The sequence below is a fragment of the Rissa tridactyla genome, chromosome 3, assembly GCF_028500815.1.
Source record: "Rissa tridactyla isolate bRisTri1 chromosome 3, bRisTri1.patW.cur.20221130, whole genome shotgun sequence".
In the NCBI taxonomy this organism is placed as follows: Eukaryota; Metazoa; Chordata; class Aves; order Charadriiformes; family Laridae; genus Rissa; species Rissa tridactyla.
The window spans coordinates 5,341,897-5,477,581 of NC_071468.1; the positions used below are offsets into that span (position 1 = coordinate 5,341,897).

Consider the following 135,685-nt stretch of genomic DNA (forward strand, 5'->3'; position numbering starts at 1 on the left):
AGCTCCAAGAATGTGTTTCAAATCCAAAATATTACTGCTTTTGGCTAAGGCACTCAGAATGGAGCAGGGAGTATTCTTCCACAAAGTCTTCTGTGGGCAGAGGGTGATGAAGAAGAAATGTTGATACGTTTTCAAGTGACCACTACAGAAATATTTGCTGGTATATGTCTGATATGCATGTTCCCTGGGGAACGCCAACCGCAAATGTGAATACAGGCAGAATTGAATTAAAACTGGTATCTATGCAAATATCTGTAAGCCGTATGTTTCAGCTTGTCTTTAGCTCTTCTGTCCACTAATCTGATCTAAATACTCTTTCAAGTTGTGTTTATTATGTCTGTTGAACAATGAGTTGCCCGGAATGCAGTCTAATTTATTTTAAAACGTAAAGAACGGGGGATTTTCCTCTGACAATGGTGATTAATTGTGAATCTTTAAATCCAGACTAGAAGGGTTTCAGAATTATTCTTGATGAACTATTGAAATGATTAATCTTTCTTTCCTTTTGTCCTGTTCCTGAACTGGTCAGGTTTTCTATGAATGTGTTAATTGCTCAAAAATTCTTCTAACTCTTGCCAATAAATATATATACGTATTACAAAGGGGTTTTATGAAATATCTGCTGCTACTATTTCTTTAAGAATCTGATATTTTTTCAGGCTTTTGATTTGCCTGCTTAGGCAAGTCTTCTGTTTCTACACTATGGTTAGATAATTTAATGAGAAAATAACCAAAACCATCTAACGTGTAATGACTTGCAATACTATTTTTCAGCATGGATAATTATTCGCTGACTATTTGTGAAGTATTTAGGATTCATAAACATCTTCAGGACTAAAAGCATTTGTCATGCAGATATGCATGTGCAGTTAATAATAACAAGCCACAAATAATAACTGAATGAGCCGACAGTGCTTATGACAAAATGATTCACTATTTTTTGTGGTATTTAGCCACGTCTACTTAGGATCTATAAATAATTACCGACTTAAAGATTCTGAAGGACAGGTAGAACTGCTGGATCACTTTTCTGATTTCCTAGGTGGCGTAGACCAGGTACTCTTACCTAGTTATGCTGGATGATGATTATATCCGTGTGCATTTATTGTTTTAATTCTGCTGAGCGTAGGTAGACTGAAAAGGCTGAAATAAAAGTAGAAAAAAATATGGTATAGTAACTAATGAGGCCTAACGAGAAAAAAAAAAAAGAATGTTTTATATAGCAGTCTCATATTTAAACAGTGCACCAGTCATGTCATAGTTAAAATTTCTCCATATACAAGGTGGAAGGGTTTAGGGAATTTCTTCTTCCTTCTTTTTGCGAAATCATGTAGAATCATGATGGGAAATAGATTCCAGGGAACAGTGCCAGTTGTTTCTCTATAGCAAATGTGATTGTTAATGGAAAGAAATGCAAGACAGCCATCTGTTGGATTGCACAGCAACGTGCTTGGTTTCCAGGTCCCAGTGTGGGCTGCCGGTAGCCCAGAAAGGAACAAGTACAGCGCTCGTTGCAGGGGCAGATGGTGTTTGTGGACAGTTTAAATTCAGGCTGAGCGTTAAGTCCGCTATGAAGGAAAAGTACGCATGTGAAAATGGGTCCTAGGAGCGCTGCAGACACCTGGGATGCAGGCAGGGCTTTATCATCAGCTTGTTACTAGTTTTACAGAGGTTTTCTGTGCCTTTTCACAAGTAACAACTCTGTACTGCAGGACTATGTTGCCAGCTGCCATCACAAATGGTGGATTCAGCACTGATCCACTGCTTGGGGAGAGCAAATATGCAGCTGATCTCAACACGTATGTCAGTGTAGAAGAGAAGACTAGCTTGTCCCTGGACTTGTATGACAACTTCATATTATGTACGTGTAGATCTATAGGTATATATTGTAAAGAAAATACTAGTGAAGATCACAGTCATATTTGGCTTAGTGTAAAGCTTGGATTAGATATCGTGGATGCTTATATTTTGTGTATTATTGGGTCTTATTAAAAACCTTTTACACATGATACTTATCATTAACTGACACAGTCAATAATTGGGTCTTTTGTTGTCACAGATCTACTGATCCAGATTTACGATTTGATAAATTGCATGTCGTTGCCATTCACGATCAGGGTCTGAGCCAGTATATCTTTGCCATCTGAGGTATTCTGCCAGACTTCTATTCTGAACTGATTTTGTACCTTTCTTAGATCTGGGGCCATGTAGATGGGCTTAGTTCCCAGTACAAAGGAGGTAACTTCAGTCTGGTGTCTGTCTCCAGATCTTTTTAGTAGATAGAGACAAAATAGTTGAAATACTGGCTCCCCCGTTTACCACAGTCTTCAGTGTAATGCTTGAGCACATGTTATCTCTCTTCCAGGTGACAATAACACAAAGGAGAACCCTTGATATGGTACCGTGGTCCTGGGTATTTGGGGAGGGATTTTGTAAGCCCCTCGAGTATTGCTACCACCACTAGCTGTTCTGAACCACAGTGAATTCAATGGAAATATTATCAGTGTTTTTATCTGGCACAAACTGCAATTTTCGAGAGCTCCCTGGCTTGCCTTTTTTTTTTATCCCTGCTGAGGCCAATTATGCTTAAAGCTAGCAAAAATTGAGCCAGTGTTGAAAATCACACCCAACAAGTTCCTCTGAGTACAAATAGATTGAATTTCAATTAAAAATTAGAGCGAAGTAAAAGGTCACTTGTTAATTCTAATGTAATTTAAATGGGTGTAAATTAAGTTTGTATCTTTCTCTGTTTTTAAGTTCTGTCACATGTTCTTTCGTAGGTCAGTGAAATCTCACGACTGGATAACAGACAGTTGTAAAAAGTAAAGGGGAGAGGGGAAATGATGTCTGAACCATAAGAAAGGTGTCCAAATAGCTAGTAATAATGGAGCAGAAGTCTATATTGGTTGATCTGCACTAATGTGATTTGTTTGCCGCGTTTTGTGGCAGACATCCATTGTGAATATTTGACACACAGGATTGCTTTAGTGGAGAGATTCAAATTGTTTGCAGACACCAAGGATTTGACCACTGCATTCCATGTGATAATCATAAGTCTGATATTCTGAAATCCTGTGCTGGTTTTTTTGCCTCTGTAATTTGGCTTAGACTGTGGCAGCTTCTGATTGTAATGCGTTTATCCCATATGTTATCATCAGCAGATTAATATTATGTTCTAAATAAGGTTCAGCTGATACCGAACTGCTACAGCTGGAAGGACGAGGGTACCAGCTGGGGTAGGCCGGCTTGTTAACATCCCTACAGATCTCACTGGGAGCTGAATGGCTGCCATTCAAGTTGTAACTTTCTGAGAGTTTTCAAATCACACAGGCAGAATTTATTAAATATAAATTCTGTAGCTCCTAGCAGAGGATCAAAATTACTCTTTGATGTGACCCTTGATACGCAAAAATATTTGCAATCTGTGTTGGAGATGAATCTCGTGGTGTCAGTCCAAACTCAATGAACAGTTCTGTTGGAAAGGCATTCCGGTCTTGGTATATGCAACTATTAGGACAGGAGTAATCCTCATTTCCCGCTTGCTAATAAAGAGTCTGACCTGAACACAAGGCCCCTGAAAGGATAGAAGAAAAAGGTTATTCAGATTCAGGGGAGATGCCTGACAGATTGTGTGCTGTTTTTAAGAGAAGCTGGCCTTTTTGCTATGTAAGGTTTTATTGTTGCTTAGTCAGCAAATTATAACAGAAAAGGTCTATTCTGGTTTTGATTTTATGTTATATTTAATATGAATTTTGTGACTCTGCCTCCATTTTAATCTATAAAGCCTGGATTTTTCCCTTTAATTTAAATGACCCATTTTTGAAATTGCTGGCTGCTGCTGCTTGAGGGTATTCACTTCCAGAAGCTCCGGGGGAAAAGGGACTGATCCCTAACCTCAGAGGAAGGCACAGGTACTGTCCTGCATAAATAACTTCATTCTCAGAGGCGCTCTGGAGTGGGATCTGTAAACGGGAATTGGCGTATCAGTTTGTGTTGAAGGCAAGGGAAAGGTAAAACAGCTTAAACAGAATAAGATAAGAGCTACATTATGTTCAACAGAAGCAAAAGAAAACCCCTCGGAAATATGGGAGCAAAAACAAACCCATTTTTTAATAGAACAGAACGGTTTCCCAGCGATTCTGAATATGTTTGATTCCGTTAGTAACCTTCTCCAAGCTTTGCCTTTGACCTCAAAACCAAAATAGAAGGCGGCTTTGCTTTCGTGTCTCAAGACAGATGAGTTTATTTGAGCAAGGTAACAAATGTGGATTATGTCACTGCAAATACCAAAGGGGAAGGTGACACTTCAGGTAGTTGCCTCTGGCCAAGTATGTAAGGCCAGTGCTATATTCTTATCTAGGCACAACCTTTCTGCTTACCTTACGATAAATTAAACTGACTACTTGTCTTTGCTATGGCTGAAGCAGCTTCTTTGTTGTGGTTTGGTTTGGGTTTTTTTTTTCCTTTTAACCTCAGGGTAACTAATACACCTTAGCTTTCCTGAGGTAAAACATAGCGAAGGCTAGACACTTCAGTTTACAAGATCAGTGCTACACATCTGCCTAAGGCTGACTTTGCTAAATTTATCTCACAGTACAACTGAAGGGCTCTGACATTGCTATCTATTTTTTTGTCCCTTTTTTTTTTTTAAAAACCTGACACAACCTCGTGCGTGCTAATTACCCCAGCGCATCTTTAGCAATGAATAAATCGTTTTAACTGCAACATTCCTAGGTTATGCTGGTACGAAGATCACAATACTGATGGTACAATACTTCTCTTGGAAGTAATTTATCTTTTCCCATAGGTAAGCAATCTTCCTCCTTCTCCTAGTTCATCACTCAATTGTGTATTTCGATTTGATTCACCGGTGTGTGGCGGTGTTCTGCTGTTCTCCTTACCAGATGTACCTGTTCAGGTTTGGGTATTTCTGAAGTGCTTATCCAGCTGTGGGCTTCCTGTGCCGCTGTCATCTGCTCTCTACTGAAGCAGGTGTAATATAAAAACAGTATTTGATATCTCTGCACAATTTATCCTTCCACCCCAGGGTGGCACCCTGAGATTTTCTGACTCTCCTGCACTTAAGTAGACAAACTCAGTTTCCCATGATTCTTATTTCTTTCTTTTCTCTGTCAAATGCGAATTAATAGGTCAGGATCCTGACCCTATTCCTGTGCCACTCAACTTCTCATTTCACTGTGTAATGGCAAAAAGTCTGTGTAACATTGTAAATTAAAAAAATGTACTTTCTATTCCCACTGCACCCAGAATTTCCTGACTACACTATTAAAGAAGTTAATTGGGTTATTTTAGCTGCTAACACTGATTGATATCTTAGTGTATTGTGCTTCCCTAACTTGGAAATATCCCTTACCTGTTTTCCCAAAAGTTCATCTGTCTACCCGTTCCTCTCTTGAAATATCTCCCAAAAACCCACATTCCAGTTAAGTTGCATCCAGTGCCCTGATGAGAACCATAGTATCATAAAGAACTTTCTAGCATATAGGCTTACTTCATGATAGCGCAAAGGTTGACCATAATTTTGAGGTCAATAAAGTGCCTGAGGTGTTTCATCTCAAATACTCTAGAAAATATATTACTAGCAAGATTTTTCTGTCTACTTAAGGAGGGTGAAGAACCTGATGAGTGCCAAGTCCTTTCCAACATAGATTAGAAAAGCCTACTGCCTCACCAATCTGGAAAATCTTCTATTCAGTGTGAATTTAGTTTTATTTTCCCACTTACTGGTAAAACAAAATTTGTCATCTTCTTTCAAAAAGTTTTACAGATTTGATCAGAGCCGCTCTTGCAAGGGCATTAATCTGAGCTAGTAGTGGCAGTTCAGAAACCAAAGTTCAAATGAGCAGAGAAGTTGGATTTAGCGTAATGCTCACAAACATAATCAAATTTTTGATAAATTGGCCAATTTTCCTGCTAATTGTGTGACTATCCCTGAAAATGAACTGTGAATTGTAGGTTCTGTAATACATTTGTGACACTTTGCCGTAAAAGTCATTTGAACAGGCAATTATTTGACCCAAGCTATTTATTAGTTTTTTAGATTGTACAAATAATTTTCAGTATTAAGGACATTCCAGTAATTGAAGACATACATTTTAATTTCTAGTCTTATATCACGATGCTCCACATTAATCCACCATCCACCTGGCACAGTCCAAGCCACGGCAGAAATTAAAACCAACACAGATGAAGTATGTTTATGTGTGTGTATATATGGTGTCTTTTATTTTAAAGTATGTAGATGTATCTGTGTTACCCGCCGTATTCTCAGGACACTCTAACGTGCCATTATTATTAAAGTAAAAAATGAAACCAGTACGGTTTTGGATGTCAAAATATATCGATGTGGGAGGAGGCTGTATTTCAAAGGCTTGCCAGCCACCAATGCTTGCTGTGTGTGCAGCAGCAGGTCCGCAGGTGTCACCCAGCCACCGCTTTTCAATGCTTCTCTGGCAAAAGGAATTGTGACTTGAGTCACTCACAATATTGTGTTTCTTCCCCTGCAAATGAGTACTTTTCCTGTTGATTTTAGACTTCACCCAAGTGCTGTGCTGTACTAAGCCAGCTGTATTTTCTCACTCAATTTAGAGCGCATAATACGACCTACCTCTCAAAAATCTAAGTAGCGCAAGCTAAGAGCACGTTCTTTTATGACCACTTTACTCTATCCTTTCTTACATAGAATCACACCTGCTTCTATTTAAAGCTCACAAATAGTGATATTTCAGCATGCTACAAAAGTCTCTGATACATCAGGCAGGCGAGGTTCTTGATTTTTGCCAAAGCCTGCTTCTCTGGCAGCCTAAAAAGCCTTGAAGAAGATGGAGATAGGTGCAGAGAGGATGCTGTGACTTTGCTGGGAGTTTTCCCTACAAAGTTAGTTGGTTTTTTTTTCTCAATGGCCACTTTAGGTGCTTTTGAGTAAACATGCCTTATTCGGCATCAGGGTCCAGCTAGCTGTGATTAGCAAGAGCTTTTGAAAAGGATCCAGAACCTGTCTGGCAAGTTCAACCTTTAAGGTCCCTGTCTTCATATGCAGTCAGACTGTGTAGTAATGAGGCTCCTCTAATTTAAACCAAACACCGAAACAGTCTCTTAATGGCCTTGTTTTATCAACAGCAAGAAGCTGGCACAAAACCCTCCTTGCCCCTTCCCTGCAGTGGAACCGAACCTCAGTAATTCAGGAAAGGCTTTTGGCAACGTCTAGGGTATCAGGATTGCTGTGCCAAGACTGCTGCCTTTATATTTCATTTGGGAAAATGTAGTTTCATCAAAATAATAATTTTTTGCAGGACTGTTTCCATCCCAACTATACCGTTGACAGATGCGTTTGTAAATGTTTCAAAAAAAAGTCAATGAATTGATTTGTTTGCATTTTCTGATTTACTTTTGACTTTCTCATTTCCTTTCTCTCTTGACAGAATATTATGCTGTATTTTCAGGTTAAATATCAAATTATTAAAGGCATTTCAGAATTGCCGGACTGTTTAGTATTTCAAATTATGAATTTTTCTCCAAAGTTAGAACAAAATAAAATTTTGAAAAGTCAGACTGTCCAACAAGATGGAAATTCTGTAGAGGGTTTCGTGTTCCCATCTGTGCTTTTGAGATCCAAGGACCTGAATGAGTGCCCACTAAAACAAACAGGAATCTTTCTCTCAAATTTAATGACTTTGGACTCAACTTTAAGATCAAAGAATTTTCAAACTGATTATAGAGGCCAAGACATTTTTTTTTTTCCTCCTCTTGTTTTTAAATATTCCTGGTGCTATCTTCTATGAAAACCAATGTGCGCTGAACACCCACATTTAACTCACCATGAGAAAGTGAGAGGGCTCCCAGGTTCTACACTGAATCCCAACTTTCCCAGAGGGTTACTTTAGTGGAATTAGCTATGAAACATTAATTTACTCTAATGCCATATTACTGGATCTCTGCAAACAACTATGATGTTGAATGTTCGGGAACAGTGTTTTAAAAATATTAAAGACTTTGTTATACAGATTGCTGCTTTTTTTTTGCCTTTTTTTTTTTTTTTTTTAGGGATTGAACAGATTTCCTGGGGCAGCCAGTATGAATATGGAGTTGAAAAAGGTGTTGAATAACGCAAAAGAATTTTTGATGATATACACTGTGTTCCACTTCTGCTATTGTACTTTTGTGAGATGGGATTCCTTTGGACTCACTCAAAACGTAGGTGATTTCTTTTCTACAGTCTTTGGCAGATAGTCAAATAGGTGTTTGGTTTGCAGCTCCTTCCTGCACGTAGGGAACCTACATACTTGTTTCTCTCATCCACAAAGTTCTTTTATCTGGCTTTCGGGGCTTGTTTAGGCTATCTTTGCAAGACTGATATGTTGGGATTTTGCCTTTTTTTTTTTTTTTTTTTTTTTTTTTTTTTTAAACAAAGACTGGTATTTCCACTGAGGAGGCTGAAAGTTGCTGCTAATAAGATTCCTGGATAAATATCTAGAAATTCTCAGGCTTTGCCTCAGGAACAAACACTTGGGAGAAAATCTTGCCAAAATGAAGGCGGCTTATACCCCTGCCCCACTGGCCTTTTTTGTGGCCCAGATGGGCCTATTCAAAGATCACAAGACAGTTTCTACTATCCTGAGAGTGATTTAAGTTCACGTGCTTCTCAGTTTTTTTCACAGTTTTTTCACGTTTCATATCTTTTCTGCCCTATGAGATAAACTCATTTATAAAGAAGGAGTAAGGTGAATGAGTGTTTTAATAAAACTTTCTTTTGAAATTTCCAAACAGCTGAAAGATAGAAAATCAGACTTTGCATTGGAAATAACTTTTTTGCAAATACTTGGCTTGTATACATTTTCACCATGCTTTCAAAAGAAAATGATAACGTGAAGCAAAAATAATCCCTAGACTCCCTTATAAATAATTTAGTTTCCATCTCAACAGACTTTTTTTCTTCTCATGTCAACATTATTTTAATTAGAGCACTGGAGCTCCTAAGGAAGCACAAATAATCCAGTACCACGTTTCATACACATTCACAGCCATCAGAGGTCAGTACAAGCCTATTCATCTGAGCAGTTTATTCCTCCAGTTTTACCCAAGTTTTTGATAAAGATGAAAATGAGCCTTAATGTCTGTGACATCTCACTAGATAAGAAGAGTCTTGGGAATTGTGAAAAGCTAATGAACGCAAAATATATGCTTATGCTAATATCTTGATGCCATATAGTGTGCCAGGAAAAGCTCCACGTTGTGTTTTTTTCTAGTTTTGGGAGTATAACGCAGCAAATGCCAAAGGACTATGTCAAGGGTTCTTCCAGATTTTGGTTAACGCTAGCGCCTCATTGAGATCGATTTGACATTAATCTTACTGCTTACGAAGCTTAAGCTGCTGAGAGTGAGCACCAGGACAGCTACAGCAAAGAGCCTACACCGTGCGATGTAGTATTTCAGTGGCTCATTTGAGCCCAATATAAATGGGCCACAGCAAAGTGCCCTCCAAAAAAAAATCTAAATAGCCTTCAGTTAAAGAGAATTGAGTTTTGAAGGCTGCATTCTATGGATTTATAACTGATTTTACGATATGCTATATTTATTTTACAAAACCGCTATAAATAGAAAGTACAACAAAACTCTGAGGAATAAAAGGTTCAGGAAGTTCTAAATTTATTTTCCCAAACCGATACTTACTTCTGTATCCTTCTGCATCTGTTTCACTGAAAAATATTCCTAAGAGGAACACGAATAAAATTTTGTTTGGCTGCGGTGTGGCAGAGTGAAAGAAAGACAGGGAATCTAGTGGTTTAAGTCCCTGCTGCAGAAAAGGGCTGAGAATCTCTGTTATGAATCTGGCAGGGAAAGAATTTGAACTTCTGCCTCCCGCTATAAAAATGGTCTATCAGTTACGGGATCTTCTCCCTCTAGAGACAAATTCAAAAGGTAAACAAAAAAATGGTAACTAGAATGGATTTAAGTGTTTGTTTAGGAAAAAAAAAAACCTTTCTAAACAATTTTGGTTTTGACCCAAAAGAAATATTGAAACAGAAAAATTCTATGAAGTATGATTTTAGTTCCCTGGACAGCAGAGATAGTCATATGAACTGCTTCTTATCTGCAACTAAGCTATGAAAATAAAATTCAAGTGGAGAAGGTCAGTTCAAAATTAAAAATGCAATTTATTAACTTGGTTTTATTGGAAGAAACACCGAAACTCAGTCTCAGAGGATAATAAATATTACAAAATGCTGCATAACCAGAATTGCCAAGGCTTCAGGTTCAACATGGACCTTGCTGTATTGGTTGTTTACCTTCAAGCCTGGTTCCCACAGCCATTTATCATCTGAAAATCTCAGCTTTCATTAAGATACCATGTTGCTGCCTTTATGCCTGTAGAGGAACACATGAAAATACAAAAAGCACTAACTCAAGTCATTAAACAAACAAAAAAATACAGTATAAAGCTAATCTCACAAAGTCCCATTGCTCCAGGAGCTAGGGCTACAGGAGAAAACATTAAATGCCATTAGACTATTGATAAAATTGTGAGAGTTGGCAATGCTGAGTGTGGGAAGAGAATCCTCTCACAGTATCTGTCTCAAATGTGAGTCCAGTAAATACGTATGAAGAGTAGCAGCTTTGAACTGACTAGGAAACCTTCACAGTCCTTGTCAATGATTTAGGAAATCCCAGTATCTGCTAAAATACGCACTCCATCAGGACCAAACATCATCACGTATGCCCTGAGGTCCGATCAAAGACTGAACAAGGCAGTATCCTGACTTCTGTTGCTACATCAGCTAGCGTTAACACAAAAGTCTTTGCTTTTTACTGGTGTTAACTCAGTAATAATTAGCTATCTCGTGCCATTACAAGACAGCAAAACAACTTGGATTTTATCGACAGTGATGCTGAGGGACAGAGGGATGCTGTGAGGCCTTAGGAAGGCCGTGACAACCCTGGAAAGAAGGCTCACTAGAATCCAAACTGTGACCGCATTTAGTAATCACAATTTGAGAAACGTTATAAGAATGGTAGGGAACTTTGCTGTATCTTACAAACAATTATTCTCAGCCTTACCTTTACGCTGTGAGCAGCTGCATTGATTTGATCAGAAATATTCAAAGTATGCACGTAACCGTAGGAAGGCAGGGATGTTTGCAAGGAAAGCTTCGTCTGGTATTCTGGGTTAGATAAAAAGATTTAATTTAAAGGCATTCTGTATTATCAAAAGGTCATGACAGCGAACAGTGGTTTGAGTTCCTGTAAAGTTCACTGACAATTCTAATAAGCATATATGGAAAAGAGGAAATATATGGATGATTTGTTTGCTGTTCTATACTATATGAAATCTGGGATTTATTTGTAATTGCTTCCTGAAGTTAAAGTATTGCCATAAGCATCATGTGGAAGGTGGGTTTCGTCTGAAACTTATCATGCTTCATGTCAGGGTGGATTTTTTTCTTGAGGGATCCTTTAGTCAAACCCAGATCACTAACAGAGCACCAGGCTATGAACTAGGAGAGCACCAAACTGTCTGAGTAGAATTGAACTAATCTTGAATCTAATGATCTAATGATTCAAGATTAGTGGTTGCTGGCCTCAGAAATCTAGGGCTAAAGACGTAATCTTCACCTTTCACACAGGGTTAAAAACAGTATCAGAATTCTGAAATTCTTACATGACAAGAAGTGGGACATACTCTACTAACGCTGTTGATGTAAGCCAGTTGGTAGAAACTAGTCTCCAAAAACAAGTGCTTCTGACAGATCTGTTTAATGACTGCCTTAAGTATCATGTCAAAGAGGCAGTTTAGGGCAGTAAAATGGCCATGGCTCAGCTGCCTCCATTACCAGGACTAGAAATCTTAGGCGCGAAATTGGCTGCTACACCTGATAAGGGAAGGGTTGGAGTTTGGAGCATGGCAGTTGCTGTGGGAAGGAAAGGGGGAGTGAGCCCTTTTTCCTCCTCTTTCTTTCGTAGAAGTGTGATAGTAAGCCTCAATCTCCAGAATGTCTCCTGACAGTTCTCAATCCCTGCTCCACCGCTTTCCTCTATACGTCTGTTTTCAGTGAAAACAGAGTCTATTAAGCTTCCCCCCACCCCCAGTTCTCTCCTTCCCTGCTGAGTATTCAGTTTTTCCCTATCTCGGTCGGAAGTCTTGGCTCACCTCTGTTCTATTTTTAGCATGCTTTCCTGCAGCAAAGGTAAGGAAGAGAATGAAGCCTTATGCAAAGGAACTGCATTAATGCTGCAGTACATCTATGAGATCAGCTGCTGTTTGCCAGCAGATTGAATAGCAGGTGAGGAAAAGAACTACTGAAGGTAAAAGACTGTTTTAGATGTCTGTTAGCTTCAGCGAAAGCACTGGAATTGAAGGATGTCTGCTAGTCTCTGAGGAAACTGTAGCCGATCACTTAATAGCTTGAAATTTTAGCAGCATTGAGAAAAGCAGCACAAGACCTCTATCCTGGGTTACAGTCTCGCTTATAGGTAAGGCTGTTTTGAAATCTACTGTAAGCAGTAGGCTGCTAAATATAGCTGAAAGAGTCACCTCCTAGGCTGAGGGATGAATGTGCCTAATGATGAACGAAGCCTCGCTGAAAGTACTCTAAGGCCTGACTTGCCGAGCCTTCTCCAGTGATATAAAATATGCTGCTTTGTTTGACGTAGGGATTTGTTTCAAAAGAGCATGATAGAGACTGGGAAAAAGCAACCCTTGATTCCAGTTCTTTACTGAGGTCTGTCAAACTTAACCTTGCTTAATATAAGAATTAAAGATTACGTGGAATCTAAAAATGACTGAACCTTATAGGGAAGAAGCTTGAGTTTTCTGGTGTTTTGGCATGACAGTTAAAAGACTCCAATCATAAACTAGCTTCCTGTAAGAACACGAGTGTGTTTCATGAAAATCTTGTGACCGAAACTAATGTATTGAAATAGAACCTGCTGCTCTGGGAAACCTTCAGATTAATTTATTCTCTGGTACACTTACCGGCTGAACTCTTGGAGTCCTAGCTCCTGAAACGTGGCAATGTTTTTGGAATACCAGAGTGTGTTCCCGAAGCTTATGTAACAAATGCAGGGTGTTTCAGATTTGTATACTAAATCTTAGATACAAATGATCTCAAATAAGGAACATCATCTTATTTTGTTGACAAAATTATACAGTGTGATTAAATGTAAGGCTTAAACCAACTTTGAAAAACATCTGTCTCAGAACTTTGTGGATTTTAAAAATTCTTGGGGTAATTTCGCAATGTTGCCCTTCCTGCATTTAGGACCAATTCTAGGATGATTTTTTAAATTCTCACTCACTCTTTCATCCCCCCCATCTGACCTTTGGTACTGCTTCAGAGCTCTATTGACTTCTGTGAAACTGAGAAAGAATTGTAAGTAAGTCTGCAAACCCACATATGGAGAATAACTCTCAAAAGTCAAAAGAAATTCTGCAGAAGTGTAAACAGAAAAAATGGATCTGGCGAACCTTTTGAAAATTTACAGTAAGTAGGTAAAGTGAACGATAATTTCGTTTCTTGCATCTTTTTGGCACTGTAGGGTAAAAATGACTAATGTCAACCATAGTAAAGTATCATGAGGCAACTGAATGAAAAAATTTTAGTTTTTATAAGGCAACTTGGTACTGGCTCTTTACCATAATAACTGGTAATAAACACAGAATATCTTTTTTCCCTCTTAAGAGATAGGATGGTTGATAGGATGGATAGGACTGAAATGATGAATAACAAAACTATAGGCAATGACAACAGGAAATGAGACTATAGATAGCCCATGTACGGAGTCACATTTAATGCAGTAATCTAATTTTGTGTCATCTTGAAATGATTTGTTCACTGGCAATGGGGAAGGCAAATAATCTGCTGTATCATGTCACCAATTTCAGTAATGCTAATAAAAAGGTATTGAAGCATAACTACTACTTGGATGAGTTAGGGCTATTGACCTCACTGTGTCTAATCACATGAAGTGCTTCGTTGAATGAGTAAGAACTACAAAACGTAGCCACTTCTTGTTAGATTAAAAAATGTATTTTGGGTATTTTGCAATGCCACCTTTTTTTTTTATAAACTGGGTAGCGTTACTAGTTCTCATCTGGGTCTGTGTAAGTCTCATGCTTCAGAAGCACCAAACAATTATATTACAAGAACAATGAGCAATAATCTTTAAGCTTTGTGTGAAATCGCTTCTTAATTTCCTGTTCAGAGACTGAAATTTCATCATTAAGCATAGGTTAAAGCTATGTTTTATGGTTCAGTATTATTAATAACACTAAGGAAATCTGTCTTCCCAGTTAAGTATCAGTTGTCTTAATGTTCCAGATGTTTGTAGCTAAGAACAACTTGTCTGAATTGATGTGGTGATGACACAGAGAAGCAACAGATGGCACAGAGCTGTCCCTGCTCCATTCATCACGTCAACGACTGGAAACAATGACAATACCACACTGGCTCACTCCAAATAATGGAGCCCAGCAAACAAATTAGCCTGACTGGCAGGAGGTCTCAGAAAAGTAGACTGAAGTCTGCCTTGGACGGCTCGAGAGGTTACATGGCTATGGATCACATCGCTGGTGAAAGAGGTCAGTAGAAAAATGTCCCAGGAAAGAGGTTTTGCCTCTACCTGGTGCTTGTAAAATTCTTTCAGCTTGGGTGAGTAGTTCTGTTGACTTCACTGGGTCTAGCTACAGGAAGTTTTTCATTTAAGGAGTAAGAATTGCAGATTCGACTTTATGATCAAATACTAGGTAAGAATGTAGTAATGGCATGGTACTTGTAAGTGGAAGAAGCTAGAGCAAAAGGGCATACTAGACTTACTTGTGCTTCCTGCTGTATTTTTGCAGCAGGCTCTTAGTTACTGTACTGTTATTCTTTTTGTCTAGGTCCAATTTTCTCTATTACTGTTGGTTTTGTCTGACAACGACATTCCAGTCAGATATTTTTTATTTTTATATCATAAGATAGGGACAGAACCATATCAGCTGTGCAATTTAAAAAGTCTTAATCCTTGCAAGGAGATTAAAGTGTCAGGTGTCACAAATGTCCTGGGGTTGGGTACAGATCCCTAACGAGATGTGTGTACCATGTGTCAAAAATCCCAACAAACTCCTAATGTTATGAGTACTGATTGACATCTGGATACACTCAGAGAACAAGTTCTGGCAATGTTGCTTAAGAAACCAGGGGGACAGTATATTTATATGCTTATGGCTTGCAACTGTTTTCCTGTCATCTTATTGTACATCATGAAGGAACAAGGAGGTGCAGATTTTGTCGTTCCACAAAAAAGGAAAATTTTTCCCTTTTTCTATTAGGGCCTGCGGTATGGGTTGTTATAGAACACCAAATACAAGTTTTTGGTATATAAAGACTCATATTTATTGGTATGAGTCTTTATGAAATTTATTCTGTGCCCTGGTGAGCATATTGTTTTTGTCAGAGGCATACACGTACATTGGAAGGAATAGGAGTATTCGCAATAGTATGCTTAAAAAAAGCCAACAACAAAACAAACAAAAAACCCAACAAATAAACAAAAAAAAACCACTAAAAATGAATAAAATTACTTGCTTGGTAAATAAAAAGTGAATGGAATTAACTGTTTTATCCAGATTGGAAAGTAAGTTGTGGATAAACTCCACAATCCCCCCCTTTACGAGTGATAAACTATTTACCTCCTTTATTCTTGACTGCTCTCGCCGTGTTGAAGTTATTTGCCAGAAGAAAGCTTTGTACAGTGAGTGGGAAAAGGTAAACTTCTCTTTGGTCCCTTAAGCCAACAGTTTCAGAGATAAGAAGGGCCATTTGTTTTTAAAACGTTTTCTGATCCCTTCATGAACCATAGTGTAATCAAGTCGTTAAACTGAATTCACCCCTGTCTTCATAGGAGTTACAAGCCTGAAGGAAAGGTTTTGAAAGCCTATGGAACTGCCAGCCTGGGTGGTCTAACAAGTGTTCATACAGGGCGCCTAGTTCTCCACGTCTTTTCAGAGAGTGTACTGATTTATGCCTGTGTACTGTAGGTTTCATGCTCTGACCAGTTCAGGGACTTTACTCACATCAAAGTAAACCTTTGATTCCCAATAAATACTCATATATATCACTGCTTTGCTGCTAGCCTGTGATCATAACTGGAAATCCCTTCCCATCCCTATACTCAGCAAACATTTTTTATTCGTGCTATCCAACAGGAATTCTCAAAATTTTCAGTGGCTGCTCTGGGTGTGTTTAGTGGTGGTTTGTTTTTTTTCTGAGCCCACTGACAATTTTGTGGGCAAGCAGGATGGATGACGACCAAAAGCTCTTTGTGCATTGGTGAGAGCCTATCCACAAAAATCTGTTGAAAGGAAAGAGAAACAATAGGTTGCGACGATAAAGCAATACAGATGAAATTCAGATGGAAAACGTAAAAGATCAAGTCTCTGCCTGCTTCATGCTGTTTCCCAAGAGCTTCCCTTGGGCCACCCAGTTCTTTCAACTGGAGAGAATTAATGAGGTGTGTCAAGTTTCAAAGGTGACACCTGTTCTGGGCTGCCCAGAGCTGGATTTTGGGGGGCTTATAGACTAGGGTTGGGTTTTTTTCCTTTTAGAGACAGGGAAATCACATGGAGGTGACAGAGGGGGCAGAAAATGCAACTGCTTGGAAAAATGTGGAATTTCCTATTTTCTTTGTGGAAGTTCTCTTTTCATGCACCTGTGTGAATGTGACTTCTCACAGAATCATGCTGTTGTGCCACTCCTTGAGGTATGAGCCTGAAAGTAGGTTAGTAACGTCCCACCTCTGTGATTAAAAATCAACAAATCCATCTGGGCTGTTGCTGTACTAAATAAGAACAAATTTTCAAGGCCCATTTGGGGAAAAAAAATAAATCAGTTAATCAGTTAAAGTTTTTTCGATGCAAGACAATTGCATGGAGTGCTGTACCTTGCTAGTGCACTAAATGAAATTTTCAATTTCTTGTAGACCCCTCAAATGCGTGAATCCGTGTGTAAAGACTGCAAGTTTGCACAATAGGCTTGCTTTCCTTAGGTACCTATATCCGTGATCCCAAAGAAATTTCTTCCACCCTGGTAGTTCACAAGCCAGAGTGAATTTTCTAAAAATGTCTCTTAGGGAAAAACAATGGAGTTCAGAAGCCTGGAGTCACATTTCAGGCTATGAAGCAAGACTTCTCCATCCACTAGCCCCTAAAGAGGCCTCCGTCCCTTCTTAGATTTAGTTGCAGACTGAGGTGTGGAGGAGGGACCTCTGCCAGCAGAATGGCAACCTCCCTGTCCCTTAGAACAGGAGCAATGTTGAGGAAAACTCAAGACAACACATACTTGTAGAGCAAAAGTTAAAAGAGTTTACAGAAGTGGTGGTGGGGGGAAAGTTGCTTCCTACCACACGGTAGTCATTTGCACACGCTGACAGGATAAAATTGCTAAACTGGTATTCTTGCTTCACCCAGAAAGGTTTTTATTGGGAGCAATCAAATGACTGCATAAATCTAATCTGTCTGTTCAACAATTGGGTCTGACGACAGGCTACGGTGTAGCAGCTGCAAGCATGTCGGCCTGCACCCTCCAAGTCCTTGCCTGCTCCCCTGGCTCTTGGTTCCTCGGGCTAGCTCTGCTTTCATAGCTGGACATGGCTTCTTGCACCTGCGCCCACACCTCTGGCTGGGCTTTTCCTGCCAGGGTGTGAACATCTTGCAATAAATTCAAGGAAATGTATTTTTGAAGTGGTGCAAGACTGCCTTGTTAGCTGGACCTTCGTGTTGCGGAGATCTCACAGCCTCTCTTCTAGAATTCCATACAACCCAGCAAAGCTGTAAAGTGCACAAATTTTCCCTGTAGCTGATCTTCCCGGGCACTAATATCTGATGTAGCTCAAAGCAGAGCATTATAGCCCCCTCTACGTCACCCCTGGCGAGGCCATTTGTGCCCTTCTCTCCCCTCCAGCTCCCAGCCTGCAGAGGTGAAAAAAGGCAGCCGTGCCAGCCCCAGGGCCCTGCAGATGGTGCACGGACCTGCCAGAGCTGGAGGAGCCCTGCCTGTTGTACCATGTCCTCTCTGTCGCAATGTTGGTTGCGTGCATCTGCCTGGGCCATGGGTCTTGGTTCTGAGATGCTCTAGGATTATTTCCTGACCAATTTCAAAGCATTTTGTATATCCTTCGAGGGGCAGTTGTGCAAGGGCACTTGGGGGGATCCATCAGCATTGGTGTGCAGGTTTATGCCCAAGTATAGTGTGATGTCTCTACTCGTTCCCACACACGTATTGGCTAGATGGAGTTCAAAACCGCAAACGTGGATTAGGGGTTCTTCTATGTGAATGTTTAGGAAGTTTAGCCTACAGCTAGTGCTGGTGGAGTCTGGATGAATCTGGAAAGACACCCAGGGAGATGACTGGCCAGCTGATAGCTGGTACTTGCTGTTGCTTATGTTTCTTTGTTGTTGTGGTGTCTCCCTGTTTGTTCATTTATTTCAGCCTCACTGGGGTTGCTATATCATAAGTCATTTACACATCCAAGGCAGGAATTGTCTCCAATATCCATGTGTCCACAGGTGCCAGACATGCTGGGATCCTGATCAGAGAATAAGTCATCAATGGTACACAGAATTTATAGGGGTGGACTTCCTTGTAAGAAAAGTGATCGGGAGAGCAAGGCGGCTTTTTAACTCTGTGCTCCACTACTGCGGCATGCTCGGCAGCTAATTTAAATCTTATTAGAACCATGACTTTTAACAAAGGAATAGAGTTAGGCTCCCAGTTTTTTCAGCTCCTGTTTGGTGTTGGTGTCTGTCCAGTGACAATAAGCATAAAGCTAGTAGATGTCTTTGTGTGGATCCTTATTGTTTCATGTGGCATGTAAATTTGCATCTGTTGTGAACTGAAATTATCAAGATCTTGCAACCAGGTTGCAAAACGGTTTCACAACTAAGCCGTAACTAACTGTTCTCTGCGATGAGCAGGAATCCTGTGGAAATCCTTCTGGCTTATGACATTACAGTTTTCTGGGGATCAGCTCTCGCGCTTTATTGCAGCATGTACTTTTTTTATTGGTGGACAACCCAGTAGCGCTATTATAAATGGGGACCCTGTGGCCACTCTGATGACACTAAATGTTCTGACTGGGCCAAAAATCTAATGGGAGGTTAGATGGTTTTGTCCCCATTTCTTAAGTGCATCAGCAGAGGTCAACGTTTTAATCTATCCCGTGTAGCAATGGTAGTGCAGAGCAGAAAAGCCATTTCCTTCAAATACTGAGAGACTGCCTAGACGGAGCCCTACCCCTCCCTTTTCTCTCGGCTCTCTTGTTAAACCTTGGCTAATTACCCGTATCTATTCTACATTGCTTTTGCACCGCGCTCCTCAGCAATTTGTCTCAGAGCGTTTACAAAAGATTTAAACGCTTTTATCTGGCTTCCAAAAGGTGAGTCAGCAAAGACCCAATGGCACTAACATCATGATGATATAGCATGAAATAAAACCTAGATCCTGGGAATTCATTGGTGGTTTTCCTACAGATTTATAGTAATTGTAGCCACGTCTTGCAGACTTTGCTAGCATCTGTGTAGAACGTGGTGTGTGTGTAGTAACCTCGGAAATTCACCATCTTCTTGCCAATGTATGAAGGGTGACTTTGTTACTTCTGACCAGTACCAAAGTCACCGAAGTGAAGTGCGGATGTAATCTTAGTAGAATTGGGGTCCCCTGCAGCTAAATACCCACAGTTCTTGTACAGTCAGCATAGTACGTTTTTTCCTCCCACTTCTCAGAATGGTAAAAAGAGACAATGTATTGCTGGTGGTGGTTTTGGTGTTGCAAAGTACACAATTATTGAGTCCTTCCTCCAGAGTCCAGGCAGCGTAGACTCTCGTATTTTTAAGTAATAGATTTAGATGCAGCTAATCGACAGCATGATAGGTATGGATGCCGAAGCCTGAGTAACAGATGGCTAAGTGAGATGGAGTTCCGAAGGGCACAATTCAACATTATCTTTTTTCTGCAGGAGAAATGCCACATCCTGTTTACAGATCATCTGTGTGTATTTGGCCAGACTCATCCCTTCTATAAATCATTTGCTCTGGATGGAATCAGGGCAGGAATTTTACTCAGCCCCTAGTGGCATTTGGTTTGTGAGCTCTGGCATTTAGAGCATGGTTAAGAGAAATCCGAAAAGACAGCTGTTCTCTGAGGTTTTTAAAATTTCTCATTTAAATTCATACTTAATGTAGTCTCTATTTTTAAGTGCTGCCTGTTTGTGATCTTAGATGTTAGAGACAATGAAAACTAAAATTAATGTAACATATTTAATGCGCTATTTCATTCATATAAGGGCACTGGTATTTCATGGGCCTTGAAATAGAGAACAAGTGTAGACTTTTACAGCCTGGGACTTTTGCATCTTCTGAACTGTTGTCTGATCAGAGATTCGACTCCCCCATAAACCTAATTGAAAAAAAAGAATAAGACAGACATGAGATGTTAATTGTATCACTTTGTGCCCTGGAAGGTGCTCAGTCTGTTGGGAAGCGTTACCTGGCAGAGGTGCTAGCTGAGGCACTGGAAGCTGTTAAGGGGAAGAATGCCGTTCTGGTAAGTTTTCTTGTCTTACCTTTATTGCAACAGGGTCAAGATGATCAGTAATTGACTGAGCAGATGGCATGTTTTACAGATGTTTGATTTACTGTGACAATCAAGGAAATAATTCCTAAATGAAGAATACTTCTTGGTGCGAGGGCGTTTTCTACAGATCTTAGTGGAAGTCTCTGGAAACCAGTGGGTGGTATGAAATTAGCTGAAATGCAGAAGATGCACAGATATTTCCTTTAAACACAGTTCAGTTCAGGTCTCCCTTAGGTAGGGATGAAAACTTTTCCAACACATTACGATATCCCACTTTGCAAATCACTTCAAAGGAGAAAATACATTTTAGCAATTCGATACATGCCTAAGACAAGTTTTCAAAACCAATGCAATGTGTTTCCCTGTATATTTTCACAGTGGTTCATTTAACATTTAATCTCCTACATGCCACATACTCAAGTTGTAGGCTGCTTTTTCTGTATATCACATTTCATTGCCAAGATGACACAGTAATTTTTTCTAATTAAAACACTCCAAGTATTTTTGCTCTACCAGCCTTTCATCCCTACTGTTTTCCAAAATGGATATTATAATACAGCATTCCTTTAATCTGTCTCCACACAAATTTTAATTATTTTAGGAGGAAGTGATTCTATCAAATGCTGCCAGAGAAGCTTATACTTTTATGTTTTGCCACTAAAATCTGAACTATGAGAATTTGGTTCAGCAAAGACAATGTATGTGAGTATTTCCACAATAAATAAACTCTTGTCTTAAAAGCAAGGATGTATTTTAGTCCTGCTTACTAGTTTCACATGTGATTGAAGCCTTACTTGTTTTAAAACTGAATTAATCAACTTTATAAAAGCCCTTTTCTCGTTAATTATAATAGCATGCCATTTATCCCATTGCTGGCCAAACTGAGCTTAAAGGAACAGTTCACTCTAGTAAACACCTGTGCACGCATCTGTAGGATAGGGCCAAATATATTGTTTCTAGCTCTAGATAAAATTTCATTTTAATACTAAAATGCTTTCTATTTCCTTGCAGGGTTAATGTTGTGTCTGTTGTGCTACCTATGTAAAAAGAGACTAAAAAAAAAAAAAAAAAAGGTGGTTCTGTTCCACTCAGCAAAATACGTTTTTCAGTCGATATATTCCTAGCAAGATGACCCACGTAATTTTAAAGATTACTCTGTTTAAATTTTCAAAACGTTTTATTACTCTAAATAGAGTAACGTAGCTGTACGTTGAGGAGAAAAAAAATGTAGTGTTCCTCACTGGGAGATATTTAAGAGGTAATGTGTCTTTAAGTGTCTCCGCCCCTGGATCCACCCACTTCTTGATAGCTGCAGCAGTCTTGTTGACTCATAGAAGCTGTGTTCATACAATAACCAGCAATGAGCAGTATTTTTCAGAGATTTTAAGAGCACACCTCCTGCTATGTATTTCGCGTTCTAGCTTGCTGGGACTGAAGGTGTATGAAAGAAACAGTTTTAAGTTTCTAAGATATTGCAAAAGATAGTTCCTCCTCTCATCCTGGAAAATCCTGACAGACCAGTTGGATACCTTTCAGGCCTTAACCAAGAACTTTATCTGCTCGTCCTACTGTCTTTTTTAAAGTAGAAAGACCTGAGACACCCTTAAGAACTGAGAATCTGACTAATTTAAACAGATGGCTAATCCCAGTGCTGTCTGCAATGGACATCTACATCATCATCATCAGAAACAGAATAACCTCTTAAAAAGTGGAATCTGTAAGAAAAATGGAATTACTAAAGGAATTAAGGTAAGGTTTATTTGTTTACCCTAATTGCCTCAATATTGAAAACAAACAGGTAGTTGCAACATTAGTTATTAAGCTAGTTTTATGGCGGTCTTAGTCTCCATTGAACAGGTTGTATGGATTAGCCTGTGTGTTAGTTTTATAATCTTGAGACCTGAAGCTGCTTTTTTTTTTTTTTTGTATCATCCTAAACTGTAGTGAGAGTTGTGAATGCTCATGCAACATACGGTTGGTCCCGTGGACTAACTAGCCTCTAGTTCATATCAAACACATGCATGCCGAAATGTAGTAGTTTCCTTCTAAAGCTTAACCGATGGTGAAGTTGACTTTGCAATGCATTAATCACTAGTGGAAAGCCGTTTTATCAACTTAAAGTGTGTGTGCAGAGGTTTTTAAAGTGTGATTTATTGCTGTAGAAGTATAACCAAAAAAATGTACACAGGGGAAGCTGTCTTTTCTTGATGTTTACATTACTGTAAGGGTCATTTAACTGGTGCCTGCACTTTACTGATGCCTGCTCTCCAGCCTTGTACTGCTTGAAATCCAAGTCAGTTTACTTACTGTTTTCTCAAGCTGTGCTATTTGAAACCAGCACTTCTCGTCTATGTGAACATGTTGTAGAACAGTTGGCATGCAGCATCCTAAAGAATGAACCACAAAAAGAAAGGTATGCACAAATCTTAGATGTCGTCCGCCTGCAGTACCTGTTCTAACTGGGAACATACTGTGTCTGTCTTGAAGTGTCCTAATTCTGGATCTTGATGTGATCATTAGTAGAAAGCCTTGTAGTGACTAGAAAAAGGCTGGCTTTACCGCGCGGTGTGATGGGGAGAGGGGGATGGAGGAGGTTGCCTTTGGAGCCTGAGTGCTCACCTGACTGTCCCTGTTGAAAGCTTTAGACAAGAACTGCGGCAGGCCCCGCTGTTTTACAAATAAACTGCTACTATCTTATATCTTTGTCTAAATGGGCCTGTCATGCACCTAGCACTCTAATGAAGGCACGCCCAGTGTCATGCTTAATGGTTGTCTGGCTTTAGGTGTCTCCCTTGGTATGGGTGTTTCCCAATCATTGGCTTGTGTAGGATGAGGAAAGCAAAAAAAGCTTGTGCAATGACTGAAAAGGCCTTTCTTGGGATTCGCTTCCAGAAATCTACTCTAGCATCCTTTTATATATCACATATTTCATCATTTCATCATTATCATATATTTCATCATTTTATATATTAGCTATTTGCCACAATGATGCCTGAAATCTTTGCTTTCGGTTTGAGTGGAAAATTTCAAGGACTAACTAAGCCTTGACATTCAGTTATTGTTAACCTGCTGCAAATGAGTGGTTTTGAAAGCAGTAGACTCCCAGGAGGAGATTAATTCGGATTTCCTCCTTAATAGGAAAGACGTGGCTAGAGAAATAAAGTAGAATTTTACTGAGGGTGAGCAAAAAGGAAGTAAAAATTGGCCCGAAAGGGGTGGCAAAGAAATGAAGGCAACGTTAGTAGTCGTACGTGCTAGATTAGTGAAGTCTTACAAGCACGGTATGGTTGGAGGAGAAGGGGTTTTACCCTGCTGTGTGAGGAGTGAAAGCACTGAACCAATGCCATCCACAGCTTGAGGAAGTGGTGAGGAAGTGAAGCCTTAGAAAGTTCAGGAGGTTTGTCAAAGGTAGATTTGGTAAGTGCCGGTCTAGGACTGTGTTCCGAACTACATACCATTTCCCCTCTCTTCCTGCTTCAAACCCAGATTGGGAAAGAAGGAAACAATAACAGATGAGAGTCCTGTATGAACCAGGAATCTCATTCCTGGTAGGAATCTCCCCATTCCTGTCTGGTCTGTTTCCCCGCCCCAGCTGCCTCACCCTGTTCGGTGCTTATGCTTTATCCTATTTTACAGGAACAGATACTGTTCCTTCCTGCCTGATCTGTTTACACGGCTTACTGCTGTAGGTGTGCGACTTCACACAGTCTTCCAGTGTCTTTATATTTGCAACACCTCGCCGAGGTGTGCTTCCCACTTTATAGCTGGGATCTGAGGAGCAGGGAATATGGCAGCTGGGTGCACAAGGAAGCCGTACCCAGGTTTGCGTGATTCCAGTCATCTTCCTCCCTTCCTCTTCCTCCCTTCCTCTTCCTTTGCTCTTTCTCCACTTTGCCCCGATTTCCCCTAACACTCTGACACACGCACACGTATGTGTACTTTACTGCCTGTTCAGTTAATTAATTCACCATTAAACACCTTACATCGGAGGGGAAATATAGTGCTAGGGTATTCAGGGGACGTGACTGCTGACGCTGGTTCTAGCACTTGAGACTTGCGGCAGTTCGGAAACTCTTGGGGTTACAGTTACAGCTGTGTTGCTTTGCAGGGAGGGGAGGAGGGAGACGTGTTCTGCTTTGAGAGAGGCAACTGGTGGTGCAGAGGATGCCAGTGAGGACATGGCGCAGTATGAAGGCTTCTAAGCCAGGAATATGTAGCAATAGTTGCACACAATTGACTGACCGGAACATCAGGCTTTGCAGAAATCGGCTCCATAAACCCTTCTTTTTTCTAGGGAGCCCAAAGGAAATGCTGGCTTTGAAAACGCTGGTTTTGAAAACTCTGGCTCCGGAACAATGTGTTTTGCATCTTAATGATGTAAGAAGATTCTGTGTGTCACTGTGTGCATGACAGAAATAGAGAAGCAATTTTGATACAGCAAAACCCCCAGGTTTCTGGAGAAAGGGTTTTGTTTAATGGGTTGGGGAAGGTTATTAGGGATGATCAAGTGCGGGGGAGTAGGGAGGCTTTCTTTGCTTCTAAGCAATCTGTGGCATACCAAGGACAGGAAGGAAGGTAGCTGAGTGATAAAGAAGCAGTGAAGCATCCCACCAGAAGAGAAGCTGTTGCTTTTGGGGAAGAGATATACCACTTTGGGGTGGGACTGCTTGTTTGAACAGCTCCTGTGATTATTTTAAGTCTGACTCACTCAATTCTAGCTGGATGCACAGACTTGTGTCCAGCATGAACACCGGGACTAACCATGTTCCCACAACCGTGCTGTGTCCTTGCATTCGTTGGAAGTTGGGCCACAGTAAGACATCACCTTTGGGAGGTGGGTCACGGGCCGTGTCTTCTACTTCATTAGCGCTTATAACACAAGCGGATGCTTTATGTTCTTCCAGAACCTGTAGCCTGGACCTGCCTTTATCCAAAGCACAATTCAATAGCTAACCTATTTATTTATGTAACTGTAGTAGGCAGGAGAAGGTATTTTCCTAGTGATGGTTTCTTTTGCTGTTATATTGCTGTTGATTGGGTGTCAATCATAGGGGACGTTGGATTTTTAAAATAATAAATATGTTTGTCCAGTGGAAACGTTTGTTTCCTACAGTAGACAAGCAACATTTTTATTTCTTTGATAAATCATTTCCTTGGATGCCTTAGAGAGCTTCCAAGATGGTATAAAGCTACTTGCAAATTTATTTTATTCTGTTCTGTATTGAGAATGGCAGTAGCCTGGGAGAAACTTGCAGTGAACGAGACTACAGCCTTTTCTGGGGCTTTCAAGCTCCCTTCTGAAAGCAAAAAAGAGCCTGGGATGAGATCAAACCTAGTAATATCTGCCCCACTTGTTTGATAGCTTGAAAATGTGATAGCCTCTGGCATATGGGGGCTCTAAAATTAGGAAGCTGATTATATTTACCCTGTGACATCCAGACCTCCTCCTAACTGTTCTACTCCGCTATTGATTCAATACTCCAGCAGCCAGTTTCAGTCCCTTCCGTGCTTTTGGCTCCCCTGCTTTTCTTCCTGTCCTTTATGCACTACAATGTCCCTTATTCCCCAATGGAGATCTTAAAGAAAACATTTTAAAAGAGAGTTATGAAAGGAATATGCCATGCAACTGTTCTCATAAGAATAATTTTCTTGTACCTTGTAAATGCCCTCTGTACTTTCTTTGTGCGTTGTCCTCTCACATACATAGATAGCACTTACTTTGTGTGCTTTTGCAGTAGTTAGTGTAACTGGGGCATTTTGGCTGCAAACTCAATCTAAATGTTAATGAGTCCTTTGGGGAAAAAAATAAGCTAATCCCCACAATTAGAGCCATGTGATAAGGCTTATTAATAAGAGAAAAGAAAGGAGGGAGGGTTAAGGCTGATCAGACTATAGCCTTTCCAAATGTTTTCAGCCTCAGCTGGGCAACCATAATGATCTACCAACAGAATGATTTTTTTTTTTTTTCTTAAATATCTTCGTTTTTTGGTGTTGCTTTGGGTAAAAACAACAATGAAAGGGGACTTCGTTATCTCCAGCTCATTCCATCTGCAGCACCTAAGCCTTTTGGACCTGTTCCATTGTGCATGTATTAGTGGAAAGTGCAATCCCCGTCACCCCTCTGGGTTTCGTAGCTGTAGTGACAACAGGAAGATATTGAGAATTGGTTTCCAGTCAGAGTTCTCTACCAATTACTACACCTGTTGCTTCAGCGGCACCACAGACATGACCTTCTCATCCTCATTTCCTGCCTTCTCTTCTCCTTGGTTTCGAGCCCCAGAAATTCGTTGCTTTACACCAGCACTCTCGGCTAATAATCACAGGTCTCAGATCCACACCCTTGTTTCTGTCATCTACCCTGCTATGTGATGATCTCAATGCATTGGAAGCAGGAAATGTTGAAGACGTCTTTCTGCAAACTGAGATGTGACCATTGTGTAGGTACATGTAACAGTCAACAACTCCTGTAGCAATGCTTTAAGTGTGTTGCATGAGACTTTGAATGCAAAGCTAGAGATTTTTCACGTAGCACAATACGTTTCCAGTAGGGCTGGTGTCACTACCCTGTTAACATCTGGAAATCTCTAAATTCAGGTAATTAAATTTTGGAAGTTTAAGCCCTGGCAAAAATAGCATGCATTGATTTGCTTTGGCTTGAAAGACCTAGCAGGTCAGGTCTTTAGGGACAGCCTCCTCTTAGCACGAGAACAGCTCACCCTTGCACTTGTGAAAACAAGCAAGCGTATCGGGAGACTGGCTTAGCTAACCAAATAACCCATGCTGGAGCTCCAGTGCAAAAAAGCAGTATTCAAGAGGTAGAAGAAGGAACGGGCTACAAAAGAGGAATTTTGAAACACTGTAGGGGCATACAGGGATGGTGTTGGGAAAGCCCAAGCTTACCTGCAGTCGACGTTTGCAAGTGACATCAAGGGAAGCAAGAGCTTTTACTGTTACATTACTAGTAAATGAATAAACACGGAAAACGTGACCCATTGCTGAATGGCCCCATAATGTGACTTAGTGACTGCAGACGCAGGTGAAGCTGAGGTACTCCATACTGTCTTTGCCTCAGTTTTCACCAACAAAGTCTTCTAAGCCTCTGTGTCATCAAACTACCCCTAATGGAAGAAGATTGAGTCATGGATCCTCTTGAGAAATCTCAATCTGTACAAGTACATGGGACCAGAAGGGAAGCATCCAAATGTGCTGGCCTGATGTCATAGTGATATCACACACTATCATCTTTGAAAGGTATCAAAGAAGATCCCTGATAACTTAAGAAAGGCAAATTTTCTACCTGTCTTCAAAAGATAGATCACTTCTAGCAAAGGTTGTTTCTGTGAGCGTAGAGAGGAATGTGATTGGGAATAGCAAGCATGGGTGTACCAAAGATAAATGATGTTTGACTGATTTTCTTCTATGATGAAGTGACTAGATTTGTGAATGAGGAGAGAGCGATGGATGTCTTCTATCTTGACTTCAGCAATACCATCCTCATGGGCTACTTGGGACATTACGGTCTCTATGGGTAGACTACTGTATGGGTTAATAACTGGCTGGATCACTGGGCTCAAAGAGTAGTGGTTAATGGTTCATACTTTGCCTGGAGGCTGGAGAGGTTTCATATATGGGGGGGGTGGGGGGGTGGGGAATAAATCAAGATGCAGATAACAGCAGTGGGACGTGTTGCTCTGGAGCCTCCATCATGGAGGCTTTCAGGACCCAGCTGGGCAAAACCCGACCCACGCTGCTGGGAATTTGCTGTTGACCCGCCTTTGAGACATGAGAATGAACCAGAGACCAGCTGAGGGCCCATCCAATCGAAGGGGGTCTGTGACCCTTTAGCGTATGGAGGCAGCATTTCTCTGGTGAGAGTCAGTTGCAGTGATAACTAAAAATGGACAGAACTGATGCAGAACGCCAGTGGGGCTTCTGTGGGTAATTACCTGGCAAGCAGCTTATTCTTGCTCAGCAGAGGTAATTAGTAAAAGAAAGCCATGAAGTGGCTAGTCCCATTGCCTGTCAACTTATGTCCCTTCAGCATGAGAATTAGTTACCTTTGCAAGCTGTAAGTGGCAGTCTAGCTTTCAGAAACAAGTAAGGTCGACCTGCTATGTCATCGAGGGACATAGCTGTCTGCGTTCCATTGCAGAAGCAAGTTCATTAATATAATGGGCAGAATAAGGTAATGGTTTAGGAACTGTCCGGGTCTCTCTCTGTGACACAGTCTGAGTCTGAGGACGCAGGAACAACCACAAAACCACGGACGAAATGCAGAGTAAATTTATTTTCATTGCCTCGCCGACCAGGGGATCCCCAAAGCAGCACCCGGGCAGGGACACACAAGCGGGGCTGCAGGCACCATGGAGCTTTCTCCATGTTAGAGGATCACCAGCCTTGCATTTTTTTTGCCTGTATTTCTGGGATTCGCACAGGTGTAGTTTACCATCGTGCTCTGATCTTTCTGACAGCAGGGCAGAAATCTCAAGCATGTTCCATAGGGTGCTTTTAAGTCTATCACAGTGTTATTGAACCACACGCGTTCTACTTGTCCAATACATAAGGCTAAACAATGAGTATGATGTATGTGTTTTTCGACACCTCAGCTGCAGGTCACTTGAGTGTGTTTATAATGCTCCTCACCAATCTTCCATTATTTTCCCACAATCTCTATAAAACCTGACTTTTTGCCAGAAAAATGGTTAACATCATGCTGCCTCTCACAGCTTGCTGTTTGCAAGTGTGCAGTGGTGATTCAAATCCTGTTTTATAGGGTACTAGACAATCATAAAGAGCCCTTAATTTATCATGATATGCACGTCTGTTTCTGCTGCCAACAGATGTATGAGCTCTCTCATGGATTATTATTTTTTAATTTCTTTTAAAAGAAAATTAACTTTTGTTGTGGCTAGAACTGTGGCATTAACCAGCAAAACAGGAAATTAAATTTCCTTACAATGATCAGTGGCTCAGCCAGAGGATTCCTGCCATTCCTGGCAGCAAATTTTTCCACAGAAAAGACTTTTTAGAAAGCAACCAAGCCAGAAGTTTTGTGAGACTATTGTCTGAGAGAGTTGTCATTTTGGGATGGATGTTGAATGGGGAAGAAAAACGTCATTTAAGGAGAAGAGCAGGCAGCAGGAACCAGCAGTATTGTGTGCCAGACCGAAGAGGAGCTGGAGCGTTTTGCACTTTAGGATATATTAATTCAGCCAGATAGCTAGACCCATTCAGCAAGATACCTTTCGTATAAAGCTGCGAGGTGAAGTGCTGTGTTTCCAGGACAGATGCCATCTATGTGCATCCACATCTTCAGCACAAAGTGGCATTTAATCTGTTCTGGCTAGGTGACTTTCTCCCTCCCGGCGTATTTTGAATTTCTGGGAGGACATCCAGTGTAGATGTAACATAGCAAAGTCTTGTCTGTTCTTTGATCATCTCAGTCTTTTAGGAAATTACTCAGCTGTAGCCTTTCCTTTGTTCATTTGGCCAAGCGCAGGCTTTGGCATGTCTTGCTCTGTCATTTCCCTCTCTTCCAAAAAATCTGGGTTTCCCCCTCAGCCTACCAAGAAGTGAGGATGTATTCACTTAGCGACAGGAACATGGAAAGACAAATTTGCGGCGAAGAGCTGAGACTCGTAACTGTTTCAGCTGACATCGTGCTGTGCTCTGCTTCCTTCCAAGAACTTCCGTTTGAGTTTCTGCTTCCCTGTCGCTGATGATGATGATTCATGTGGTCTGAAGAGCTGCCATACATCCCCCTCTGTGATTCACATACAGCTATCTGGCACTTCCAGCGCACACATGGAATCACAGCGGCCATTTGTATGGTTTTGAGCTTCTTGGGGCGGTTCTGCAAGACAGTATGTCCCTGTATTTCAATTTCCTGTCTGTTCCTTGAGTCTCCACAAAACTTTGTGTTTGTCTTCTGAAAGGAACATTTCCTCCTTCTGTGGTTGCACTTCTGAAGGTAAAGGTAGCTGTGATCCGGCATTTGTGGACGCTGTTATGGGGGAGATCAGTGAAGATCCCAAGCCACTGCCCAGAGAGGGCAGGATACAGGTGTTCCCACCCAGTCCTGGCAGTCACGTGTCACTGACTGTAGGGATTCAGATGGGAACCTTGGAGGCCAGACAATATAACTTGAGAAGTAAATTTAAGACCACTTGTGCTTGTCCCATTGTACCTCATTGTTGGCTGTTCCCCGAAAGAATCCCAGACCTGTGATCTGGTCAAATGTATCTCGTACTTGGGCCACCTGCTGATCAGCCTCAAAGTTTCAGGTGCTACACAGATACCAATGAAGCAATTCAAAGTGAATAAGCTTCTGTTGAAAGCACTTCATGGTCCGAGAAAGCATTTGAAAAATCTGTATGTTTTCCCAGCTTTTTAAGATCATATTCGTGTAAGTTCATGAATTTGAGCTTTTGAACATCCATCCATCAGTCTCTTGACATCAGGCATGCTCAAAGGGAACATTTTACTTTGTCTCTGGCACAAAAAAATGTGCCTGCATGTCTCTTGATGTCGTATCTTCTTTATATAAGGCATTGCTCTCCTGTGCAATTTTTTCCTTGCATCATTGTTATATAAAGAGCTTTTTTGTTTGCGTATGTGGGTGGTAAGATTGTTTGGGAGGTTCTAGCAGGTACCAGGGTGTGTTAATCCTGAAGGGGGAAATCTTCTTGTGTTTCTGTTGTTTTATTTTGATCGCAAAGGAAACAAACCCTGTTCAGACTGTTTTGAGGCAATTTCCACCCCTTTTCCTTTCATCTAATCACAATCATCCTCTTCAGCTATGGGCCCGTCATCCTCTGTTTCTTTTCACTTGCTTTAGGTTATAAAAGAACCAATAGTGAGATTTTTATAAGCCTTTAGGTATTGGATTGGTGCATCTGTGGGTGAATATATAAGGGGTGTTACAAAGTAGATTCTACTTTCTGTGTATGTGCAGCCCAGTTTTGTCCTAGCTTAAGACATACAAAATTACTTTATCTACACCTTTTAAAGAAAAAAGTTAACATTTCTGTTTCCCATTCTGTGACAAGTATGTTGTTGATACATGCTAAGTCTACCTGCTTGTTCTTAAAATCTACACATGTTTTCAAGGGATAAAAAGCTTATCAATTCTGTAATCTGTCTTTATTTTCGGAAGTATATTGATGGAACCAGTATGTTGACGTGCAGTAACGTGAAACGTTGGATATGCTGTGTGCATTAGTAAGACTTGGCAAAGTAATTATGAGTAAGTTTGTGCCCTGAGACGGGAGACACTTGCTTTGGGAACTGAGTAGCAGCTTTAATAAAATTCAGTTTCACCTTGGGTTAAGCCTTTTGTCCCCTTTTGTAATTTATTGCATGCCTGAAAATGAATTAATTGGCCTCCTCACATCTCTTGCTCACCGGTGAAAACCAAAGAAATAAAATTCTGCAAAAGATAGTGTCTTTAACCAGAGATACATGGGATCAAGAAAGGCTGCAAGGAGGCTATCCTGGTTTTGTATGCTGAGCAGGCTGGCCCCGAAGTCCTGGCCCTTGGGCATTGGTACTCAGTGTAGAAACCTAGCAGAGGACTTGTTACAGCAGCAGTTTTCAGCAGAAAATAATGTCTACAAGAGCCTTCTATCTCCCTCCACGTACAATGTCTTCCCAGGCACACAGGTTCACCTGCCCCATTTCCAACAAGCATTTCTCTGCAGTTCATCAGCATCTTGGCTCTTCCTAAATTTCTGTTGTGACTAGACAAATCTTTTCTCTTTATTGTCTTAGGAAGTCCTGTCGTCGCCTCTTTGACTTGGTAAAGAAATCACTGTGGCTTTTGCATTAGGGGTCCATCTCTGGAGGTTACACAAGAGTGAAAGTCAACAGACTCTCTACGAGTAATGAACAAGACAGCATTTCCAAGCGTGACAGATCAAACATGGAGCTCGGCCAGCTTCCACTTCCCCCCCCCCAGCCCAAAGTATCAATTAATTGATGCTTTTGAAAATGTTGGCATGAACTTCTTTATGCTTTCAGCACAGCATGATTAAAGCAAGCAAATCAGAAGGTAAAAATGAATTTTACCCATCAATAGGTGGAAAATATTTTAAAATTTGCAGAGATAAGGTACTATTAGTAGTTTTTTATATCTGTGATTCAGTATAGCTGGAGACCTTTTGAAAAATTGTCTCGCGTGTGGGCTGAGAATTACACGGGTTTATGTAAGTGAAGTGAAGCATGTTTTCATTTGATTTTGTCGGTAGTATTATCAGAGACTTTGGCTTTTTTGACTGTTTCAGTACGTATCTGATGAGGAGCAAAGCATTGTAATCCTGTGATTTTGTTATAAAGATATTAACATTTACAGGAAACAAAATTTCATTCAATGACAAGTTATGCAAACTCTTAAAATGTCAGGTAGGCATGCTTATTTTTATGCCTTGCTGAACACTTTATAAGTGTCAAAAATGTATCTGGATGGGGAAGGGGAGTGTTGTATGAGGGGAAAAAAAAAAACACCTGCATAGTTTGTTCTTTCAGCGTGGTAACAATATACAATCTCAGTTGGTTTTGGCCTCATTTCCTATAGAAACAAGACGTATTTAGTGATACTGTCTGTCAACTCCTTAACAACTTGTGAAATAGTTGGCCATTTTCAGTCAGATTTGACAGAGGCATATCATCCACTCTTTCCTTAAAGTAGGCGGGTGGGCACAGGAGAAAGGCCCTGCACATTCCCCGCTGAAAGAGAAGCTGCATTGTGAACTCCTTCCTCCAGTACCCCGAGAATCTGCAGTAGAAAGGAGGTTTGATCTACCTCCCAAATGAGAAGGAAGTTTCTGTCAGTGTGTTGCTTTGTTTGACGCCAAAGTTAGTCAACATGAGACACAGGTAGAAACCCAGAATTTATTATTCCCAGACTTCACAGCGCTCTGTGTACTTCTGCTCTCATTTCTGCATGGCGCGCGTCTTATCGCTGCATTTCTCTGGAATTTATGTAGTCTGTAAACTTCCTGAGATAAAGACTTTATTTTCTGGCCTTTTCTTGTAAAATACTCAGTACACATAGGAGCAGTATCTATTAGGTGTACCTTCATTCACAGGGGTTTCCATCAAAGTCTTCCCCCTTTCTCAAATGCCAGTCATTTGTTATCAGTATTGTGCAAAGCAGTTTACCTGTCTCCTGTTCTAGTTGCTGCTAGTAAGTCAGGATAGAAAAGTCCCATTTCTCATGGGACATTTCTCCTCTACCAGTCTATATACAGGTGAAACTTGAGTTTTAGTTAAATGTTATTTTTTTGCAGTAATTCAACTCTAATTTGGTCATGCATCTTCAGAGGAGACTGGTCCAAAGGTGAGCAGATTCAAACTCATCGTTGTCATCTGGCTGGTGTTTACCCATTTCACAAAGGCTGCGTGATTTCAGTTCACCTCCTGTTGATCAAGCATCTCACCTACTCCGCAATGGCGTTTTCGGGGGGGCTGTATTTCAGGACACAACCATAAAGACAGAAATGGAATGGATGCAAACCTCTCACTTGATGACCGGTAGTTCCTGTAAGCTTGGGCTGAAGATTGATGTTTAGGCATCTGAGAGAGCTCTTCCTTGAGATTTAGGCAATCATAATTCAAGTATTTTCTTTTTCAGGGCTACCCATAGAATAACTTGAATAGTGTGGAAAGCCTGCTAAAGAGCTTTTAACCAGATATCCACCAAAGACTTCTGTGTAAAAAATGTGGTCTAAAAGACTGCCAGAGGCTGGGTTGAAGGTTCTTTAGTTTTCCTATTTTGAAAACTACTTTGAGTCACGTCTTGCTGGGAAGCTGGTAAAATACCTTCGCACCCTGACACTTCTCAGTAAGTAACCACAGTGGTTGACTGACAGTAATTTCCAGACTTTACTGTTTGCTGCTTATGCCTATCTTCCTTTTTTCCATCCCTGTACATCTTCCTGCTTTATGGCTAACATTTCAAGGAGTTTGTGATTTGGGGGATTTTTTTCAGCCCATATTGTTCAACATGTAAGGTTCAGCAAAGCTCATAAACAACACCCTTTTAACAATTGCGTAGGGGAGAACATTGCTAGGACTTTGAGACTTTCTGCATTTTGAAAAGAGAATTAAATTGGGGAAAAAAAAAATCAAAACCGCACGCACATGCAAGACATTACAAGGGAAGGAGGTCCCTAAAACTGCCAGAAATAGGTCTTTATATATGGATACTGGTCACTTTTAGAACAGAAAAATTAATTCTCGAGCTACATAATATCTAATTTATCTAATATTGCTTCGTTTCACATATGCAGAGTACTCATCAGCTAGATACAAAGCCACGTATGTCATAAGCCGAGCAGGTTGCAATTATAAATGAACAGTTGGGTTTAGGTCCCACTTTCACATCTGTTATGAGAAAAGCATACTTGTGAATAAGACATGCCTGCCTGGCACAATATCTTATTATTCAAGTGGCAATATCAGGGACAAGGAATCATAGTTGAAGTTTTGTAACTCCTCACTTTCAAGTCAAGGTCAGTAAAACCTGTATTAGTCAACGGAAGGGACAAAGCTCTCACAAGTCACAATCGGCCAGTCAGGTGGAAAAGGGGGAGATAGATAAAGCAGTGGTTGAACTGGAGAGTCTGGCTTGCTTGGTTGTCCCAAGGAGCGAGCTGCGTTCAGCGGTGAGGTGGTGCTGGGGTGGAGTGAGGTGGAGCTGCCCGAGGGAGCAAAATGCACTGTGAGAACTAGGTCAGGGGAGTGCCGAGCTCGCCCGGGTGCCGGCGTAGCCAGAGGCTAGAGAGGGAAAGCCAAGAGGAGGTGAAAGGTGGATGGGTTGAGTCTGTGGCAGGTGATTTCAGCCAGGGTGAAGGCAAGGAAACCAAGGGGAAGGAGTGGTGCAAGGAGGGGAAGATGTAGATCTGTAAGCAGCTGCAGTCTCAAAGGGAGTTGGGTGTTTTGTGGTTGTTTTTTTTTTTTCTTCCTTTTTTTGCAAGTAGCAAAGAAATAGGACTTGTAAGCAGGTAGCTGCAGAAATATGAATCGTTTCACAGCCAGCATGTGTATTGACTAACACGTAGTACTCTGAAACGAAATACATTAGTGTCGACTGAACGTTTAGTTAAAACAAAAGCAGCAGTGGCTGCTACCGCCAGTTTTTTTACCATATTCCCACTAGGAGAATTCTAGCATAACCCTTATTTGTAACTGTTTGCAACGCACTTTTTCAGTTCATCTGGACTAGTAAGAGTGCCTTCATCCATTTCGTCCTACATTCTTCAAGAATATACTTAAATTTTACAATTTTCTTTCCAAATCCAAAATTGGGCTGTAGTATTTCTGGGGAAATGTGGTCTCCTCTTTGCTATGTCTCTTAAGATATCAGAAGCTGATTTGAGGGCTGTGTGGGACTGAGATCTTAGGAAATGAGGATAGAGTTGCAGTTTTGTGTGTAGGAATGCAAGCCTTCCACATTATTCTACTGAGGTTTGTAACACAGGAAAAAGTTGGTCACGCTTAGCTCTCATTCACTCTGGAGACACGGGGACGTATATGGAATTTCAAAAATAAATCAGCTCTGCTTTGCAAACGGAGCGGTCAGATTTTTTTGAATGGCTGCCACAGAAAATAAAAGTCTTTCAAAATTCTGTGGTCTGTGATCCTTTCTGCTGGTAGCGCAGGAATGCTTGTGTCACATATTTTCCATTCTTGGCATGAATTTACTCCCTCAGAGGTTATGTTCTGTTTTAATGCAAATAATCTACATGGTGTGATGCACCTGACTGAGGGTGCTTTAAAGATTTGAGATTTGACATTCCATTACAGTCAAGACAAAAGTGATAATCTGAACCTTAAGCGTAATTATATTTTTATTTTCTGTGCTTTTCAGTATATCTTCACTTACCACTGCTCTCTCTGACAGTTGAATTTTCAGTTCTCTAGGCATGGTATAGGACACAGTCTTATTACTTGGCTGTCCTCGAGCAATTTTGGCATACAGTAGGTAGATCTAGCCAAGCCTACCTTTTCGAGCAATGGTATGGTAGAATCCCGGTTTGGATACTCTTCCATTATATAGGGTTTTTTCTTTCCAAAAGAACTTCTTAGCTGTTTTGTTCAGCAACAAATAACAGAGGATACTGGATTTTAGCCCCATGCTTTGGCTTACAGTGATTCTGTGAGAAGGAGCAGCAATGCATTTGGTCAGGCAAACCTGTAAGTAAACTACATGAAAACAGAATTTACGTTTTGGAGTATTTGACAGTAAATCATATAATCTCTCTGCATGCTTTTCTCTGACTGTTCTGAAATGGGCATAGCTTTTTGTTGGTACGTTTCAAAGTCCTTCAAGGAAGCCAGTGACTTTCACTGTACGTTTCTATAGCATTTCCACACAACAGCTCCAGTGGACATGGATACTGAGCACTTAGCTCTGAACTGCCTTAAACCCTCCTTTCATCCAAAAGGAGAAACCTCTGATTTATTTCTCTTTTAACTTGACGTAAAACTAGAGCTCTTAGTACACTTTGGGGATTAGAGCCTGCAACTGCATGGGGATGTGAACTGCCATCTCCTGGGTGGATGTAGGCAAGACTCAAGCCAGACCACTGCCCTGATTGAGCTGAGTCCGATTCGAGAGCCACTACCTCTAGCAGAGGGAAGGAACTGCCAAGGTATCTTGCTTTCGTAAAACTCAGCGTCAGGAAGCAGCTGGGAGGCCTGCCAGCTCCTATACAAGCGGTGAGCCAGGAGCCCCTGCATGTCACGGAGGCAAGACCTCAGCTTCGGGCATTGCAGAAATCACCTGCCACATGGACGGACTTAGTGTAAAACAAGGAGCGTAGCTTGGCAGCGGAGGGCATTATGTGTGATCTCCTGCCAGCCTGGAGTGGAAGCACTGCTGGTTAAAGAGAAGAGTAAGAGACGTCGTTGGAAACATCAGGTCCTCCCATAATTGAAGCAATTATTTAAACAGGTAACTCAAGCTAATTACATAGTTTAGCCTTTGCAGCTGACAGTTCTGTTTTTCTGGAAGCAAGATACATCTTTTTTAGAAGTTTCTCTAGGGCCTTGTCCTGGCACCCATAGCAGCATTTCCTGAGTTGTGCTTTCTTTGGATCTCACAGTGCCTTAGCCGTATTCCCCCACTGACAGACCCTGGATTCTGCCTCAAGAGTCCCTGCTGTTGGGCAGCTCTACGACCGTTTTGTTCTAAGAGCTTCCACTTTCTTCCTCCCGAGCAGAATGCAGAAAAAAAATAAAGATGTAGGAACCGCAAATAGTGTTTTACCATACTTTTTATCTTCCAGTAGCTGCTGTGCTCTGAGAGATTAGCATTGATCCATGATAATGAAGAAAGAGCAGGGGGAGTGGGGGGGACACGGGGAAGAGACAACCATACTATCTGGTATGAAATTGTCCCACAGAGGGGGATATTCTTGAATGATGATCGTTGTTCAGCATGTCCCTCTTGTCATTCTTGATTTTCTATCATCAGATTTTTTTAGACATGCTGAAGTTATTCCATTAGTCCATAAGGGAGCTGTCAGGATGGACACATAAAATTTCTTAATTCAGTTTAGGATGATTAATTTTCTATATGAGAATGAGGGGAGCGCAGAGCTTCCTCCCCTGTGGAGTGGAAAAGAATGGAAAACAGGAAGCTATCAGAGTATACTAGTATTGTTTCAGAATTTGCTATGAAGCATTATGCCTGAAACATCTGAATGTTTCAGGCATACCTACAGGAGCATCTCCTTAGACAGATTTGTTGAGGAGTTTATGTGCATGAGACCTCAGGTAGCGTGGGTTTTTTTCCCCCGCTGTAACTGAGCTATATTAATTCTTTAACAACTGATTTTTACTATGGGATGTGCTACTGAGATCATATTACTTTGCGCATGTGGACATTCCTCAGAAGGAAATGGTGTTTTTCTCTGCTAGGTGGTAGGATGTTAAGTGTGTGCTTCACCCTCTCAGAGTAGTTACTGGATGAACTAAAGTTGTCAGAACAAATTTGAGACCTCTCTTCACTGCAGTTGAGAGGGCACCTTTTGTCATTGCTCATTATTCGACTTGTTGCACAAATGTAATTGTAGCGGCCATTATAGATGGGCACAGCATTAATCTTATGGCTTTGTTTGTAATTTTTTCTTTTTTTTTTGCAGATGTGGAAGGGTAGAGGTGAAACATGAGGCCTTCTGAAAAAGGTTTATTTATCTTCTACGTGAAGTTTTACTGTGACTTGCTTATCATGTGTAACTTTAAAAAACTTTTTTTCAGAAATATGAGACTATTGGTTTTACTAGTACTTTAAAATCTTTGCGTTTTAATAGGCTTTAAAACTACATTCCTTTCTGAGAGAGAGCGAGCCTTCCTTTTGGGGTTTTTGATAATGGTCATATTTCAGAAATAAGATTGGTGTATAGGCATCTTCTGTCATTCCTGAAATGTGTCGGGTAGCTCAGGAGTGTGTATGGTTGATCAGAGCTTCAGCACATCCCTTCTAGATGGTCCTGCCTAGTCTTTGCTTTGCCACCTACTGTTGGTCTGTCTTGGTACTTCCCAAATTTACGAGCAGAGGGACAGAATTGTTATCCTAATGGAAAAGTCAGAGAAACACTCTCATATCTCTCGGAGGACTGGGATACTAGAATAGTGCTATGTAAAGATGTTAATGAGGTAGAGGTAACAGCGGGTTTTGTGTGGCCACAAAAGAACACACAAAAGTCTATACAGTCTTTTTAGCCAGAATTTTGTTCACCGATTTGTAAGATCTGCTGAACAGACTTAAGTTCTCCAAATACAGACAGTTGCCAAAAGCCGATGTCGTGTTAATTTTATCTTAGTTTTAAACAGAAACTCTATATATCTACTTCCTTCTTCCAGAATCCTTGGTTTAGAGGTTCTCTCTACCTGCTTGCATTTCACTCTGTGCAAAATGTGTATCAGCTGTTTTCAGAGTGCTCAGTCTTTGCTGTTACACGTTTCATGTTTGGCAAGGTTTCAGAACTTACTTGACCAGACTTTATGCTTCTCTTCCCCAGCTCTCTCTGTTTGGTTCACCTCTGCTTTCTAAAAAGCACTGCCCAAAGCAGGATGGAGTATTTCAGCCGAGACCTGCATAGTGCTGAGTAGCACTAGAGTGGGTTGTCCTTTGCCCTTAACATTATTTTCTTAAGAGATGGCTGGCATTTTTCTAACTCCCTTTAGCTTTAATTTTACTTCCTTTAAAGTTGCTATTTCTGAGTACAGTTGTTCTCTCCTGAAATCTGTGATTCCGCTGTTCAATTTCCTGCTTTTCCTAAGTCCCTTGATTTCTACTGTTTTATGATCAGTATAAATGAAAACTTCGAGTTAAGATACCCTAATGTCTACTTAAACTACTTCCAAGGTGCAGCAATGTTTTGAGTATTGTTTTTTAATTTGCCCCACAGCAATATGAGAAGAAATAATATTGGAGGTAAAACAAAGGCTTGTGAAATGTCCACAACTGTTTTTCCCATGCATGAGCAATGGGTCTAATGAAGCCTGATTTCATCTTGCTTTGTGTCCAGCATCTTCCACCACCCCAAAACATCCCAGCTTGCCTACCACATTCTCACTTTCCAGATAGGTAAGAGACAGAAGGTGCTGAACCTTATTCAGAGCTACGTTGGTGCTGGCTCGTGGGCCATTACACTTGTATTTGTGTAATTCACTCCAAAAATGGTTAAAGAGCCAAGTTATTACTGTCTTTCCTTCAGCACATGGATTTGGATCTCTTTGCGCTATCAAGATCAGATTTTCCTGAAGCTTTCAGGAAAGTTCTTATCTTGAAGACGTCTGTTCTTCCATCAGATTTGATTGAAATTGGTCTATGAGCTCGAAAGCTATTAGAGGGTACTTGCAGACCGAGGGGTTGCATGTGGGCATAAGCCATAGCTTTCTTAGAAAACAGGTTAAAATTGTTCAAATCCAAAGGCTAATTCAACTGACTTTTTGCTTCTTGCTATGCATTTGAAAAGATGCCTTCCTTTGCTGAACCAACAAAACATGCTTCAGCGACCCCTTTCCCTCAGTATTCTCGCACCTGATTTCTGTCTCTTAGATTTATGGTGTGCTCCCTTTTCTTAATTCCCATCTTTTCAGCCAAGATCAAGAGCCTCTAGGTGTGTGTCTCTAGGTATTCGTGGATCTACTGATGAAAATTAGTGCATGGTGGGATGAGGACTTTCTTTTTTGTCTATATGTAGATTGCTATAAAACCTTAGGAGAGAGCATTTATTTAAGGATGATTTCTGCAAACCTGATAGTTACAGCAGGTTCAGAGGAGAGAAAGCCAGGCATTCTCATCTTCAGTGTTACGACTTAAATAATTAATGGAACAACTTATAAAGAGTATTTTAATGTACGATGTACTAAAAAAAAGAGTATCAATTTATTTCTAGATTATTTTTTATTCATTTTCAAGCAATTGAAGTAGAATTCAATTATTTTGTTAACTCTAAGATTGAATTAGCCAGTTTAATAACGGTTCATGAATATCATTACAATTAAATAGACATTAAGAAGCCGTCAAGGCCCAGATCATCTTTTCCAATTGTACAAGGCAGAAATTGAAATCAGTGGGAAGAGACTACCGCTTACAGAACTCTCGTACCACTTCTGGGGTCCTGGAGGAGTCTACCTGTAAGTTCCTCATAGGTATAGAGGTGGGCATTACTTAATCATGACAGATTGAAACCACCTTTTCTTGATATTTTCCAAAGAAAAAAGTAGCTAGAGAAGGATGTTACTTTTTCTGTAAAGTTTTAGGTGGAGAAAAAAAACCTAAATAATTAATTGGGTGTCATTTGTCAAAATATATAGAAATGCCTTTCTGCCTTAGGCACAAGTTGGTGAGTCTAGGTTACTCTGTAAACTTTCTGAGGTTCTCGCAAGATAATTTCAGGATAGGTGGGTTGCAGCCCTTGTCAAGTTGTTAAATTAAATGGTGCACTGATTTGATCACGTATGCCAGGTCTGATGCGGGCTTTGGTATAGTCCATCTGACTAATTATGCCATGGGCACCGCTGCCAAGTTGCCTAACTATTATTTAAATGAATTCCTGTCTTCTTGCTTAAGACAGCTTCTCTTGTGTTTGAAGGTGTCAAGCTATTCATTTTCTCTTTTCTCAACTTTACTCCCACTGTGATGTGCTGTGACACTATTGGCACGTTTATAGGATGTCTTTCTCCCTCATCTTCCTTGAACTCTTCTGTCCTAAAAACCTATGTGCTATACAACGAGTGAGTTTATTCTGAATGTTGGGGTTTTTTTCCCTAGGCCTCTTTTTTTGATGCTTAAGTGCTATCCTAGCTCAGAGAAGGTCCTTGTGTACCCGGATGGTTGCCTTCCTTCTGAGTTTTTAATTCCCCTACCTGTAAAACTAGCAACACAAATCCTGATTGCCTCTTTCCCAGCTGCTCTGGAGACATTCTGCTTTTCCCATCATTAAATTCATATTTTTTTATTATGGTATTTCATACGACTATCCTCTCCATCCATGGTATGCCAAGAGATCTGTATTAAAATATAATTTAAAAGTAGTTCATTACCTCGGAAGAGCTAACATAAATACAGCTAAGAGTCTGATTGCATTAACAAAATTGGTAATGATTTTTCTATCGTCACCTTTCTGAAATATGATATGCTATTTCTTGCAATAATAGGAATGTCTTGGAAGGCATGCTGTTTCAACTTAACCTGTGCAACTCTCAGAATAATTAGAATAATGTGCAAATTATTCTAATGATGTGCGACTTTCAGGTAGGAAACGTGAATGCTGCAAATTATGTTTGTGATCCTTTAACAAGGGACCTGATGTATTATGCCTGCCAGAAGCCTTCATCAAAACTGGTGCTGATATCTCAGGAACCAATGATGGCCTGAGACCGTTCCTGAAATTTTAACACATTAAGACTGAAGCTCCTGATGCATTTGGCAAAATCCAGGAAAGTCCAGGAATTCCTTATCCATTCTGATAGGGAATATGTGTCTTATTATTAAACTGTTTCCATTTGTTCACCTATGCAAAATCCTGCCCCTGTTTGAGGCTGTTGTACATATAATGGAAAAAGCTCTGGGATGCAGTGATGGTTCAGTTGTGCAAGTTAGTGCATAAGGCCTCTCTGTTCACCTATAGTGTTTTCTTCACAAGGGAATTTTGCAGGGAGAGCAATTTGATGCTAGTTAAAACATTTTCTGTTGTTCTTTACCAAGTCACTGTGTGGGAAATTGAGTTGGTGGATTGCCTCGTGTAGATTTTAGCTCAAAACCCACACTGCGCAAAATCGCTAACAGTCTGGTTAGATCATTTCAAGTAACTTTCCTTTCGGTTACAGTCTTGATCCCAAAAAATATCAGTTGCTTGTCAAAAATGTATATGAGATCCATAGAATGAATTTCTAAATGCTACATCAGTTCTGTAAGAACTTTGCTGTGCTAGTAGATTATCACCAGCGATGCGCAGAAACTTACAGCCTTTGAAGTGATACCACTTCATCGTCATCTTTTTGGTTTGTTTGTTTATTCTTAAAGCCAAAGCCACAGGATTTGAATGATCAGGAGGTGGTATGATGTGGCCAGGCAGCGCAAATCTTGTAGCTTACTATAAGCTTTGGAAATAATAGCAAACACTTGCTGCAACTTGACGCCATGAACTATGTCAGGATTGCTGTAACCTAGGCGTTCCATCCAGTTCTTTTGTCTGATTCAACGTGCCTGGCTTTCTACTCTGTAATTGCTGTAAGGTTAGGAAATACCTTCTGATGTTTGTACTTATCTCCCTGGGTAGTGAACTTCATTGTTTTGTCTCTAATAATTTGAAATTATTAAGCTCCATCTTTGCCCTTATGGCTTCCTAGTTATGTTGTGTTGAGCCCACTTTGAATTTTCTGGGAGTGGTGCAAACAGAGTAGTAAGTGGATCAGGCATAAATACCCCTTTTTCTTTCCCATGTTTCTTGCTATTACTTGCAATGTACAGCTGTAAAGCCATTGGGAGAAGAGCTTACTGTGCAGGTTTTTTTATTTCCCGTGTACTTGTTTGATGTAAGTGCCTTAACTGATACTATCTGATACCAACTATGGTTTATATTGCAATTTCTGAAACGTACCGTTCAAAGTAGTCTTTTCTTAGATTTTTATCCCCATCATCATATTGCGTTTTCATGGTTTGCTACTGGCGTTTGTCCTGAGTCTGTGTGCATGAGTCTAAGCTTCTGTGCTGTGAAGAGGTGTATGTGGCTTTTCTTTTGACAAACACTGTAGGATGACCATTCTGCAGTGGGCACTTCTGCTTGCTGGACTAAGCTCATACCAGATGAAAACATGTGCTGATCTGTAGGTTTTGTGAAAATTGCACACAGTAGACCATTTAAGAGTTGCGTATAAACGTTCATTGATGCCAGAATGCACATTGCTTGTAGTGTGCGCAGGGCTACAAATTCAAATCCTGACATACCAGGCTAAGAAACGTTCTTGAATGAATACAAATATCTGCATAAAGATTTACAGAACTAAGACAATGAAACGTGTGCCTTCCAAGTTTCTTCTAGTTTGGACCTCTCGCCACTGCTGTCTCTAGATTTTTGTCGGCTTCTTTTCTTCCTGAATGTTATTTATGAGCAAGTCTTCTGCATCCTTCCAACCTCCTATGTTGCAGTCAAAAGTATCATTTTAGCATCAAAGTAAAGTGTTAGTCTGAAAATTATATAGTGAGGGTGTTGTTTTCCTGATTATATAACAGTGTTTTCTATTTAACACTATATTTCTAATGTGCTTGTCATTCACATCTGTATTTTTTTAGTGTTAGTGTCATGGTGTTGCAGGACTTGATTGGTGCTGACAGAATTTATTATGAGGTGAATATGTTAGAGTTTCACTTGTGCTCAACTGAAAAAATGATACAAGTCTGGAAGGTGAATGTCCTGTCTTTTCACACCTTTGTTGGTATTTGCTGACGTGAATTTGTGCAGAGAAGCTGCAAGGTTTTAATCAGTAAATTTAATTGCCTTACTACTAGGTATATATTTTTTCTTGAAAGTTCAGCAGAAATCAATAATCACTCTAAATAAGGATTCTGCAGACACACAGTAATAAGAACTAAAGGTTTTTTGGCTTGTTTGCTATTTATAGTTTGCGTTATGTGAAGATTATACTTTCTTGTTGCTTTGTCACATTGCAAGAGGCCCACTACCTTCATTTAGCACCTTCTAGACATTTAAGTTTCACAACTATTTTTAATGTAAGTCTTGTCTGTATAGCTCAGTAAGCTATGAATTCCCCATGTAGCCATTTTTTAGTTTATGTTTTAGAAACTTGAGCCTGTAAGATCTGAAATGTGTTGTAACAGAAAAGAAATGACATGCTTAAAGGATATCATTGCCAGTAACTGAAGAGATTTGTGTCAATAGCACATTCATTATAGGAATCTTCCGATTTTCATAATTTCAGTTTCCTTTTTTCTTTTCCTGGGGACTGCATACAATCGTTAAGAATCCCCCAGCGTCTAATGGATGCCTAGGTATGGTGGTTTGGGGAAAACATAATGATTATGAGAGTCAACCTGGTGAGTTTGCATAGAACCTGACAGTTTTATTCTTTGACACCCAGCCTTCTGGTGACAATGATCCATAGGGGACAGAACTGCACACCAGCCACTTCCAACTGTGACTGTCCCGTGGCAAGCTCTGAGCGGAATTCAGCTGGACCATGCCCTTCTCGTGGCTAAAATGGGACCCTGTGATGCCCCGTCTTCAGCTTCTGCTCCAGAAGTGTACAGGCCTCTATAGGTCCTGTCATCCCCATGTGGCTGTGTCATGCATCCTAGGACGTCTAAAATCACCTACGTTTAGGGTCTTGTCCCAGATGCTTTTCTTCTAGTGTTAGGGAGGAAACATCTGTGTAGAACCAAACCATCTGCAAGCAATCAGATGTTGCATCAGTGATTATCAGTCTGTTCTTCTGTCAGGTTTTGGCTATAGCAATGCACTGTCCTAATTTGCTCAAGATTTCAATGTTGCCTTGAAATCTGGCACATATTGAGCAAACGCAGCTATCAGTTCACAGTTTTCAACACCTATCTATTCATATACATATCTGTCTTAGAAGCTTTATGTAGATCAGTCAGCTTGCATTGCTTTTTTAATAGGTTGTATGCAATAACATGATAACATCTGATCCAGAAACAGAAGAAACTTTCTTCTTAAATAAAATAAGGGAGAGTAAAATTAAAGTTTCATCTGCTTCTGGATCAGATTTTATTCCTAGAGGGGAATTCATATTTAAAGACAAAGACTTCATTATTCTCCCAGTAGTTTTATTTCAAGGATATAGCTGTCTGCACCTACAGCTATGGAAGTGGCCATAATAGCTCAAAAAAATATTTAATTAAGGAGAGGTTTCAAAAAGCAGATTGGGATTTCTGGATTTCTTTAGAGTTTATGTTGTCTTTACAAAACAGACTTGCATGAAAACATGAGTTCTCGGGTCTCAGTTTCCTTGACACAGTTTACTCCTAACTTACGCCAGCGTAAGTGGTTAACTCTTTGCTAGTAAATTAATCAGGGCCAGCACATGGGTTTAGTACTGTGACACTACGTCCATGCTGTTCAATTCTTAGTTCTCCCCTTGATACGAGTCTGGCTCATGCCAACTAGCACCATTCCAGAGGCTGCAGGACCTAAATGCAGTGAAAATTTCTCTCCTCGCTTTAAGGGTAGTATGGACAAATAGTTAAATGTTATTCATGCGATTGCATAGCTATCTTTTATTTTTCTTTGCTAGTGCAAATATCATGTTTTGTAACTATTCTTTATAAAGGTGTTGCCAGGAGTGTGCTTAATAGATTTCGAGGTTAGTTTACGTTATTATTAGAGCAAGCTATTTTGGTAAAGATTGTGTGTCCGTTGCAGTCAGTATTTTATACTGATGCCCATTCTAGTAGCACTGTTAGATTTCTTGTTAGTGATAATTTCTCCATTTTAAAAACTGAAGACATTTAGGAAGGGATCCTTCATTAGGGGAGAGTTTCAAAATACTTTGCATAACTGCAGAATATGGGGATCTGAGAGGTGTTGCACTTAAAGCTGACTTTACTGCATTGACTTCCTGTTGACTTCCTTGGCATCAAAGTCTTGCCCAGGAATTCCCTTGCTGTGAGTGTCCTATTGGAAACCCATGTGTGGTTGTGGTTTAAAGGTGCTGCTAAATCTGTTGGCATGGGTTCTCTGTAACTATGTGCTAGAGAGGGATGAGGCTGAGCTCCCAGTGTGGCCTTCAGTATCAAGAGGGTCCAAGACAGCATGGTCTAATAAGATGAGCAGAGACTCAACACACAGAAGTTGCATATCCTGATTGTGCTTTTGGTTTCTGAGAAGTCAACGAAATCCTAGATTTGTCAACTTCCATGGCAAAACATCCGTTCGTTTTGGATTTCATCTATAGCCTTTCTGCGATGGATGTCTTTACATTGCATTAGTAGTTTCCTTGCATTTGTGCCTGGAAATTACACTTGCTCTGTGGCAGACTACTGACAAACTATTCTGATTTGGAAAGCCAGCAGAATTTTTAAAACAAGCCAATAAAACGTGGATTAGCGTATCACACAAAGGGTATTAATTCAAGATTTTTAAAGGAAGCCCAACAAAATTGCTGAGTAACTCTGGACTGCTGCTCAAGTCTTTTTGCCAGAGAAATGGGTGGTTACAAATAAGATGAGATTTTTGAAAAGGTGCCTAGAGAGATACAGGGAAGGGAGTCCCCCAGGGATCTCTTATTGGACCTGTAGTCTCTCACGTTTTCACCAGTGGTCTGGAAAAAGGGGTGACGGGGAATACATGACAATATGTGTTGACAATAGCGAAGTCTTCAGGGTAGTGAAAAATTAGCTCTGGAGCGCAAACATTGCAGAAAGTTCTTGCTGGTGGTGTGTAATGCTAATGAAAGAGTAGACAAAATAAAAAACAATGAATGAATCAGAGGGGGAAATGATCCTAAGAGTGCACAAATAACAGCTTGCTCTAAATTAGGTATTTATTGCAACCAAGGAAGGATGTATTTAATCATAAGAGATTATTTCTGAAAATGTGAACTGTGGCAAAAAGACAAATAGAATGCTAACAATCTTTAAAAAAGAAAAACAGAAAACAAGACAGAGCATCATTTGCAGATGTATAAATCCATACTGTGCCCTCAAGTGTTGTATGCAGTTCTCATTCCCTTCCTCTGCACCTCAAAAAGGTATTATTGAACTTTGCAGAGTGAAGAGAAAGTTGAGCATTAAAATATATTACTTTTTAAAAATTTTTTAAATCTGCGTAAGGACAAGGACACTAGACTAGAATTACATAGATTAAGATTCTTCACCTTGGGAAGAGACAAGTGGAGAGGCAGAAGTCATTTCAGAAAATTATGAGTTGTATAATTGGTTGAGTAGGAAGGCTGAACAGACAACAATGGGCAAAGTAAATTGTCAAATGAAACGATCAGGCAATTTTACCATTAAAAAAGGAAATACATTTTTTACAGATTAAATCAATTATCAAAATTCACAGTTCTTTTCCACAGTATTTGTAGGTTCAAAAATGATAAACAAATTCCGAGTTTTCTCCTGATGGCTACTAAATGTGATAACACAACCCCAGTCTCACGAAATCTCAAAGCCAGCAGTCGCTGGAAATTGGGAGAATATACTGAGGAAAGCATCATTCATTCTCTGCTTTTGTTTTTAGAATCTTTGCTAAGTCATCTGCTGCTTAGGATTGCTACAGTTGATGTATGGGGCTAGAAAATGGACTGTCTACTACAGGTGTTATTACAGATAATAATACACTCGTGAGTGTACAATTCAGCAGAGCACCTAGTGTGTAACTAGTGATCTCTGAATCATTTCAGGCATGTGTAGGAGATCAGCTGTGTTTGATTTTGGTGCCAGCAACAGCTTAATTACATCTGTCTTTGCTGTCTAGGTGCTTTAAATGCACAGTCTCCAATTCCACCTCTTTCTTCTCAAGTAAAACTTTATGGTAACAGGTAAAAAGTCAACAGTAATGTTGACTAATGGCAATTAACCGTTCATCCACTGACCGTTTAGGTTGACTGAAACTGTTGAACTTCCTCGTGATGTTCAGTCAGTCACTCGTACCCCAATGCCTGGATTTGAAGTGCTGCACAAAAGCATTCATATTACCACTCTCTAGAAGTAGCAAATCCACTTGTTTTGGTTACTGCAGTCCTGAGACTCTTTCTCTACTTTTTGGGATGGATGAAATGCTCTTTGTTGTCCTCACTTTAGTTTTTAGGCAAGATGTCACTGTATTTTTTTGAATTTGTTCTCCCAGCCTTGTACTAACCTTGGACTATTTGAAGACTCTTAGTTTCCATCATTCATAGTCTGGAGAATGTGGGTCAGTCTGACTCCACATTCTTAGTACTTTACTCCTATTGATGCCATTTACTACTAGCTGTTTGTGTTAAGGATAGTAGGTGACGGTGGTTACATGTCTAAATACATATGTCATACTGACTGCATAAAACAGCAGCAGCTGAAATGAGAGTTCCACAACAGAAGAGTTTTACTGTGGAAGAAGAGTTTTGCAACTCAGGAGCCTGATAGGAGCTTCCCTATTGCTTTACCAATAAAATATATAACAACAAAGTGTTTCTTAATAAAATTGATAAACAGAATCACCATGCTAATTCTCTCCTCCGGGCTCAGGTGCGTTATCGCATCATCACAGCTTGACAAACTACAATGTCAATTGAATTGCGATAGATGACCATAAGCATACTCTTAGCCCATGGCAAATATAAGGTAATGTGACAGAGCTTAATCCTTGATGAAATACCAACTTTATCTTGTCACTCTGTGCACACAGCTGTTGTGGCTCACGTGAAATATAACTTGGAATCATGAAATGGTTTGGTTTGCAAGCGACCTTAAAGATCATCTTGTTCCACCCCCCCTGCCATGGGCAGGGACACCTCTCAGCCTCATCCGGCCTGGCCTTGAACACTTCCAGGGATGGACCATGTATTTAACTCATCCTCATAAAACATTTTTCGTGGTAAATATGTTGCCCAAAAAGAGCAATTAGCTTGAAGTAGGAATGCATATGTAGCCTTGCTTCAAAGGTGTACCCTCACACGGTGAGAGCCAGCCCTGCATTCCTTCTCCCTCACAGAGCGATAAGTCTTTGCAAGGTCTAAATGTGTTTTCTGTTCAGTCTGGCAACAATGTTTTTTGGGTTTTCTTCAAAATCTTTATATTCTGTCTTGTGCCCAACACCTTTTTACAACTTTTTTTCTTTTTTTACTTCCCCCCCCCCCCCCTTTCTCTCCCAAGAAACCTTTGTGAATCCAGGATTCGACAGCAAGTTACAAACTAAATCAACATCTTTTGAGGATAAAGGCATTTTAATGTAGTATGAGGATGAATAATATTCTAGGTCTGACAAGTACCGTGAATTTGCAGTTGTTAATATGATTATTCTACTTCAGCTCGCTCATTACATAAATAGATAATCTACTTTTTTTCGTTCATCCATCCCACAGGCAGCAGCGTGTTTATGGTATTTCTTCATATGTTGGTGGTCTTGCTTTATAATATGCTAAAAAATGTATTTCCTGTGTCTTTTTTTTTTTTTTTTTTCAGATGGCACTATTTTTTTTCTGGCTTACATTTTGTCATTTTTGAATTGGCATGTTGGCTGTTACTAGACAGTAACTAACTGTAAATGCCATGATATTTTGCAGAAATAAAGGAGTTAGCTCTCTTCCAAAGAATAATCTGATAAGCCTACTGAGTATATGGTTGGGGAAGATTGCAACTGAAAAACTTAGTTTCTTTAGAAACTTTAGAATATTTTCAAGACAAAATATTTTGTCCACACACAGTTGTAAATTTAGAGAAGTCGTTCACAATAAGGACGCTAATTCCAACACGCACGGTGACTGTGTGTCTCTCCTTTATTTAATCCCCCCTCCCCCCCTTCCTTTTTTTAAGTATCCTTAGAAGTATGGAAGAGGTCGCTGAAAATATGATTAAAAGCGTTTGTGAAATCGGAACAGAAATAAGAGGCTGGGATCATAGCTGTTTGGGATACTTCCTCAGATCTGAAGAACATCATGGCAAAGGTGCCCTATTTTAGACAGGATTTGTTGCACGTAGGTTAGTTGCTGCAATGGGTTACACAAGACTTGCAGAAGCATGGGCGCAGTGTAGGTGCGTTTTTAATGCTGCCCTTCCCTTTTTATAGCTCTGTCTTGCAAGAACAGAGTATCGTGGTTTCCATTTAATCACCTTTGAAATAATTGCCCAATTACACAATAATATGTGGCCAATCTTTCATAAGTTTCATATGTTTCAAAATAGACAAGGGAGTGGTGTTGAAGACACCTGCAATTGAGGACATTGGTGGAGAGGAGAGAAAATAGAAGATACTTGCAGTGGTCAGTAACAACTGCAGTGTTAAAGGTCCTCCTCTTCAGGTATAGGTTGCATCAGCTGATACATTGTGAGGTCTAAATGTCTCTCCTAATTTGTGGCGTATTAGAGAAAAAGATTTGCCTCGGGGCCTAAGGTCTGACGCTTTGACGAGATGAAATGTATTAATCACAAGTTTCTGTTCTATATTTTCAGAAGAATGGCATATCAAACGGAACTCTCTACAAAAAAAAATTTGTTGAGCACTTTGAACAGGCGCCAATGTATGTCGCTGTTTTTACTTTCCTGGGTTTTGGAGTGGGAACAATATTTGGCTACCTGCGAGATTTTATGAGAGCCTGGGGACTAGAAAAACGCAACGTTGCTACAGAGAGAGAACAACAAAAAGTATGTATGAAAAAGACATGTATCCAAAGCTGAGTTTTTGCCTACTTGCAAGTTATGTACAATAACCTACCAAAGTAACAAGGCAGACAACTTTCATCTTAGAGAGGAACATTGCATAGGGATGGGAGGAATGACATGCACTGCGGAATGGTTAAACACATGCGTATGAATATATATATGTATGTAAAATCATACAGAGGGGTTCTGTATGATGTATGATGATCCCCATCAACAGAGGGATGTTCACCTTGTTCTAAGATTGCCAATCTCAGCAAAATAACATCTCAGGGTATTAGGTAAATCCACAGAAAAAGAAGACTCAGAGAAGCCTTATTGTTAAATATGCCATCTCTCCAAATCTCTTAAATACCAATTTTTCTTTGTCCCATCTGGCTATCTTACTTTGTCCTTCACGGTGACAGGGAGTGCTAACATCTTTGTAATTGCTGCCTTACATCTGCTGAAGTGCTGCTCACAGAGCACTCGGGAATCATTGTTCCAGCACAAAGTGAATGTAGCCTGAATTCTTGCGAGTCCTGACTTAGAAATTTTTTCATCCCGCATAGTTCTAAGTGAAACTTGCACCTCAGCAAGCTCAGATACCTTCTGACTTTGTGTAGATTTTTTTTTTTTTGTTGCTCCACCTTCTGCGTGCAGTTTGAGCCATCATTTGCAATAACACCAGACATAATAGAGGAAAACTGCGAATAGTGTTACTGTTCCTCTTGCAAATAAAATTGGCAAAGTTCTTTCCCATTTTGGCTTTTCAAAGATGTATGCACTACTTAATGAAATATCGTGGTGCAGTCTTTTTATCAGCATTCTCATGGAATATCCTTTTTGATACACTTAATGATTTGGCCATTTGTTGAGCTGTTTTGGTTCCAGACATGCCAGTTAAACCTTTTTGCCGTCCACCATGGATTACGTGTTCATTTAATTCTCCAGTCCCCCACATATGTAACTACGTGCCACGTTATTTTATCAGTTTATTGTATCCAGTGTCTAATGTAGCTATATTGCTGTTTCATATAAAACTTTGTTTAGATTCCATACCTTTCTTTTAATTTAATTTCCAAGTAAAATCCATAGATAGAAATTAATTGTCAGCCAAACTAGTTGTCTTAACTGGCTGTTCGTATGTCCAGTCTAGGCCAATAATGCCCAGATCAATTACATTGGACGAGCTTTAATCTAATGTATCCAGCATTTCATGAAATCCAATGAGTTGTTTATCCTAGGTTTGCAATCTGCTCCACACATAGCAAAATGCTCAATTTGAAACATCTGGTTTCTCCAAGTGAAAGAATCGTGAGTTCTGGCATTTCCAACTTTCCAAATATTGGACTGGAGAATTAGGCCAATTTGTTGACCATTAAAAAAAAACAAAACCAAAACACCACCACCAAAAAAAAAAAAACAAACCAAAAACCAACAACAAAAACCCCACCCCCTAAAAAAAGCCAACACTGGATTTCAAGGGAATTAAAGTAAGAGATTTGCTGATTGGAGTTGTTTGTGACAAAGGAACATGTTGCTGTTATAGCTCTCTGTTTATTAATGAATCAGTTTTTCCTTTTTAATGGGAATGACTTGTGTACAGAAGCAGACATTTTCCTAGCAACATAACCCTGTGCATGTTTTCAAACCAGGATTTTGTGCCACTTTATCAAGATTTTGAGAACTTTTACACCAGAAACCTCTATATGAGAATACGGGATAACTGGAATCGTCCAATTTGCAGTGTCCCAGGGCCACAGTTTGACCTCATGGAACGCGTTACAGATGATTACAACTGGACATTTAGGTGAGTCAGCTTATAATCTGCAGCCGTCAGCTTCATAAGGATACTCCTGATACATCTGCAAAGCACAGAAAACTGCATTTAGCCCCTCATACCTAAATCCTTGACTAATATACATCAACGTATTTTTCTCTGAAGTCAGTACTGTGCTGATAATCTGTCCCCTTCCTTCTGAGTGTTGTTTGGAAATGCAGCATGGAAGGGACTGAACGCTATCACAAACGGGTTTTGTTTGGCTGTCTCAGAACAAGTAAGACTTCTTACACTTCATTTATAATAACAAACCTTTAGTCAGAATATTACAATGCAATTTGTTGCATCCCTTGGTTAGGATTTAAATCAGAATTTCTTGCATTGCATAAATGTTGCTTCTTACTTACACAGTGAGTCTTTGGCAGTGAGTTTTAAGCAGTTTACACCTTGAAGATTTCAGTGTATCGCAACTGTTACCGAGTTAAATAGATATGGAAACTCACCACATAGACAATGTGTAGGTTGACTGTATTTCAGCTTACTGAGAACGTATCATAGTGTTTCCCACACTATTTTCCTCGTGTAGTTTCTCCGTGTGTGTCTGAACACTCGTGGCTTTCTGGAAGCTGTTGACAATTCACTTGAAAAAAATAGTATCTATAAGTTGTTCCCTATATAAAGTCCTGGCTTTGTTTGCTTTTTTATTTACTTACATCTATAAAAGCACCATTTCACCTAACACCGGTATATTGCCATCTACAGCTTGAATCTGGAAAACATTCTGAGCAGGATGCAGTATTTAGTCAGGGAAGCAGAAAGGCTGGACAAACTTTTGGGATGTTAAAGTATGAGGATTGTAAATTCCCAAATAGGAGTTTGACAGTGGAACAAAATTTGGTGGGAAAATTTTTTTAGTTTTTCTGTTCTATTTATTTGGGATTGGAGGGAAAGTAGCACTATTCTTTAAAATTTGCTTTAATTATAGGTTTACAGGAAGGATTATCAAGAATGTAATCAATATGGGTTCTTATAACTACCTCGGCTTTGCAGAAACGGATGTTAATGCTTTGAAAACTGTGACCATAGAGTTACAAAAATATGGGACAGGAATCTGCAGTACCAGACAGGAAATGGGTGAGTAAACAGCTGGGCAGCCACCAAAGTTTCTGTAACTATATGCTTTCTCTTACAGATACCTTGAAGGATTTGGATACTTAGAGAATTTTAGTCACATCAACAATTACTTGTTTCACTATTAAAAGTGATGCTGTGTTTTATTCATTATCACATGAGGATTTTTTTAAAAGGAAAAATGTTATTGATTTTTGGGAAAGCACAACCAAACGTGTCATATAGGCCTGGGATTTTTAATGATGGAAAGTAACAGGCTTATTTTTAAAAGAAGCAAAATAAACATTGAGACTTCAAGAATGGTTCTAGGGCAAATTTAATTGCATCATAGATTTATACCGGTTACCACATACAGAGTGTTCTGATTAGTAAAATGACCTTTTACATATTTTTTTTTTTAATCTCGTGTTCTAAGAATACATTGTAATGTTTCATGAGACATTAATGGGCACAACATAGAAATTTTCTAGTGTGCCTCTAAGGAATACATTCATGAAGGCTCCGTCTGATTTTTTTGGTTTATACGTGCTTTGCGATTTGTCTCCTTTTTTGGTTCGTAAACCACGTGTAGTGTTATCTTCAATTGTATAGTTTTACACAAAGCCTTGCATTCCTAATGGCGCAATCAGCCTGCATTTCAGAAAAAAATAAAAATAAAAATTGAGCCATAGAAATGCAAGGGCAGGTTTGTCTTCAGGCTTTATCTTTCTTGGGAGCTATCAAAAAAAACCCAAACAAGGTAGCATGGAGAAGTCTTCTGTAGACTTCTTTACCCCCGCAATCCAGCAACCGGAAATGCTTTCATTTTGTATCTCTCAAAGAAAACTCTTTTCCTCCAGAAATCTTATGGAAAAAAATATTGTATTTCATTTGGGTTTTTGTTTAAAGTCTCATTTCCAGACAAAAAATAACGCAAACCTTGTCATCTGTTTCTTATCTTGTCAATAACAAGTATGCCAGTGACACCGCTTAGAGAGGGTTTACAGATTTGACCCTACTTTCCTTTTATAGGTGACCCATCTGGTGACTGCAATATATTTAAATATTTTTTTTGCATGCTTACCAATTTGCATGCAAAATTGCATGCTTGAAAGTGGTCACCATTGCTAGTCATCTAAGGTATTGAAGGAACATTTCTCTCTGTCTTTTTCTCTTGGATTCTGTTTTGACTGAGAACATTTCAAGTGGTTTTCAGTAGGTCAAAGATTATGCCTGGCGTTCCTCATTCTTTGCCTTTTGAGTAATTTTTTATATGGAAGACTTGCATAACTTTGACTTATTCTCAAAGAAAAAAACCTTATGAAAAGATTGATTATGTCTTTAGATATTAAAAATCTGATTAGTTAATTTCATCTAGCCTGTTTTGAGAGCCAATGCATACAGATTTCTCGAACTTCCTCTTCATCTGAACTTCTGTGTTATTTGAAGTTATTTGAAGTTATTCGAAGTATTATTCGAAGTTATCTTGACAAATTGAGCAAAGTTTTAGATTCGTTCTAGTTGCTTTCACAACTAATAGTCCCATGAACTTCATTCAGACTATTCTCAATGCAAGAATGGGCTACGAATAAAGAACAATGTAAAAGTCTTGTCAGGATCAGCCTTTTAGGGAATGAATTTCAGAGAGAAGCTTGGACATTAAGACTTATTAAAATAGGAAGGCAGAGTGTTAAGACCTGGCTTAGATGGTGTAAATGAGTAGTCATAGCATTTTGTCCTAGGTAGCTAACAGAGAGCCTGTGTTTCTGTAGTCAGTGGAGAGGGGGGTTGCTTCACAGAGCAATTTTGAGCAGTTCTTATTTCATTGGCCCTGGCTCTGTTGGAACCTGTCTACCGCCAATAACCATATCAACAACCTAAGGAAAATAGCTTCTTATTAGCAGTGTGGGTACCCTCTTTTCTTCTTGCTTTACCCTCTTGTGCTGCTGTAGCTCTGTTCTGGTTCACAGTTGAGCAGATTTGAAAACTTCTATCCAAGTTAAATATATATATATATATATATACACACACATATACTCGAGAGAGAGGTAGGGAAAGGTCTGTATGAAAGGCCTTACCTTTTGTAATTATCATTTGCCATCTTCATGTTAGAAAAACAGAAGAGAATGGGTTTGTTCCTGGGCAGATAACATTTCAAAACTTTTGTTATTACTTTGTGGCTGAGCTAAAGTTGTTTGAGGTAAAAATGCAGTGAGCTATAGGAGCCAAGGCTATATGCCTGTGGGGCCTAATCCAAGAGAGCATGTGAACAACAAGGAGAGGTGCCATGCTTGACCTTCTTCCCACCAACAAGGATGGCGCTGGTGGGATGTGTGAAGCTCGAGAGCAGCCTTGATTGCAGTGACCATGAGATGGTGGAGTTTGAGATCCTTAGGGCAGGGAGGAGGGTGCACAGCAAACTCACTACCCTGGACTTTAGGAGGGCAGACTTTGGCCTCTTCAGGGATCTGCTTGGAAGACTACTGTGGGATAAAGCCCTGGAGGGCAGAGGGGTCCAAGAAAGCTGGTTAATTTTCAAGGATCACCTCCTGCAAGCTCAGGAGCGATGCATCCCAACAAGGAGAAAGTTGGGCAAAAATGCCAGGAGGCCTATGTGTATGAACAAGGAGCTCCTGGAAAAACTCAAAAAGGAAGTCCAAAGGACTTGTGCAAAGCATTTGACGCTGTCCCGCACGACATCCTTGTCTCTAAATTGGAGAGAAATGGATTTGACGGGTGGACCACAGTATATAAGGAACTGGCTGGATGGCTGCACTCAAAGATCTGCAGTCAATGGCTTGATGTCCAAGTGGCAGCCAGTGACGAGTGTCATTCCTCAGGGGTCCGTATGGGGACCGGTGCTGTTTAACATCTTTGTCAGCGACATGGACAGTGGGATTGAGTGCACCCTCATCAAGTTTTCTGATGACACCAAGCTGCAAATCTCATGAAGTTCAAGAAGACCAAGTGCAAGGTCCGGCATGTGGGTCAATGCAATCCCAAGCACAAATACAGGATAGGCGGAGAATGGATTGAGAGCAGCCCTGAGGAGAAGGACTTGGGGCTGTTGGTTGATGAGAAGCTCAACATGAGCCATCAACGTGCACTCACAACTCAGAAAGCCAACCATATCCTGGGCTGCGTCAAAAGAAGTGTGGCCAGCAGGGCAAGGGAGGTGATTCTCCCCCTCTGCTCCGCCTTTATGAGACCCCACCTGGAGTGTAGTGTCCAGCTCTGGGACCCCCAACAGAAGAAGGACATGGACCTGTTGGAGCGGGTCCAGAGGAAGGCCACAAAGATGCGCAGAGGGCTGGAACACCTCTCCTATGAAGACAGGCTGCGAAAGCTGCAGTTGTTCAGCCTGGAGTAGAGAAGACTCCAGGGAGAGCCTCTAGCCCCTTGCAGTACCTAAAGGGGGGACCTACAGGAAAGCTGGGGAGGGACACTCTATCAGGGAGTGTAGTGACAGGACAAGGGGTAATGGCTTGAAACTGGAAGAGGGGAGATTTAGATTAGATATTAGGAAGAAATTCTTTATTGTGAGGGTGGTGAGCCCCTGGCCCAGGTTGCCCAGAGAAGCTGTGGCTGCCCCATCCCTGGAGGGGTTCAAGGCCAGGCTGGACGGGGCTTGGAGCAACCTGGTCTAGTGGGAGGTGTCCCTGCCCAGGGCAGGGGCTTGGAACTAGATGATATTTAAGGTCCCTTCAACCCTAACTGTTCTATGATTCTATGAACATATTTATACTTTCAAGCTAATTGAAAGTACTGTTCTGCTTATGTGCATTTAAGTGTCTGGCATGTTTGGGGTTCTCCCAAGATCTCTCTCAAAGCAGTGAGAGGTGTCTCTCTTTGAGAAGGATCATTCCACTGCTTTGAGAAGATTTCAGAGAGGGGAAAACAAAGAAGAAACAAATAAACTTAATGCGAGTGAAGTCTGAAAGAATACATGATGGTAAAACTGTCCTTTGTGGTCTTCTGCCTAAACTCCTCCTCTTATAACTGCACAGACTGTGGAGTGGGTATAAAGTGCTGACATATCAGAAAGTTGTTGCAGGTAGTTTGCTCTCAGAACAGGTTAATATGGATGTTTTAACATGGTGGCTTATATCTTTACAAAACTGTCTTTTATTAAGGAAACTTAGTGAAGCTAAACCTTGCTAAATATAAAGCAGTCATTCTACGTTCCCAGAAAAGTAATTTAAGACTGTGTGTAAACGTAGTTCAGAAAGACAGCGAGAACTGTGGAGTCCTGCTCAGGCTTTCTCTAAAATAATAATGCGCATGCCTCTTGAACAGGCATTTCTGTTTAAGCACAAAAGCATATGAAACTGATAAAAACAGTATCTGGTCTTCCTTCATTTGTCCTCCATAAAAAGATTTTAAGGCTTTTAACTCCATTTTTAATTCCATGCTCTTTTTAAATTATAATAATAATAAATCACTTTCTTAGCATAACAGTGTCATTTAAGACACATTCCTGAGGCTTTTGTGGGACTTTCATTCTGAAAGAAAAATATTTTCCTTTTTTTAAGATCAAGCGAACTCTTCTCCCTTAGGAGCAAGATCTTGAGGTTATAGGTGGTAGTTCCATGAGAGCATTAGCTTATTGTTCAGTGGTCAGAAAGCAAATCAAATACTAGAAATTATTAGGAAGGGAACAGAAAGCCAGCCGTAGAACCTCAGTATCCTACTGCATAAAGCTGCGGTTTGCTGTCATCTTCAGTACTCTGTGCAGTTCTGGTCAAAAACGTTTAGCAGAACTGGCAAGTGTCAGAGAAGGGCAACAAGGATCATCAAAGGCCTCAAGCAGCTTCTGGGTGGAGAACTGTTGAGCTAGCTGTCTTCAGGTGTCAGAAATGCCTTGACATCTGGCTCAGAAAGAGCCTAAAGGCTCTATAGAAATCTTCAAAATTATGTGTGGCGTGGAAGAGTGGTCAGGGTTGGCTCTTCATTGTCTCTTCCACTATGAGATCTACAGGGCATTGTATGAAGTTGGTAGAAGGTTTCCATCTAAATACAGGAGGCGGCTCTTCCCAAGGAACAAATTGTAAAGCAGGCTGCAGATGCTGAAACTTTACACTCCCTTGCATTCTAGAGGATGCTGGCTACATACAGAGGAGAGATCATTGATAGTTACCAGAACTAGTATGTGATTCAGGATGTCCTTATGTTGAAGTTAGTTAGAAGCTGGGATACTACTATGTATATGTTTGTCCTGCTTTCATTCTTCCCCAGACATCCACACAAAATCACTGTCAGATGAAGGATTATGGGCAAAAGGGACTTTTTGGGTGGTGCGGTGCATCTAATACTATTTTTTTTTAGCATTATTTTATGTAATTGGTTGTTTAGTATTAGTTTATATTATTACTTATATGCACGTGGCCATTGCTGTACAGTCATCAAGACTGGACCTGTGGACTAGCAAATTATCGTACAAATTTGACTTCAATCAGGAACATACACATTCTTGTATTTTTCTGAAGTTGGGCAGTATTTGAATAGAGGCAGCATATAAGGAACCAACGAAGCAGTAACCTGGCTGTTTTCAGTGTTTCTGAGGACACTAAAATTAAGAAGACATTAAGGGAAGACACTTAAACGAGAACTGTAAGAGAGAGTTGCACATATGCTTGTGAATGTGTTCTAAGAGCAGTAGCTTTGGTGAATGCATGAAAGTGGTTGTTTGCAGATGGTAGGCAGAAGGCAAAAAATGCTGATATCATGATCTGCTTAGAGGTGGAAGACTTTTCACTTCTGGGTGGTACATGGGGTAGAAGTAGTTCCTGAAGGATCTTGGCAGCAAGAATTTAAGCATAAGTGAGATCCTTCAGAAAATTTCAGAGGAGCTGGAGATGTAGAACGAGGACCCTCTTGGTCAGAGGGACAGGCCGGGAGGAACGATAGGACCATTCATCTAGAATGGCAGGAGCATTCCGAGCGCATCTGAGAATGGCAAGGTTGAACCTACTGAAGCCAGAGCAAAAGATGCTGCGTTAACTGTGTGAGGTGTCAAGGGAGAATACAGAGAGATCTGCGCCTACCATATCTGACAAAACTGACCATGGGTGTCCTTTAAATTAAAATGGCTTTTGGCAGCAGCACTCCTTCCTGCAGGTGCAGAAAAAGTCAATTTTTTTCTTTCTTTGGCTAGTTCATTATAAGTCAAGAAACTAATCAGGACATGAAAAAGCAGGAAGTTTTGTTTTCCAGGAATAAACGTTGAGTCTGAGGCAATAGGTCTTAAATGTTGAAGGATTTAAGTAACTGGAAACCAGCTATTCAAGTAATTACATTAGGGTATTTCTACCCCCCAAAAAAATCTCTGTACTGTGTTTTATTTATGTTTTATTTTAATCTTCATCTCAAAAGTGTTCTTTTTTAACTTAATAAAAATGCTAACAAATATGAATCTAACGAAATTTGAAATAGCGTGTGTTCCCTCTAGATAGCGAAAAGAATGACAACTTGTATGTGAAGCCTTTTTTCCCCATGCAAAGCAATGTATTTTAATGGCTAGGGTTGGAGTTGGCTACTGTTGGAGGCATCCCGTCATTCTTAGGTTTATAGCCAGCCTTTTCTAAGCAATGTAACTTCAAATTATTAAGGCAGAAATATACAAATAGTTATTTAACACTGTTTCCTGCTTGCTGATTGCAGATGATAATAAAAGCAGTGGTGTTACACTTTTTTTAAGATAAGGCCGATTATCATGCCCCGAACGCTCCCAGGTTTAGCTCCAGGGCAGTGTCACATGAGCAGCTAGAAGTTCCAATGCTCTGTTTATCTAACTCACCATTTTTCCTTATGGAGATGATATACATGAGTAACAGGAGCAAATGTATCATTAGTTGCTACTTAAGCAGCCAGGCAGGATTCCTGCCTTTTTGAAATCCTTCTCCTGTGATTATGCCTTGGACCAAAAGGCAAGATGGAGCCTGCACACAGCTCTTGCAGGGTGATTCATTCTGGAGGGCACGGTTAGGAGGTTATCTTTTAACGCCTGGCTTGCACTCAGTTGGAGGGCTTTTTGTTTGTTTGAGGGTTGTTTGTTTGTTTTTTTTTTTACATTTGATTGTGATCTGATTTCTAAAAAGCAGACCTGAAAACCTCTGCCAACATTTAAACTACAAAAGTAGTTCCATCCACTTCCTTCTGTTAGGTTTTAAGGCCTAATATGAATTTCTAGCAGCATTTCAAGAAAGTAAAAAATAGTTATTTGGCCGTTCTTTCTTTTATACCACTTCGTAGCTTTGATTAGGGCCTGGGATTGTTTTAAACTCAGTACTGTGCAAACACAGAAATAAATGGTCCATTTTTCAGTTAGGAGAAAGAGATAAGGAACTAAAGTTCCCATAATTTACAGTTTCCAAGTAGGAGCTTAAGGAGAAATACAGCCACATAAATGAGAATTAGTGTATGTGTATATATCATAACCTTGGCTACTTTCTGATAGGGTATGTTATAAATTAGCAAACAGGTCATGAGAGGAATTTTCCTTCTTTGTCATCTCCTACTGACATCGTTTTCCTTTCTGTGCCCAGCCTCTCATAACTAACTGATCCAACTTATGATCAAAGGTTCAAGTTTGTTCCTGGTATTTCATAATTGCAAAAGTATGCTTTGCAAAGCATGATTAAGCTCCGGACAGTCCGTCTTCTGGCAGGTGGAACCGAAGGCGTCAGGAGTAACTAAAGGTTGTGTGACCTGTTTAAAACCTAAAATATCTCCAATATATAATGTTATCTATGTACACGCAAATATTTGGACACTTAAGATACTGCTGTCCAGGCTTTGGCATGAAGAGGCTGGACTTCAACTGTAAATTTTAGCCTTGTGTTTTTGTAAAGGAAAAAGGCAAACAAAACTGGAAGATCTAAATTAAACTGGAAGTTTTGTTAAAATGAATCTACTCTTTTCTGAGCATCAGTGAATTATGCAGGTACGTTGGTATATCTGTGACACCTGCAGCACCTTTGTGGTATGAAAGCCCTATCAGCTGGTAGCAACATTAAGAAAGCCTGAGCATTTCTTTTCTTTCAAATGCTTCCTCAAAACCTACTTCTTTTGAGGCTCTTTTATGCACATGCAGTGTTAAATGAGGCAACTACGTAACATTACTCTGTGCTTCTCCTCCTCTCTCTTGCCAATACGTATCATTCTACAATTTTAGGCTTTGCTCTCGTAGTGGGCTCTGTAGGACAGCGATACCATCTGCGTCATCCACTCTAGCGGAATGTGTGAATAAACAGGAATCTTTCCACATCTTCTGCTTCTTCATCCTTCTAGTAATAACTCATCCAGTCTTGCTTTTGTAAATGCGTGCATGTGTTTCAGTAATATTTTTTTCATCTCTGACAAATATCTTAGAGTGAGTTTATGACCTTAAGTTTCAAATGTGGCAGGGAAGTTTAGGTGTTTTGTTCTCTTCCCTGCCCTCCTAAGGATACATTTGATAAACTGTCATTTTCATAGAGTAATGGTTCTTATTCACCTTGGTGTGTCACATCAGTGATCCATAGGATTCCCAGTTGCTGTTCATACGTGGAAGTGGCTTTTATGGAAATCTGTTCTTTTTCTTTCAAGGACTCGTTGCTTATATCAGTTTAATCCTCCAGCTTTTGTTTAACTTGAAGCAAGCGGGTATTTTCCTGTCGTCTTTGGGTCTCAGAATTCCAAATAAAAAATTCAATCAAAGGATACCGTTGCCAGTGTTGGCAGAGTAACCAGTACACGTCATTAGCACAAAAGAACCTGCAAGACTGTATTGACAGACTAACCGGTGGCATAAACCACTTCGTCCAAGCTGAAAGCGTCAAAGCTAAATAACGAACTGCGTGGATCACGGGGTGTGCATTTTCAAGCTTTATCTGTCTAGTAGACTGCCAGTGACTTTCAACCCAAGTGCAGTGATCAGCCTGTGAAAGTACAATATACTTAATGTTCCCTGTCCCCAGAGTGCAGTGGCTTCTTGATAGGAGAAACTGAGTCAACGGATTTTGAAAAGGAGGGGATTTGCTTTGAAAAGTGTGGGAATCTGTGGAGGTGGCTAACATTGTGAAAGTCCACTTTTTATAAGATCTTCAGCTTCACTTTCCATAACACCTGTATAAGCCTGAAGCACAGTAACGCTTGTTGGACTCTATTGCATACAACTGTTCAACAGCAAGGAATAACTTTTCAAAGAAAGTATTCCATTTTGTCTCTTAAAGATGCAGGTAGCGTTCTCTCTTCCTTTTTGTCTTAAATCTTTCCCAGTAAGATGACATACATTCTTTAGCTCTATCCTCATTTCTCAGGTGAAACTAAGCTGTAGTCAGCACAAAAATCAGAGCAGGTAGAGTATGGGGAGAAATTCTAATGTCTATGCATAGGACAAGTATAGAAGGTATCTATGTAGACAGTGTATTAATAAAAACGTATCTAGTATATCACTTTTGATTCACCAGATCATGATGCTGGTCTGAATCCAGCACAATGCAAGACATTTTAAAGGCCATGATGACCTGACTTGACACTGCTAAGGTTGACTTAATGAAGACCCAGTGTAATTACTGCCTTCCTTGCATAGCTTGAGATGTAGGAGCTTGTGCCAGTGGAAGTTCCTTTAGATCAAATTTGCATCTGCCTGGTAGTGCTGTTTGTGCCGGTTGGGGTGCTTGCTATGACCAGCTGGGAATGCTAGTGGACAAGCCTTACGCCACCAAAGCGTATCTGACCCCTCCAGTGGAGAGAAGTGATGTAATTGCTGCAGTTTATATGTGTCCAAGGACTGACACGTATGGGAGAAATCATCTGATATGATTAAATAATTGCATAATTTATTAAATAAATACCCCTCTTACTTTAAACCTGGGAAAGTGCAAGCTGATATGCCGTATCAGCTCTACTCGATGTATATTGTTGTCACAGACCTCCCACTATGTGTATTGTATTGTTTCTGCAACACCTCACCTACCACCTACAATATTGCCATTATAATTAAAGTCATTCAAAACTAGGGTTCGTTTTGCAAATCCTTGTCACTCAGGTTTTGGTTTTGCAAACCGAACGCCCGTTCATTCCAATTTATATTGCAGCATTTGCAGACAATAGTGATATACAATATCATCTGCATTCACTCTTAAGATTAGTAAATAATAAGTAGGAATCGGTCACTTTCAGAATGTCATATTCTTCACCATCACAAAATCAATAAAAACAGGTCAAAAGCGTGCTGTTCTTTTCTGGTTCATCTAATAGATGCTTGAACAGAATAATCTGTAGTGGGTCAGGCTTTTCTTGTTTGTAAAAACAGAAAACATAGGATGCAACCCCAAAAAGCAATTTTAACTCCACCTCAGTAGTGTCAGATTTACCCCTGGAAGAGTCAGGGACAATTTTCTCGTGCCTTCAAATGCCTGCCTTGCAAAGCAGACGCTGCTTGTTTCTCGTGCTCTCACAAACCTCCTTCTAATTCAAGCTGTGACCATAGTGTGGCTGGCTTCAAGCTTCCATTTCAGACTTCATCTTCTTTGTGTGCCGATAGCCCTCAAGTGACAAGATAACATCCGCAGGGAACACTAGGGCAGCTGACCATGCTGGAACCCTCAGTTGTCAATGAGTGCTGTAACCAAGCTGAGGACTAACTGGGCTCAAAATGCAAAAAATTATAGAAATACATCCTGAGATCTACTGGGCTTACAGGTTAAGACATAGATTCTCCCGCGCTTCTTCAGTGAGCAGCTCAACTCTCAAACGCTATGCGGTTTTGTATTTCACGGAGCTTGGCTGCTAAGCGGTGGCTGCGTGCAGAGCCAGCACATATCCTTGTGTATCTCGGGATCTACAGATGCAAAGCGTAGCATTTTGCTAAGTTTGCTGCTAAATCCTCAAAGGGCTTCGTGCAGAGCCAGCTCAGATCTACTGGAGGTTCTGCAGAGCCAAATTTTCTGCTTCGTGTTACTTAACTTAGCACAGAGCTAGAGACAACGCAGCCCAATGTACACCGGGTGTGATAAAACAAGCGGAGACACTCTTGAAGCTCTGCTGGAGTCGGCTCAGCAGAACCCAGGCAGGCTCTGTGCAAAATCACGGCACCACTGTTCTTTACTGTCCGTGTAATCCATTTTTTTTCCAGAAGCCACACAATCCTTGTTCCTTACCTCCCTGGCTATTGGAGACTTACCTGCCTGCATGATATTTTTCACGTTCTGTTGCCATTCTTACTTTGAATATTTAACAAGAAAAAACAATGAAAACACTACCTCACTGTAACCAGCTGAGTTAGTGCTGCTGCTGAAACTGTACTGCTGCCATTTTTATTTGTTGGGGTTTTTTTAACGAGCTTTCCTCCATGTCGAAGGTAAGATCATCTTCCTGATTCATCATTCTTGTCGAGACTGTCTAGCCAAGCTTCTGCTTTCCTCCATTCATCTGCCCTTTGTCCATCACAGTGAACAGAGATTTCTTGTTCCCATCAATTGTCATTCACTTTGCCTTTATTATTGTAACATCAACTTGTGCAGCGCGAGGTGAGATATTCATTTCCCTATTTTTTTTTCTTCTGCTCGCTGCTTACAGCCTTATTAATAGGGGAAATGCTCTGTTGGAATCCACAGGCCACTCTCTTTTCTTCCCCACAGATCATCCTGTAAGAGTTCCTTCTGCCTTGGTACCTGCAATGCACAGCCAGGCAACCAAAGACTAGAGAGCTGGCAAGTTGAGATAATTCATTACTGTTTGAAGTTACTTGTTATCTCAATCTCTTAACACCACTCTTTCATCTGTTGCCTTTTGTATTTTGTCATCCTCCATTGTGAGTTGGGCGGGAAAGATACTGCTTTTGTTGGACAGTTGGAGTGCCTTATTTGTTTGGAGACTCCAGGCACTAATATTGGATAAGTAACATGCAATAAAAAAAGGCTCTCTAGTGTTGCCTTATCATTGGTGTTTGACTTTTGAGAGCGAGGAAAGAGGAGAGTTATAATCAATTATGGAGAGTGGTATAGCTTTTACCTTCCAAAGCGGAAAAAGATGGAGGACGCTTTTGTTTGTCTATCCATATAAAATCATAATTGAGGATTTTGTACACATGCAAAAGAAAAAATGAAAGAATTTTGTTGTCTTCAGTTTTTGCTTTCACATCCAGAGAGAATTAAAGAAGGCCTAAGATGTTTGTCCCGCATTTCCTATAAAAGGAGGTATTTTTGTCCCCATTGTAGGGGGAAGAAAAAGGCACAAAATTGCTCTTCAAAATAAAGTATGTCAAAAGATGTTATTGTGGAAAGAGGAAAGTTTTTTCCCAAAGTAACTGCTTTGCTACCTTAACAGCAACAGTATTTGTTAGTATTAGGTGCAGCTGGTTTACATCCTTGCTTTTTCTTGCGTTATCCCACATGCATGAGATACACATAGAAAACCTTCATTAGAAGTTAACGTCATATAGCTTAATGAACACACTTCTAACTTGCTCTTTTGTATGTTTCATGTCCTTAGAATTAATAACTTTCACAGTTTAACAAGATTTAAGATTCCCTGTGCTTATTTCTCCAGGCACCCTAGACAAACACGTAGAACTGGAGAAACTTGTGGCCACGTTCCTTGGTGTGGAAGATGCTATGGTGTTTGGCATGGGCTTTGCAACTAACTCAATGAATATTCCAGCCCTTGTTGGGAAGGTGAGTACTTCCTTAAGGAATACCTAGAACCTAGAATTGTTTATTAATTGTTTTAACAACTATTGCAGTATTAAGTGGAAAGGCTTGATTGAGGAACAAAGCTTGGTAGCAGGAATGCATGAGTCATAAGGCTGATGACCCTGTGACCTTAAATGTGCTCCCTCATCATTTTTTCTAACTCGTGAGTGTTGCTATCACACATGCCTAACATCTATTTAAGGATAAGCGATAGGATATGGTTATTTAGCTTCTCTTAACGAGGTTACTTCTCCCTAAAAAGTAAGCAAATGTTGCATCTCATTACTCGGGTGTTGTGGGATGAAGTATTTGGGCTACTTGCAGAGATATTGCCCAGCTGCCTGCGGTGAAAGATGATGATTAGGATATTTTTTACAAGGCTTTCAGAAAAGAGAAAACACAGTGTTACGCATTCATGATGAAGAGATTTCCAGCCAGCCCTGCAAAGAAAGCTGGCAGCAAATGCAAGTTTGAAGTTGTGACCATATGACAAAAGTTGGGTTCTTATTTGGTGTTGAAGAGACTTCATCTCCAATTTGGGGTACCTAGCACAACAGCATGAAAATCCATCATCCTGTCAATCCCGACTCCTGACGTAACAAGCAGATACACTGTGCTGTTAGCTGAGAAAGTGGGTAGCTCCTCTTTCGTTCATGCAAGTGGGAAACAGCATGAAGTGTGTCACATGAGTGTGAAACGGTATTTCCCTCTCGGTGGAGATGGAGTTAACTCACTGTGTGCTGTATGATCGAGATTTCTTCTGAAGCACCGGCGTAGAGGTGAAGTCACTTCTTCCCTCACTATTGAAGATGAATCCACCTTTTGCAAGAGATTTCTAAAGTACATGTATACAAGGGCTGGGCAGGGAGAATTACTTCAGCTGCCCAGAACATGAACTTCAATCTGCAAGAGTACTGGAGAAGTTGTCCAGCAATTTCAAAGGGAACAGATACAGAGAATTAATAAAGGTAAACGGATGAAATTGCAGACGTACATAACAGCATGAGATTCTTGTCCCTTGCTTAGCTATAAAAGAATTTTCCCTCACTTAGGTGGCCTCAGGGGGAGACTCAGGCCTCTGTCAGAGGTGGGATATTTAGATATAAGTGGCACGAATAAAGATATTACTATATATATTATATAGAATATAACTGTAACAATTTAATATATATTAATATTAAATAGTATTGTAATATATTATGTATATTACAGATATTAGGTACTTGCCCTATGTTGGGGAGATTTATTCCTAAATTTTCCTCTATAGTTAATCCTAGCAGCTGCGTTTTCTTGTCAAGATGCGTATACTCTTACTGTCAGTTCTGCATAACAGTCTTTAGGCAGATTTGTCTGAGTTATCTCTCAACCTAGGCATAATCTGTGTTTCTAAAATAAGTATTTACTTACTATTGTATTGCCCTTTGGGTAACGAAACCACAGAATAAGATAAGATGTGTAGTAGAAAGCTAAAGAGCTAAATTAGGGTTCCGGCTTGAATTTCAACTGTGAATCCCGACTCCTGTTAATATAACGTACAAAGTTATTTGTCCTGCATTTCTATTTTAGTTTCTAAAAAGAAAATGAGTTTTCAACTGAGTTAACGAAAAATATGCTACAGGTGAGCTGTATATGCATTTACCAGAGAAAGTCTCTGCCTGGTGCCCAGGCTCCACTCACATCTTAGTGGAAGTGGGATTTATCAGGCATCGATCTGTCTTGATCTCATTTCTGCAGCCTAAAGTGGTGATGTCAGTCCAGCCTCCTTACTCCTCCTTACCTGACTGTCATGCAATCCTTATATATGAGGTGGTGACTGCATTTTCCTTGCAACGTAAACTAGACTGTAGACAGGTGACAGAGGAAGCGACGTGATTTCACTATAAAGCAATCAATCTCTACTATGGTTATTCACCGCTTTCCACTTACGGGAAATATTTTGCCCCTTTGCACCACCTGGGAACGCCTGAGAATCTGACCCCACAGTTTATGCCTGCCTTTGCAGTGCGTCCTGGCACCTTCAGAAAAGTGACAGAAAATCCAGTCCATGTTTAATACTTACAGCTTAATTGGTGCAATGCTGTATCATAGACACGCGTGTTTGCTGACACACAGCAGCAGGTTAACGGCCTCCCGGTTCATGCAGATGCTTATTGTGCTCCTTCTCCACAGGGCTGCCTCATTTTAAGTGATGAGTTGAACCACACTTCTCTCGTTCTTGGTGCGAGGCTTTCAGGTGCTACTATTAGAATCTTCAAGCATAATAGTGAGTATTGAAGTTGGAAATATTGAGAAACAGAGTTGTTCACACCTCAAAGGCAAAAATTCTTCCTTTCGACGCTTCCTTTGCTTTCCGTTCCCAGATAATACCTTTGTCCAGACAGAAGGATTAACTGTTCAATATTATGAGTGATTTCTGATGGGGAGAAATTAATAGCGTAATACTCTTAATTGCAATTGTGCATGATTTGGGTCATCAGGTTGGACCTTAATTTCAAAATTCAGAGTCTTAATCTCGTTGCTCTCTTTTTGACATGTTGAACGACTGTGTGCTGTCATAAAGGTTTCATTGTTACTGTCACTATAGCCAAAACAGTAAAAACATACTTACAAAAACATACTCCATATTTCCTGCCTCTGTTTCTAGCAGGTTTGGTGCAACCAGTGTTATATTAATGTGGCATTACTTTGAAACGGTTACTCTGAATTCCTAGGGTATACCAAAGATGCAGATGGTTATATTACAAACATCATCACAAATATTCTTTGAACTATAATTTTAGTATAGAAATCACACATTAACTTTGCAATCATATAATTATCTTCTAAAATACTCCTGCTTTTAAACTTTTACTTAGTTAATGCTGCTGTGGTTATTGTCAGAGACGTTGTGACTGACTTTGATGACAAGAGCTTGTTCTTTCCCCTTATTCCCCATTGTAACTGCCCGTTCCGCCCCCATTGCTGCCACCAGGCAGTGATTGCAACAGAGGTTAAGAAGCTAGAGACGTGGTGAGGAATGAGAAAAGAGGCCTTATCACCTCTGGTAATAGCTAATGCAGTCCCTTCTCTTTATTAAGTGTTGTGTTCAGCCCTGAGGTGAGCAAAAATGAATTATGTATATGCTGTAAAGGGCCTAAGGATCTGTTGGAATGAAGAGCGCGCTATAATTATTATATAAAGTGTTGTTATAATTAATATATATTCATAATTTGGGCAAGAAGCAATTTCTGAAGATCGTTCAAGAATTAAAGATCATGTGAAGCCGAATGTTTTTACAGAAGTAATTATTCATAGATTAGCCTGTAGCATACCCCAACTTGAAGTCACTTCCACAAATCTGGATCTGCTAGGCATGGCTGCCATACCAGTCTTTTCTCAACTCTTCCTTAGTTTGTTCCATTCCTTATCCCATTCAAACTTAGGTTTGCATCACATCTTGCAGGATGACCTCTCACTATCCAAATCCAAATGTTCTCAGCCTCTCCACCCATCTATTCTGCGTGCAGCCCAGCTGGTTTGTGTCGCTTCCCACAGAATTTCAAAGAACATTCCAGTTTGAGGAGTGTATTACTCTCAACTGCTAGGGAAGCAGTGAGTGAAGACATCACTTGGAGCTGTCATTCTCGCTTTAAGGAATTTGGTCTCTAACTATCCCCCAATATTTCATTCTGCTCCCGAGAACCTGCTACCTAACCAGCCTCTGCTTGTGCTTATGATAAATTAAAGATGATGTTCTTTTGAATAACGTGTGAACCTAAAAATAATAGCGACCTGTACAAAAGGCACTAATCCAGCACTGGAAAATACAGACACTCCCTTTAAGGGTCTTGGCAAATATCGGTGGAAGCCCATCCGGGTTTCTTTAGAAAAATTCATTGCTTTGTAGATCAGAGATCTGATTTGCCAAAGTCAGTCAGTCTTGTATGCCAGTTCTGAAACATCACCTTAACTTATTTTCAAAATGAAACTGTGGAAACGTATGCAAATACTGTTTGGAATTTGAGCGTCAGCTTTTGTCATCACTGTTTCGTAAGCCTTGAGTCGTAAGCTTAGTTGCATTTAGAGAGCAGCTCATGTGAAGAAGCTTCACATATTTGTGCTGTCTCTCTCGGCCCAGTGTGAGTCTTTCAGTACGTTAGTTCCATGGTTGGAAAGTTCTTTTGCATATTTCCTTAATCATACCCATGAATTACACATTACCAACAGCTTTTAAAATTACATGTGCAGAAATGTATGTATGTGCCGTTTGGCATGTATGGAGAAAATAAGATGTGCATTGGGGGAGAATAGCAATGGAATGCGTGATCCAGCAGGACTGCCTTTGTAGGATGCACAGTGTCACCCAAAATGAAGTAAACGGCCTCGTTCTATGTGGATCTGTTGGGAAGTTGTGTAATATGAGTCAGTACAGCAAATTAATTAAGGACACACATTACCAAAACCTCCAGCTTCTCTTGGGAGGGTTCTTTTCAGTTAGGCAGGTGCTTGTTTCGTTAGATCAGAGCTGTGTTGCTTATGCTCCCAGCTTATCCTTCTTGCTAGTGTGTGGATATAGAGCATACATACAGGCATGCACACACATGCCCAAATTGTCAGACTATGTTAGTGCTGTCATTGTCATGCCTAGGAACCGGGGAATTAAGCCATTATCCATGTCATGGGGCTTGATGCAAAAGGAAGGTTCCTTATGATGTATTGGCCCTGTGGACGAATAGAAAATTTTGCCCCGGGAGTTACCACTTGAAGATCTTTAATAAGCATTAATTTCAGCATCAGGTAGTAATGTGTTTTGTCTTACTTTTTAAAATCCTCCTCTGTGTTCTAGTCAAAAAAGGCAGTACCATCTACCTCTCCTTTCTAAGGACAGGGGATTGATGTATGTCATGTTATGTAAGGAAATCCACGATCCTTTGAAGAACTTGGTCCTGGGCACCAACCAGAGGATGTTGCTGTGTCAAAGGCTTGGCTAGGGCCTTGAATGAGCAGTTGGGACAATTCTCCAGCAAGGTGCAGAATCAAAGAATAAATCTGAGTCCTATCCCAAAGAGGATTAGGGCTTAATGTGCATTTCATTCTTCCTTGTATGTACGGAGCCAAATGGTGTGCTGGCAGGGGTTGGCTCATCTCCTTTGGAGCTGTGCCCGGTTACAAACACACATACTGTTTGAACCCGGTATGGCTCTACACTAAAGACAATAAAAGAGCTGCCAGGCGGTACCACCACCAGTGCCCGAGACATGCTTTGCGTGCAGGACAATCAGAAATAAATTCCAATCAGGCGGCAGATTTTGAAGTTACCTTTTTGCTATTAGAATGCAGCTTGAGAAGGGAGACTTTTTTTCCGTGCTCCTTCTTGCTTACATCAGCCTCTTTTGAAATGCTGCGTAATACCCTTGATAAAACTGCATATAACATATTTACTTTGGCTCTGACTTCCTTGGTTGCACATGTGTAGAAGAGGCACTGGGAGAAGGGTGAGGTGTGAATGTTTGTTGCAGTTATTATAAATGGTTATCAAAACGAAGAGGAATAATTATGTAACGATGTAGTGAAGCAATGGGACGTTTTCTGAACCAGCTACTTCCTGAATATTATACAAAAAACCTGCACAGCTGTGTGCTTGTAACCTCCCTTCCTAACAAGCTTGGCATTGTAAATCTCTTTCCCCTCCCTGTTTTTTTTCCCCCCTGTTATGGAGAAACTATTTTTAAAAGCAAAATTATAGGGAACTTTCTTCAATGATAATATTTCATAGAACAGAGAGTAAAACTTGCCATTTTAAACTTGCTACTGAAGCACGTTCATCTTTCAAAGGCGATGCTGTAGCTAACACTGTAAAAATGTGTTATTTTATTTCAAAGCATATAATCTGTAAAACTGGATTTATTTGTCATTACACGAAAGTAAATAATTCTGGTTACTTCATTAGTAACCCAAGAAGTAATCTCTACCTATCATCTGAATTATGCATAATGTAATTCTTATTCTTTCAAAAGTTCATGAAATTCTATTTCAGTAAGTGGGTAGCTGTGCTGGGCGTTTCACTTTTCACAAAATAATCTGAATGGTTTTTCTGGAGCAGATGAGATCGTTACACCTCTGTTCTTCTCCTAAGCAGAATAAAAGGCATCGGGATGTTTCTCCTTTTTGACAAAACCATTGCACAGGTGTATCAGAAGGTTTTCAAGCCTTAAGGTGAATAGTGGAACAAAAATGTCCTGTGGACCTATAAGTCCATTTTTATTTGGACATGGGAATGTGCCCTGCCACTGAACAGTCACTTCCTTGTAAACAGACAGGAATTTACAGGCTTGGGCTGAGAGAAACAGACGGGCACGCACCATGTGAGAGAAATTTAGGAGAATACTCCATTTCGGCCCTATAACTAAAAACTACTGAACCAGGGCATTCCTTTCCTGTGAGCTCTCATTAGCGCTGTTGCTAGTCTTCACCCTGCCCAGGTCACACCAGTATACCACAGGGTATTTGGCCTTTAAGGGACTTTTTCTGTTCCAGAGACTTGTGAATTTCTGGGGATGCTAGTAGCAAAGCTCAGCTCCCTGGAGCTCCTGCTCTGAGGACTGGGTGTAGGGGAATTTTTAAATTACTTTTTCTTTTCTTTTTTTTTTCTTTTTTTTTTTTTCCTCATTTTAGGACCTGACCAGTCCTAAATTCATGTAGTAGTGTTTTTAGTGGGCTAAAATCATTCTGACGTGCCCATAAAGCATCTGCCTTTTGTCTCCCCTGCTGTGGTGTGGGCACCATTCGAGTTACCATTTCCCAGGCGGTGGATTTGTTTAGGAAGCGAGAAAAGAACTGTGTTTTTACGCTGGAAATGCAGCCAGCAGCATGGCCCAACAACTAGGATGCAGTGGGAAGAAGGTAGGAGGCTAAAATACCTCCCCACCTCTGTGGCGGTAGTGGCCTGACCTTGGCTAGTTTTGTGCCAGAAAGTGTCTGTTATCACCCTTACCAGGCCTGGGTTCCAGGGAGCCTCTCCCACCCTCCCCAGGTCACCAGCATGGAGGTCCTTCAGCTATATGGGGGCTACGCTCTTGGATGTTTTTATTTCCTGGCCCGGGAAGAGACTGACTTATCACCCGCTCTTTTTTATTTCTAAGGCGATCTTTTATTAATATCCCATATTTTACAGCACATTTTCAGAACCTCTGACCTTTATCTTGGTTAAATATTAGCTGAAATCCCTTGACCCTTCCAATAAAACTTGAGAAGCAAAACGAAATAGCTAACCATTAATCAGCTTGTGATTTTTGTCAAGGGTTTTCTGTCACACCAATTCTGGGTCTTAGACTGGTACCAGGTGCGGCAGGTTTGGGTCTTGTACTGGTATCAGGGGAGTCTATCTTTGTTTATTCAGTGGACAGATGAGTGTGTTACCGACTAACTACATCCACGTGAATTCTGTTCATATCAGCCTATATAAGAAGGTGTTGTACAAGGCTTAGGACTTGTTTATTCTTTCTAGTTCTACCACATTTTTCCCGTATAGTATCAAGCGACTCAACAGCAGTCATATTTTTAGGTGTAGATTTGCAATTGCATGAGCAGTCTGTGGGAATGTCGTGAATGCGCAAGGAAATCGGGCCAAGTGGAAGAAAAATTTCCGGTTCTCTTCATTCACTTCAACGTGCAATCAGAACAAGCGATACGATGAGGAGGGCAGGCAATTGCAAGGCAGAACCAAGCACCTTGTTTAGATGAAAATCTGGCCTCTCATCTCGTACTTGAACCCACATCTGAAATGGGGATCACGGTAGTACACTCCTAGCTCCTCCTTACGCACCTTTTCGGAGCGTTGTGAAAGTAGTAAGGGGGTTTGTGGGTTCTCACAAATCAGGTGAGCGATGACAGAAGTGTGTCATGCAGGTGTGAGCTGTTCAGGTTTCCATACGAAATGTAGTTTCCTGCTTGGACGACGGTTGTGAATTTATGTTAATCCAACTCTGGCATTTCTCAGTCTGCTCAGACAAATTAATGCTTTGGAGTTCAGATTTGTGTGCCACGAGGACACCTTAAAGAGAAAACAGCTACCCGGAGGAGTTGTAGTTAACACTGAAAGAACTTTTAGGCAGCGGAAGGCCCTCACTTTTCAGTGCAAATAGATTCTCTAGCAAAAAAAAAAAAAAAAAAAAAAGAAGAGGAAAGAAGAGAGAAGAAAAAAGAAGAGGAAAACTATTATTACATGCCTTTAAGCAAGCGAGCAAATAAAATAAGGGGAAACCAAAGAGGTAAATGAACAGGTAAAAATTAATGAAAACTCTCTTTGGTTGCAAAAACCAAAGAGTTTGCAGTGGTTTAGCACAAGATGGTTCCTTTATTTATTTGTTTTTTCCAAAGGTGAGTGGCCTGTGAATTTAAGAAGGGAGGGCAGTTTTATAGCTATTACAGAGCAGGATGAAAGGCACATTACCCACTAAAGTTTTGTCCTCCTTGAAGCCTCTGGCCACTATCAGAGACGAGATCATTGCACCAGATAGGTGGACCGCAGACTAATCCAGTTTGGCGTGTATTTCCCTGTGACACATACAGACGCTGCCACAGAGAGGAGACTGGTATATCCTGCTCCTAGCATGCTGTGTCTGCAGTTGCCCTCTCTGATTTGAGAAAGCCATGTCTGACTTGCCAAGTGCGGATAGGAAGCTTTCCTGGGTGAGCGTTCCTTACTTTCACGGGGATTTATATTAATTGAGGGGCAGGGAGGGGATTCTCAGACTGTTCCTGTGGCTGTAGTAATCACCACTCCCACCACCCCATTCCAAACGAAGATATTCAAAGCTGTCATCTCAGGGAAAGGACTTTAAAGATACTTTTGGTGGACTTTTCAAAGACTAGGGTTTCACTAGAATGAAAACCACTTTCTACAGTCCTACGGTTACTATTTAGATCGACAAAACCCTTGCAGTGGCTTCCCTTTGTTGCTTTAGGGATTTGCAAGGAGGGACAGCATTGGAGCTAGCCGCAGAGTCACCCACAAGAGGACAGTGACCAGGAAAGGTACTGGCGGGGGGAGAGCAAGAGAGGACAAGGCAAATGCTGCAGCAGGGGAGAGGTGGTTGCATGGGAGGCTGAGAAGGGACAGGTAGCCCCAGACTCTGTGTGAACTTGCGTGAGAGTGCAAAGTAGGAGAAACTGAAAACGAGAGTGGCAAACACGAGGCGAAGGAAAGAAGGATGTAAGGGTAGTAGTAGCCTGTATATTTTAATTAAAAAAGGATTCAGCTGACATCACACAGGAGATTTCCAGCCCACGCGGAGGAACGGTGATGACATCCCCAGCATTGCAATGTAAGGATGAGGGGTGGAGACGCCGTGTCTCCCTGCAAGGAGGTACTGAGTGTGCCTGGGAGAGGGCAGGGGCCCCTCCAGGAGCCTGGAGTCCCACCTGCACTGGAGGCAGCATGACACACAGCTGCCTGCCCAGGTCCGGGCTCGCTTCAACCTACTGGCAGTTTGTGTTGTTAGTATTTCTGTTGAAGTAACTCTGAAGGAGCCCAAACAGGGATTATGCAAGTCTATATTTAATTCTGAAAAACCCAAGAGATCCACTGTTCCCGCTTAGGAAACTTTATCCTCCATACCTAGACAATGTACCGTAGGGAGAAGGCGGAAATTGAGACAAGGATAGATTTGATTGTGCTTTGACTAATTAATCTAGTGAAATGCTTAACACCACCTCCTGGGCTGGTGACCGGTTGTTAGCCATTACCACTAAAAAGCCTGGGCTGGTGACGGTCAAACGAGGAAGGACAGTTATTTTCCCCATAACTGGTTATTCAAGATGGACTTGTGCAACTCATCATCTCAATGTCCCAGTGTTTCACAGCCTAACTATATTTAATGGGCAAATAATTTGGTATCCAGAAGTCACCTGGGGTTGCACTGTTGTTTTTCCTGGCATTCAGTATATCCCACTTTCTGCACGGTCCAAGCACAAGCACGTAGACAACACCGCATCTTCACTTTGAATAACAGAGGCGGCCTTTAGGGGGGCAAGATTAAAGGTAACATTTTCTCTTCCTCCCAATTTCCCCCTTCCAAATGAGGCACTACGTGCACAGAGTAAAAAGGTCAGTAACATTTATTTGCACCTAAACAAATTATGTGTTAATTGTTACAGACCTAAGAAAGGGTCACACATACATGTTTTTCAGAAGGAGACATCAAAATGAAAGTGAGATAGCCCTGATCCTGCAAACGAACATGTCCTCAGCCTGTACTTCAGCCAGACTATGTCAGTGTGAAGTCAGACAAGCTCATCCCTCAGAGAGGTTCTTCCCTAGCTGCCTTCTCATGTTCCACACTGGACAGAGGAGCTATTCGCATCCATGTATTTTTCAAACAGCTCTATTAAACAGAGTTGTATATATTTAACTTCTCCCTATCCTCTGCTTTTTCCTCTTTCAGTGTTAAAACAACTGGAATCTTCAAGCCATGCTTTTAGCTCGGAGGACTGGGCAAACTGACTTTCCTGAAGTCTAGAAGCAATCTGGACTGACATGTAGACAAAATATAGAATTGAAAGACCCTGTGTGATTCAGAGGAGGGTTTCAAAGGTCCCAAAAGGATTTAGGTGACAATGACATCCATAGACAAATAATGCAGTGTTAGGAAAGAGGGCACCCAAATTTTACTTTGAGTGACTAAGTGAGCTTTCTGTCACCCTGGGCAGTCCATTAGTTCTCAGAACTCAGAAGGATTTCTGAATCCTCAAAAGACAAGAGAAGGCGAGCAGCTCTCTTCTATGAAATATGCGCATGCTGCAAATGCTCAGCTGGGTTATAAATTCCCCTCTTAAAGCACTAAGGAACTTTTTTTTCCTTGATTGCCATCTAGTGGAAACCGTGCTGTCTGCCTTGCGTTATTCATAACAACATTTCTCTCTCCGAGCTCATTGAGCCGTGCAGATAATTGTACTATCAAAATGAGGGGCAACGTATTGTGCGTGTTTTGTGCTTTGTAAATTATAGCAAGGTCTTGCCTAGGTCAAGAGATTACACGGTAATGTGCAGAGGGGCACAGGTGTTTCTGGGAAATTTGTCTTTCGCCACCATTAGTAAACGGTACTAGCAAGAGGTGGGGTATCAGGATGGAAGGTTCAGGGCATAACCTGGCCATGTCTCAGGTCATAGGTTATTCATGATGGACAGTTGCTGTGCAAAGGGCACAGTTCCAGTCAGGTGGAAACCAAATTATATGTCAATATTAATACATCTGTGGTGCATTTTCTTCACTTGGGACAATGGTATTTTACAGATTAGCCTTGGTCTATTTTAGAAGGTTATAATGACTGCATTAAAATGTACGGCTGAAACAGTGGGGCTATATCATGGAAAAATGCCGTTGATTTTCTCAACCCACAATTTGAGCTGATCTGCGGTGTTCCTTGGGGTAGTACGTGTCTCTGTAAGATGTTCTTTGAAAACATTTTGAAATGTCAATCCAGATTCCTGAAAAGTACAAGAATAATTCATTTTGGAGAGTGTTTGTTCATGTGAAGACACCAGAATTTTGTTCAGATTTCAACTCTGCATTGAGAGTCGCATTTGGTCTGATCCTTATTCCTGGGATGTTTCTAACATTGTTCTGGGCCTCCTTATATTGAAGTCTCGCCAGCGCTAAGCCTTTTGGCACCAAATTAGCGGATCCACGCCGCATGTGTGTGCATCCACTTGTCTCTCCCTCTCTCATCGGCAATCTTTCAGTCGCTTTCCTTCTTGAGAAGGACAAGATTTCTCTTGCTGCCATGCTGGTGTGCTTCACATAGCCAGATCCAAACCTTTGCTGAAGCAACGCATGTTCCTGAGCCCGTGGTGGTGTTGGAAAGCAACCAAAATGTCATTATTCGGAAGCCTTGAGACATTATGAATATCAGCAACCCATACAGAGAATTGCTGGCAATTAGCCTCAGTACTTAGGCGAAGTGGTTGCCCTTTGCCTTTAAATAAAAACATATGCCAAGAATTTCTAGAAGTTTCCCAGATAAGGTGCATAACTGGAAGCTTTTTGTAACTCTCCGTGTCACGAGATTGCAGGCAGGCAAACTAAATCAGTCATTGGGTCTTGCCTACTAATAAAGGAAGTTTATCTTCAGGACACATGTTTTTAATGTTGTCTTTTTCCGTATAGGAGAAAATAGTGCCCAGTAGAAAATCAAAAGTTCTTTAGAAAAATCTTTGTTAATGTTTTTCCTAAGTCCTTTTTCTTTTTTTTTTTTTTTTTAAATAAAGATATTCAGAGCCTTGAGAAGCTGCTGAGGGATGCAATAATATATGGGCAGCCTCGAAGCCGCAGAGCATGGAGAAAAATTATCATCCTCGTGGAGGGCATTTACAGGTATGTTTGTGTTTGAGAAACACGAGTACTCTTTATCATTTCTGAGGACAGAATGATATATTGAGTGAAGCGAACATTGAATCTAGGTATCTAAGAGAAATCTTAATGAGAGTGGAGGGTACAACAACATTCTGTGATCTTGTAAACATGTTGATTTCCATTACATCGGTCTGAGCCCTGGTGTAACTTGCTCCAGTTAGATCCTGTGCGTTGTTCTGAATGTTGATTTAGCAATTATCGCAGTGAAGTGGGGGATGTACAGTGAGAGCAAGACAGATCATCAGCTGGTGCATGTTGTCAGAGATGTGATAAAATTCATGGAGCTATAGCGGGTGAGGAGTTTTGCGAAGTGAGTAAGCTGAGTTTTCTGAAGTTGTTTGTTATGACGGGCAGATCAAAAGACAACTACACAGAACTAATTAAGTTCTGCATGCCCCGTTCTTACCCAGCTATTGGAATCTAAAAACTCAAGCTAAACATAGGCCAAGTGATATCATCACCTTTCCAGTAATTAGTGATGGATCTAATGGACTCTCACTTTAACAGGAAAAACAATTAAAAGACTGGCTTTCAAAGAATTATATAATGGTATTTCATGTAGCCCCAGTCCTTGGAGGAATTTGAATGAGATAAGCGCCTTTGAGAATCCATCAGATAATATCAGCATCAATATTACCATGTAATTATAGAGCATCCTAGTCAGATAGCTCTGGTTCAGTAGTGTGGTGCGTTTTACACCCAACCAGAAAGACAAACCGTCGCTTGAGCTGAGCAGCAAAGCAGAGGCACAAGGCAGGCTCACCATCTTGGGCTTCATCCTGGCAACCGCTCAAGTCGGGAGAAGGTTGATGGGGAGGCAGCCATGGGGCTGGTGGACAGCAAGGACCTAGAGGAAGAGGAGGGAAGGGTTGAAGAAGCAGGGATCTGGACAGTAAGAGGGTTTACAGGGATCTAGGCAAGGCTACTGTGGGGATGGCAAGAGAGGGGAGCAGTAGGAGAAGGATAATTTTGGGAGTAGTGACACCCACACCAGAGAGAAGGGAACCAAAACCACTGATTCACAGGACGTGACATGGTTTATGAAAGCAACATTAAACTTTATACGTAGGGATCATATCATGTGTTGCTGAAATACAGACAGTCTGGATGGACAGTCGTTTATGCTATTTTATTGAGAAATGGTGGCACAGTTGAGCTGATTAGCTTTTTTCATGAGGAATCTTTTACGATCTCATGTCATCACAACTTCATAGTTGTCAGTGCTTTCTTTTTATCTAACATTTTCCATCTGCAAATAGAACAAATCAGTCCTTATCTAAACACCTGTCACTCAGAGCTGAAACAGGTCGGCAGCAGATCAGCTGATCCAAAACAGGCTGAACGTCCCCTTTCAACCAGAATAAACAGAGCAAAACTGCAAATAAACATAGCTTGGCACTACTAAAAGAAAGCTCAGATTTAAGGACTTTGATCATGCAGAACTTAAGTGGACCACCAACATTTTACTGACAAATATTCCCATCGGTCACATGGCCTGCAGAAAATGCTCCAGCTGCTGAGCTTTGTTCACTTTTAAATCCTTTACCCTGGATATTGACCACTAGGGAGCAAGAAGGTAGACTGGTGGCACAGAAGCATATATCCGTCCAAGCAGTGAGACCAACCCACTGTCAGATATTTGCAACTATAATAACTATATTTCCAGATGTATACTTGATATAGAGTTCTCTTTTCCTCTAGTTGTGGAGTTCGTTTGCAAAGGAGATTTCGTTCTCAAAAGTTGGAAGAACCTTAAAATAAAAATAAAAAAAATTTAAAAAAAATAAAAACATGTTAAAACTCAGAGAACCTCACTAAAAAGGAACCGGAAAGGGTTAGCCCCATAAGGGCTAAATAATGTTAGGACCACTCTCATGCCCTGAGTGTCTGTGCTTCTGAAAGGCACAAAGTAAAAGAAAAACAAAGCTCAGGTCTCTCATAGCCTCTCCTTGGAAACTAGCCCCAGCAGTAGCTAGGTTGGTCGCTTAGTTGTTTTCATAGTCCAAGCAGATCAGAAATGGAAGATTGTGGTTTGGTTGCAAAGCAAGCCTGCTCTGACTTGAGGGAGAATCCCACCACGCCCCACCGTGTTGTATCCCTGCCATCGCTGCCAACCCGAGATGCGCGCAGCTGATCTGCCCTTGCTGGGAACGGGCTCGCAGGCCGTGTAGTCTAATCCAGTAAGTAGCTAATAACATTTCATATGCAAAAGAAAAGCTGGAGAAAGACATATTAGAAATACTCATACTTTTTTTGTGCGCGTGTTCTTTCCTTTCTTGGCCCATGATTTTTGAAAGAGACTAAAATTTTCCAACCCCATATTGGCTAATGTTAGTTTTCTTGAAGACGTGCCAGATGCCAAATTAACATTCAGCTAGAGGGTTTGAGAGGAGGTAGAGTGTTGTTAATGTATTCTTCTTATAATAGTTAATGCTGCTTTTTTTTTTACTATTTTTCCCCTTAACGGACTTAAGTTATACTTCAGGGACAACTAGTACAGAATTTAAATCACTTGGTCAGAGCCATTCTCCAAGTTAAAATATCTTGACTTGCAAGTTTGGCTTGGCAAATTTTTACAGAAATGCTTTTTCCAGAGATGCAAAAGAAACACTAAGCTTTCCTTCTTTAAAAAAATATTGTTATATGGGACACCATAGACTTAGTATGATGAAGTTGATGGTATGGAAAAAAAGTTTGCCTTCTTTTTCCATTAGGAGTATGTTAAAGTGTTTACACTGTGCATAGGCCTGGACTTACCAGCTGGCAAAATTTGAAAAGGGTCATTGTTAGCCAACATGAGCATTTCTGGAAATCAGACTTGTGTTTGAAACCATAAGCTGCAGATTTTGGTTGGTTACAACTGGAGGCAGAATTGGCCCCTTGAGTTGGGAAACACTCGAGCTACGTGTCAAATAAATAGCAATAAGTATACGTTTGTTTGCTTTTTAATGTCTCCATTATCTTAAAAAGAAAAAAAAATCATCAGAAGTAAAAGTAACTGCTAGTGAAAGCTGGTTCTTAACTTGGACTGGCCTGGGAGCAAATATATTCCATTTGCACTCCAACCTGAGAGAGACCATCTAGCCATCAATCTTCAGTACAAAAAGCATGAACAGGATTTGGCAGTGTCCAGGGCACAAGTTAAACTGACTTGCTAAATCATATTTCTATTATTTAAATTCCAGCTTATGTTGTCCTTGGCTTCTACCATTTCCAGTTCAGGATTAATCAGTAACTATGTTCTTACATGGTTTGTGGTAGGCTTCTGCTCTCTTGCACGCGTGTTTACCTAGGAGTCAGATAGGCCAAGGCCCAGGGCAGGAGTTATGGGGCACCAGAAACTGATCAAAATAGGTTGTTTCTCATTTGTTTTTTTCCCTGCTTTTAATTTAATTTGAGTGTTTTCCCTTCCAGCTCAGAAAATAGCTCTCTGATCAGTTAGATATTGCCCAGTGCCTTTTCACGTGCGTTAGAAGTTCCCTGGGATTCAATGCCAATACTGTAGGAAATTTATCAGGTTATTTTTTATTTCCTGGGATTAAGTGACCGGACTTCCAGAAAAGAATGGGGTAACATTTAATGTCTTTGGCCAGGGACCAGCTTTAAAGGTTAACATTTCTATCGTTGCAGTGTATTTGAGGTTGTATTTGAGGACGGGGTTGGAAGGTTTCCTTAAAACCATTGCTCTAAAGTACAAAACAGATATTGTTGTATGAACATGCAAGGTTTATGTAACAAAACAATACCTAAAGTAAATATTAAAATAGAATGCATACATCTTGGGAGTAACAGGTCAGGAAAGGAGGGATTTTCACAATTACAAACTAGCCTGAAAGGGGTACAGATAAAGTTTTCAGATGTTGAAAGGATAAAGGTAATATAAGGCATGTTTAGAGATGTTGAGTGATGCAGTTATGAAGAAGATAATAGGTTGAATAGCGGTAAATTAATTTTCTTGACAGAAAAAAAATTTGAAACTGTGGTACCATAGGGTGTAGGAAAACACTTTCCCTGAGAAGTTTCAAATAAACTGGACAAAAATTGCCAGTATCCCGTCAAGAGCGAGCCTGTGTTCCAAGCGAAGTGACCAGCACAAGTGCACACCTCCTGTCTCTCAAAGCACTTGGCTCCACAATTCATCAGCTGCATCAGGAAGAATCTCAGTGGTTTGGTAGGGATCAAATCAAGCTTCAAAATTCAGTGATCCCTAAATTTTGGATTCTCTCCTCACATCTGGAAGTAGATTCAAACTGAGTGTGTACTGAAGCAAGCTTTTGTGCCCACCCGCCGAACAAGGGAGATGAGGGTCAGCTAGAAGCTTTGTATCCCTGCCACGAAGCTAATAGGTTTTGCTACAAGACAGGATGTAATACCACATAATGAGAACGTCTGGCCTGGGCAGTGCCAGCTTCTGTTTTTCTGTATCCAGCTTTTTCAGTGTGCCCTGTGTGCTTGAGCAGATCTGGAAACAGATCAATAGCTTTGTAAAAGTGACACAACCAGCCTGAGACAGAATGATTACAGTTCATTTCTGGCTTTCTGCTTCAAACTCAGACGACATCAATATTTACTGAAGGATTCAGTAGACTTTCCATTTGGGCTACCCCGAGGGGTTATGTGAAGTGAGCTTTACCTTGGAGCAGTTCTAAACAGGGCGGTGTTCATATCACAAACCATCTCCCAGGGTCAAAAGAGAGACCAAGAACAGAGTAGGCAGCAAAACAGCTCTCATCCCTGCCATCAGGAGGGCTGAGATGGTAGCAGAGAAAATGTACACGAAACCAGAAGCACTTTATCTACTCCGTGGACGTTTCAAGGCCGTGTTAGGATCTCTGTCAACTGTTGTAACATTTATGTCAGCTAGCATCTTTCAAGAGCAGTAAATCAACGCTGAAACTGAACACAAGTGCTTTGTTTTGCTAAACCACTTAGAGTTTGAAGATAAATCTCTTACTCATACTAGGAAGAAAAGTTTTCACTAAATCCTCTTAATGGTTAAATTTTGCAACAGCCGTGTACCAGCTCTGTTCTGGGATTCAGCAACAACTTTGCTTCCATTCCACAAGTATGCAGCAAAGCAGCCTCTGTATTTTTAACATGCCTTTTTTACGCTTGCCTGTTTGAAGATAAATGCCGTCTCTCCCATCTGAATCTCTGTGAGCCACTAAGCCTAATGACGTCCGTGTGAACGTGGAAAAACTGTTCTTGCCCTTCTCTGCCAGGCTGGACCGCCCAACTATTGCTGGAAGGTGGAGGGTGGGATGTCTATTTGCTTGCCTTTGCAGAGGTGCTCCTTGGCACCACGCTTACTCTCTGACCATCCAGCCAGCTTGCAGACCGACCAGACGCAGCCAAAAGCTGCCATCCCCAGCACGCAGGGATGCCCAAGCACACCCAGGGGCTCGGTATCATTTTTAGCTGACTTTGACTCTGGGCTGTGTGAAGGCTGTGGGCTCTGCCCTTGTATTCATTAGGAAAATAGCTGCCGTGGTTCAAGTTGCTTCCCCCCCAGCTGCCAAGCACCATTTGGGAGAAGTGAGAAAGCCCAGCCTTCAGGAGCTTGCAGTACAAACCCACCCTTCTTTGCAGCAAGAGACCATGGTGCTGGTATACAGCCCCACAGCTGCCTCTTCTATTGCTGGCCAAGACACAAGGCAAGATTTGCCAGCAGGCACCTGACAGCCAAAAAAGTATGCCACCAGGAGCACGCAGCCAGGCTCTCCGAACCTCCCAGTACGAACAGCATAGGCAACCCTTGCTCTTGGTGCTCCCCTGCGCTGTTCTTTCTCTAAGAAGACTTGCCTATGGGTAGGTCTCCTTCAAAACTGGGGACCAAGCCGTTTCCAAGCTTACCAAGGAGACCAAAGGATGAAGGGGGACAAAAACTGTCAGAAATTTCCCATCCTGAACATCCTGTGAAAGCCACTGGTCCAGCATCTAAAAATTGCCAAGAAGTTGTTTGCACTGTTCTTTTGTACATGCTATTTGGGAACAAACTCGATGTTTCTGCTTACCTAAAGCTCTGTAGCATTTGCAATCGGATACACCTTAGCCGCAGGCCTTAGCCACGGAGCACTGGTTTTCCTGGCACACAGCGCGCTCACTTTGGTTTTCATAGGAAGTATTTAGCATTTAAAGACCTGCTCACCAGAGCTAGTGTAAGAGAACATGTTTAACTCATTATGAAATGAATACTGAGTGCAGCAGAGCGTATCCAAGCATAGCTGTAGTCATCTCACAAAGGTTTTCAGGACATAATAATCTTCACAGCAATACTATTGATACTTAATCCTTATGGGATTAGAGTGCATTTCTTATGAGTCTCCGTGGGCTTTCATTTTGCAGTACAGCTCCTCTGTGCCTTCTAACTTACTGACATGATTACCAACAATACAAAGGAATTATCGTCTCTTCTTATTTCTACGAATCTCAATACACTGTTAGTGCAAGTTCCAAATTTTTCCTGCATGTACGAAAGTAAAAAGAAAAAGAATGGAAACTTTTTTCGCGTACTAGGTATCAGGTTACATTTCCTAAAAAGTACATATCGGGAGAAACAATTGGCAAAAGAGGGTTTGAGCTCCCTTTTGCAATCCCTGACTCTGTCCACTCTGAAAACTGGGGCTGCTTTGAGTTCTGGCACCATCTGTGCATTTCAGGGGGCCCATCTCCTGCATACGTTAGACCCAACTGCTTTGCACCACGGTAATTTGCTCTAGAGCTGCTACCCCCAAATATTGCCACAGTAGCTGACGATGAAGTAAGCAAGGATCACACTGAATTACAGTGGCTCCCTATAATTCATTATGATACCTGTTTTGTAGTGAATCGTAATGTGCTGCTTCGGGTGAGTACCTCCCCCTTGCTTTATACCTTTCCTTCTCTTTTTTGGCATGTTGAAAACTTGCAAACGTTCAAAGACTTTTTGACTGGGTTTGGTTTTTTGAATCCTAAACCTGTTTGACCGTTTTATAGTCACCTGCAGATGTGAAAGGGTTGCAATTCTTCTTTGACCTGTAAATACAAATTGTGGTTCCAGAAGGTCTTTCATGGAGTAAGGCAATTAACGCCTATATTTTCTGGCACTATCTTTACGAGAGAGTACAGGATTTTTTGTTCTTCCACGAGAGTGCATTTCACTCATGATTCTCTCCGTCTGCAGCATGGAAGGGTCCATCGTGCGCCTGCCAGAGATAGTCTCCTTGAAGAAGAAATACAAAGCCTACCTCTACTTGGACGAAGCTCACAGCATCGGTGCAGTGGGCGCAACGGGCCGAGGAGTTGTGGAATACTTCGGTATGAGTCCTGACGATGTTGACGTATTAATGGGAACATTCACAAAGAGCTTTGGTGCAGCTGGAGGATATATAGCTGGCAAAAAGGTAAAAAGAAAACAGAAATGTTTTAACATCAAGTAGGGGAAGTATCTTCTTATTATGTATGATATGTTTCATTATTTTTTTGTGTAGACTGCTTTGCAGGAGCACTGTGCTAAAGTTAGTAGATTTTTGCCTGGACCCCAAACGCATACCAAACAGTCAGGCTTTTTCTTATTTTTGTCTCGTGTTCGTATTATGTAATTTGCTTGGGTTGGGTATTTCTGTGCCACCCTGGTGATTGCTGTTTGTCTTGGAAATGTTTAGACACGTTGTGGTTGGCTAAATATACTTCACTACGTTAATTTGCATGCAGATTGCTCATTACTTTGTTTCACGTTTGTAAACAGCGTGTGGAGCAATATTGAGAGATTAAAGCCACGGTTTCATCCACTGATAATAAAATTCCTAAACAGTTGTGGATTGTCATAGTTGCGTTTTTTAGGAGGCTGGAGAAAGAGGGTTACCAAGGGCCTTTTGCAATAGTAAAATCCCTGTCCTCAATTGCTCTGTGTACGTTAACGAAACACCAGCTTGCCAACAGCAGATGTCAACAAAAAGTAGAGCTGAGCTTGCTTTAACTGGGAGTGTAGAAGAAGAGAAAAGCATAACCAGCACCGTTGTGAAATGTCGTTGGTTTTGTTGCTTGACAGAGATATCAAGTGGTTGCTGATTATTTACCCTTTTCATACCCTGCTGAGTGTATTTCTTAAGTCGTTTGCTGAATGAGTAGGGAGCCTGTTTAGACAGCCCATAGGGTTGTTGTCAGGATAACATTTATAAGGGTAGCACTTGAGTAGAATAAAAGGGCTGTGAGAAAATCTAAAGTGCATATTTCTTACTGGGTTTTTTTGGAGTTGCCCCCAAAGATCTTAAAACAGCCTATCGTAATACATCAAGAATCAATTTTTTTGTTTCCTTTGCTTCCTGAATTTGTATCTGAAGGTGTAACTCTTACCAAAGACAATGTGGCTAAAGTAGCTAGGAATTATAGGAAGCCTAAACATGTGAAAAGCAGTATAAAGTAATTCATCATCTAAACCTTAGAAGTTTTCTTAAATGACAGTGGGTCGCTTTTTTCAGGCCTCTGAGTACCACTAAGCTTTGCCTTAGTCCTCGAAGCCTTGGTGGCAGCTGCTCACCCGACGTACTTAGGACACTTAAATTCATTTCTGCAGCCGAAAACTCACCGTGGCACTGTTTATTCTGCATCAGCTAGAGCACAGAAGCCTGCTCGGCTATTTGATCATTACAATTGCAATGTAGAAATGCATAATCTGTATAAGGTTAGGTAAATCTTTATGCTTAGCATTGGAGTTACCGCATAGACTCATACAGCTTTTTTGCAATAATTTGTGTTACTCTCGTTGGGGTTTTTTTCTGGTGATGTGTTTTATCAAAGGCGGTTTTTAAGCAGGCCTCATCCCTTTCTCACTAATGCGAATTCAGCTTTTAGCGTGGTAACTGTTACTCTGGTGTTTTGCACTAGGAGGTATAAGCTGTCATAACAATGACGGCCTTAATCAAGCACTCGATTCCTACAGCGTCCCTGGTCTCAGGAGAGTTACTGGTGTTTTAGACATGCCTACAGTACATTAATGCTTTTTCTGGGAGCGCAAATTGTGCTCTTAGTTATGCAAGGAAATGCTAAAGCAACTATACCAACTCTGACACGACTGCCCCTGCCACGCTGAAAATTTCAGTTGAAAGAAATTTTATATGCTAATAGCCAAAGATAGATCCCGGTGAGGTTGCTTTTCCTGGGTTAGGTCTTGTGGCAGAGGAACTGTACTGGTGTCTCGTAGGCTTTGCTTCATTCCCAGAGAGGAACCGAGCGGTATTTTAAGTGCAGCTGTTCGTTGGTCTTTAAATGATTTTGGCTCCTTTATAATATAAAGTCTTAGCACAGAAGTAAACATTATTCCGTTCCAGACTTTTGTTTCCGATGTAATTGCCCCACTTATATGGTAAAGTATTTGCACCTGCCTGATGTTTCTTCAGGCCATATATTAACAGTAGCAGCCAAGAAAGCAAACCAATAACTGGTGAAACGTCCTGTTCCTTTTGCATGTTCTTGCTCCTGCAGTAGTTAAGAGGCAGATCTGCTGTTTGGCCAGCTCAAAGCTCATTCATGCTTTGTTTTGCTTGTGTAAGGACCTTGTGGACTTTTTACGAACTCATTCTCACAGTGCTGTCTACGCCACATCTATGTGTCCACCCGTAGCAGAGCAAATCATCAGGGCAATGAAATGTGTCATGGGACTAGATGGGACAACACAAGGTAAGCCACTTTCTTTAGCTTCACTTATTTCAATTGCTACCAGGGCATCTGCTGTGTTCAGGCGCGCAAAAAAATGTCACCCAGCAGCAAAGTAGTATGGTAATGCAATGCAAAGGAAATAATTCTTACTGTAAGATTAATACCAAAATCATCATACTTCTAAGTGCTATCAACTGTAATTCTTTTTCCACACTCATCCACATGCAGCAGGGATGGAAGCATTCTGGAATTCTGCTCTCTAGTTGCCAGCCCACTCCCCTTTGTAGCAACAAATAGAAGTACATGAATTGCCCTTTGAGTAGATTGTCTTACTTTGTAGGAGAGGTTCATAAGGACATGCCTCTGTTTATGGGCTGGATGCTGTCAGTTCAGCTTCATTTTAAGTGTGAGCCTTCAAAATGGCAAGCAACTCAAGGATGGGGCAGAATTTCAAAGCAGGCAACATATATTAAAGAATAGTATGAGAAGATTATTATCATAATTCCTGCCTCTCTCAGACATTAATTATGGTGTCCTGAAGCTAGTATTGAAGTACATTTTGTCCCAGAAGAATTGACTACTTGTTGTCCTTATGAAAAATTAGGTTTGTTTATATTCCTCTCCTGAAGTTGCAGGTGCAGCTGCTGTCCAACCCTCTGTGTAGCATGCCTTCTAGGCAGCAAGTGACAAAATAACTGTGTGACATATCTATCTGCTACTGTTTCAAAGTGATACTGATACCTATTCAGTGTTCTGGGACTTCAATACCAACTCAGAGAAAAGCTGGTGGTTTTTTGAATTTGTATAGTTTTTTGTAGGAATGCCTGAGAAGCATGTAATCATTCTGTAACTTGCAGTCGAAGATGCAGATTCTGCTGTGAATTGCAGTCTCTTTTACACTGGTCCAGCAGGACTGTGCTGTGTTATTTTCTCTTACCTGCACAGGACTGACAGAGTAATTCTGTATGAGCCCTCCCTGATGGATATGACCGGTGTAAGGTGGGAACGGAAAGGAAAAAGGTCATATGAGAGGAGGAAAGATACTGCTCTGCGCTATTCTGTTGCAGTGCCCTAGAGGCGGTTTCAAACCATGGTAGACACAAGGCTATTAAGACGTTTATCGCAGCCCTTCAGTGAGGTCAGAATTTACAGGACCCCAGTGTACAAAAGGGGGGATGCAGAATCCAGTCCCAGTGCCAAGTTCTGCCGAGTGCAATAACAAAGTGCAGCGAAACTCCGGTGCAGTGCGTAGACAATGAGGAAATGATGCTTTTGTCATTTTGGCAGAGAAGTCAAGAGTGTAACGACTATTTCCAACTTGAAATTTGAAAGGTCAAGGGTGCGTATGCTGATGCTTATATCCTGTTCGATATAAAGACCAGCTCCGACATATTTCTTCTACCCTGGGGACTACTCGTGCAGCTATGGGAATGGTTGCCATCAGAGGGCGGTCTTACACTGAGCCTTCCCAAGAGTTACATGCTTGAGGCTCTCACAGATGCTGCGCGTAAAATATTCAACATGCAGAGCACTTCCAAACCTTCAAAGCCTCTTAAAAATGATCTTCAGCTAGCGTGATCCTGCCTGCAGTCCAGTGCAGGCTAATAGGGGAACTTGGTTCAAGACAGAGGCTTTTAAGATGTGCGTGTCTGGCTGTCGTAGGGCTAAGAGTTTGCAGCATCTTCTCTTCAGTGTTGTTTAATGACACAAGGTTTGTATTTCTGCGCAAAATAAATGCTTATTAAGTCTTCTGCAGATCCTTTATGAAATAAGTTAGTGTTCTGTCACTTTTTAAAAATTTGTCTTGTAATACGAAATGCAAATGAATAGAAAAACAAATTAATAAATCATATATCACAACTTGGAGTATTGCACAAAGGCTGGCAAACTGGCTATGATGTGTAAAAATGGTTCTTGTCCTTCTGAGCCAGACTCATTATTTTAGTCTATTGGTTTTTCTTTCATGTGGGCCTCCCTTCGTTAGGCTGTCTTGTGGACTACACAAAAAAAAAAAAAAAAAGAACCAACCCACAACCCAAAACACAGGAAAAAATGTTATGCTGGACCACACTACAATGCTGCTTTGGCATCAGAGAGAGGAAGGTGGTGGCTTAGAAAGGAGGAGGGGGACTGAAGGGAGAAAGCACTGTCTCTTCTTAGATATTTTTATTTCCAAGGACAACAGTGGCCTTGGCTGAGTTCTTTTGGTCTGCTTTCATAGAAAATGGTGACTCCCGCATGAGCCGTGTAGTAGAGACACCTGGCAGAGAACTTTCAAGTGAACCAGAGTTGCTGCAGGGTGGTATGGCCTCTTTGCTTTCTGGAAGCCTGTTGAATCAATAAAAACAGTTTATTTTGCAATTTATTTCAAATGGCATTTTCTTCCCACAGGATGATTTGGGGAATCCTTTATAAGGAGATCTCCACTGATGGCTGGTCCTCCAGAGGGCATTTCTGTAGGGGATGGAGGCTTGAAAAAATACTGAAATGTTTTGGAAAATAATGAAATTAAAGTTTGCTAAGAAGTTCCACGTTAACTAGAGGGTGCTTCTTGAAAAGAGTGTGAAATACTGGGATGACAAATGCGTTAGCCCAGCTCGTTCTTACATCTGAATTTCATGACTGACTCCTCAGTAGATTAATAGAAAACTAAGGGAAGGAAGACTGAGTTGGTCATTTAAATTGCTGCTCTGAAAACTCTTTGTTCTATATTTTTTAGTACTTCATACATTTGTCTTCTCTATTTTCCCAGATATCACGCTTTTACATTTCCTTTGATTTCTTGCTAGTTATTTTCTGCTTATTTGTTAAGCAGCTGATCCAGAAAAGAGTAGCATAGGTGGAATTATATAGTGTCTCTATTATATAGAGATATAGATATATATATATAGATATATATATAGAGAGATATATATAGTCTCTATTATATAGAGACCAGAAATGCAGTGAATACCGCTTGTCTTTATCCTGCTGTGTATCGGAATGATGGATCCTCCCATATTTTCTCCCTTTATTTTCCACTAGTAAGAATATGGTTGTTTGGAAAAGGATGTGCATTTCCAGGACAGGATCAGTATACTGGATGCATGACTGTAAGATATGAATAAATGCGCTCGGACACAAGGGGTACAGCTTAATTAGGAGGAAGGAACAGGGTAGCACTTTAAAAATAATTCTATGAAACCTAAACTGTTTCGCTGGAAATTATCCACAACAGGTGTCTGTTTCAGGCTTCAGTTTTTTCATATCAACAAAGAAGGTTCAGTCCTTCCTCAGAAGAAGGCTAGATATACATACGGGGTTTTGATAATCTAGAAAAAAAAAAAATCAGGGGGGAAAAATAATTTTAAAAATTCCTTTTTTCCCTGAAGAGCTTCAGTTTCTCCAGGCTTTGGGATGAAGATTTGGATTGTGATAGACAAGCTTATAATTTTTGCCATGTCTATGAAATAGCATCCGCGTCTTGTGATGTGACAAGTCTCTAAAAAAAAAAAAAAAATCTCTACTTGACATGAACAGCTGAGTGAAGGAGCATCTTCCAGCTCAGTTGGCGGGGGCCGAACAGAGCATCCCCCACCTGGAGCGTGGGCAGAGGAGTGGGGCCCAGAGCACCTGCGTCCACCCTGCACTGTCAGGCATTTAGGGAGGGGAGCTGGGAAGATTAAAGAGAGAAGAGACTTTGACAAGCAAAGGAGACACAACAGGGAATAGATAAAAAGTGGGTGATAAGGATGGAGACTAGGACCAAAATGAGATGCTGAGAAGACAGGCTGGAGATGCTGCTTCCCCCTGGTTTGGGGAAGGAGAGGAAGAGGAAAAAATGTGTCTGCAAGAAACTATAGCAGACACATCCCTCCAAACCAGTGCTGGTACCTCAGACACTCCTTGTTCTTCTCTGTCAGCAAACTGCTGTGGAAGTGTGCTAGCAAGATGCGTTTACCTTCCTTTACAGCAGGAGACTCCAGTTTGGATGGGGAAGTTCTCACTTTAAAAGCCTTGCACTGACATAGGCAAAAAGATACAGAGAAGACATGGTATCTCCAACAGAAAGCATCTATAAATACAATATTTGTAATAGTTGTGAGACATCCGTGCCCTGATGATGTGACTGGGAGGATACTGCAGAGCCCACAGCCAGCTATTACAATTTCCTTGTTTTGTCATGTTTTCTGCTGTGACTTGGGACAATGAAGCACCAGAAATGATGAATTAGGAGAAGACAGTAGTTCCCTCAAAACTGATATGCATAGTTGTTCCTGCCTGAGAGAGGGGTGTAGACTGGGGTCACTATGACCAAGTCCTTTGTTTCTTGAGTGACTTGTATCAGAAGAGTGAGAATGACAACAAAAATTACAAATGTATTTCCATTTTCATGTAGAATCGTATTTTTAGTAGAGTACGAGTCCTGGTGCTTTTCAATGCTATGTTTTACAGGACTCTCTGAAAATCAATGGCTTGTAGAACAAGACACATTTATTCTTGGTAACATAATGTCATAGATACTATCATAGTTCCTATAATAGAGTTGTTCAAAGCGTATGAACTTCTGGCAGCTGTATTTCCTTTAGTAATGTCATAAGGCAGCGAGTTCCACAGTTCAGTTCATATAGTCTCTAAAATAAACCCCATCATTTTATCCCTCTTAAGCCTCTGTGGCCTTTTCATCTCAAATGTGTCTCTCCTCATTTATTAGGAGATATGGGAAGCAGAAGTTCCCATGGCATTTACTCTTTATAATTCACAATACAGATATTCTTTATATGTTCTCCTCGTGGCTTCTCGTTACACCGCTGGAGATACCTCAGGAAACTCAGCAGCTGCCTTAGTGGTTTAATCCCCGTGATGAGGCTGTAGTTGACTCAGAGTGTTTGGACCCTGCACAAATTTTCAAGTACGCTTACTTGCATGCAACACGGCCCCTCCAGCTGTGACCTCGGACCTTTTTCCCCCCCCTATCTGCCTGAGAATACTCAAAGCACATTTTTACACTTAAATTGGATAGGTAAAAATAGAACCACTAGGCAGATAGAGTTAAGAGTGCTGGAAAATCCAAAGCAATTTTCTTGATGACTAATAATAGATTATAGTGGTGTAAAAAGCAAATTGCAGCATTTGCAAAGGCATCATTTTTCTGTTTAATGCATGGCAAACAATAATTCACTGACACCAATCGGCTTTTTTCATATGTTTTTAGGGGGTGCTTAAAAATGTAAAACCCTATCCTCAGGAATCTACTGTCCTTGTTATGCTAAAAGATAATTCCTGAGGTTGTTTAGATAGAAAGTGTTTCTTTAAAATGTTGCTTCATTTTGCCATTTGTACTGATTGGTTTATCTTTTTGCAGCTACTAGTTTTCATTTTTCTTTTTAGCAGACTTTGAGTTCTTGCATTTGAGCTCGTTCAGATTGCGAGAAGCTGCAGAATGCTGCTTTCTGTTTTGGCTTGGCATTAAAAAGATCTCTTTTTAAAGGGTTCCTTTTTAAAACATTTCCGTCTGCCTTAGATTTTTGTCTAACTGGAGGACATGCTCAGTCTCCAATATTTTCCACTGCTATCTGTGCTCAGCAATCTTTTGAAAACATTAGTTTTGCCTGTTAGGGTCCTCTGTACGTTCAAAAACCTGAGTTTCACATCCACTACAACCTGGCACAAACCAGCGCTGGTGCAAGGAAGGGAAGTCTCGCCCTTCTTTTTGCCTTTCCCCCCTGGCTATCGCTTTATTCCTGCCCTTTTCCCTTACGCCAACGTTAGTGTTGGTGCAGCCGTGCAATGAACTGAATCACAGAATCGATCTAGCCGAAAAATAACCCACCCTCCCACAAATAGTTAGCCTACAGCCAAACTGGTTCCCTGAGCCAAGCTACCATGTGGCTACAGGAATCCCAGTGCCAGGACTTGAGCAGCTGGAGCCGAGAGGAACCATCCCTTTTGCAGCAAAATAAATCCGTGCCAGACTGAACTGATCGTGAAACTATGGCTGTAAGCTTTAATGCTGCAAGCTACGTAGGGACGGACCCTTGAACCTGCGTGAAATGTCTTACAGAATCAGTCGTACTGAAGTATGGGGTTTTACTCTTCCCTCTCAAATTCTCATTTTGCTGCTTCATTCTGAGATGACGATTGCTTCTCTTAGGTCCCCGTCAAGCAGAATGCTTGAACCCTGGCTCAATTTTAAGTAAGTTAATATTCCCAATAAGTATGTGCTTACATTTGAAGTGCCTAAGCAAATTTATTCCCTGTTTGCACAGCATTGGCTCCATGACTAGGACTCCCAGTTACTACGACGGTGAAGATGCTAATGATGATAATATGCTGTCACGATTATTATTTGTCTGAGCTGAACATCACAGATGTTCTCCCAGCAGTGGATGACGAAACCAAGATAAATTCTTCCATCTTTACTCAAAATGAGTGAGACAGGTTGCCCAATGGAGCCACCTGCCATGCGATCCACCTCCTAAAGGAAGCCAAATGTGTCCATGGAGGGTCAGTTGATGTGAAGAAACAGGGGCTTTGGAGTAATAGTGTTCACATTGATTTCCAGGAGTTCTGAGGACTGACCAAATTCTACCTCATATGAAGTCACTTTTTCCATAATCAAAGCTAAACCGGCGCTGTGGTCCTCTAGCAGACCTTACCCTTGGATAGGTGTCTCCTGTATTCACAAATACCTACTGACTGGAGGCAGAGGAGGGATGTGATCAGACTGGGATGTGACTCATAGCCTGTCCCCCAGCAAAGAAAGTTTCCCCAGGGACAGCAACACGCGGCTCCATGACACGGTCACCTTTTAAGGGTATCTTTGCTGCCGGCATAGAGCGTGAGGATCCCTCCTCCATTCCAGATGCTGCTTGCCGCTGCCCGAGGAATCCAGCGCTGTTATCAGCCTGCGGAGCACAAAGGAGAGAAGTGCCTTTTCTAGCGGTGTTTAGATCACCGGCATTTCAGAAACACCTAATGTGATACAGATGGAGCGTGTTGTGCGCTGGCTGCCTTTCAGCAGGGGGACTGACGTGCTTTGTGATTAATCACCTGTGCTGGGAGTAAATAAGGCTCAGCCAAGGCTAGCTGCTCTGTCCCTGCTTTTGTGGGGGACACTGAATGCTTACGTTATATATCCGAATATAGATAAGGCGCTGGGTAGGCATAGCTGACTCATTCAAGAAATAAGGTAAAAATGACAGAATTCGTACAATTTCTCTCCTTTCTGCTTCAGCTGAAATTGCCACTTTTTCTTCCCTTAATCTGCTCTGGAAAGTGTTTTGCAGCAGTTCACAATTAAAATTGGACCTACTAAATAAGTCCTTAAGGGCTTATTTAGCAGCTGAATTAAGCTCAAATTACTAGGTTTCTAGTTGGCATTAGATTGTAGAAGAAAATGTCTTCACTTCTCCCCAATTCATAGCAAAGTTATTTTTTAAAGATTTTTTTTTTACCTAAGAACATATTTCCTTTAGGCACCCCAGTTTTATAGCATTCTATTTGTGATTTAATGCATATGGAGGTACATATGTGTTACTCTTAGAATGGAACCAGAGGAAAAAAAGAAAATCTGTCCATCTGCAACAGTTTAGTGGGGAAGAGCTATTGTTTTCCAATTTTTTTTTTCAGCCTATGAAAGTTTGCTTTTTACTATCTAGTTGTTAGTAGAGGAGGGCAGGGAGTAGAGTTCTCCATCCAAGGAACACAGATTGAAGAGACGTACTGACACCGGTATGGAAAAGTTTGATTGTGTCACTAATTCTCTAGAAAGACCCTCTGAAACAACAGCTGGAGAAGATTAAAGCAGGTGGATTTGTGTCTTGAAGAGTCCACCGCATGCCAAAAAAAAGTGCGGCATGGGATTATCTTTCCTGGAACGAGTTCAGGAAAAATAGTTCTCCTTCAATTAAAATACACCTGAGATCTTGATATGAAAGGCTACAGGTTGCTTATTCCTGTTTTCAATATACTGAAGCAGAATTTCGAAGGGTAGAAGCCTACAGGAAGAGTTCAAAGGTAGAATGTTTGTGCAGGAATTGAACGCAGCCAGCTTCTCTGCTTATTAAAATCCTGCAGGGGTGAAAAGCAGACATCTCTGGAAGAGGAAAACGAACTTTTGTTTCAGAGAGCTGATAGTTTTACTACCTCTTTCGCTGCCAGGATAAGGTCCTCAGCTGGCATAAATAGCAAAGCTGTGTTGCAGCGCGTGGAGCCGTGCCAGGTAACGCCCGCCTGCGATCAGGCCCTCAGCTGTGGAGTCAGGACGCCTTCCTGCTGTCAGGCTCCAGAGCAGCTCTGAAGCCGCAGCCCGCCGTGTGACAAAGCATCTACTGAGTCTCTTACTCCAAGCGGCTCTCTTAAAAAGCTTGTTGCTTCAAAGAAATTATGAGCAAGCCACCATCTTTTATCATTTCTCTCTCTCTTGCCTTCCCTTTGTATTTTTCCTTGAACTAAACTGTATTAATTTTGAGCTATAAAGCCTTCTAAAAGCCTTCAGGAATTAATGAGCTAAAACTGGCCATACGCAATAATGCGTGTCAAATAAAAATATAATCAGCATTTTTTCCCAGAATTGCCAACACCTTACAACTTTGCAGTAAGCCAAATATTTGTAAAGCAGTGCAACAAATGTAAACTCTAAATTTGCCAGCAATAGGTGGATTGCAGATGCAGTAAATGTGTTTCTGCCGTGCCGTCCAGGTAATTAATTCTGTATTTCAGCAGAATCCCAGTACGTTGGCTGTGTATCACTCTACGTTCCAAGCAGCGTGAAGATAACTTGTGAAATTCAGGGATCCTTTATCGTTCAGTTTTCTCTCTCTCTGTCCCTTCTTAATTCAGCTAATAGAAAGGTGTAGGGCTCTTAAGAAGGTCATGCTTAACCTTAGCCGAAAGCTCTGGAGCATTAGTGGGCTTAGTTTTAATTAGCTAAGGGTCAGTTTTCCCTCTCCAGGCAGTTTTCTCCAAACATATGCTGGGTTGTGGTTCACATGTTTTATGGAATACAGCTATCTGGATATCTGCATCCTGTCCTATAAGCTATTTGCGTAGACTTGTAAATCCTCAAGAATTTTGCAAACTAAGAATTCTTGAACAAATATATTTACTGTCTAAGGACCTGATCCTCTAATTATAGTGCCATACTGGTGAATTCTTACACTCAAATAGAAGCAGCTATATCTTTATAGATCAAGCGTCCAACTCTGCCGATTTTCACTCAATAAATACTAAAGGATGCAAGATCACAGCCTCAAGAATCAAAGAAAATAGTTTTTAAACGCGGTGTCCTTGGTTAAACATACCGCAGTGAATTTGGACTGAGATCTGGTTCTAAACTGAATTCATCACTCTTGCACTGATCTAATCTGCAGCGTGGGGCGGGAAAAAATGGGCCAATGAGACCAAAATAAACATTTTGCTCAGCTCAGCCTCCTTATCTGACGCTGGAGGGTCCCATAAAGGAACGAAAAAGAGCGTTGAAATACAGTTAGAAACTTTAGGGGCTTTTACTGCTCTTATCAGGACAGCACATAAGATGGCTGTGTATAGGATGTGTGCATGTGGTCTTTGACCACAAAAACTTAACACGAGAAAGGAAAGTGTTGACACTTGGTAAAGAAATAGGTTCCTCCCAGCCACCCACCCACAAATAGAGTGTGTGTAGCAATCGTCTCCTAATGTGCTTTTTTTCCCTCCAGATATATGTGAGCGCTCTGATCTTTTATTTGGCTCTTTAATGCATCCCTGCAAATGAAATAACTATTCTGGGATGTTGCTAAAACATTAAAGCTTCTCTTTTGCACCAGCACTGGCTGGTTTGAAATGAGTTCCATAGGGAGTCTCAAAAGGGGATCCGTCCCATCACAAACTGGTTGAGGATATAGGTTTAGCAAGGGAAGACTGGAAAAGGAAGAGGTGTTTGACCTTTTTGGGGGTTGCCTGAACCTCCTCTTTCAGCTTTAGCGTTTCCTTTGCTGGATTCCCCCTCTTGCTTTGGAGTCTAAATTTCCGGTACCTAAAATAAGTAGAGACAAACTGATCAGCTCTGGGCCATGTGCATATGGTTTGATAAATACCGAACTGCCTGGAATCTTGCACGGCTGACACTTAGTTTCCAGCTTTGTGGTAAACAGCTGAATAGAAAGGAGAAGGCAGCAAGTCATAAACTGCACTCGCCAAGAACATCTGCATTTATGAAAACTTTCCCTAATTGAAAATCTAGTAGTTTCAAATGCTGTAGACGGAGGGTTTGGAAACTCGCTCAGGGGCTGCTAAGGTAGCAAGAAGCAAGCAGCAGTTCTGAGCCCCCAGTTCAGGTTACTCCCCCACCCTCCTCCTTGTAATTTGGGCGTTCGGGAGGTGCTAATAACATTTTTACGAAGTCTATCAAGGGAAAACTTTCTCTCCTTAGACTTCAGACACATTATTCTGCGGTTCTTCTCTTAACTCCCTTTCCTTGCCATCTCCCCTGCCCCCATTTCTCCTCCTCCTCCTCCTCCTCCTCAATATTTCCTCCTGGTTCTTTGAGATCTACTACACCAAAAATATTTTTGGAAATACCACAGACTATTGTTTTTATTAGTGACTGGAAAGCTTTGTAGTAGGATGCTTTTGTGTTTCATTTGTTTTCCTTGCTCTGGCACAGCTGTTTTTGTTTTAGCGGCATTAGAGAGATGGTTAAACTATTTGTGGCCTTTTCTAACCCAGCAGAGCTCTTCCACTGAATGCTTTAAACTGAATGACTGAAACTGTAACTAACAGGTTGTCTGCGTGGGCAGTTTTGTGCATAAAGTTACAAATGCGCTGGTTTTATGAGATCTTTTAATTTGTTCAGCAAAACACTGATCACTGTGAAGCAAGTCCCAGTTTCCCTATAAATTTCCCAGCCAGAACATTGACAGAACCTTGACTTGGGAAGATACAGAACAGATGAAGCAGTAGATCTTGTTCAAACCTACGCGTGCTCAGAAATTATTAATGGAAAAGAGGTTTATGAAGGTGCGGCGATCCCCACTTTAGCCAAGAGGGAATAGGAAGAAAAGCCATAGCAGGTGGTGGGGCAGAATGTGGTCTGAGGACAAATCTGCCAAAGATGGTATGTGGCAGCTACAAATGCCTAACTGGCCACTGTGGTGACAAGGAGGAAGGTGGGAAACGAGGAAACAGGCATCCAGTCAGAGAAGGATGACAGCAGAAAGTAGTAAATGGAGAACGAAGCAAACGAAAAGTAAAGTAAAATGAAAAAGTAAATGGAGAGCGAAAACGTAATACATCTGTGCAGAGGCACTTTAAAAGCAAGAGGAAAAAGAGGAAATGAGTTGTACTGAAGGCTTCAGTGTTCATGTCTGGTGACATAATGTAAGTGATATTGAAAGTATGGGCTGATGAACGGCAGGAAAATGAAAGTTAAGAGTGCAGCTGAGATGCGTCCTGCTAAATCCCCGTCTTACCACATGTTCCCACCACCTCTGCTGGGCAGGCACAAGCAGCTGCATAGCGATGAGGTTTAGAGAATCGATCTGTTTGACATTGGCTTGGCAGTTTTCGTTCTGGTGAGGTCAGGCAGATGACGGGCCTGGCTTGATTCATCGTCTGGCTGTGTATGAAGCTAGGACTGGGACTGGGGAGGCGGTGGGAAAGGGCAACAGGTGGGTACCGGGTAGGTGGCATCATCCCTGTCAGCACCTTTACAGCATTGGAAGAGAGGTGCATATATCAGCTCGCCGATGAAATATAATGCAGGTGGAGTGGGGAAAGGACATCCTGTATCTCCTACCTGCAGTAATGTTGAGCGTGGCTCTTCCCTTTTGTAGGCAATGGGTGGGGACGCAACTGCACTTGTCAGAAACCACCTCCTTAGTGACACTGCAAAAGAAAAGGCTGAGATGACTTTTTCCAGCGCATTTTTTTCTCTGCTGCTTTTTGTCTTTTTTCTTCATTAAAAATAATTGTTTTCAACCCTCCTGTCAGTTTTGCTGGGGGACACATCAGTGGATTCGTGACTGAATGAGGCCAGGGACAATGCAGAGAACAAAACTTGTGTCTGAAAGTCTTGGATGACTAAAATCTGTTGTCAGATGATGGTCCCGAGGTAATAATAGCAAGATAAGAGGAGAGAAAAACTGAGCAGAACTCAGCAAGGGATTACTTATGTAGACGTGTATTAGTTATGCTGAACGTTGGTAAAAAACTTTAGAAGTTCAGACCTTGTGTAATAACAAAGTTTATCGCATGCTTTTCCTGTCTAAATTGTAAAAAAAGCATCGGTTTGAGCTGACCCAAAATGCAGTATTTTCTACTTCAAGATTTATTATAGTCACAGAATAAAAAAACCTCTGCAAATGTGTAAGCAAAGAACTAGCTGAGATACAAGAGGACCCCTGTGGGATATTGTTAATGAGAAAAGATAGGCGTATGCTGACACCTATATCAAAATGTGCAGACATTGGTTGTTTCCCTTTATAGTGAATTATGTTGAGAAAGAACGTAGTCTATTTACATGTCCTGTACCACAGAGACATATAACTACTTCTCTTGTCGGTGTGTATCATTCAGTAGGCTTTATGCAGCGCGGTGCAGTGAAGGGAATTGTTCACCGGTCTATCCCCAGGAGCCATACTGCTCCTGCTGGTGGGAGGGCACCTCACAAGCACAGGAACATCAGTCATCCGTCCTACAATGCCATAATAATCAACGGAGTTGCGTTTAGCTCGCTCCATGTTTTTCTTCGGAATCAAAGAGCAACATAAACATTTCAGCCAAACTTTTTTGAGCCGTTACCCACAGCCCTGTTTCTTGCCTGTTACTAGACTCCGGTTATGGTCTTTGCATTGACTGTTTTCCCGACTCATTTCAGGGCTCCAGAGGGTGCGCCAGCTGGGGAAAAACACAAGATACTTCAGACGAAGACTGCATGAAATGGGCTTCATCATTTATGGCAATGATGATTCTCCTGTTGTCCCCTTACTCCTTTATATGCCTGGTAAGATAGGGTAAGTACTGGAGAAAAAACTGCTGGCAAAACATATGCTATTCAAGTTCATAGGTTATTCAGTATACGCTGTGAAAGATGTAGTTATGTGTGGTAGGTGCTTCACAAGAGAAACACGCGCTGTTGGGTGAATTCATCATTTAGGTATGTTCTATTTTAAATTTGGCCCTGAACTTAATTTTGAGCTGTTCCAGTATTCTGAATTTTTAAAATTTCACTTATATCCTTGTTTAACTTGCCCTGGAATAATACTGTTGATAGGATTTTGAATTTGGAATTTTTTTGGTTTTAATTTGTAATCATTAAAAGACATAAATTGCCTTTGAGGAATAAATTGCTTTGGATGGATGTTCCTTTTCCCCATCTGATCTTTGAATGGTCTTTGCACGTTTTACCATTCAGTACCTCTCAAGCAGCGCTTGTGCACTGACTTGGACGCGCAGACCAGAAGTCAGTAGTAACATAATGTAAGGGTGGAGCTGTAGGGAGTGTTTGCAAGTAGCTTAGGGTGGCTGTGCGCTCTAGGTCTAGGACGTACCACACAAAAGGTTCCTAAACTGGCAGAGTAATTGAGAGAGCGAAGAAACCATCACATCGATTGTTTTATTCCTGTTGATGTGCAGGAACCCATCTCTCATACTTTCCAGTAGCCTAAATCCTTCTGTGCTTGGGGACTGTGAATGCCCACACATTTTGATTTGCACTCAGAGCCTTTCATTGACAAAAATGAATCATGTCCATTATACAGTGATCTCTCTGCCATCACACTTCTAGGATTTGACACCCACTTGGCTTCATGAGCTGTCAAGCAGCAAAGAATCTCAGTCCTACTGGTACAATTCTGGCTCTTCTGGAATTCAATGGGAATATTACCATCCACTTCAGTTGAAGACAGGATTTTACCCATTGTTTTATTATACTTGAATGTTTTCTCTCTGTGGTCAGTTTATTTGGAGATAATTTACTTCTGTTTTTTTTCTTCTTCTTCTCTCCTTAGGGCTTTTGCAAGACGCATGTTAGAAAAAAATATTGGGGTCGTTGTGGTTGGATTTCCAGCTACTCCTATCACAGAATCCAGGGCTCGGTTTTGTGTGTCAGCTGCACATACACAGGAGATGTTAGACACGGTAAGCACAGCAGATGTCCTGCTGAAATTAACTTCAGATGCAAAGGAGGGTGGGAGAAGCTGCGTGTCTGTTACTTTGAATCTCAATAATTCATTTTTACTTTTGTTTTTCTGGCCTCGTCACTTGATCTTTAAAGGCAGTTTAGCCTTATATATTTTATTTTAAAAAATAAATTATGGGACAGTTAACTTGTTATGTTCTTCTGTTTCTAATAGTGACCAAATCTGTCGTCACTAATAAAGACCTACGTGAAGAGCACAGCTAGACAAAAATTAAATGCTAGATCAAAACTATCAGAGTAGGAAACCTGAAACGATATGGAAATAATTGAAAATCAAGTTTTCCATATTCTTGTTTTCATTGCGTATTTCCACGTGTTTCTTGAGTCGCAGAAGTATATGGGACAGCCTTGGGGGTACACGTGGAAATTGCAAACAGTATTTGGAACTGTTTGAACGTAACGAAGTTTAATTGGTGCTGTCTGGCCTGTCTCAGTTCTGTATCTTTCTCTGATATCAGAAATACTGCAAAGAGTATGTTGAGACTTCTGTCGTAAACCTCTGCTCCAACGCAGTCAGAAATGTGTTTAAAATAAACTCTTTGAAATTTTCCATCTCCCTTTCTTGCCAAAGGTGTTTTTGGCCTGGCTTGATATATGTTCTTTCATTCTCAGAATAAGCTGACTTAAAGGAGGCTTAAAAGTAAATTTCAGGCTTTCTTTGTCCTCTCTTTGCACAAGTATGGTGGTCAAAGCGAAAAATGGAGGGCATTTGAGTTCGAGACGCCACTTCTTCACACACCCGTGGCTGCAGAGAGCCCCTGCTCTCTATTTCATCCTGAGATTCATGTGGAGCTTGAGGCTGGAGCCCCGCGTGGCTGACCAGCTCCCACGACAGCGTAGACCCCTCTCAAACAACATCGAAAAATCTGCCTTGCACGTGTGCGGTGTAAAATTCCTGCTGCTTTTAAAGGTGCAGTAGTTATTAACAAGGTATAATACCATAAAGATGATATTGCATAGAACAGGGCATAGCTACGCACTTGTGCTGGTCATTGTCAGCTTTTGCTGTTTGACTCTGTAGATTTGGGCCAATGTAACTAGTAACAGGTGGTGAAGTTGATCTGAAAATTAATCACAGAATCATAGAGTCTTCGTGGTTGGAAAGGACCTTTGAGATCATTGAGTCCAACCATACACACACGCAAAAAAACCAAACCCCTACAATCTCTGCCACTAGAGCATGCCCTGGAGTGCCAAATCTAGACGTTTCTTAAATAATCTCTTGAAGTTGCTGCTTTGATTTTCTTCCTCTCCCTTCACCCCCAAATGTCAAGCCCATTACATTTTTGGGCCATCGTTGCATCTGCACTTTCTGCTACCTGCACATTGGTGCTTCCTGGTACCAGTGAAGGTCTGAAACACTCCCCAGCCATCATTCTGGAACATGCTGTATGTTTGCCTTTGAAAGTAGGATCATTGCTGTAGTATTTGCGGCATTCCTTAAATGTCCTTACAGTATGAGGGAGCGGAAATGGCCTGAGTTTAATTACTTGCAGATGGGAAGTTTTTAGGACAAACACTTTGTGAATACTCCTAAAAACAGGGGAACAACAGGTACCAAGCACAATGAAAACTCTTCCCTTTGGCAAAATTTGTTGCCTGGAACTAAAAAGAGGAAAGATCCATGGAAGGGCAAGCTCCCAAGAATAACTTCCTTAATGACCTTGAAGCTATCTCTCTGCATAAACCATTACTAAATTACTGCTTTCTGTTCTTGAGCTCATTTTAGTGGCTTAACAGAACCAGGCTCAAAATCAAAATTGCTGCTTTCTTCTTTGATGCCAAAAGGTTGGCTGCTTTTGAATGTGGATCAGATGCTGCAAAACGCTGAGCTGCTTCTCTACGGTATAGAGTTCCCTGGCTACTTTCTGAATCTACTGAGAGCTGGGAACACAGCTCAGCAAATTGCATTACGATATTTATGCGTTATTAATTATGCCTGTTATTTATATTAATACAAGACAATAATGGAATGCACTAAAAATCTTCAACTATTCAGACTATTTACGATGACTCTGGTCCGCAGAGTGGGCTGAGTCCCATCTCAAAAAATGCAGTGGCAACTCCAACCTTTGGGATCCATAGGGAAATGTTGAAGTATTGTCTTACACATCCCTTTTGCGCAAGCAAAGATAACTTTTTATATATATTATTATCTCCTAGTGCTTTCAGAAAAAGGTCATTTTTTTAATCTGTGATCAATTCATGTACTTACTAATAAGCCATAACCTACCGAAGGAGTAAATTCCATTCTCGTAGATGTATCTACGACTACATCGATGTTCACTACAGGAGAGTGAAAGCAAAATTTGCCCGTTTGCCCTTTAAGCTTTCTATAATTGATGCTTGTATGATCTTCTTGTTCTGCTGTAAAGTAGAGGTTACTAGAACTTCATTTCTTTTCCAAGAGAATTGACACAGTATAATGGTCTTACAGGTTTTGAATGCTCTGGATGAATTGGGTGATTTCCTACATCTGAAATATTCCCGGTATTCCAAGTCATCTCATCCCGAACTGTATGAAGAAACTAGGCTTGAACTTGAAGATTAAGTTTTCCACACATGAAGAGAACATTATAATGCTATGAAAGGGGGGAAAACCCGAAAACTAAAGAATAAGAACACATTTCTTCCCTTCTAAGGACAATTTTTGTTTCTCAGTTAATTGAAAGGAGGGGAAGCTCGGGTGTTGCATTTTATTGTATCAAATTTCTGTATTCAAGAGACTGAAATATTGATACAGATTTGCCTCCCCAGGAGATCTGTCCTTCTTACGGTATTTTTGATGCAGAATGAATGCATCCATTGCTCGAGTTGCTAATGTACAGCTTTTGTTATGGCCCCTTTTTATGAAGAGGCTTCAGATAGTCTTAATTGTGACTGAAATAATAAAGTTTAAAAACTGAATGTATACCAGCGTAGTATGGTAACATAGCTGAGCTTCATCGGTAAGATTGACTTTTATCTGCTAAAGAGCATAAATCAAGACATTGGTGTGGACTGCTACAGAGGAATGAACAGAAAGTAACCTCTTTAACTAAGTTGCCCTTTCGTGCATTTCTCCAAGGGCAGAAAATGTTAGAAGGCGGCTAACGCTGAGAACAAGAAAAGTAGCCTGATCAGATCATATATTTCTGACAGCAGATTATGGGAAAGGGAAAATGCCTCCTCCCCTCCACAGATCCTTTCTCAGGCACTTAAATACACTATAGGCTTCATAATGTAGAAAAGTTTGGGCTTAGCCATAAACAGAAATGCTTTTCTGCTAACGCGTTTGACCTACAGCCTTTCACATCTTATCACAACGTAGGTTCTTCAGCAGGCTTGCTCCCTTTTCATGTAGCAGTAGTAAATAATTTTAATAACCATTTAACTTTCCCGTAAAAACCTTGATCAAAACAGTCAGATACTTGCAGTTCACAAACTGCGGATGACATTTATGGGCCCGTTCCTAAGTTTCTTGAACTACTTATGGGCTTAATAAATTCACTAACAAGTACATAATGCCGGAGCTGTTAGTTATACAGAATGTGAAGTTCAAGATACCATAAGCAGTTCTGCCACCTGTTAAATTGAAAACTCTGCCATTCCTAAATGGGCTAAAGTCAGCCACTTAATAATGATTCTTGAAATGTTCTTGTCTGGTTTGTGCCCGTCAGGGGTTGCTTTACTTGCCCAGTTGCAGACTCTTTTGAGTGGTTTGTTTTTCAAATAATTGGTTATGTCATCTGAGGGGGAAGTCATCCTTGTCCCCTTTTCCACCGCCCGAGTGACAAATGCTCAAAGATGCTTGAAGGAGTTGTTACAGCCGGCAGTTGCCCTGCGATGCCCGCAGAAGCGTTATTGTCAGGCTTATGTGGGCTGAGTTGTTTGAAGGAGATTGGAGGCTTTTTCCCTTTTTTGCAGCGCGGAAAAGCGGTTCTGCAGCTTTAAGAATGAACTCCAAACCATTCCACGCTATCAAATGTCATTGTAAACACATCAGATGAGAGATGTTTAGCTTTCTGTTGCACAGATGTACCACACTTTCATGTTCTCTTGAAAGCTGTGGTGTAAACTTAACCCACAGCTGCAATATTAGATTTAAGAACAGAACAATTAAATTGCGGAGTACCAATTACACTATATTACTCCCTGCTTGTTAAAGCAGCTTTCAGGATATAACAAGGCTGATTGGTTATGAGGGCCCAATTTTTGTTGGATTTTGGTTGTTGTTGTTGTGCAAGTTAATAAAAATCCAGTGGTGCTATAACTTTAAGAATTGATTACAACACATTCCATAATATCAAATGTCGGCTTTAGGAAACATATATCAAGGGCTGGGGGAGGACCAAATGGTGTCATATGATTCTTCACTTTGGTAGACGGACTTGAAAAACACTGCAGAGGTTCGAGGGAGCTATGTTTGTGGATAAGAGCAAACCCACTGTATAAATATTAAAAATACTAAAGCACAGGACAGAGAAATTAGGAGACGTGAACCTTGTCTTTGACTAAGCTGGCAATTTGTGATGTACAGGTTTGTTACGTGCAGGGTGAGTGCACTTACTGCAGAGGAGATGGGTGGAGAAATTTCTGCAACCTGTTCCTCGAGGAAAAGCACTGAATTTGATATATTGCGTTTTGATCTCCATTGCCGAACATCTGCGGCCAGATCCTCAGTTGACTTCTGACCTTCCATCTTGGGGTATACGGCCGTAGTTTATATTTCAGCAAACATTATTACACGTGCTGTTGCAAGCAACACGCTATTTCCTTCAAAGAGAGGCCTGAGATTGATTAAGCTACAGAATGATCACTTTTTGTCCCCCTATAGGGGAATGTTTTCTGCCTGAAGCCGAATTCCTCCTGCCCTCAGAACATTACTCTCTCTCATATTAAGGAGACAGGACAGCTATTTTTCAGAGACTGTCAGTTGATTTATTATATGCTCTTTTCTGATTTCTTCCATCCCTTACGCATTAGAGAAAGTACAGGCCGACTATCCCTGGGCTCAGGGAACATTTCAGGAGAAATCCCCGCTCCACTGGTGCAATAATAAAACTCCCAGGAACTTCAGACTTTTAGATTTCTCCCCATGAGGCTTAGTTATGGGCTGGCACTGGCTTTTCCTTCAGCACAATTTCAGTGGAGTTTTTTCCAGATTTACATCAATTTTAATCAATTTAGAGTTGATCAGCACTTGGCAACTCTTAGCTAGCTTAAGGAAAAAACTGATGGAGGACTTCTTAGGGAATTAGGGCATTAGCATAAGGATCACATATTTCCTAGAACGTATTCCGTCTTCGGGCATGCGTGTTCTCAGGAGATACAGTTCTCTGCAATTGTTTTAGAAGGTTCTGAAGAAGAACTGCCTTCAATAAATAAAACCTGTTCAAGTTGTCGTATTTTAATCCAATGGAAATGTAAGTATGAATACACTAACTTTTTGGTGTCAAGCTGCAGTTCTAGCCTCTTGTTATCTTGCATAAAATCTTGATTGACCCTCATGCTATGGGAAGACTCAAGAGCTGTCTGTTTGACAGAGTATCTGAATTGTTTGCCCTTTCCTGTACCTTTATCCCACCTCATCTTTTAGAAAGCCTTAATTTCCTGAGTTTATCTAACTTGTCAAGGTGGTTCCTCCACCCACTTCTCCTGCCTCTTTATATTGTTCTCTCTGTTCCGCTTGTTTCTGTCCTCTGGGTCTAGGGGAAAGCTCACTGGCAGCTGCAGAGGACTTGACGTGTAAGAGTTGGCTTTTTAGGCATTGCCTCACTGTCTGCTTTTCCTGGTATCCTCATCAGCTCCTGCAGACTTTAATCTTTCCTTTTCAAACAAAAGTTTCCTGCTGATGGTGCTAGGTTTCTAAGCTGAACCGAATCTGAACTGCCCGAGCTGTTGAACCAAGAATGGGCTTGATCTACACTCATGCAAGTGTAGATCAGGTTAAATCTTGCTTTGAAGTCAATACTGTTGGTTTAAAACTAGTGCAACTATGAGAGCAACCTGTCAGCGTGAGGTGAGCTGCCTGCATTTATTTCAGAGGGGTTTGAACGCTGATGTCTCTGGACTATTCCACAGCCGCTGCTCTTCACAGGGGACCAAGGTATGGGAGTGGATTTGTTTAAGGTAGGATTTCAATTGTCTTCTTTTTCTTTTTCTTTTTCTTTTTTTTTTTTCCCAAAAGGTGTTTGGTTGAAAGCGCATCACATATTTTCCTGTTCTGCTGAGACAGGGAACAAAATAGTGATGTAAGACAAGCGATCTACACCAAAGGTGTTTATGTACTTTCTGGCCTTCTTAGAAATCAAAGAGAGATTCTCTAATATATGGTCTGCTTTTTATTTACGCATAAAGTTTAGTAGTTTTTCAAATTAAAACACAGAGCAAGACCAAATTTTAAAGGAACCACATCACCAGCGGAGAAACGGCAGATGTCATTCCGATATTGAGCCTCCAGATGCCTTCAAAAAAAGTATCTAGCGTTTCCCTTATTTACTCACACATCCGTTTCCCTCATTTACTCACACATCCAGTGTTCTTTGCGCTTACTGCAGACGAGACAAAAAATAATGAGAATCTCACTCTGTCCATTAGTGAGACAGACCTTTAGACATGTCAGGGTGGTCCCAAAACCACCACCCAACTGACCACACAAAATAATAGTTCAGCACCATTGGAACAGGAGTCTGGCATCTTTAATATCAAAATAGTGACTGTGAAGGAGGCAAAGAGAGATACTGTGCCCTGTGTGTTACTCCTGTTTGTTTATGAAGAGAAAGCAGGGTAGATCGGGTGTCATAGCAGATGTCCCTGATACTTTATGTTTCACAGATCCTTTTTGGAGAGTGACTTCTGCCAGATGCTGTGCCAAGGCCAACAAGTGTTGTTATCAATATACCTGAGTTCGACAGCTTGTGCTGCAGGGCTAACCAGGTCTGGCCGGTAATGCTTGAGCCACCATCTATAGAGAACAGTGCTACTGCTGAAAATTGTTCAGAGATTGTTCTAGTGACAACTGTACACAGCGTCACTGATGATTGCGATGCCCTCACTGGGCATCGTTGCTGGGCTGCCACTACTGGGAGTGGCTGTGGTACGGGGACGACTGCCTGTGCTGCTCTGCCAGGTGTAACTGATGTGCCTCCAGGATAGCCATGACAGTCTGTCCTCTTCTTTGCAGACACAGAAGGACATGGCATGTAGGTCACTCCAGCAGGTGAGTTTCTTACTGGCAAATCAGCTCAAGCAGAAGATGTAGCCATGAAAGTAGGACACTGTAGGAAGTCTAGAAAATTGATTCTCACAAGTCAAGTACTTGCAGTAAGAGGCAGAGAAATTTTGCTGTGTGTGGCGTGGAGCAACGGTGCCAGATGTGATGGGTGCAACTTGCTTTTCTGTCACCTCCACTGAAATTGTCTCAAAGAATTTGTTATGAACATGAGCTGACTCTGGTTTCCTGTGAAGGTATAGGGCCAAGGCATATGTATCCTCCAGTTCCTGGAGCACAGAACTGATGTCTCATGCCATGAGATAAGAAGTACCATCACGTTTGTTGCCCTTATCTTCGGTAGCTCCATTTCCACTCCCAGCACAACCAGTTCAGAGCACAGCATAAAGTGGACAGCTAAGCTTTTTTGGGCCAAATATGACACCATATGGTCCGTAGCACTGCCATGGGTAAAAGTTTCTTGGCACAGGCTGGCTTTTGTTTTGCTGCAGATAGCCTCTTGTCTGAAGCGGGTTCCTCATCTGTTGACCTCTCCAGCAGCTGTTCTGGAATAGCACAGAAGTGATGAAATCAGTGGGGACATTTCAAAAGCATAGCTTGCCCCCTGTGTTTCCTGGAGCTTGCTCTGACACAAGTATCCTCTGTGTGTCCTACTCTCCCCTTGTTGTTACCACACAAACCTCGTGATGACTTGGCTCTCTGCGCTGGACAGAAACTGTTTTGCGTGTTGCTGGGGATCCTACTTTCATGTGGGAGCTGCTTTTCAAAAAACGCTAACGCCAAGGATGCAGCTACTCTCAGCCAGAGTGGTCAGAAGAGGCATGATATTTGTCATAGTTCCTGGACCATCTATTACACTTTCGGCATTTCCCAGTGTGCAGAACATCCTGATACAAACACTCTGACTCCCTCTGCACACACCAATACCCATATTTTAAAAATCGCTCAGCGAACCGCTCTAACCTATGGACCAGAGGTCTAAACTGGATGCAAGAGACCCAGTTCTGATCTGTCTCTGCTCTGCAAAATAATTGCAAATGAGACACATTAGCGTTCCTTGCCTCGTTTTTATTCCTCTGTAAAACTGTGATAGTGATCCTGATTTATTTGTGAAACACTAAGTTGAACTGATGAGAAGAGCTACGCAAGAGCTAAGTGTTGTTATTATCTGAGTGATCTTTCAATTTCTACATCTCGGAGCTGCTCCGTTAATCCTGTACAAGCCACGAGTACGCTGTTTACCAGACCTAGTGTACGAGACAGTACAATGATGAAGACTAATTATAAATCATAGAAAAAAAAATCTGGAAAACAGATTCTTTTAACATTTCCATTCTGTGCAGGCTTTGTCAGTGTCTTACTACAATGATTGCCAGTTGGATTAGGAAGCTTTTTAAAATGTGAATTTATCTTTTCAAAGATTTGTAGCCAAGCCTTTTCAGTTTGTTAAAATGTAATTAGTGTCTGCTTGTTAATATGATGTTCATTGATTTTTAAAGTACACAGACTTCAAAGCTAAAAATAAATAAATAAAAAGAGAGATAATTCAAACCAGAGTGGAGCAGCTCGGACAGTTTTACTCTTTTGCCAGGATCCCAAAGCAGTTGTGTTCAAACAATGCCACAGTTTGAGTGGAAATGTGAAGATTAAATCCAAACCCTGCGTGTCAGCTTTTTTGCAAATGACTATCCAGGATTTCAATAAAATGTCCAACCACAACAGATCGTGTTGCAGGGATTTTTATTGCTTAACAGCTTGTGATAGTCTCCTGTTTCTCTAACATGTGTTATAAACCACTGCACCTAACACCTACTAAGCATCAGTGGAATTTTGGTACCTAACTCTGTTAGGCTCTTTTGAAGAATAATTTGAGGCGGACAAAAGAGGAAAGGGTTCACAAAGATGACGGATGGTTGCAGAAGCTCCCAGTTGCACATCAGTGTGGTGTGGCACATGATGGAAGGTATATAAATATGAGACATAATTTGGTCACAGTCATGGAGGAAACAACGCAAGCGCCGAAGAGGCAAGTGGAGGTAACTCAAAATTCAGACAGGAATTCAAAAAATGTGATTGAGGAATATCCTGAGGAGACAGCAGAAGCAACACTAGAGCACAAGACCTTCTGAAGAAGGCCTGGAGAACAGAAAGGTGGGAAGGGATATCCATGGGAGACCCCTACCCAAGTGCAAGAGAGAGGATGAAATTAGCTAGCACAGTAGAGAGGAAGCTGAGCAACAAAGTTGTTCAACTGGAGAAGGAAAACAATTCAGAGGCAAAGAAGAAAGGAAGGGAAACTACCCCCCAAAGACAAAATGACAAGACAGTGGAGACAGCCAGGCTTGAGACTCCACGGGGGAGACTGAGGGGGGAAGAAGAGACAGACTGATTTTCAGACAAGCAGAAGAGAAGAGGAGATCCCACCACACCAGTATGACATGGGTGTCCATGACAGCAGATAGGTCCCTTGAATGTTTAGAACAAGGGAGGAACAATGTCGAGCCAAAAAGTAGAGAGGTGCCTTGTTCTTCCATAACTAGGAATGTTAGATGTGAACCAGTGGAAAAGAAAATAAGGAAAACTGATGGAAAAAATGATTGTCTGCTGTTCAGGGCAAGTGATACTGTGGGAACAGATCAAGAACACCTCTAAACAGAGAGAGAACAATGCTTTAAGGTACAGATGCTCCAGTAGTTTTTCCACAGAACGCTTCCAGTCCCAATGGAAAATGATAAGGTAATAAAAAGTGATACATTTCCTCAGAACTAGCTCTGTGAAGGAAATTTGGGCATGTTTGACCACCGAGAAGCAAACAGCTCTAAAGCAGATTCTTCTCTGAGGGTGGTCTCCATTTGGCCACTTGCGATACTAGCCTTCCAGGACTAAAATTGGCAACAGTGAGTAAAGCCAGCTTTCAAGCGTAAAATAGGGAGAAACGGGCACAAGAGCCCTGTCTGATTTTCATGCTGGGTTTTAACAGATGGGACAAGAAATAATCTTGGTAGCGAATATAGTAAGGGACAATGGACCTCAAAAGAATAAAGGCACACTGACAGCAAAGCATTCATTTTGTGCTAGTCGCAATATAAGAAGATATTTCTTTTTCTAAAAGGTTTTGAAATTGCCATTCACTTTATAATTGCAGATTTACTGTGTGATGCCATCCATGGTGAGCACAGAAGGAGGTCAGCTGTGTGATAACATCTAAGCTTTGATTTCTGTATTGTATACAATATAAGTGTTCTGGTCTCTTTCTGTTCTTTGAAAATCAAGGGGCCACCTAAGTTTTAAAACGGCTTCATAGTCATGCCAGACAGTACTGACAGGAGATGTAGTCAGTGAAAATGCTTTACCAAGTAGTAAAAAAGAAAGTGGAAAAGGACAGAGAGAAATCGTTGAGTTCAGGATTGCCCAGTTGGTTTAGAAACTGCTGTTTGCAACAGTCTCCCGATCTGAGTCATGTCAAGTCATCACATGAGGCTGCAGACATGGTTTGATTTAAGCCGTTATAGTAGAAACCTTCATTACCTTGGTTCACTTTGCCTTAACTAAGGACGCAGATAAAAGCATCTCTGTAGATAGAAGATCGTAAATAGAAGCAAAATTTAGACGATGGTAACTCTCAGAACAGGGATGATGCTGATGACCACGAGGGAGCAGCAACTGCTTTCTTTGATACTTCTGAAGACAGCAGGGATATTTGTCCATGGATTTGTCCATGGAGGTAGCAGGCCAAACGCTTTTAAGTCATCTACATAAGTTTAAATCACCAGCAGCCAAAATAGTCAGGGAAGAGTGGAGAGCTCAGAAGTTTTGAATGTGGAGGCAGGATCTTCCGCAAGTCAAATCTGATTTTAAAAATCATCTTAGGGATTTGCAGCTCAGTGATGTCACTGGGGGGAGTCCTGGAGAAGGGGAGATGGCATGGAGAATGTTCTTGATGCAACTGGTTAAGTAAGCCCCTCAATCTGGGTATAAGAAGTAAGCTCAGATCCTCTAGGTACAGGACAAGCGGCAAAGAAAAGCAATGCTGCGATAAGAAAGCAGAGACATAAAGTGAGAATTGTGAAACATCAACCTGAGAGAAATGGTGCAAAGGTAATGAGAGCAAATCGTCATAGGACTGTTAGCCATAAAAAAAGAAGCAAAGAATTGAGTCACGAATGTAGTGGAGTTGGGGAACTTACTGCATATGGCAGCGGCAAAAAAAGTCAAAGATTTGGCTATGAATGTGCCTGGAGGACCCCAACACGGTGGCAGAGGTGTGATGCAGCATTGGCTGGGCTGCCCTTGAAATAGAACCTGCAGCACTGGGATGTACAGAGCAAATGAGTGCGGAATCAAGAAAAGCAAAAGACAACGTTGGAAAGACTTAATTAAGGGAAGAGGAGGCAGCGTGGATCCAAACCCCCTAAAAACCATTGATACAGGGGAACTGAAGACCTGTAAGGGGGATCCAAAGTTTGCTTAGGCAACGCACAATGAAAACTTGCCCATGGAAGAGGAGTTGTTGTAAGGTGGGTCGCAATCAGTCAGCAACGGATTAGATAACGCACTCAAGGGAACAACGCAGGGATAAAGTGATGCTAGGTGTAGGGGATTGGATTTGAGGACCCACGAGGCCCTGTCCAGCTTAATCATCTACGATTCCATGGAGACAGCAATGAATGACTGCATTGTCTTCCTGAGAACTAATTTTGTTAGGTATGGGCTTAGGTCACGTATTACAAATAGGTCTCTTTTATGTAGGATTCTAGTTTGGAGTTTGCAGTGATTGATGGATTCATTAAAACGTCATCACTGAAACGGACAAGAATTTTCTGTTTAAAAATAAACAAATGACGACAGAAACAGCCAAAGAGCCTTCTGCTTTTCTTGTTGATTCTCCCTGCAGCTTAATATGGTTCAGGAGACTGCTTGGTGGGAGGGAGAGGAGACAGGATAAGAGAGGATTAGCAAGGGATATCAGCATTTCATTTGGATCTTTGGCTACCTGATTGCTCTTAAATTCTACCTTCCAGTATCTTTCTCTTTGTTTTTCTGAATGTCACATAAGCATCGTTCTGGTGCTGAATAATATTTATACTGTGATCTCCCATTTGGCCTGGAAAAGGCATTTGGCCAGGTTCTCGGGTAGTTATTACCGAGCTTTATTGTACAGATGTAAGCAGGGTTGCACTTGAAGATCCAGCCCACTGGATTACTGCTTGTACAGCTGTGCTGTCTTTTTAAAGCCAAATTAGTCGGTATAGAAAGATTTTTCTCCACAGAATTTGGCTGTCATCCTTGTGACAGTATGTTATATTTTCAAGTAGATCCCATGGGCCAAATTAATTGTAGTGCTCTACTGATGTCAGTGATGTTACCCCAAGTGTGAATTTGGCCCCATTGTTCTAAGGCTAATAGAGACTTTTTTAATGAAAGTGGATCATAAAATATTCTCAGATTTTCATCTGGTTTTGCTTATAGTAATTATCCTTTCCTGGATCTGAGTAGTAAAGAAAATATTCATATTCTCCAGTGTCTGGTATAAATTGCAGCGCTTGTTTGCTGCAGCCCAAGACACAAGCTATGGACAGAAATCGAGGCATTTACCCATGTGTGTACGGACAGAGTTAGCCACCTCCTCCGCACACGAAGCAGCACGGCAAAGGCTTTTAAAGCGCTCTAGTATCGGTGCTGTATCAATAAAAGACATTGATTTTCAGTGGCTTTTTATACTTTTAGAAGGAAACTCTTCTGGCAACAAAGGCATCAAGACAACATTGAATCCCACCCTTTGTCATTAATGGAGACAAAAGACATGTTCTTTTTAACAGGTTTCCATTTTTTTGAAGTAATATCTGTAAGGCTTGCAGAATTAATGCTGCAAGAGGGACGCAGCATATTCTTTTGCTGACAGCTTGCACCCGGTTAGGTCAGAGAAGACACGGGATGTGGTTACAGTAAAATTAGCTGAACCAGGCAGTTATTACGGGTGGTTGCTCCTCCTGGTCTGAATAACACACCTGAGGGAAAGCACGGTTGGGTCTCCACTGCTGTCATTTTGGAAAGAGAGACTGGCTATCCCTGCCTGGCCACTGGTGGCCTGCACTCACTGTGTATCACAGCTGGTGCTCCCAAATTTGCGTTGTCTTTGCGGAAATGTCAAGAATCAGAGGAGACTGGTTGAACTATTGCGTCACTGTTGAGCACAATCTTTCCATTACAAATTTGAGGAACATCAGTGAAAAAGTTCAAGTGGATATAGGACGTGTCCTGAAACACCATACAAGGAATAGAAGGAACTTTAAAGAGCATAAGTATATTTATAGCAAACCTTAAGGTGCGAAGTCTACAGCGGGAGCTCTCCATCCCTCTTTAAGCCACTGGGACTCCTCACATACTCTTGTTGAACAAACCTTTTGTTCAGTTTTGTATTGCCATGGAATAGTCACCGAACAGGAGTGCTCTTGATTTACAAAAAGCATCAAATAATTTAAGACTTTGACCTCCTGAATAAATGTTTAAAGAAATAAGTGTGAAAATGAAGGATATGGAGCTGGTACTGCTTCTCCATTCCAAGCTTAGGAATCTGTCTCTGCAGGTGCATTTGAGGCTTCATCTGGGGAATCAACCTTCAGGCTCCAGAAGAACTGAAAGATTGTGCAGAATGATTTCTTTCTATCTGAGCTCAGTGGCCACTACCCTAATGCTCTCCAGCAGGGTATCTGGCCCTCTGGATGTTTAATGAAGAATAAAGACCAGTTCTACCTCTGTGGTGTTGAGAGGGGGAGTTATTCTTGAAAGAGAAATGCTGATATTGGATCAGCCCTAAAAGTAGTGGTGAAAGCTATTCTGTTATTATGCAATTTTCATTTCTTTCTGTTGTGAGTAAAGGGTGGAAGAAAATGCAGAGATTGACCCTGTGCCCATGTAAACAGTGTGTCTGTGAAAACCATACTTGATGAAAGGAAAATAATATCCTAAGCAAACAGATACGATGTGTCCTAACAAAAAAGACAAGAGGGATCTCTAACTCTAGCTATGTCTTCCCCCACCCCCAACAAGAACGAGGGAAAGCAGCTGAATCTACTCTATGTTTTCTGGAAATCTGTGTGGAGTCTCTTAAAGACAGATCTTTAACTAAAGAGGTCCCGTTAGCTGAATTTCTCCTAATTGGATATCGATGTTTAAGTACCCTTTCTCCTCCAGAATTAAGGATCTGATTTCAGATGGGTTTGGTGTCAAAGACAGGCAGAATTTTCAGTAGAATAAATTTCTCTCCAGTGTATATAGGAGAAATGTCAACTGGACATAGCTGCATGTGCTTCAGGGCATACTTCATGCTGTTCCTCAGAGCTGTATCTACTGACTTCTGCTCCTTGGTGTCTAAGAATTCCCTTTCTTTGCCATCTGTTTATCTGTCAGGCCTTCAGAGACCACTCTGTGATTTTGCGGTAACTACTGTCCCATTAAAATGGCTCTGTGCGTGCACAGCCTTAAAATGCAGAAGTGTGAAGGGGGAGACAGTTCATTTACTGTGGTAGGGAAAAGCCAAAGACCGTCTCTCTCTAAGCCTTTTAAATTAGGTTGAGAAAAAAATGATTAAAACATGTCTGCTGTCAAAGACATTTTCTTAGTGATGTCTTCATGCAGTGAGGTTCTCCTGAAGGGGGAATAGTTGTCTGCATTTTTAACAGGTGTGGTGTTGCCCTGTGACCCTTAAAAATGGCTGAAGCTGGGGCAAAGATTTCCTAATGAAACTTGAAACCAGGTAAAACTGCCTACTTCAGGAGATCTAATAAACTCCTGCAATTCGGGCCAGTTGTGCCGATATTTGTAAACTGGGGTGCAGTTTAGTGCAAACGCAGGATATTTACTGTAACAGGTGGAAACCAGGCAGTGCTTGGTAATGCCACGTCATGCTGCTGCTGGAGTCAGCGCGATTCAGTTATTGGAGATTTTAGACGGGTGTCAATTGCAGAAAGTGAATGTAGTTCTAAGGGAGCTGAATACATCAGAATCAAATCCACAGACACAAATACTGTCCGTTTCCTTGCTGACCTGGTTGAAACCAAGAGTTACAAAGTTGTTTCCAAGCCTCAAGGCCAAGATTTTTTTCTCTTGCTTATAGCAGTCCGTACTTTATAGCAACATCTCTTATGGACCCCCTTACTTCATAAGGCTCTGGGGAAATTCCAGAGAGCTAGAAGTGAACAAATGTTTCATTCTTTTAGAAGGATGAAGGAGGTGATGCCCTTCTCCCAGCCTCCCCAAGTAAATATAGGCCAGTTAACCTGATGTCAGTTCTGAGACGACTGCAAGAAAATCAGACGTGCCAAATAGTCGACATCTAGTTAAAGAGAGAGTGATATAAACGACACCAGTCGGTATAGTTTTGATAATACAATGACTGTACATTGTAGTTTTTAAATGTTACTACCCAAAATGTAGCACGTATTAAATGAGTAAACTGATATATCAGAACTGAAGGGTTATCAGAAGGGTATTTTTATCAAGGTTCTGCAATGATTTGTTCTTCCCCCCAGGCTATTTGTTATTGTTATCGGGGATTTGAAAGAAAAAATAAATAAATTAGCTGCTGGAAAAGTTGCAGATATGCCATAGCGGTAAATAAACAAGACGGGTCAAGTCTGCGAGGCAAACTGCAGCACTTGGTGAACTAGACTCCTCTGAACATGTGTTTTAAAACAGCAAAATGCGAGGTCATGCGTTTGAGAACAAAGGCTAGAGATGACAGTTTACATCCTGGAAGCAGTGACTGTGAAACCCTTGGGCCAGATACAGGCTGTGGGCTTTGTCAGTACGTACACGCGGACAGATTAAACACAATCTCAACCGTTCTAAAATCTGTTTGTGTTAAATCTATATAATCGCTCATTCTCGTGAACCAGACCATTCAGTTCTCAGCCACTGTGCAGGCTCTGGTGAAAGTTTGCATGCTTGGAACAATTTTTCCCTGTATTCCCAGCAGTTGGAAAAAAGCAGAAAGTACTTGATTTTGAACTTGAAACTTAGTTGATTCTTCTCCTTCTGAAGTGCCTTATCATCTGCAGTCAATATCCTGCAGTTGTGAACATTTCCAGTTATCACACCGATTACCTGACAAGGGGGTCTAGTTTTAGGGTGGCTCTGCCAATTGTAAGTGAAGAAACAAGGCCCTGTGGAAATCAGAGACTTCAAAATATCACTAAAGATCTGTTGGATAAGTAGTGATGTGGGATTGGAAAGAGCACTCTGTGTTCTTGGAGCTCATAAACATGTCAAGATTGAGCAGTTCAGATTGTTCTTCATTTTACATAAGCAAGAATTTATCAGATATTCAGATGGTAAGAAATACCAGGATTAAGGTTACCTGTGCAAACTAATTTTCCTTGTGATTAGGGATTAAGATAGCTTCTCGTTGCATGACTGGTACTGATTTTTCCCCAGGTCTCCTACCTTACTGATTTGCCGTTTGCATTATTTTTAATACAGGCTCCTGAGTTCTACCTGGCTTCAGAAAATGCAATGCAGACTGTAAATCACTGCGGTGCTCTTGGAAAACATCATCCCGTTGAGTCATCACTGAGCAGGTAAACCGCCAAAAATGAGCATCAGCCAGCCCCACAGGTGGGGATATACCACAGCCAGAAGGGATTTTCTTACCGTCTTGGACTTCCCACCCTCCTCTGTGTAACACCAGGGAGGTATTTCAAAGCCTGAGTAGGATGGAGTGGGGAGAGAGAGGACTAGCGGTGATGGTGAGCGGAACTTCTTGACTGTGCCGCAGGGTGGGAATAGGCAACGCTACAATGATGGGTGGTGGGAGGTTTGGTCTTCAGTCCGTAAGCAGAGGTCTCAGCAGAAGCAGCCTGGCTCTTACAGAGCCCTTTGCTGACGGTTCTTGTTAACGATAGGAGAAGCTGCAACACTCTGCACTTGGGAACAGTCAGGCCATTTCTGTGGAGGTGCTAGCTTGTGACCTGTGGGCACAAACTTTGGTACGAATATTGGAAAAATGTATTGTTAAGCTCTAGAAAGAGGTAGCACACACATACGCGCTTGCCTGTGTTCGTCTGACTAGGAACACTCTGAGCTCATGTAATCTGGACATTCATCTGATTGATGGTAAAGTGGTCACTCCCCCCCTCAGAACAGGACCGCAGTCTTTGCGTTACTCACTGGAAGTGGCATTTTTTCCTCTCTGGAAAAGGCCTGTGGCTGGTGATTTACACCCTTTGCCAGACCACCCTAGTTAAAGTTTCATGCCTTTCCAACACCGGTGAATAGCATCCCTTTTCCGCACGTTTTGGTGAAGCTGGATTCCCTCTGTAACCGTAATGCTTCGCATTCCTGCTGTAGCCTTCCTTGCTTTCCATGAGCAACAGCCTGTCCTTCCTGCTGGCCTGATTAGCCCCAGTTAGCTCAAACCCAAATAACAGCACAGCATTTTTACTGAAAGGACCTCAAAGATTAATCAAACCTCATATAGCTCCTCCATATGTCAGTAAAGTGAAAACTGAGGCACAAGCTGGCAAAGCGGCTTTTTTCTTTGTTCTGTTTTGGACTTTTTGGACAAACTGTAATGTTAGCTGCTCTCTCAGAAGGTGGCATGTCACAGAGCCTAGCTGCTCTTGCCTCTTCCTTGTTCTTCAGATTACAACTTTCTAGAAGATCTGAGCTATCCTCTTCTACCTGGTGTCCTAGCATAAGAAGCAATTGGGGGTTTTTTAACCAAAATGTCTCAGGGTGCTGGTTTTCTCAAGCAAACGGATTTGGCTTTCTAACAAAGTATGGCTGTGAGAGCCCTCCCTGTACGGACTTTCTGTCTTTTGCTGTCTTCCAAGCTGCTTTGCCCTGCTACAACTCCTGTGTTGCGAAGGCAGGAAGGGTCTCGGGCTTCCTGCCTTTACCCAGTGAACGTCGCTTAGCATCCAGCCAGAAGACCTGGTCAGGATGAAAACGATATTGAATTTTGCAGGTCTCATTTATTTAAGAGAGTAAAACGTCTTTCTTTTCAAAGTGCTTCTCTTTAGCTTTCATTTCCTGTGCACAGGGTAGCTTTGTCTTGAGTACAATAATTAAGTTGTTGACCTTCCTTAGAGGTCAAACATAGCTTCCCTTTAGAGAAAGATAAAAACAAGCAATAATAGATACTTTGACTGGTCTAAGATACTTGGTCTGCATATCTGTGATGTAGCTGTAATTTCTGCTGGATGCTTTTACCAAGATAATTCAGGATGAGATGCTGTCGATCCATTTATTTTGGTAGGTACACAGCATTTACTGAAGTTGGATTTCCCCCATTCTTTATGAGAAAAAAAATATATTCTATTGTAACTACATTGAAGAGTGTGAGGTAGGGTGTGTACGCTCTAATGAGAATGCTTCGTGTGATTTTTGACATGGCATTTTACTCTTTTTCATGATTTTTTTTTCTCTAATCTTCTGAGACTGACTTTTTTTTCCAAGATCAAAGACAATAATGGAGAAGGCCGGACATTTTCATGCATTATACAAGCCAAATTGCCATTCTTCTTATACTGCTCTTCTTTTTGTGTGTAAACAAATTTACATTCTCCACCTTTTAAAATTACCTGTTTCTAATGTTTATGTTTGTTTAAGCCTTGTTTACTTGTTTTTAAGTGTGACTGCTAATTGATACTAGTGTTCCCAACAGTTCCATGTCACATTCCACATACTATTTGAGATCATGTCAGCAATTCAATTCCCAGTAGCTGTGTCTGTGTGACTAGGCAAGGCACGTGGATTATCTGAGTAGTGTCTATAAGTATTAGCAGTGAGTTTGACTTCTTTGATAAAGAAGTTTGAGATCTTGCCCATGGCATGGAAGCTGGGGGGGAACACGCTCTGCTTTACAAACTGGGCAAGAACTAGAAATCCCGGCAGATGGAAGAAATCCACTCCTTCCAGTGATTGGAGGCTTTATTGCTGAGTTGTGCAGGTGGCAATAGATGTTGGGATTGTACAGCATGCGGGAGGAAGGAAAAGCAAATATAGGCACTTCATCCCCTGTACTGGGATAGGGTGGGCCAGCCTTAATACTTCTGAATTATTAAATCTTCTGTTCTGTACCTTCATATTCCTGTACCCTTCTTATTCCTTCCAGAAACCCCCTTCAGGCCTTTAGAGTTCCTTTTTCTGGTGCAGACAGTAAAATTAAGTCTGAAAGTGCAATTATATCTATATGGCCATATAAAAAGCTCAAATGTACATGTACCCTTGGAAGCCAAAGAACTAGATCAGATCACAGCTGAGAGGGAGCATTCACTCCATCTCTTGCTGTTGTGGCGCTTCATAGCTATTAATACATGAGCAATCCCCTCCTCGTCCTCCAAAACCCTCACATTCATCCTACCGTCCCATCATGGCGAATTAAAGTTAAATATGCCTTCATGAAAGGGGGGGCTAAGTGGCAGAAGGCCTAAGCAAAGCATCTTTTTTGTTCAGAAGCAAAAGAGCAATGCCGGTATCTAATTTTGGACCCCTGGGAAATGCCTTGATACTGAAGTGGTCAGCACCATGTAAAAACTGAGCGAGAGACTGGTCTTCTCCCCTGCCAGCCGTCTTTCAGACTTGTGTGGGCACCCCTCAAAACCCCTAAGTAGAAGCTATGGTTGCAGTCCTTCCAGCCATTTTAGGTCTTCGTAGGTAAATGTGGTCCAGCAGCAGCAACAGGCAGTTCTGGTTTTAATAAAGATTAAAACATATTTTTGAATGACCCTCCTTGTTCCTTACTATTATACGGTATTAAAATATAAGAGCCCAGCCAAGGAGAATAGAAAACAAAGAGAAAAGCCTTTAAAAAAAATTCCACAATTTTATATCCTTTCCCTACTAACCCACCACAGAATTCAAGGGTGGGGGATTCGAGGGCTGAAAGAATCTTCATATGGTGCCAAAAATTCCCCACAGATCTCTCTGGTCCCTCCGCGTTTGGCTATTTAAAGCAAACACATTGTGTTTTAGATGCTAGTTTAGATCCATTTTCCATATGAGGAGGTGGGATGTAATTAATTAGCTGTTCTTTTGATTTCTAAGTATCACGTGTACATTTCATAAGGGCATGTACTTTTGACGGAGGCTGGAAATAGGAAATAAAATACAAGCTGCACCGCTTAAATCTTCTGAGTACAAATGATGGATCAGCAGGGAATTATCGTGTGTATTTTAGTGCTACCAACGCTGATTGAGTCACATGAGTGTTAATACAAACCTAGAAAAAAAACAAACCTGGATGGAATCACAGTAACAGATTTTAAAGTGTTTATTTTAGTCATAATCACACTGTTTTTACATAACGGCTTTGATCTGTAAGTTGAAAAGAGGCAAAGCCAGTAGTCCACAGTAGAAGTAACCAAAGATAAACTCCTCTCTAGAGTTTAAGAAAATCAAGTCCATAGTCAGAGATACACGCCCGGACATATACAGCAGGGAGGTGAAACCCAGGCTCCAGCATGCCAAAAAATACAATCTATTGCCATTTCAGCTAATGAAGTCCCTTTTCTGGATTTCGTAGTGACTGCATTTATTTTAACCTTTACGTGGATCATCTACTAGAGGATATCCATTGTAACAAAGCAGTCATGTGAAGTGAGGGAAAAACCTTCACACCTCCCATCCAGCAAGATAAAAATAAATAATAATGCTCCCAAACTGGAAGGGCCAGCTAAGTCCTCCAGGCCCTTTGTCGGCATGGAGGTCCAGCCACGCTCGCTCCATTGCCCTGTTGGCCACGGATGGTCCTGGAGACCCCTCAGAGGGTCCCCTCCAGACTGGACAGCAATTTGGCGCCTATGTTGACTTAACAAAATGAGCAAAATGCCTCTGTCTTGCAGAAGCAGCAAAGTCCTGTGTGTCTGCTCTCCTACCAGGATTGAATTTGCTCATCCACCTGCAGACCTAGGGAGCTGTAGCACCCAAGCGACTGGCCTGTGACCTCTTGGGTCAGGGAACGAACCAGAATAAACAAGCCCCATAGCCCCATTTATCATTTTTTTTCTTTTTTCCTAAAGCTAAGGAGCATCTCCTAACTGAAATGCTTGCAGACTGAGACATAATGATACTGTTTAATTGCACAAGCCCTTTGTCATCTTTATCTCTACCCAGAGGAGAGAGGAGGTTTGTAGGAGAAGTATTGTCTTTCCGTACGATCTGCTGATGTAGCAGGAAAAACAGACTAGATGTCTGTCGCACAAGCCCTTTCTCAGGTCCCTCTTCCACCAGCCGGCCAAATGTGTTTAGTGCATTCAGTGGCTCCCTCCCCTTATATGTGGTGAAAATGTACGAGCATTGTTGCATGACTGCGCTTTTCTTTACTTTTTTTCTTGTGCGCAGTTGGCCAAAATGATTCCTGGAGGGTTTCGCGCAGGCTGCCTCTCCCAAAGCCCAAAGGCAGGTTCCTTTGTGGGGCGTTTCAGAGACAGATCCTACCACAGCTGCACCAAAAATGCTCTTGTGAACAATTCCCCTCTCACTCGGCTCCAGGGAGGACGCGGGGATGCTCTAGGCTCACACAGGCCCGTTTGAATCCTCCCGTCAGCCTGCTGTCCCATGCACCGTCGGTATATGCAGGCGTGTTATTGCAAAAGCGGATCACACTTTAACGACAAATGTTTCAAAAACAAAGCCATAAAATTCTTAACTCAGTTATTAACTTTAAATGAATCATTTAGGTTGTTTCCTTCCATGCACCCCACCCCCCCCATTAACTTATTCTTGAGGGGAATGTATTTATGGAGCCATGTGCTTCTCACATGGTTGAGGCTAAAAATAACTGTAGAAACTCATTCCAGCTAAAACTTAATTTAAAATCTGGTTTGCCAGCCTAACAAAGACTGTAACTGGTTTCTTAGCCTGGTTTCATTATTTGTAGTGATAGCCTTGACCAGTCTTTAGAGTGTTGATTATTTCTGGATTCCCTATACTCTACTTCTATTTAATTTTTATATATATATACACACACACACACATATACACATACACACGTATTCCGGAGCCTAAGGAAACCCCCAAATTACATACAAAATCTATTTCCTCTGTATGGCCTGGACTTCCAATTGGGCAACAGACAAACTTATTTTCTCTCGTAAATGCACATGTGCACTGTGGAGAGAAGCAGAATCAGCCCAGGTTTCTCGTTTGGTCTGGGGGTTTTTTTGAGAGAGAGAAGCTTATCAGACATGGCAAGTATATCGTCTAAATACGGAACTATTTTTCCCAGGTTCTTTTTGTCAGTGACTGGCAGATCAGATGCTTCAAAATGTCTGAGCCCTCATGGGTCAAATCCTTCGTCTGTTTAATTGAGTATGAGTTTTGTCACTCATTTTAAAGCCAAGACTGTAGCCCGTAATAGACAATTACGCAATCCCTGGATGAAAGGGATGTTTTCTCCTTGCCCTAGATAATTAAGTCCAATGGACAATCTTTCCATTCCCATCACTAGTTGTTTTTTTTAATTGGTCTTGAGATGACTGTGTCCTGAGTTCCAAGGGTTGAAATCCTTTAGAAAAGAGATTTTTCAGCCTGTAGCTTATGAATCTGTGGGGCAGCAACAAGCAGCTAAGAAAAGCAAATGTATTGTCAATAGGCTCAGGAGCTGCGCAGGGATCCGTACGTCTACTGAAAAAAAATGCAGCCGTCCACATGAAAAATTAGATGGAAGACATTGATTTTGCTAATGTTATGCTATCCCTGGGAGAGATTTTGGTCTCATAAAAATGCTTCGATTTGTGGAGAAATTCTTTGTTCTTCTGACTTCATCATTTTTCTGTCTGAATCCCACTACTCATTTTTACAGCGCCAGGCATTATTTATTAAAAAGCATACTCCTTTTGGCTTTCAGAAGTCATGCCGTTTAACGATGCTGCATTCTCTCTGTCCAGTAGTACGGAAGAGGTCGCTTCCCTTTGTGTAAACCAGCTGCTATTTTAACTCGACATTAGTCTGTCCACTGGCGTGTCTGCTCCCTTCCTTCCTTTTGGTCCTTCGAGGTCCCTTCTCACATGGGAAAGTTCCCTTAAACCTGCTTGTCATGTGGAATTCTTCATTTACTGGTTTCTAGTTTTGATATAGAGTTATCACTTAAAACACTGACCAAAATGACAGTGGGAGAATATTTTCAGCCGTATTTTCTCTCTCTCTGTCCTTCACAGCTTTTTCTTCTGAGCGCATCTCCCCGAGCAACTGTCGGTCGTCCACGTTGGCGCCCAGGTTATTAGGGTTCCCTTAGCATCAAGCAATGCAGGGGAGTATTTTCGCATCATAATTTCTTCTGTATTTTTCTACTCTGCATTTCTTCATTCTTCCGTTGTCCATTTGGAAGGCGTTTGAAGTTTGTGTCTATTTTCCTTCAGCTTTGTTTAGATTCATCAGTTTTGTGTTATCTGCCAAATTTAGCACATCATTTCTCAGTTTCTTCCCCAAATTTTTAATAGGTGTGGCAATCCAGAGCCTTGCTCCAAAATGGAGACTGATTTATAATTATATTACATTACATTATATTAATATATACACACACCTGCGTGTGTGTGTGTAATTTTTTTTTAATTTTTTTACTGTTTAAATCATTGGCTGCCGGTGGTAGAATTTTGCCCTTTCAACCATGATTGTTCAGTTCATTTAGTAATCTCTGGTAAGAGTCTTCCTGCAAGGCCAAGTAAGCTTTGTCTGTTATTTTGCTGAAGCAGTCGAAGAATGCTGGTGGACTGGAGAGGTATCATATCTCTTTTCATGTTATGCTTGCAAGGCTTCTCTTTCTTTAATGATCATATCAGCTGTTTTACTTGGTACTGGTGTCTACAGTAAGTAGATGCCATTATAGATAAAACCACTGCACTACATGAACCAGAACTGTTTGTAGTCTCACTGCTTCCAAGAGCATTGCCATGGCTTTTGTAGAGACAGAATTAAAGCTGCCATACTTAACTCATTTGAAAGGGTAGTGCAGCCTTGATGGTTACAAGAAGGAGACAAAACAGAGCAATGTAAACATTTACACATTCATTTTCCCCCAAGGTGCTCAATGCTGTCCGGTTTAAATTCGTTTATCGGGCAATAATATAAGTTTGGGATTCCTGGGGGGGGTTCAGGCTCAGCACCCGTAACCATTGCTAACATTTCTGTCGTTTAATGCACCGACGATCAGCAGCTTTTCGTTCCACACACATCCAATTGATCTATTTAAGATCTAATACCTCAAATTGTATTATTAGCCAGGAACAACCATGCCTTCCGGCCCTTTTGTGTCCCATACCTTTACGCGTACATTTGTCTGTCTGTTTCAGTTAGGGGTATGATTTGTTTTTTTAATTGAAACTGTTAAATTAGTGAAAGCCCTGATGAAGGTAAGGTTAACAGCAAAAGGTGCTTTATACTGGTGTAGCTTATTCCTGCAGATTGGAACCGAGTTTATGTTTGCATCATCTCTACCACAGTATTTAAGTATCCCAGTTTCAAATCAAAAGAGTTAAACCGATACAAAAACCCTGTGTCCTTTCGCCTCGAGGAACCATCGGGACTTAAAAGGGCAGAAATCAGATTTAAAGCATTTCAGTAAATGCGTCCTAAAAACTAGCATTTAACGCAAAATTATCTGTTAATGAAATTTTAACATTGTTGGAGGTATTTGTTACAAAAGGTGGGAAATTCAGAGTTTTGTGCACCGTCACCTTCGTGCATGGGCGCGTTGGAACCGGTGCTCTGTTACACACAATATGTTGCGGGGTTTGGCCACTTCTAGGTTGTCTACACAGCCTGGTTTCTGCAGCCTCATCTGGCGCCGGTGGCCTCCATACTACGGGCTCTCTGCAGCGGCAAACGCCAGCGTGGGCAAGACTCTCAAGCGAAGGTTTTTGGCCTCTTTAAGGCAGGTTGTCCAGCGCTGCTGGCTGCCAGTGCTCAGAGCTGAGGAGCTGGGAGTGAAAATCTGCAGCTACTGGGGGTTTGTCTTCTGCTTTGGAGCCTCTTTGGCTTCGTTATTTCCTCTATATATGTCGGCGAGAGAAATGCAAGTTTAAAAAAATATCCCACTAATTTAATATGCTCTGAAGGCTTTAAGAAAAAAAAATAAAAATGGTTGTGAGGTTAATCATAAGAGCAGAAGAGGGGATAACAGGCCAGGCTCTAACTATCACAGCCCCCCCAGTGATTAAATACACAAGCTTTTGTGTGGACCAAACTCAGGGCAGCTCCAGGGAATTAGAGGCAGGTATCTGAGGACAAAATCTGGCGTGCTGCTTGGCAGGGACAGGGATTTGGAAACCCCATCCTCCACCACATCCATGAAAAAAATCAAAGGACGGCAAGCAGTAGACAAAGTTCTGTTCTCTTGGAAACAAAGAGCTGCCAAAATGTTCGGGTCAGGCTTCTTTTTTTTTTTTTTTTTTTTTTTGTTGTTGTTGTTTCCCCCCCCTTCTTTTCCTTTGGGCAGGCGGAGCTGGGTTGCAGCCGAGCTGCTCACGGCCTCACCCGCACCCAGCGACGGCTGCTGGGCCCCGAAACACCAAGTCTAAAGAGTTTATTAGGCACGCACATGTTTCGGGGAGCCCCGTAACGGTTTGTGTGCAGGGGGGTTGTTGAAGCATATTGACGGTTTGGAGCGTTTGCTTCAACAGCTCGTTATGTCCTTTAATGAAACTACTGGCAATGAGGTAGGAATTTTATTTATTTCTTTTTTTCGTTTGGTTTGGATTTCTAAAAAGCATAATTTCAGCAATTTTTCTCTGTTCTTACACACACACAGAGAAATTGCTTTAGACAGGAAGAATTTTCTAAATTGAGTTAGACTCGAATCAAATAAATGAAAACCTATTTTTAAAAAGTACTGTGGTACTTTGCATTCTTAAAAAAATTCTTGTATTCCCAATTGTTTTTCAGTAAACTTTCATCGGTCTGTTTAAAGTTCTGCAAGTGTGAATATTCATATTTCAAACATCTGGCTTGCGAATCGAGCATTGCAGAAGTGCTGTATCCTCGCTTACTACAGAATTGTCGGTAAAACTTCATCGACAACCAACTCCTTTCCTCGCCAAGGGCCCGCTTCGGCATTATTCACACAAATTGACTTTTTTTTCCATTGACTGGAACGGGAGCAGAATCCATCCCGAAATAGTGGCCCCCTGGTTTAATCCATGATAAGAGACAAACAAATAGACCCTTTGAAATGAGTTGCATCTTTTGTGTCCCGTTTGTTGTCTGAAGCAGGTGTCAATTGGATCTTTTCCTGTCTGCCTGCGGTTGAAAAGCAACATGTTGTAGTTAAATCCACTTGTAAATTGTAGTATTTTACAGACAAACTCCCCCGGGGTTCTGCTGAAAAGCTACTTGAGGTTAAGTGCCAGAAGTCAAAAAAGGGTTAATTCGCCTTCCTCCCCCCCCCCCCCATTTCTCATTCTGTTTCAAGTTATTTCTTGTTTAAAAAAGATCTCTCTAGTGTCTCCATATACAGTAAAAAGACTTGTCATACGCAAGGGTCTGATCCTGCCTGCACTGAAGTTCATTTATTTGTAAATCATTGAAAAGAATTTCCTTTTATAGTGGGCCCAGCCACAAATTTTCTATTTTCTTGAGCCAATAATCTTATCAACCACCTGCTTTGTGGATCTAGCGCTAGAAACAGCCTCGGAGTTTTTAACCGTGTGAAGAGGCGACTCTGGAACTAAAACGGCAAGAGGCTGGCCAGAACGCCCTGCCATTTGATCAGACCGGTGGACTATCCAGAAAAAAACCCCACCACCAGCAGCTTCAATAACAACAAAAAGCCCACGTTTTAAGAGAATGACATCACGTATAAGAAAATGCGCTGGAAGCGTGGAAACTGTTATGTGATCTAACTGCATAAAATGAACAACGGTCACAGCCAGCGCAGTGGAAAGACGAAGTCTGAGCGTGATCAGACGGGGCCATGTTGGTATTCAGTGGCACTTGCCCCTTTTTGGTATTTTCTAAAGCTTCCCATAAGGATTTGTGTAGGGTTGCACCACCTCCTGAAGATTGTTATCTCTGCACTGGGATGTTATTGATAAGCGGAGCAGAAAAATCTCAGTTGTTGATGAGCAGCAAATAACTGTCTCAGGCAGCAAGGTGGAGCTCAGGTATTGCTTTTTCCACCATGCCGTTTTGTTTCCCGCTTGCTGTTGTCTTCAGGGTACTGGAGGAGAGAAAATCTCCTACAGACAGGTCAGCTGTCTTGAATAAACACGTACTTTGATCTTTAGTGATTTCTTCAGTTGTGTGTACCAGGGTTGCCTGTTCAAAACTGTTCTCCCTCCCTCCTTCCCTCGGAGGTGCTGGGCGCTGCTGTAAACCCACCGTAGCCAGCCCAGCCCCGTGTCTCCAGCCAGCTGGAGCAATTTCTCCAAAACTTCTGCCTCCTGTCCAGGAGTGACGTTTGTGTCTTTTCCCCAGGCCCTGGTGGGTGCTCTCTCCCCCATCTCCACCGGCGCGCGCCAGGCGCAGGTCTGCTGCAGAGGCTCTCCGAGCACCTTTCTCCAGCTTGGCTCTGCGCTCTGACCATCTCATCCGGATCCGCCGAGACTTTTACCATCCCGCTGTGGACAGCAGGTGAAGCTGTTGCTATCCAAACGGCGCTTGAGAGCGCCAGCGACGCGCACATTTGTTTGCCAGACAGCATGCTTCACGTTGGGTAGCAGAGAATGTTTTTCTTAGAATTAAATACTTGAGATGAGAGGGCCCCAGATTCTCTGTTTTCTTTCTCCATTACTTTATTTGACATAGTATGAGCCTCCTTTAAAGGCACATTTCAAATGATTCCTGGCCACTACTGCCTGGGACATTCCCCAGGGACTCTATCATTGTTTGCTTTTATGATTGTCACTGTAGGTGCTCTGGTATCGCAAACACGGGCACCGCTGGGTTAAAAGCTGCACCAAGGGAGGACACGTAAACCAGCCTGCGCTTAACACTGGGGGAAGGAACATCTAATCCAACTGCCCACCTTTAGTCCAGCACAAACGAATTGGAGCCCTCAGCAACTTCATAAAGTCAGTAAGAGAAGGGACACATGTGCTAGTTTAAATGATTTCTTCACCTGCAGTAATAACTACGAGCCTGTTCCCGCTGTTTCCTTACAGCATGCCAAATGGCTGTGTAACAGACAGGCCTTCACTGAGCACGTTGTCACGGTCCCTGCAGAAGAGAGATTTGCTTCCCGTAAGAGCTTTTTTCCTGCATCTCAGCAAACATGCATGTTTCAAAAGACTGTTCCAGATCATTCAGACGTCTCTGCAGGGAACACAGCGTTTATCATGAGGTGTAGATTTGGGGTACCCATGGGCCTCAGAGAAAAAGGTGACTGGCAGGGAAAAAACCTGCCCTCACTCTCCACGTTTCTGCCACCTTTGTTGAACAAAGTCTCTCTGTAATGACAGGACTGTGGGCTTTTTCCACTTGCTTCCGTACATGGTGTGGAGTATTTATCTGGAAACACTGGCTGGAGATTCTCTTATGGAAAAGAAGAGGATATTTATCACTAATACTATGTAGCTCCTAAAGCACTGGCGCAAAACTGAGCTGAGAAAATTCAGCGTAAATTCAATGCGCTGCTATTACAGGCAGTGGAATATGCAGTTTTCAAAACCGAGCGTTTCATTGATGTGGCGTAATTTTGACCTGACAAAGCACTGCACAAAGATGTTAGGAAATCCAGAACATCGGCTACCAAGTAGAGGAGCTGTTTTAGTAAGAACTAAATAAAATAAACCCCCTGAAGCCCCTCTGCAGGAGGCATAACTACACCGAGGAGATCCTTACCTGTGCCAGTGCAGCAAAGCGCTAGCAGGGGCCTGAGTCGCCTTGTACAGGCCGTGCTCCAGCCGTGTTAAATCACCGAAGTGAAGCCAGGTGACACTTACCATCTGAAGCCATGGAGAAAGGAGCTATATTTTCTTTACCTACTCCATGGGAATGAAAGCCTCCCTGCAATGGAGACGGCTAAATCCTTTTTTTTTTTTTAAGGAGACAATCAGCTCTTCATTTCAGCCACCGTCACAGCATTTGCTGTGAAATCCTCCTTTCCCTTCCCTGCTGCAGGGCTGTCCTTCAGCCCGATTCTTGTTTTGCGAAGTTTTGCAGAAAGCCTGGCTTTCTGATTCTGTTAGTTGTTTTTTTTTAATTAAGTTCCTGATCTCCAGAGTCACAAAAGTAGTCTCAAAAAAATCCAATTGCAAGCCAGTAATGTGATCTTTTCCCTGGGGAAGTGAAGGGTTGAAAACCGTAGGTGTGGAAGGTGTGAATTGCTCTGTTTATTTCTTTATTTTTTTAACTATCAGAAAGGCTGTTCATCTGCTACGCTGCTGAACGTAGGACAAGACTCGTCAGAAGTGATCAGCCGACTCAGGCCTCAGTCACACAACCCTTTATGGTGATTTACAACGTTATCCACCCATCGGCTGGATCGGAGCCACCTCCTCACTCTGCTCCTAGCTCCCACTGGATGTGGTCGTGTGAAGCTCCTTCCCTGCAGTACCCACTGCCACGCACTCACAGACGGCCTGAGGGTGAGCTGCCACATTGCTCGTTATTACATGTAATAACTAAAATATAATGATAAATTTGGCTGAGCCGCTGTAATGGATGAGCCGATTTAATGGCTCGTCTCTGCCAAAACGCGGGGCCGCCTCCCTGCTTGGGGCCCGGGGGCCAGCTCTGCCACACGGCTGGCACCGCGGCCGGAAAAACCACCGGGAAAGCGCTCGCCTCGCCTGATGTGCTGCGACGTGCCGAACCGAGGTAACTCAATCAGGTGTCTGAGCCTTTGCTCCATTTGTAGCACTCGTCTTGGCTAAACCAACCCGGGCACTTCTGCAGTGACAAAACTGTGTTCAGAGGAAAGGCGTTTGCTGGTTTCACTGTGTTTCTCTAAAGAGGCAAAAATTGCCTTGTGGCAAGCTCTTGTGAAAGTCAGCAGAATTCAGGCTCTTTGGGCACTTTTGAAAAATGTTGCCCGGCGTGCTGATTCCCACAGTCCCGTACTGCCGCATCTTGGCAAATGCTACAGTGCAGTTGCACATCATTGGTACAAAAATGTGCGGCATATTGAAAAGTGAAAATGCGGCAGAGCAAAATAAACAGAATTTGGTATTTAAAAAAAAACAAAAAAACCAAACAAAAACCCAAAAAACAGGCAAGAAGCTGGGCTGGGCTGTTTTCTCCATTTCCCTATTCTATTATTCAGACTAGTCATTATACATTTCTGCTTTGGCTTCAAGTTTTAATGAGGTGGCCACTGAATTTCCAGTCTGTCACAGAAGGCACTGCAGAATTCAGAGATCTTGACCCAGCCTGTAGGCCCAGCTGGTGGCAAAATATCTAGACGGGAGGGAAAGCACCAGTCTAGGAAAATGGAGAACTCTAAGCTTATCAGATCTTTTAAAAAGACAGTGGTTACTATTCAAGTTGTAATTTATTGAGATGAAGGAGCCATGCATCACAGAAAGACTTAGGTTGCCTGCAGGGGAAGGTTATTCTTTTTTCTTTCCTTTTTTTTTTTTTTTTTTTTTTTAAGAGAAGACCCTTGTGTGTGCGTTTGCAGCTTACAGCTAAGAGGTTGGAGCGAGAAGCTAATCAGCCATTCTGTCTCCTATCTGCTGATCTGCTGGCGTTGGGGGAAGGGGAATGTGGGCAAACAGGCATTAAATTCCACCAGCAGGCGACGGGAAGGTATTCCTTGATAAGCAGCATCCAAGATGATGAGCCGTAAAGCAAAGCCCCTGTGAGGAAGCAGGGGAAGAGGCAGGGAAAGCTTTAGCCATCTGTCTCAACCCAGGCTTGCTCAATGCTCGCCAGAGCAGAGGTCACCACCAACAATAATAACCCTCGAGAAGCCAGACGTATGCTTTCCATTCACCAATAATCTACAAAGCGTCTTAGGGTGAAATCCTGGCTCCTCTGAAGTCAATGGGAGCTTTGCCAACGACGTCAGTGGAGCCAGGTTTTCATCCCTGATAATTTTAAAGCAACCCCCAGGCTTAAAGATAAAACAACGGCATCCTGGGAGAGTGGGTGCAGGCAGGAGCGAGCTGAGGAGGGCAGATGGGGCTCTACCAGCTGTGCTCCTCTGAAAAGCTACCAATCTTACAGGCAGGATGCCTCCCCAGTCCTGGAGCAATACCAAGATTGACAGTAAAGGGGTCCAGGGGACAAGCAGGTAAGCACCGGTATCTTTGAACCACTGGGACAACTGGGGTGCAGGACTCAAGTGAGCCGTGATGCCCTGACATAAAACCCAGTGATGCTCCCACCTCTACGTCCTCCTCGCTTCTGAGATAAAGCATACAAAGCGGCTTATGTTGTGTTATATTATAGCATACTGTGCTTTTTTCTCCCCCCCTCATCCAGCAATTCTCACGCTGGCCTTGAAGGATGTCACCTAGTGGCGGTCATCCAAAATGAGGATTTTTCACACTTGACCCGGTACAATTGATGTACTATTCATTTCAGTCACAAGGACCACCCAGACTCCACGCAGTGCTGTGTCTCAGTTAGGCAATATTTTGTTTTTCAAGACGCATAACACCAAGCGTAGGTGTAGTGGGGTTGGCCCTAGGCAGTGCGGTGGGCAGCACGTGGGGTGGCCAGCCATGATGGCCACCAGCAGGACACACCGAGGAGGACATCGCAAATTCAACCCCAGACACAATTTGTTGGCCTTGAGCACTGAAGGTGGCACAGTGGCCGTGGATAACCGTTGTTCATTTTTGTTGACAGGCTGATGTGAGGGAAACCATGGGGCCTTTCATCTCGCAGCACCACGACTGGAGCCAACAGACCTCCAAAACACCTCCCCAGTAGAGCATCCTCACCCCGTGGCGGAGGCTGCAACACGGACAGCTGCAGCTCCCTTTTGAAGCTGTGCAATGAGGAACATAGAATCTGTGGGGCTCGAGAGAGGCAGGACATCAGATGATGAGCTACCACCACTTACTGAACGCCTCACACGTCACCTGACGGTGTAGAGTGCTTGTCGTATCACAAATGCTGCCTAAAACATGTGAATTTAACCCTGTTTCAAAGAGGTTGGGCTCAGTGTGTTTCCCCTGGCACTGGCGAGGGGCTGGGAGTGCAGAGGAGTCTGCATTTATCGCCAGAGGGAAGAGAGATGGAAGGTAAAAGCAGGGGGTGGAGGGGTGAGGTGTGAGCTGTGAACCTTCACAGGGAAGAAGACATCAAAGGAACACACCTCCCTTACCCCGGCACCACCATCAGACCCACTTGCTGACATACCTCCCTGCT

At 41.5% G+C, this 135,685-nt stretch overlaps 1 protein-coding gene across 1 annotated transcript; it reads left to right on the plus strand.

The window, feature by feature from the left end:
- The first annotated feature begins 22,262 nt into the window (after positions 1-22,262).
- On the plus strand, positions 22,263-105,828 carry SPTLC3 (serine palmitoyltransferase long chain base subunit 3). Its single transcript, XM_054196101.1, has 12 exons — positions 22,263-22,376; positions 51,271-51,462; positions 53,115-53,269; positions 54,225-54,373; positions 66,884-67,008; positions 69,196-69,289; positions 79,274-79,379; positions 86,581-86,800; positions 88,949-89,075; positions 101,893-102,028; positions 103,025-103,154; positions 105,653-105,828. Exons 1-12 carry the CDS (start codon positions 22,263-22,265, stop codon positions 105,764-105,766), a joined length of 1,662 nt encoding a protein of 553 aa, XP_054052076.1. The 3' UTR covers positions 105,767-105,828.
- Positions 105,829-135,685: the final 29,857 nt, after the last annotated feature.

What these genes read in the sequence shown, in the direction of transcription:
- SPTLC3 (XM_054196101.1), top strand. Translation starts at nt 22,263, where the DNA reads ATGGCTAATCCCAGTGCTGTCTGCAATGGACATCTACATCATCATCAT. An exon ending in GAATTACTAAAGGAATTAAG is followed by an intron (nt 22,377 to 51,270) that starts GTAAGGTTTATT and finishes CTATATTTTCAG; the next exon opens with AAGAATGGCATATCAAACGG. An exon ending in GATTACAACTGGACATTTAG is followed by an intron (nt 53,270 to 54,224) that starts GTGAGTCAGCTT and finishes CTTTAATTATAG; the next exon opens with GTTTACAGGAAGGATTATCA.